General features: G+C 54.2%; 8 protein-coding genes and 2 long non-coding RNA genes across 16 annotated transcripts in view; 4 read left to right on the forward strand and 6 right to left on the reverse strand.

Annotated features, from left to right (window-relative positions):
- The first annotated feature begins 1,933 nt into the window (after positions 1–1,933).
- Positions 1,934–40,376, forward strand: PDE4A (phosphodiesterase 4A). Of its 3 annotated transcripts, XM_042978143.1 has the most exons (16): positions 1,934–1,996; positions 2,639–2,838; positions 24,862–25,053; positions 25,946–25,982; positions 26,106–26,176; positions 26,926–26,975; positions 27,144–27,256; positions 30,791–30,884; positions 32,376–32,599; positions 33,975–34,073; positions 34,168–34,332; positions 34,549–34,648; positions 34,772–34,926; positions 35,130–35,252; positions 35,688–35,870; positions 38,608–40,376. In XM_042978143.1, the coding sequence occupies exons 1-16, from the start codon at positions 1,949–1,951 to the stop codon at positions 39,295–39,297; spliced, it is 2,544 nt and encodes an 847-aa protein (XP_042834077.1). In that variant the 5' UTR covers positions 1,934–1,948; the 3' UTR covers positions 39,298–40,376. The 3 variants fall into 3 exon arrangements, with proteins under 3 accessions (XP_042834077.1, XP_042834076.1, XP_042834078.1); XM_042978142.1 differs by lacking the exons at positions 1,934–1,996; positions 2,639–2,838 and adding an exon at positions 5,687–6,021; XM_042978144.1 differs by lacking the exons at positions 1,934–1,996; positions 2,639–2,838 and adding an exon at positions 17,243–17,517.
- On the reverse strand, positions 33,732–34,535 carry LOC122236576. The gene is made up of 4 exons (XR_006214667.1): positions 34,406–34,535; positions 34,162–34,241; positions 33,952–34,048; positions 33,732–33,858 (listed from the first exon to the last, which is right to left on the reverse strand). It is a non-coding gene; the product is annotated as an uncharacterized LOC122236576 (long non-coding RNA).
- Positions 40,377–55,124: 14,748 nt separating the features above from the next.
- Positions 55,125–63,710, reverse strand: KEAP1 (kelch like ECH associated protein 1). 2 transcript variants are annotated; one of them, XM_042978148.1, is made up of 6 exons: positions 63,480–63,710; positions 60,582–61,267; positions 57,759–58,444; positions 56,476–56,681; positions 56,023–56,199; positions 55,125–55,862 (listed from the first exon to the last, which is right to left on the reverse strand). In XM_042978148.1, exons 2-6 carry the CDS (start codon positions 61,218–61,220, stop codon positions 55,696–55,698), a joined length of 1,875 nt encoding a protein of 624 aa, XP_042834082.1. In that variant the 5' UTR covers positions 61,221–61,267; positions 63,480–63,710; the 3' UTR covers positions 55,125–55,695. The 2 variants fall into 2 exon arrangements, with proteins under 2 accessions (XP_042834082.1, XP_042834080.1); XM_042978146.1 differs by lacking the exon at positions 63,480–63,710 and adding an exon at positions 63,097–63,202.
- A 2,921-nt stretch (positions 63,711–66,631) lies between these two features.
- On the reverse strand, positions 66,632–71,179 carry S1PR5 (sphingosine-1-phosphate receptor 5). Its single transcript, XM_042977291.1, has 2 exons — positions 71,166–71,179; positions 66,632–69,624 (listed from the first exon to the last, which is right to left on the reverse strand). The coding sequence occupies exon 2, from the start codon at positions 69,604–69,606 to the stop codon at positions 68,410–68,412; it is 1,197 nt and encodes a 398-aa protein (XP_042833225.1). The 5' UTR covers positions 69,607–69,624; positions 71,166–71,179; the 3' UTR covers positions 66,632–68,409.
- Positions 71,180–90,147: 18,968 nt separating this feature from the next.
- Positions 90,148–96,534, forward strand: ATG4D (autophagy related 4D cysteine peptidase). The gene is given in 11 exon segments (XM_042978152.1): positions 90,148–90,471; positions 91,017–91,100; positions 91,182–91,355; positions 91,653–91,748; positions 91,751–91,928; positions 92,003–92,067; positions 94,227–94,357; positions 95,242–95,320; positions 95,397–95,473; positions 95,557–95,676; positions 96,316–96,534. Coding segments are annotated over 11 exon segments (1,419 nt in total). The 5' UTR covers positions 90,148–90,239; the 3' UTR covers positions 96,499–96,534.
- On the reverse strand, positions 96,525–105,279 carry KRI1 (KRI1 homolog). Of its 3 annotated transcripts, none has more exons than XM_042978151.1 (19): positions 105,024–105,279; positions 104,838–104,911; positions 103,968–104,073; positions 103,493–103,601; positions 103,178–103,232; positions 103,052–103,098; positions 102,660–102,756; positions 102,494–102,571; positions 102,099–102,229; positions 101,425–101,551; positions 101,222–101,317; positions 100,962–101,132; positions 99,837–99,912; positions 99,635–99,726; positions 99,429–99,555; positions 99,212–99,342; positions 98,239–98,303; positions 98,013–98,111; positions 96,525–97,414 (listed from the first exon to the last, which is right to left on the reverse strand). In XM_042978151.1, exons 1-19 carry the CDS (start codon positions 105,115–105,117, stop codon positions 97,075–97,077), a joined length of 2,115 nt encoding a protein of 704 aa, XP_042834085.1. In that variant the 5' UTR covers positions 105,118–105,279; the 3' UTR covers positions 96,525–97,074. The 3 variants fall into 3 exon arrangements, with proteins under 3 accessions (XP_042834085.1, XP_042834083.1, XP_042834084.1); XM_042978149.1 differs by having other exon boundaries at positions 103,052–103,101; positions 105,024–105,278; XM_042978150.1 differs by having other exon boundaries at positions 99,635–99,723; positions 103,052–103,101; positions 105,024–105,274.
- A 318-nt stretch (positions 105,280–105,597) lies between these two features.
- CDKN2D (cyclin dependent kinase inhibitor 2D) lies at positions 105,598–108,133 on the reverse strand. The gene is made up of 3 exons (XM_042978153.1): positions 108,030–108,133; positions 107,602–107,757; positions 105,598–106,552 (listed from the first exon to the last, which is right to left on the reverse strand). Exons 2-3 carry the CDS (start codon positions 107,740–107,742, stop codon positions 106,193–106,195), a joined length of 501 nt encoding a protein of 166 aa, XP_042834087.1. The 5' UTR covers positions 107,743–107,757; positions 108,030–108,133; the 3' UTR covers positions 105,598–106,192.
- Positions 108,134–108,323: 190 nt separating this feature from the next.
- LOC122236577 lies at positions 108,324–123,709 on the forward strand. Its single transcript, XR_006214668.1, has 6 exons — positions 108,324–108,409; positions 108,870–108,992; positions 115,970–116,085; positions 118,357–118,516; positions 122,700–122,803; positions 123,503–123,709. It is a non-coding gene; the product is annotated as an uncharacterized LOC122236577 (long non-coding RNA).
- AP1M2 (adaptor related protein complex 1 subunit mu 2) lies at positions 109,547–118,761 on the reverse strand. 2 transcript variants are annotated; one of them, XM_042978154.1, is made up of 12 exons: positions 118,370–118,761; positions 117,058–117,214; positions 116,761–116,828; positions 115,191–115,321; positions 114,955–115,102; positions 114,726–114,852; positions 113,911–114,059; positions 113,758–113,829; positions 111,771–111,929; positions 110,847–110,972; positions 110,371–110,446; positions 109,547–109,948 (listed from the first exon to the last, which is right to left on the reverse strand). In XM_042978154.1, the coding sequence occupies exons 1-12, from the start codon at positions 118,673–118,675 to the stop codon at positions 109,926–109,928; spliced, it is 1,542 nt and encodes a 513-aa protein (XP_042834088.1). In that variant the 5' UTR covers positions 118,676–118,761; the 3' UTR covers positions 109,547–109,925. The 2 variants fall into 2 exon arrangements, with proteins under 2 accessions (XP_042834088.1, XP_042834089.1); XM_042978155.1 differs by having other exon boundaries at positions 113,911–114,053; positions 118,370–118,760.
- A 3,195-nt stretch (positions 123,710–126,904) lies between the features above and the next one.
- Positions 126,905–136,948, forward strand: part of SLC44A2 (solute carrier family 44 member 2) — a 26,414-nt gene continuing 16,370 nt past the window's right edge. Inside the window, exon 1 of the mRNA XM_042978157.1 lies at positions 126,905–127,029. Coding sequence (XP_042834091.1) covers positions 126,999–127,029 — 31 coding nt within the window. The 5' untranslated portion in view covers positions 126,905–126,998. The remainder of the gene's footprint in view (positions 127,030–136,948) is intronic.

Consider the following 136,948-nt stretch of genomic DNA (forward strand, 5'->3'; position numbering starts at 1 on the left):
GACTGCATTCACAGAGAGGGAGTTGTTCTTTCTCCCTGTGTCCGTCGTGTTCATTCCGCATTCATTGAGACTACGTGTGGGGGGCCGTGTTGAATGGGCACCATTCGTACAGATAATGACAACTCAGAATGATGAATGCTTTCTCGGGGGCAGGATAAGCAGCGGTAGGGCCTCAGAACACCGACTGGCTCGGTTTGGCTGAGAAGTGGAGGTGACCTTCAAGCTATCTTTACACATTCATCCATTTGTTCAACGACTGTCTGTCACAGGCTCGCCTAGGTTGAGGAGATAATATGTACGTTCATTGCTACTGGTTGACACTGAACTGAGGTGCTGCTTAGTGCAATAAGGCAAGAAAAAGAGATAACAGCCAAAGTAGGGGGCAGAGTAGCGAGTCCATAGTGGGCCCAGCTAGGAACTTTATAATTCTGCTGTTATGCCCTCAAAATAATAACCGGACATTGAACAAATAGTTACAAGGACTTACTATGTTCCAGATTCGGTTCTAGGCACTGGGGATATGGTAATGAATAAAACATAAAATATTCTTGCCCTCCTGCAGCTGATATTCTAGTGTGGGAAGAGACCATGAGTGTAATAGATAAATTACATGGTGTGTTATGAGGTGATAAGTCCCGGGGAAAAATAGAGCAGGATAAGGGAGATTAGGAGTCCTGAGGAGCTAGCAACTTTAAACGTGGTGGGATGGAGAGAAACTCCGGGAGAAACACCTGAAAAGGTGAGATATGAACAAAGACTTGAAGAATGTGAGGGTCCAGTGGATATTTAAGGGAAGAGAGGAAGCAGAAGGAGCAGCAGGTGCAAAGGCCCTGAGACTGGAGCGTGCCTGGTGGGTCCAGAAACAGCCAAGAAACCAGCGTGGCTAGAGCAGGAGCTGAGAGGGAATGGCAAGAGGCGAGGACAGGGAGGTGCTTGGGCACATCCTGCAGAACTGTGTGGGCTTCCTCTTGAGGACTTTTCCTCTGAGTGAGGTGAAAGCCACGGAGGGCTCCGACCAGAGGAGGGACATGATCTGACATGGGTTCTAACAGGCTCTCGCAGGCTCAGATGTTGGCAGTACTAAGCACTTACTGAGCGCCAGACCCTGTCCTGTGGGAATTCAACACGGTCTGATTTCATTTCATTCTCACACGGACCTTGTAGGGCTTATCATTCCATTTCACAGAGGAGAAACTGAGGCTCAGGGAGTTGAAGTCATTGACCCATGGCCACAGAGCAGGAATACACGGCACCTGGGTGCGAAGGTGGAGTGAACCAGCCTCCCCCTCCATCCAGGCTTTTAGACCAGGATCGCCGGCAGGAGAGCGCATTCATCATCGGGAGCGGCGTCTGTGTCCCTGTCTGTCTGTTTCTATTTCCACGCGTCCCTGTCTGTCTCTGCGCGCCTCTGCTTGCGCGTCCCCCATCTGTGCCCAAGCCGCCGTCTCGCTGTGCCCGGCCCCCGCACATCGGAGCTATTTCGGGTTTAGGCATAAAATCCCAACAGCTCGGAGGAGACGCTTCCTCCGGCCCCCGGCTCGGACCACGCGCCACACGCGGCCGCCTCTGGGAGCTCCCGGTCTTCTCTGCGGGATCCCCAGGCCGGGGAAAGCCCCCGCGGGAGGACGGGTGGGGGCTGGGGCGACCCGGTCTCGAGGCTCCCGGCCCCCCAGTGGCCAACCCGGGCATTGACGCCGTCCACACCCCAGCCGTGCGTCAGCTGTCGCTCTGGCAACGGGCGAGCGACGTCACCGACGGCCAGTGCGTCAGCTACCCGATGACGTCACGCCTCGGGAGAGAAAACTAGCAAGGGGGGTAGGATTCAGGCTCGGTCGGCAGGGGGAGCCCCAGGGCACTAATGGCGGATGTCTTCGGCTTGGTCCTTCAGGAGGTGCTGGCCCGCCCCAACATGACCCCCGCAGCCCCAACGGCGCGCTAGGTTGGCGGGATGAAGAGGAGTCGCAGTGTCCTGTCCGTGGCTGGGACCCGGGACGAGGTGCGAGGGGCGGGGCCCGGGCTGAGGGGCGGGACTTGGGCCGCGGCGGGGGACGGGCGCCCTCTTGTGACCAATGGGTTGTTCACTAAGTGTTTTTCCATACCCTCAAGTCTGAGGAGCGTCATCGCCTTGTGCCTCAGTTTACACCCTTGATCCCGTTATTTTCCTGCTGCCTGGATCAAGAGGCTCTCAGCCCAGGGACAGAAAGCAGGAGCTTCCAAGGGGCTTCTCAAGTGGGGAGAGGGCTGTACGGTGGAGGAGGGGTGCTGGGGGTAAGGTCTTAAATGTCTGTGATGCGAAGGGAGGAGGGGCCACAGATTGTGAGGCCAGGAGGGGCTTTCGTAGACGTGGAGTGTGGGGATGTGCTAGAGAGTTTTCACAGTGAAGCACAGCGTGTACAGGCATAAAGACCCAGAGCCCCAGGACCGGAACATCGAAAGGGAGCTCTACAAGAATTATGGCTGAGAAGGGGCACCCCTTAGATATAAGGGAGGGATCAGCGAGTGGCTAAGCCGTGAGGGGGACACGAGGAGCCTATATCCCCATCAGCCACTCTCTCAGGTGTCTAGAGAAGGGTGTTACTGGAGGGAGGGGCTCAGAGCAGCCAGGCTGCGCCCTTATTCTGCCCTTGTCCTTCCCCAGAGGCTGTGGGAGACTCCCGAGCCCACCTGTGCCAACATGCTGGGGGCCGACCTTCGACGCCCTCGCCGTCGCCTTTCCACAGGTCCTGGCCTGGGCTGGGCTGAGACTGAGCCCTTGGATGTTGGGATCCCTCTGCCACCAAGGCCCACCACGCTGCCATTGCTGGTCCCTCCAAGGATTTCCATCACCAAAGCCGACAGGTAGGCAGGAGGGGACCAGGCTGGGAGGAGGGGTGGAGATTTAGGGCAAGCTGGGCTAGGTCCAGGCGCCAGCCCTTTCCATGCTTCAGGCCCCTGGCTTTTCACAAAACCAGCTGGATCTTCTCCTGGATCCCAGTACATTAGGCTGTGACATCCCTTCCCCAAAGGCTCCCCTTGAGGCCTCTAGGAATCCCTTCTATTTTGCAGCTGGCTGAGTCAGCATAGAGGCAGGACTGTGGAAAGGGTTTCAGCCCTCGAGTCCCCAAAGATGCCCCCGCAATGAGAGAGCTGGGAGAGGCTAGGGGGTGGGTCTCCCACCAGTCAGCTGTGCACCCCTATTTCCTATCCTGGGAGGATGCACTTTCTTCCAGGTCTTAAAGTGGCTGGTGAGACCCTGGAGGAGGGCTGGACTGGCATTTTTCTTTCTCTTGGGTAGATGTGAGAGGTGTATGTGAGCCCCAGCTTCACATAGTTTCTTGCTCTTTTTCATCTGGGGTCCTCCGAGGGCACTGTAGCCCACATCTTGGCTGAGGATGAGTTTGAAAGTGGCCAGGCCCCTGCCCCTACTGCCCTCCTCAGGCCACCATTCTCTCCAGCCTCTTCCTGTCCCCTTATCTACTCAATTGGAGGTCTACTCTGGTTGGGTCATGGTAAAAATGCTTCATTTCCAGTTGGGGGAGGGAAATGACTGTCATTCCCCCCTCCTTCCCCTCCCCCCAAATAAACCTTCTACTCTCTACCAGGTTCAGGTCCAATCTGATCCATTCCAGACTCAGACCAGAGCTCCAAACACCAGCCTTGGCCCACTGCCTCGTGCTCCTTTTCTGCAAACCGCCCTCCCAACCCCGGACTGGGGCCCAAGCCCTCCCCCAACCCCCATCCCTGATACCCACCCAGAGCCCGGGCCAACGCTACAGTCTCCACTCCCCTGCTCAAAGCATCTGGCCCAGCCCAGGACCCTTAAATGATCTGGGGAGGACTGACAGCCCTTGCCAATCACCTAGAAGCCATTCTGAGTGTATACTGCGGGGGGAGGGTCCCTGAGAGAAGTGGGAGACACAGTTCTAGCTTCTGGGATACCCCGCGGCTGCTAATGCGGGGCGGGTTCTTGTTCTGCGTTCGCCCACGCCTGGAGCCCCCTCGGGAGGGGAGAAAAGCGGCTGTGGGGGTTGGAGACGGGCTCTTTTTTTTTTTTTTTCCTTTAAGAACAGTGCGGGGGGGGGGCGGGGGGAGGAGGGCGGTGGCAGACGGCACGGCCTGCCCGGGGGAGTCCACGAGGGGGGGATCGCGGGGGTGGGGACCTGGTTCCGGGGACGCGCACCAGAACCGTTTAGCATCCGAAAGAGTGTCGGCCACAGGAGGTGGGGGCACGCGGGCGAATGCGCTCCCAAAGCCCGGCCACCACCAGGGCTCCGTCGCGGCCAGGGCGGCAGAGATGGGGGGAGGGTGGCGCTCAGATCCCGCTCGCTCTCTGCTTGCTCGCTCGGCGCGGCGCTGGGGGAGGCGGGAGCGTGAGTCACGGCGACTCCCGATTTAGGTGCCGGAAGGGGGGCTCTGCCGGCGGGGGCCGCGGAGAGGAGGCGCGGCTGTTTACTCGCCTGAAAAGGGCATGGGGATGCATCCCGCGGCTGCCGGAGACCTGCCTCAGTTTACCTCCTGCAGAAGCGCTTTACAAGAGGCGGCGATACACAGAGCGGTGGGCGGGCAGCTGCGGTGTCCTCCTGGAGCCACACGGGAACCAAAGGGACACACCCCAGAAACACCCCAAAGCTGCCCTCAGGCCGACCACACACACACACACACACACACCAACACGTATAGACTACCTCATACCACAGTCAAACCACGGAGGCTGAATTGCCTGCACAACTCCGCAAGCACAGACCAACAATACACACCCAAACGCGTGGGTACACGTGCACAGCCCCAGGCCACCAGAACAGACCCCATAGAGGCGCACACCCGCCAAACAAGCGGCACACGTGCGCACACCTCCTTCACCCACAGACACACAGATACACACACAGCGAAATCCAGAGAAACAGGCAGACCGCAGCAGCCAACCACGTGCGCGCACACACTTCCAGCCGACACCGAAAACACAGACAACCCTCGGAAGGGGCCACGTGCACGCACATCCCGCACCGGGCACACACCATTACCACCTTCCGACCCACCAACAGGAGAATCCCGGAACATCGCCGTTGCCAGCCGCAGGGAGCGCGTCGGTGGCACCGGGACCACTCCCCACACGCTCCCCCCGGACCAGGGGTAGCGGCGAGGACACGCCAGCATAGGGCTCCGCCCCCGCCATGATGGACGGACTGACTGACACACCGGCAACCAGTCGGGTGTCTCCTTCCTGATCGGATTAACCGTTTAACTCCTTCTTTCCCGTGCACGCCGCGGCTAGGCCGGGCGTTTAGGAGAGAGCCGAGTTCCGGCGCCCCCTCCCCTCCGGGAGCGGGGCTCTGCGTGGGCGGGGAGGGCCCCCCTCCTCGGGTGGCTGCCCCCCACAGGCCCGGACGGTGGAGGAGGAGGGGGGCGGCGCTGACAGAGCGGCGGGCGGGGGGCGGGGAGGGGCGGGACGGGGCGGGGGAGCCGGGGCTGGCGCGGAGCGGGGTACCGAGCGCGGAGAGCGCTGCCGGGCGCGGAGCAGAGCGCCGGCCGCCGACCGAAAGCCGCGGCGCCCGGCCCGGGGGCGATCGGCCCGTAGCGCCCCCGGGTCTGTCCCCGGGGCGCCATGGCCCCAGCGAGGCCGGGCGCACCCGCGGGGCCCCGGGCGCGTCGGCTAGCGCGCCGCTGAGCAGGGTAAAGCTCGGAGAGGCCGGGGCCCCCCGGGGCACAGGAAGGGGCCGGCGCCATGGAGCCCCCGGCCGCCCCTTCGGAGAGGAGCCTGTCTCTGTCTCTGCCCGGGCCCCGGGAGGGCCAGGCCACCCTGAAGCCGCCCCCACAGCACCTGTGGCGGCAGCCGCGGACCCCTATCCGTATCCAGCAGCGCGGCTACTCTGACAGCGCGGAGCGCGCAGAGCCCGAGCGGCCGCCACACCGGCCCATAGAGCGCGCCGACGCCGTGGACACCGGCGACCGGCCCGGCCTGCGCACTTCTCGCATGTCCTGGCCCTCGTCCTTCCACGGTACCGGCACCGGCAGCGGCGGCGCGAGCGGAGGCAGCTGCAAGCGGTAAGACTCCGGGCGGCGGACGCGCGTGGAGCGGATAGGCGCGCAGAGAAGACGCCACTCGCCCCGCCGACCGCAGGGGGCGCTGTGCTGCGGGTGGAGTCTGAGTGACTAGCGGGGGTGTGTGTGTTGGGGGGGGGGGGAGTTCCACTGTGGGGGCGTCCGGGACCCGACCCTGGTGGTGTCCTGTACCCGAATACCCTTCCTACTGAAGCTGATCCTGGGGTCGACTTGGGGGGCGCCATGCTGCATGTGGTAGTAACGACGCCTCGGTTCAGGGCTGCAGCTTTGGAGTCTGCACCCTTAGTTGGTGACGGTGCAGAACATGGCTAAGCTGGGTACTTGAAGGGACTTTCCTGGGGGCACTGAACTGGCAGCTAGATTCACTACGCTTGTGGATGATCTCGAGGGCACCGTAAGGGGCGGCTTCCTAGGATCCCAGTGTTTCCTCCAGGCTGAGGGGCGCTGGCCATCCTGGGGAGTGGAGGACTGTGCGGGGGACATTCGGGGGACTCCCCCTGAAGCAGCTGGGGTCAGAAATCCAGAGGGGGTTTTGGGGGGAGCACTGTGTTGGGGGCCTGTGTGCCGGGTTGGAGCTTCCTCTCAGGACAGGAGTGTTAGGTTCAGTAGCTGCCCTGGGGTGCACAATCCCGGCACAGGGTAAGGGAGTCTCTGCCTCCCAGAGGGGACAGTGTTAGTGAGGGAGGTGTTGGGCTGACTCCAATGGTATCCTCACTGACCTGGGGTGGCTCCAGCTGGTGGGGTATGACTAGCTGGGTCTGCCTTCGCTCCATGCTCTGCCCGGGCTTCTGGGGCCCTGTGACTGTGACATAGGATTATGTGGGCTCTGGGGACAGTGATTATGGCAGTGGAACTGTGTGTGCTTCTGAGACAGTGATGGTGACACAGTGACGGTGTGCTTCCAGGACAGTAATTGTGACAGTATGACTGCGTGAGCTCCCAGGACCAGGATCGTGTGACTGTGTGCTTCTGGGACAGCGATTGTGACAATGACCGTGTGTGCTCTTGAGGCAGTGATTGTGTATGCGCTCCGGGGATGCAGCGATGGTGGCACTGTGATGTGTACATTCCGGGACATTGTGACTGTGTCAACAGGACTGTCTGTGCTCCCAGAGACATTGACTGAGACAGTGACATGCTCTCAGCTGCCTCTGTCCCCTGTGTCCAGGAGTCCTCTGACTTCCGGAGTGTGCTCCCTCTACCACCTGGTGTTCTCAGTTACTGTGCCTGCTCTAGTGGTGCTCGGGGTCTGACTGTGTGCTTTGGTGACATGTATGACCGAAGGCTTCGACTGTATGCTTTGTCTGACCCCCATGGGTGCCCCTCTGCTTGGGACGTCATTAAGACGGTCAAATCCCGGCCTCTTATTGCCGGAGTTCCCGAGGGAGGCCCCTCTGGGCTGTGACCCTGCAATTCTCGCTCTCTCCGGGGACTTCCAGCAGGCCCTACAGCCCCCCCAAACCACCCCCCATCCCCATTGGAGACATACCCAGACCCAGCACCCCCGCCCCCAGCAGGAAGCGAGTGTCATGGGCCCAGCACACACAGCCTGCTATTTCCCAAAGGGAACCAGAGAGAAGCTGAAAGAAAACAAAACTGGAATCAACAGGAAATGCCAAGACCAAGGGCTGTGTGCCAAACTGGCTCAGGTCACTGTCCTGAGAGACGAATGAAGGAGCAGAGTGCAGGGGGCCCTACTCCTTTTTAAGACCCCAGAGACTCCCCCTACCCTAGTCTCTGGGCTGCTGACTCTCTGGGGACAGTAGCTGAGTGGTAATAATCATCATTATCTTAGTGGCATCTATCTTGTAATGGCTCACTCTTGGGCTCCATGCTGGGGACTTTCCTACACGTCTCTTCTTCTCCAGTGCCTCATCAGGTATTCCTGCTGGACACACGGAGGCCCGGAGGGGCAAAGTCCCTTCTCCTTCTTGCCCAGGCTCACACAACCAGGAAATGGCAAAGCCGAGATCCCAACACCCATCTGTCTGATGCCTGGGGTCCTGGCACAAGTGTCTTGCCCTCTCTGAGCCTCAGTTTCCCTGTCTGTTAAGTAGGGCTTTGGCACTGCTCTGTGGGAGGGGGGTGTTTGAGAGTTCTGTGCAAATGGGGATGTGTGTAAAGGACTGCACACAGTGAGTGCTCCGTAGATAGTCGCTCAGGGACCTGCACTCAGGGGAGGAGGTGGGGCTTGGGTAGACCTTGCCCCTTCAGGGTGGGAAGGAAAAACAGGAACCTCGAGTACAGGTTTCTGTTTCTCTGTGGGCCTGTGTAGCCTGCAGTGGTTGTGGCCTTGGTGCCAGTGTCCTCCCCCCACCCCTGGGCGGAAGGAGGAAGGGGAAACTAAGAGGCCGCCAGTGGGAACCTGGCTCCTTAGAATTGGCTTTCTGCCGGCCTGTGTCTCCAGAAAGGGGGTTCCCTGAGTGCACACAGGGCGTTCCAGAGCTACCCACGTTGCAGTTCATGCAGCCACCAAAAACGGGATCCAGACAGCCCTCCGGACTTGAGTCACAGGAACCCTCAGAGAGAGGGCACTGCCCCCCATCGGAGATGGCATCCACAACCCCCCTCCAGACCTGGGGATGCATGAGCCTGTGCTCCTGGCGCCCTGCGGGGCTGAGTCACGGCACCACCACGATCTGTCAAGAGGCAGATGGAGCTGGAGGAAGAGAAAGACTCTGTTGATGGTGGGGGCGGAGGGGGGGGGAACTTGCCTGAATTGGGGGCGGGGCCAACAAACCGACCCCCTAGCCCCACCCCCGTGCCCTTCTGTACCCCCAAACTCTCCCCGCCGAGGGAGGGCGCTGCAGCGCCCCTGGGAGAGGTGGAAGCAGCTGGACTGGGGTCACCCTCTAGCCCGTGGCCTCTGTCTCCACTTGGGTCCTCGCCTGCCCTCATCTCTGGCTCTCCCTTATCCCTGGCGGTGGCCTGGGAGCGGGTCCCTCCTCGCGCCCCTCCCTCCGCGCGCCCTCTGCTGGATGATGAGAAAGGCACAGGCTGAGTGTGCGTTCCGAGTCCGGACCTGCCTGTGGGACTCCAGTCCCCGCGCAGAACAAAGTCGCCGCCGCCGCCACTACCGGGTGCCCCAGGTTATTATATCATGCTTTTCGAGCGCCCCAGAGAGTGGGCGCCAGGCCGGTCGACCGACCGCAGGCTTCGGGTGAGGTCCTCGCCCTCCCCGGGCGGGACCAGGCGGCAGTCCCCATCCCGCCGAGCGCGGTGGAGACGGCCGCCTGGCGGATGCAGAGGAATTTGGCGGAGAAGTTGAGGCTGCGGAGTCTCCTCCTCCGGGCTCACCTACGGGCTGGCTCAGGCCGGGGCCTCCAACCTGCGTGTTAACTCCCGGTGTCTTTGGCGCTCTATTCCTGCCGAGGAAACTGAGAGAAGTGACTTGGCCAAGGTCACACAGTGAGGAAGGGCAGACTTGGGGTTAAAAGACCCAGGACTCCTGGACTCCAGCTTGGTGGGTAAGAATCAGATTGTAGCCCTGCCCACGGACTCGCTGTGGGACGGGGGCCCATGATCACGCCTCCCTGCGCCTCAGTTTTTTCCTTACTAAGCCTTTGTGGATAAGATCTGCTGGTCCCCAGGGCTGTGGTAAGGCCGAGATGGCCGCCGTTGGGGCTGGGCAGCCAGGAGCTGGGGCCTTTGAGAACCGGCTCCCAACATCTGCAGGGAAAAAGGGGGGCATCCTCTAACTACAATCCTGGGCCCTGGCTGCAAGGGCACCCCCTCTTTCACCAGCCACAGAATGACTGCGGGCTCTGAGTAGCAGGTAGGGCTTTGGGCCTGGGGGAACTGCGAACTGACCAGGTGAGGACAGAGTTTTGCGGGGCACTGAGCCCACTGTCTTCACTCCTGAGTAAGAGCTCAAATCCAGTCTTTGCCCTTGACTTGCTGTGTGACCCGAGGACAGGATTTCACCTGTCTGAGCCTCATTTTCCTCATGTGGCCATCCATTCCACAGACGCTGACTGCACATCTTCAGGCAGTAGCAGAGAATGAAATAGACCCTGTCCCTGCTGTCCTGGAGTTCTCAGGCTAGTGGGTGAGGAAGAAATAACAAATAAAGGCCTATAATAGTTCCAGATGATGCCACGTGGGACATGAAGAGAAGAGGGATCCTGGGGTCAGGGAAGGCCTGGCTGAAGAGGTCACATTTGAGCAGAGACCTAAATGGAGTGGCAGAGGAGGCTCGGTGAGCCTGAGGGAAGAAGGTGACAAGCAGAGGGAACAGGCAGTTCAAAGGTCCTGGGGTAGGAGCATGTCTGTTATGTTCTAGGAAAAGTAGAGAGGCAGGTGTGGCTGGGCAGAGTGAGCGAAGGGTGAGTGGAAGGAAATGAGGCAAGGAGGTGCCAGGGCAGCTCACATAGGGCTTCGCAGGCTATGGTCAAGGTTGGCTTTAGGGTTCAGTTTATCTCTGACTTGCTAGGAAGGGACAAAGCTCACTGAGCTGGAAACAGACTGAACCGTGAAGGGCCTGTGTAGCCTAGTGACTAAAATCCCAGTCTCTGGAGTCAGACAACAGGTGACCCTGGCCGAGTCACTTCCCCTTCCCGTGCTTCAGGCTCCCCATCTCTGAAATGGGCCTGTTCAGAACGCTATTTCCAAAGTCTGGCCTGAGGAATCAGCAAAACAGTGCAGGGAAACCTGAGGGCAGGTGCCTAAGAATGCTCTTCCTTTCTGTTTGTGCCTGGACCAAGAGGTCCCAGTGGCCGGAACAAGGGTCTTAGTGGGTTTAGAGCAGGAGTTTTCACCTGAGGGCAATTCTGGCCTCCAGCGGACATGTGGAAAATGGCTGGAGACATTTTAGTTTAATGACTGGAGAGAGGTGCTACAGGGCATTATCTGGTGCCCAATGTCAATAGTGCCAAGACTGGGACACCCTGCATTCCTAACGAGGTGATATTACCTCCAAGGGGGTGAAAGTTGGTTCTTGGGTGGGTATGTGGGAAAAAAATCTTACATTTATGTATAAAGCCCAAATATACACATAGGACATAAACAGATACACACAGTACAGGCATACCTTGCTTTGTTACCACACTTTTTGTTATTTTTTAAATGTTTTTTATTTACTTTGAGACAGAGAGAGACAGAGCATGAGCAGGGAAGGGGCAGAGAGAGGGAGACACAGAATCCAAAGTAGGCTCCAGGCTCTGAGCTGTCAGCACAGAGCCCGATGCGGGGCTCGAACCCACGGACTGTGAGATCATGACCCGAGCCGAAGTCGGATGCTTAACCGACTGAGCCACTCAGTCTCCCCTATTACTGCACTTTTTAAAGTTTATTTATTAAAGTTTATTTATTTTGAGAGAGAGAGAGAGAGAACATGCATGCAAGTGGGAGAGGGGTGGAGAGAGAGAGGGAGTGAGAGTGACAATCCCATGCAGGGCTCGAGCTCATGAACTGACCTGAACTCATGAACTCGAACTCGAACTCATGAACTGACCTGAGCCAAAGTCAGATGCTTACCTGACTGATCCACCCAGGTACCCCAGGTTATTCATTTTGAGAGAGAGAGAGAGAGAGAGAGAGAGAGAGAGAGAGGGAGGTTGGAGGAGGGGGCAGAGAGAGAGGGAGAGAGAATCCCAAGCAGGCTCTGCACTGACAGTGCAGAGCCTGATGTGGGACTCGAACTCAGGAACTGTGAGATCATGACCTGAGCTGAAATCAAGAGTCAAACACGTAACCGACTGAGCCACCCAAGCTCCCCAGAGGTACTGCATTTTTTACATGCAGTATCTCGTTTCTGTGTGTCCCATTTCGGTAGTTCTTGCAATGTTTCCAAACTTTTTCATCATTATTATTAAATTTATTCTGGTCCTCGGTGATCCATCTGCTGTTACTAGAGTAACCACTTGGGGGCGCCACGAACCGCACCTATAACAGACCGCAGACTTCCTCGATGAAAGTCAGTGTGGGATCTGACCACTCCCCTGACCAGCTGTTGCCCAGTGTTTCCCTTTCCTTGGGCCTCCCTATTCCCTAAGACATAGCAATTTTGAAATTAGGCCAAAATTAGTCACCCTGATGGCCTTTCAGTGTTCAAGTGAAACAGTCACACGTATCTCTCACTTCAAATCAAAAGCCAGAACTGATGAAGCTTCGTGAGGAAGGAGTGTTGCAAGCTGACGTAGGCTGAAAGCTAGGCCCCTTGTACCAGACAGCGAGCCTCATTGTGAATGCAAATGACAAGTTCTTGGAGGAAGTTAAAGGTGCCACTCCAGCGAGCACAGGAATGATAAGAAAGAAAAACAACATTATTGCTGACTTGGGAGCAAGTTTTAGGGGTCAAGACAGAAGATCAAACTAGCCACAACATTCCCCTTAAGCCAAAGCCTCATCCAGAGCAAGGCCCTCACTCTCTTCCGTTCTGTGGAGGCTGAAAGAGGTGAGAAAGCGGCAGAAGGCGCGTTTGAAGCTAGCAGAGGCTGGTTCATGAAGTTTAAGGACATAAGCTGTCTCCACAACATCAAAGACGGAGGTGAGGCCGCAAGTACTGATGTAGAAGCTGCAGAAAGGCATCCAGAAAGATCTAGCTAAGCTGATCAATGGTGGCTACGCCAAAGAACACATTTTCTCTTTTTTTTTTCAATATATTTTTAAAAATATTTATTGGTTTTTGAGAGAGAGACAGACAGCGCACGTGGGGGAGGGGCAGAGAAAGAGAGAGAGAGAGAGAAAGACAGGCTCCAGGCTCTGAGCTGTCAGCACAGAGCCTGACGCGGGGCTCGAACTCTGATCGGGAAGATCATGACCTGAGCCGAAGTCAAATGCTTAACCGACTGAGCCACCCGGGCGCCCCCACAACACATTTTCAGTGTAGACAAAGCAGCCTTCTATCGGAAGATGCCAGGTAGGACTTTCATAGCTAGAGAGGAGAAGTCAGTGCCTGGCTTCAAAGTTTCAAAGGGCTCTCTTGTTAAAGGCAAATGGAGCTGGTGACTTTAAGTGAAAACCGGTGCTCATTTACCATTCTGAAAATCCTAGGGCCCTTAAGAATGATTCCAATGATTCTCTGTCTGTGCTCTGTAAATGGAACAACAGAGCCCAGATGACAGCACATCTATTTACGACGTGGTTTTACTGAATAATTTAAACCCACTGTTGAGACCTACTGCTCAAAAAAAAAAAAAAAAAAGTTTCCTTTCAAAATATTACTGCTCATTGACCATGCACCTGGCCAGCCATGAGCTCTGATGGAGACGTACAATGAGATCAATGTTGTTTTCATGCCGGCTCAGGCAACATCCATTCTGCAGCCCACAGATTGAGGAGTAATTTTGACTTTCAAGTCTTCCTATTTAAGAAATCCATTTTGTAGAGCTCTGGATGCCACAGAAAGTGACTCCTCTGATAGATCTGGGCAAAATACATTGAAAGCCTTCTGGAAAGGCTTTGCCATTCTAGATGCCATTATGAACATTCTGGTTCATGGGAAGAGGTCAGAATACCAACAGGTGCAGGAGCCTGAAAGAAGCTGATTCCAACCCTTGTGGATGACTGTGGGGGTTCCAGACTTCAGTGGGGGGAGCGCCTGGGTGGTCAGTCGGTTAAGCGTCCGCCTTCGGCTCAGGTCACGATCTCGCGGTCCGTGGGTTCGAGCCCCGCGTCAGGCTCTGTGCTGATGGCTTGGAGCCTGGAGCCTGCTTCAGATTCTGTGTCTTTCTCTGCCCTTCCCCTGCTCGTGCTTTGTCTCTGTCTCTCAAGAATAAATAAACATTAAAAAAAAATGTCTTTTAAGAAGAAAAGACTTCAGTGGAGGAAGTCACTGCAGGTGTGGTGGGAATCAGAAATGGAGCCTGAGGATAGGATTGCCTCACTGCAATCTCATGATCAAACTTGAACAGAAGAGGAGTCGCTTCTTATTGGATGAGCAAAGAATGTGGTTTCTTGAGATGGCATCTACTCCTAGGGAAAATGCTGTGAAGATTGTTGCAATGACCAGGTTTTAGAATATTACGTAAAGTTTGTTGATAAAACAGCAGCAGGGTTTGAGAGGATTGACTTCCATTTTGAAAAAAGTTCTGGGGGCTCCTGGGTGGCTCAGTCAGTTAAGTGACCAGGTCTTGATTTTGGCTCAGGTCATGATCTTACGTTTCGTGAGTTTGAGCCCTGCATCGGGCTCCATGCTGACACTGCAGAGCCTGTTTGGGATTCTCTCTCTCTCTCTCTCTCTCTCTCTCTCTCTCAAAATAAATAAATAAACTTAAAAAAAAAAAGACAGTCATTCTACGGTGGGTAAAGTGGTACTGAACAGCATCACATGATCCGGAGAACTGACTCCTAAAAAGAAGAGTCGATCAATGTGGCAAGCTTCATTGTTTCCTTATTTTAAGAAATTACCACAACCATCCTGATCTGTCAGCAGCCATCAACATCAAGGCAAGACCCTGCACCAGCCAAAGGATGGACTCGCTGAAAGCTTGGATAATGGTTAGCGTTTTTTTAGCAACAAAGTATTTTTAAATTAAGGTACGTACATTTTTTTTTAGACGTAACACACACTTAGTAGACTACAGTGTAGTATAAACATAACTTTTACACGCACTGGGAAACCACAAAATTCATTTGGCTTGCTTTATCGTGACGTTCGCTTTATTGCAATGGTCTGGAACCGAACCCACAATATCTCTGAGTTATGCCTGTGTATCGGTGGCTTTAATATTTCATAGAGAAGGCAGTTTGGGAGTTGGGACTGTCTAAGCAGGCTATTCCTTGGGAGGAGGGGGCAATAATGAAATAAAGGTGGCAAACACTGGTCTCGAGCCTGGCTCAGACGCTCATTGGTTGTGTGACCTCGAGCAGGTTGTTTCTCGCCAAGACTCAGTTTTCCCATCTGTAAAATAGGGACAACAATATATCACTTTGCAGGTATTTAATGAGGATTAAATAAGATCATAGCTAGAGGTACTAAATGCCCAGGAGGCATTCTGAAGATTAGCTGCTATCATCGTCATCATCATCATCATCATCTGTATCCTCTTTTTTTTTTTTAATTTTTAATGTTTATTTATTTTGGAGAGAGACAGAATGTGAGCAGGGGAGGGGCAGAGAGAGAAGGAGACACAGACTCGGAAGCTGGATCCAGGCTCCGAGCTGTCAGCACAACCCGAGGCGGGGCTCGAACTCACGAACTGAGAGATCATGACCTGAGGCAAAGCCGGATGCTCAACCGACTGAGCCACCCAGGCGCCCCTGTATCCTCTTTTTTAAAATAAGAATTTATTTTTTTTAAAGGCTTATTATTTTGCGAATGTGAGAGACAGAGCGTGAACAGGGGAGGGGCGGAGAGAGAGGGAGACACAGAATCTGAAGCAGGCTCCAGGCTCTGAGCTGTCAGCACAGAGCCCAACACGGGGCTCGAACCCACAAATCAAGAGATCGTGACCTGACCCAAAGTCGGACGCCCAACCAACTGAGCCACCCAGGCACCCTTGTATCATCTTGCTAGTACGGTGGCTTGTGCATTATAAGCTCTCTGTAAATGTTTTGTCAGATAATCATAGCTGACATTCAGTGAGTGTTTACTATGTCCAAACACTTTTCTGAGGCTTTGTTTTTTTTTTAATTGTCCATCCGTGAGATGCATAGTATTATTATGCCCATTTTACAGTTGGGAAAACTGAGGCTCAGTGAAATGAAATGGCTGGCCCAAAGTCAAATGACTAAGTGCCAGAGGCCAGACTCAAGCCTAGGTCAGCCAGTTCTGGGGCCCATGACAACAGAGCCAAAAGGTAGAGAGAGAAAGGTATTCATAGGGGCATGGCCCTAAAATAGAGATTCGTTCTGTTTTTCTTTCCCACTTCCCTAACCCCAAAGGGCCGCAGACAGGTTGGGGTAGTCTCTGGAATTATAACCAGCTGGCTAACTTTGTTCAAGAATCTTCACTTCAGTCTCCATTTCCTCATTTGTGAAAGGGGTGAACATGTGCCCAACAGAGTAGGCAGAGCCACTGAAGGGACTCCAGAAAGTTCCTATCTGTTTGTACTGCTCTGCCGAGGGGAGGTCGGCTTCTTGGGGCACCTCGTGAGCTGTGGAGGGCCCCAGTTCTAAGGGGCCTCAGAGATCCTAAGGGGTGGGAGGACTGGGCCGGGGGCAGGTCTTAGGAGCCTCTAGGGGCTTGTGAACTCACTCAGCTTCTGTGTCTCAGAAGCTGTGGGGGGCATTCTGGAGGTGTCCCCAAGGATTGTGGGTTTATCTTGGTCTGGGGAGGTAGCCTAGGGATATAGGACTGTCTTAGGAACTATGGAGGAATCCAGTTGTGGCCCTGGGGTCTATGGATTTTGATGGCAGCTACATGGTTACATGGGAGCACTCTTTGAGTCTGAAGACACCCCTGAGGTTATTTTGTATCTCTGAACTTGTGGGGGCATCTCCGGGATGCTGCCGAGCCACTCAGGGATTGAGGGGGACATCCGAGAGACTGTGGAAGCCATCTTAGGGTCTGTGAGGGATCCCAGAATTTGGGGGGGGGGCCTCATGCAGACTGTGGGAATGCTCGGTGGCTGTGGGAAATTCTAGGGGTACTCTGGGGGCCTCTGCATGACTCCGGGATGGTGGGGGTGCTCTAAGAGATTTTGGAGACTTCTGAGGAAACCTGGTGATGGTCCTGGGATCTGAAGGAGTTTCATTTGTGGGTGTGTTCTGAGATTCTTAGGGTGCCCCTGGAGTTTGTGGGGATATATCAGTAACAATGAGGACATCAGTAAGGGACATTTGGGAAGCTATGGGATTGTCCCAGGGTATATGGGGCCTCTCAGCGCATCTCTGGCTTTTGGGGGGAACTCAGGGATTTGGGGGTACCTCTGGATTGTGTGAGGACAACTCAGGGATGGTTGGGACATTCTCTGGAATTTTGGGGACATCTGAAAGACCTTGGGGATACCCCTGAGGTTAGTGAGGGCCACAGCGGTTTGTGAGAACACTCCAGGGATTTGCGGGGGGGCACCCCCGATGTTTGTAGAGGCGCTTCCGGCGACTGTAAGCACCTTAAGGGGACTGCGGGGAGGGCCCTGCGGTCTGAGGGGTGTCCCTCGGCAGCCGCGTGGGCGCCCCAGGCCCGCCCCGCCCCAGGGGCGGCCCCAGAGCGAAGCCGGAAGGGCCGAGGCCGCCCGGCGGGGTGGGGCCCGTGGGCCCCAGGGCTGGGCGGCCGGCCTGCGTGGGCTGCCCGGGGCAGGCGGGCGGCGCTGCTCCCCAGCGCCCGCTGAGGCGGGGCTGCCCCGCGCCCCCTGTGGTTATGGCGCGGCCGCAAGGCCTGGGCCGCATCCCCGAGCTGCAGCTGGCGGCCTTCCCGGCGGTGGCGGCGGCCGAGGACGAGGCGTTCCTGCCTGAGCCCCCGGCCCCGCGCGCACCCCGCCGCCCGCGTTCGCCGCCCTCCTCTCCCGTCTTCTTTGCCATCCCGTCCCCAACTTTCCGCCGGCGTCTTCGGCTTCTCCGCAGCCATCAGGACTTTGGCCGCCAGGCGTGGGCTGGGTAAGTGCGCGCCAGCGGCGGTGGGTTCGAATCTCCCTTGGCCACCCGGCAGGCCAGGTCTGGGGTTCCTAGCGGGCCCTCCGCAGCCTAACTTCCCCTCGTCCGTCCCAGGACAGCGATAAAAATCATCCCTGCCCTCCAGGGTTGCCGTGGAGACATCTGATAGGGCATGCAGTAGGCACTCAATAAACGTGAAGTTCCTCCCGCTACCTTGGCAGACCTCAGTCTGCAGGCAGGCTTTGGACGAGTGAGGCCAACCTGCCATCCAACCGCGATCTGGGGACACGTGTTCGATTCTGCTAGCCTCAGTGTAAAGGCCTGTGAAATGGGGCCAGCGCTGCTGTCTGGGGGTTGCCTTGCCAGGAGGCTCAGTGATGTTACCGGGTGCACCGGGCACAGAGGGCAAATGCACTTTCTCTTCCTGGCCAGACTCGGGGTGGGATGCGAGGCGAGGAGCCCGGAGACACATCCGGTCTGGCTTCCCAGTGTCCGTTTAACTCGGAAACCGAGGTTGACAGCCCAGAGGTGGGCACGGGCTGGCTCTGGGGGCTTTTCCAGAGCCAGGAGAGGGTCCTCTGGTTACCCCCTTGCCTCCCTACTCTCCGCATGCACTTGTTTGGAACCTGAGGTCCGAGACATAGTGGGAGAGGACACCGCCCGGACAGGCTCAGCGTCTGGACCCAGGGAAGAGATTGGCGAGGGGAGAGGAGAGGAGGAGGGGTCGGGAGCGCAGCGTGGAGCCGGGGAGGGTGTGTGTGTTGGGGGGAGAAATCAGTGCCTCTCCCCGGGTTTCTCTCTGTGTCTCTGTCTCCACTTCTGTCTTTCCTGTTTCTCCCCCTTCCCCGCATCCGTCGTCCCTCCCCTGGGTTTTTGTCACCGGACCCCGCACTCCGCCGCCGGCGCGGGCGAGTCTCTTTCCCCCTGGGGCGTGCTGCGTTCAGAGGGCTCCAGCGGGCCCAGCTCGACGTCATTCGGGAGGGAGGCGGGGCCAGGGACAAGGCGTGGCGGGGGTTGGGGGGGGGGCCGGGGCCCGAGCCCAGGAATCGGGAGCCTGCCCCCCCTCCACCGCAGGCCCGGGGGGAGGGGGGCAAGTGGGAAGTGTGCACAGAGTTCCACAGGAGAAGGCAGGAGCGGAGCCCTCTCAGGCGCTGGGGACCCGGAGACACCCAATCGCCCGGGGCCCGTCCCTGGGGGGGTCACCGGGAGGGCGGGTGTGGAGGCGGTGCCGCTGGTGGCCACAGACACCTCGGGCCTGTGAACAGTGAACGCCACACCACCGTGCCGCTGTCCTCATGCTCGCCCCGACAGCCTTTGGCACCCATGCACTCGGGTTCAGCGCCTCAGGCAAGGCCCCGGCCCCCTGACCTGACACTGCCCCCCGCGGGCCCTGAGTCCCTGGTCCACTTCTCCTTCAGCGACGAGGACACCTGTTGGCACCCTCCAGGCAGACCTGTCAGGTGGGTGGCCTGGGGCCAATTCCCTCCTTTGCCACTGAGGGCTCTGGCTGGGGTGTGTGGGGGGGGTGTGTGGGGGCGGGGGGTAGAGGGTGCCCAGTGGGCCTTGGGGAGTCCCCAAAGTGGCTTCCAGGGTCTGCCTGCAGCCCCATCCCCTTCTCCAGCCCCCAAATTCTTAGTGCTGCTGTCGGCTTCCTGCAGGTGATAGCCCTCAAAAGGAGTGCTAGGTCCTGCCCCCTTCCTATTTGAGATGGGATCCCTTCACCCTCTTTGTGCCCCTAAACCTGGGTCTCTGGCACTCATGTTGGTACCAAATATGGGTGTCCAGCGTCACCTGGGCTCCACTCCCAGGCCACCGGCCTGGAGCCAGGTCCCTCTGGCCCTGCTCTGCTCAGTGCCTCCAGTCTTACCCACCCCCTCCTTGCTGGGGCTGCCAGGCTGAAAACCAAGCTGGGGTGGGGGAGGGGGGCAGCTCCTGCTGGAACTCCTGGGGGTTATTTAGAATCAACTGGACAGTGCTGGAGCAGAGAAAATTCTCAGGGTACGGCTGCCTCGTTCTCGCTCCCCTCTACTAATCCCTTCAGCCAAGCCAGACACACACAGACACAAACACAGACGCACCCACCCACACACAGGGTAATCGGGGGTCTGTGTTTACTGTGCAAGGCGTGGGTCTCTGAGGCGGTGGGGACACAAAGAGAATCTCACAGTTGACCCATGGGGGCCACAGAAACCCTGGCTTCGCACAGTCAGTCTCACGTTACAGGAACGCACTCTCCCCGCAGCCCACACGCAGGCCTGGTTCCCACCTGCACAGAGCCACACATGGGAGCACACACTCAGGAGGCAGGGACAGTCACGGCACATGTGTGGCACACAGGTACACTCTTACAAGGTCACACAAACTCCTAGACACACACACAGATCTGTGCAGGCACCGTGGATACTCGGACCCCACGGACACACCCGGACGTACAAATCCACGCAGAGATCTATACACACACAAGTGCCCTGAGCACACATACACCCTGACTCACACATGCACAGACCCTCTGTGCACACCCGGCCCTACAAACGGCCATGTCACCTGGCACCACACGCCCGCCCTCAACCTCTGTATGACCTTCACAAAGCAAATGCCAGGCCTTTCCATAAAGGCTGCCTGGCACCTCCTACGAGGGAGTCAGGTGCAGTGGGGCAGGGAGCCCGGGGAGGCGCCAGGCCTGCCCGGGGAGATCGACGGACACGGGCTGATTGAGCGTCCAGGTTTGTAGCCTGGCGGCTCAGGTTTAAGTCCTTCTAGTACTAGTCAAGTGGTTCTTTCCCGTCTGCACCTCAGTTTACTTCTCTTGGAAATGGAGCATTGGTACACGTCCAGGCAGAGCACAGCGCCTAACACATGGCACTTAATGGCAGTTGGCTGCTTTCGTTGTTGTTATGATTTTTACCAACTGGGACCGGTCTCCGTTCCCTGCCGTCCCCCTCCCAGCTTGTTGTTGCCCATTGGCCCCCGCAGCGGAAAGTCTCTGAAGCCTTGGTCTGCCCCTGGGCTGCACAGTCCTCCGGAGGCCCAATGTGATGCAGGCCTAGGGGCCCCGGAGGGGTGGAGGCAAGTGGCAAATTCAACCAGAGAAGGCCACCAAGTGGTCACCTGTCTGAAAGGCAGGTTATTTCCCTTATGATGGAGTGTCTGGGCATGTGGCTGTGATGTCAAGGCCTGTTGGCTACCCTCGACTCCGCTTAATGGCCTAGGGTCCTGCCGGGACATGATTGGAGCAGCCTCCAGCCTGACTTTGGGCCACCCTGAGCAGTGGCAGACAAGGGAAGGGTGACTCCACATAGCACCGGCGTGCCATCCTGGAGGGTAGGTGAGACCCCACGCCCACATACACCGACACTCAGCCTGCAGTTCAACAGGCCCGATGCCCTCCCCTCTGCCCTTCCGAAGCCCGGGGGACATCAGCTCCTGGAAGCACAAACAGCAGGGCCCCAGGGAGCCTCTTCCCATCGTGGCCTCTGGGCTCCTGCTTACGTGAGCGGAGCCCCTGGGGCTACAGTATCTGATGCCGGTCGGGCCCACTCTGGGACTTGGGTCTCACCTTCCCTAAACTGTCTTCAGTGTCTGGGGCCAGGGTAGGGTCCTCAGTACGTAAGTATGTTCCTGTCTCCTCCCCCGTGGGACTCAGTAGAGCCAAAAAATCCAGGCTGTGCCCAGGGAGACAGGACGTGGTTCTCAGGCAGCGAGGCCACCAACCCCTTACCATCCCTCTGTGCCCCACTCTCCCCTGTTGCGCCGGGATGTGAACACAACTCACAGAGCTGGTGGGGGACACAACTGGGTTCGGGTGTATAAAGCACTCTGACAATGCCAGGCACACGGCCAATATTCAGGAAGCATCTTGTTAATATTGCTATATACCTAAAAGGATCTAACCTGTTACCTGGCACACAGCAGGTGCTCAGTAAGTGAGCGTTATCATCAAAGGCCCCAGTTCATGGTCTAAGAATTTTCCATCTTAAGGGTTTTTTTTTTTTTTAATTTACTTTTTAAAAATGAACATATAGTAAAATTCACCTTTTTAAAAAAATATTTTTGAGAGAGGGAGAGAGCACAAGTGGGGGAGGGGCAGAGAGAGAGAGAGAGAGAGAGAGAGAGAGAGAGAGAGAATCTGAAGCAGGCTCCAGGCTCTAAGCTGTCAGTGCAGAGCCCGATGCCGGGCCCGGACCCATGAACCATGAGATCGTGACCTGGGCCGAAGTCGGTTGCTCAACCGACCTAGCCACCCGGGCGCCCCAAATTCACTCCTTTTGTCTACATTGTATGAGTGTCTTTATTGTAGTAAAATCTACATAACATACTTGTCCACTTGACCGTTTCTTGAGTGTACATTTCAGTGTCGTTAAGTATACTGACATTGTCGTGCAACTGTCACCACCATCCATCTCCAGAACGTCACCACCTTCCCAAACCGCCGCTCTATACCTAGTAAGGTAAGGAAAGGACGCTTGAGTTGTTTCCAACTCTTGGCTCTTTTGAATCACGCTGCTCTGAACTTTGGCGTACAAATATCTGCTTGAGTCCTGCTTTCGATTCTTAGTGTTTAGTATTTCAATTCTGCGTGTGTACCCAGAAGTAGTATTGCTGGATCACACGGTAATTCTATACTTAAGTTTTTAAGGACCGTTTTCTATAGTAACCGCACCATTTCACGTTCCCCCACATCCTCACCAACACTGGTTACTTTACCTTTGTTTTTTCACGATTTTACTCTTTTTAAGTTTTATTTATTTTGACAGAGAGAGAGAGAGAGAGCGTACGAATAGGGGAGGAGGGGGAGAGAGAGAAGGAGGGAGAGAGAGCGAGAATCCCGACGTGGGACTCTAACCCACGAACCATGAGACCATGACCTGAGCTGAGGCTGGATGCCCAACTGACTAGGCCGCGCAGGTGCCCCGAAGTTTGTTTTTAAAAGAAGTTTGAATTTGTGACTGTTGAAAATGTCTGATTTCTCTCCTAAAATCGGAATACCTGGTTGTTGGGGGTCCCCCAGCACCACTCTACTCTGGGTGTCAGCTGCCTGGCCCCTGCGAACATTTGCTGTGATGGTAGGAATGTGCTCGAATGGGGGCTGAGTGGGCAGAGGGCGGCAGCTCACGTTTCCGTCTGAGGAGTCACGAGACTTGGGACTGAATTCTGGCCCCACCACGCTCTTGCTGCGTGACCCAGAGCTAATCATTCTCCTCTCTGACCTTAGTTTCTTCATCTGTAAAATGGAGTCAACGAAGTCCCTCCCCGTACTCCTACCCCAGGACGGGCCCAGAGAAAAGGGTTAATAGATCCATAGATGCTGCTCTAGGGGATTTCAGACCTTCTTTTTCTCCCTTTCTTTCCCTTTCTTTCTTTCTTTCTTTCTTTCTTTCTTTCTTTCTTTCTTTCTTTCTTAATTGATTTTTGAGCGAATGCAGCGGGGGAGGGGCAGAGAGAGAGGGGGACAGAAGATGTGAAGCAGGCTCTGCGCTGACACCACAGAGCCCGACATGGGGCTCGAACTCACGAACTGCGAGATCATGACCTGAGCCGAAGTCGGACGCTCAACCGACTGAGTCACCCAGGCGCCCCTCAGACTTATTTCTTAGCAGAGGGACCATTCAAATAAAATCTTACGCTGACTCTCATTAGGTAGGACTGGAAAGGGGAGGGCTCCATTTCCTTCCCCTACTCCCTTGCACCCACCAGAGCATAGCCTGAAGTCTGCTGACCCTTCTAACCCCCTCACTTTGACGACGGGGTGACAGACCAGAGAGGGCAGTGGCCTTCCCGAGGCCACACAGTATGTTGCAGGCACGCGGTTCCCCACCAATTCTGCATATCGACTGCTGAGTCCCCTGCCCGTGTGGCGCGTGTGGGGCCGATGCTTCCTGAGCGTTTTACCTGTGTCAATACCGGTCGCCTGGATGACCTGAGGAAGGTGGCGGTTGTCCCCATTTTGTGGATTAGGGAACTGGAATTCAGTCATTTCACCCCAGTCACGCCTCTGGGAATTAGGCGAGCCAGCGTCTCCCTGACTCATCCCGAGCGTCTTGCCGGTGACCCCAGGCTGGGGCCTCGCTCTCTTGCCCTCGGTGTCGCCGGGTCTCTGTCACAGTCTGTCTCTCTCCGCTCCTGACACACCAGCTTCCTTGCTGGCCCTCAAACAAAACCCGAATCCTGCCACAGGGCCTTTGCACTTGCTCTTCCCACCCCCTGGAGTGTCTTCTCCTCCCTCCTGACCAATGGCCTGCTCTTTGTCATCTTTCAGGCCCTGCTCGCAGGTCACCTCCTCAGAGAGGCCTGCCTCCCCTTTCCAGTCTCCCGCGTGGCACAACCCCGTTCGCATATTCACTCATTCACACGTTTTATGATTCATCCAGTAAACATTTTATTGGGTGTGCACTGTGTGCCAGGCCGTGTTCTTGGCCCACGGGCTAGAACAAAGAAGACCAAAATCCTTGCTCTGCAAAGCTTAGTTCTAGGAAGGAAGGCAAACAGCAAAGAAGTAAGATATAGAATATGTCAGGTAAGTAGCGGTTATTTTTTGAAAGGAAAGGTAAATACGAAATAGTAAGGCAGAGATTCAGATCTTAGATGTGTTGGTCAGGTGAGGCCTCCCGGGGACACAGCATTTGAGCGGAGGCCTGAAGGCGGCCGGCCGGAGGAGCCATTGGAGGTCTGGGCAGGGGAAACAGCCTGTGCAGAGGCCCTGAGGCAGGAATACATCTGGAATGTTTAGGAAGCAGCCAGGAGGCCGTGGAGGCTGGAGTAGAGTGAGTGAGGGGGAGACCCGGAGGGCTTGGGGCGGGGCCACCTGGGCCTCAGTGAGGACTTTGGCTTTTGCTCTGGGTGAGCTGGGAGCCATAGAAGGGGCTGAGCAGAAGAGGGATGTGGCTCTCTGGTGGCTGTGGAGGGGAACAGACTGAGGGGCAAGGACAGGAACCAGGGAGCAGGGCAGAGACAAAGGCGCTGGTCCAGGCCACCAATGAGCGGGGCCAGCCGAGGAGGGGGTGAGAAGTGGATGCATTCTGAATAGACGTGGGCAGTGAGGAAAGAGTAGAGCCAAAAAGATCCCCACACTTTTGGCGGTGTGCACGGCCACTAGGCTAACCTGTTTACAGTCTGGCCCTCCCATGCCATTTCCCGTAAGGGACAGATGCTCGTCCGTCTCAGTCACTGCTGTGTCCCAGCACCTCAACAGAGCCTGGCTCACAAAGGCACTCGATGGCTCTGTGATCTCTGCAACCTCCTGTCCCCCGTCTCTACCAGGAGTGTCCTCGGTACCCTTATTCCTCTGCCACCCCCCCCCCAGTGCCATCTCAGCCCCCCTGACCGCTCTTCTCGCCCACCCCCTTGCAGCTTCGAGGCGGAGAATGGGCCCACGCCATCTCCTGGCCGCAGCCCCCTGGACTCGCAGGCGAGCCCGGGCCTCGTGCTGCACGCCGGGGGGGCTATCAGCCAGCGCCGGGAGTCCTTCCTGTACCGCTCAGACAGTGACTATGACATGTCACCCAAAACCATGTCCCGGAACTCGTCGGTCACCAGCGAGGCGTGAGCACCCCACTCTCACCCTCCAGGCCTGCTCCCAACACAAGCTGCCCTTGCCAGCAGGGAATGGGGACACCGCCTAAGCCCCCTGCCACCTCTCCTTCCCAGTGAAAAGTAAACAGCCCCCTTGCCCACATCGAGGGCTCGGTCCCTTTACAGCATGCCCACCCAGCGAGGTCTGAGGGTGCGCCCCATCTCTGCCCCCCACTCAGCTACGGTGAGCCTCTCCCTCCAGCCCAGCCCGCACCCACATCCTTGCGGTCCCTGCCCACCCAACCTGCCCAAGCCCACTCCTACCCATCGGCAGCTGGGGCCTGGCCCCCCTCAGCCTGTCCCCGCTGCCACTTCTTCCCACAGAGCATCCACCTCGGCTGAGCCCCCTCTGCCTTCCCCCCCCCCGCCCCGCTCCAGGCTTCCCTAAACCAGCCCCCCTTATCACGACCACCTGTTAAGGCGTGAGCACCCCCAGACCTGCTCAGCCCCCTCCCCTCTCACTGGATCCTCCAGCCCTGGCCCTACCCATCCAGGTACCCACCTCAGCTCCCCTAACTCCTCTTGCTCCCCATCCCCTCCTACTCACTGCTCTCACCAGCCCCCCCCCTGCAGTGGATTTATGGCAGCCCCCTTTGTCTCTGCACACCCCCTCCCTGCCCACCCACCTGAGCTCCTCTGTCCGGCCACCGTTCCCTCCAAGACCAGCCCCTGTAGGGTGTGTACCCTTGGGAGGTGTAAGCGCCCTCTCCCCTCACCTGTTGGAGCCCCCCCCCACGTCCCAGCCCACCCTCAGCCCAACCCCCATAGAGAGTTGCTTCTCTGGCACCCCAGCCCCTTTTCACCCAGGCCCGGGGGTGTCCCACAGTGAGGACGCCTGACCTGCCCCTGTCCTTGGTTGCAGGCACGCTGAGGACCTCATTGTGACACCTTTCGCCCAGGTAAGACCCCTCCCCTAAGAAAGGAAGGGGCTCCAACCTTCCCCCACACTTGGGGACAGGGACCTAGCCCCAGCCCCTCCGGGTGGCTCCCTCTCCTCACTGCTGGCTCTCCCTCCGTCCCAGGTGCTGGCCAGTCTCCGGAGTGTTCGCAGCAACTTCTCACTCCTGACCAATGTGCCCATTCCCAGCAACAAGTAAGTCAAGGCTGGGCCCCAACATTCATGATCATGAGGCCAGGCACACCTGGGTTCAACTCTTAGCTCTGCTGTGTGCCCTCAGGCAGGAACTTGACCTCTCTGAGCCTCTGTTCAGGCAGCAGCTCCCTCTGAGCCAGCAAACCATTGCAATTTGAATGGCTAAGGCAGAAACTTTTAAAAATAAAGACCAAGGGGTCCAGACACGTGGTGGTGAGGCCAAGGGTAGCCAGGCGCCACAGCCTTGGGGCCACTCCTGGCCCCAAAGCCAACTTTCCAGGCAAATAGCGTCTTGTGGTGCCTTTGTCCCCCCTCCATAAAATGGGAATTTAATAGCGCCTCCAATAGATGCTGCTGTGAGGAGTCTGCAAGATAATACATAGAAAGTGTGAGAACATTTGCCCAGCACGTAGTAAGTGCTCACTAAATAGAAGTGATTATTTGGGGGCAGGCGCTTGGCTGAGAGCTGCTAGTCCCTCTGGGAGTTGCAGGAACTTTGGAGACATAGGACCTGACCCTGCCGCTGATCAGCCGTGTGGTCTTGAGCAAGCTTGTTCGCTTCCTTGAGCCCGTTTTCTCATCTGTAAAATGGGTTCTCCTGGGGGCTCTGTGAGAGGCTGCAGGCTGAGCACATGGTGGCATGCGTGGGACACAGGGAGCGCTCAGAAAAAGGAAAGGTGGCATTATAGAGAGCGGAGGCAGGAATCTGGGGGCACACAGGCTGATGTTGGAGCCCCGTTTCTTTGCAGACGGTCCCCGCTGGGCGGCCCAACCCCCGTCTGTAAGGCCACGCTGTCAGGTAACAAAGCCCAGGGGGTGGGAAAGGGCCCCTCTTGCTGCTCCAGTGGGGGACCCCTCACCCGGGGGTGGTGGTGGCTGTCTTACCTCCTTTCCCCACTCATCTGGTGGACCCCCCTCATCTCGGGTTGGGGCCTCTGGGTCACCACCCATGCTGCCCCTTCTCCAGAAGAGACATGTCAACAATTGGCCCGGGAGACACTGGAGGAGCTGGACTGGTGCCTGGAGCAGCTGGAGACCATGCAGACCTACCGCTCCGTGAGCGAGATGGCATCTCACAAGGTGAGGAGGCCCCCGGCCGGCAGGGCGGAACTAGCCCCTGGGCGGGGCCTGAGGATGGGGGCCAACCGCTGGGTGGGATCTGCGGGCGGGTCCACCCATGGGGCGGGGCCGGTATCTGGATGGGGCCAATGAGAGGGGACCCTTTCCTGGGCCTGTGGGGTGGGGCTGACTGCTGGCGGGACCTGAGGGGGAGGACACGTTTGGGGCGGGGCCAATGCGTGAACGGGGCCTTTGGGGTGGGGGCCCATTCCTAAGCAGGGCCAACCCGAGGGCTGCGTGTTCTAGCAGATTCTGACTTCCCCCAGGGGTGGGGGAAGCCTAGTGCGTGGGGGTATATGTGCCTGGTTGTACATCTGATGCAGGCTGCCATCTCTCTTGAGGGGGTTGTCCAATGTTTGTATAGTCTACAGGTGTGTGTGTGTGTGTGTGTGTGTGTGTGTGTGTGTGTGTGACTGTGGGTCTGTGTGGCTGTCAATTTGTTGGCTACACGTTTGCAGCACAAGACGGGGTGTGAGGGGATGTTCCAAGAGGGTACGTCACGAGTAGTGTGCAGATGTGTCTGTATGGAGGATGTATGGGTGCACACAAGCAGTTATTCCAGATTGTAAGTGTGTGGGGCTGTGCCAGAGGGGTATGTATGTTTACAAGTGTGAGTTGGTCTAGGTATGAATCAGAGTGTGTATCTCCATGTGTCTGTGACTCCACGTGTGTGCACAGACACATGCATGCACTTGCAGGGCTGCAGGAGAGGGTGCAAGGCTTCCATGTACAGTTGTGCGGTCTGTGTACTGCACAACTCCAGAGGACACCATCCAGGAAAACGGGCGGCATGAATGATGTTTCCTGGAGTTGTGCGGCACGGTGGTAGCCCGCGTGGGAGGATGCCTATCAGGAAATGAGTATACAGGTGGAGGTGTCTGCGTTGGGGGTGGTGCACATACCTGTGGGTGGAGGTTTGTCTGGGAACATTCCCGTCTGAGGGTGATTGTGTCTCTGAGAGTGTGCCGAGCCTCTGAGAATGTGACTGTCTCTAAATGTAGGTTTGCCGTTGTGTTCCTGCAATGATGTGTGTGTGTGGTTGTGGGTATGATGTGAGCATTTGCTTATGGGTTTCTCAGGGTATGTTTGTGTCCAAGGCCACGTGGTATTTGTGTTTGTCTGAAAGTGTGCCCGTGGGTGTGTGGAGTGTGTGCAGCATATCTGGGTGTCTGTCCCCAGGTGTGTGTCTCCGTGTCTGGGTGTGAGTCTGTGTTCTTGGGAGGGCTGTGCCTGAAGGCGTTCCTATCTCCGTGTACTCAGCTGTATACCTGCGAAAGGGCTGGACTTCGGAGTTGTGACTGTGTGGTGTGTGTTAGTGCGTGTGTTGGTATAGAAGGTGCATCTCCGTGTGTGTGAGTGTGTGGACTGTCTGGGCGTGTGTCTTTGTCTCTGGGTGTGTCCCTGGAAGGGACGCGTCCTGTCGGGGATGTGCGTGCCTCCCTGCCTTTCCCCGGCAGCCCCACCTGGGTCCTGGCTCAGGCCCGTGGGTTCCGATGCCCCTTTAACGCCCCCCCCACCCCCGGCACCACCTGACGTCGCATGCAGCCTGCCAGTGCTGCAGTGAGCACGCACACGCGCACACACACAGGCGCGCACACGGAGCCCAGAGCCTCCGAAGCCACCTCCCGGGACCCTCGCCCTGCCCCCCCCATGGGCAGGGGTCCCAGGCCACCTCCAGCTACTGCCGCGGGGGGGCCCATCAGGGCCAGGGGCTGGCAGACCATGTAACCAGGGCTGCTATCGGGAGCGCGGAGGGGAGGGGAGCCCCCAGCCCCGCTGGGCCGGCCCAGGCCCCTCCGCGGCTCCCCCTTGCACTGCCCACCTGCCCTGAACCCCCCCACCGCAAACCCACAGTGGCTGTTAACCCCGGGACTCCCCAAGCCCAGCCTCTGTGTGCGGCAGCCCCGAGCGGGGCTAAGATTCCAAGATGCCCTTGGTGGATTTCTTCTGTGAGACCTGCTCCAAGCCGTGGCTGGTGGGCTGGTGGGACCAGGTAGGGGAAGTCGGGGTGGAGGATGGGCGGGAGACTCGGCCCTAGCCCTCCCACCTTGGATCCTCAAGCCCCTGGTCTGGGCTGGTGTGTGCGGCTGTGCACGTGTGTGGCCTGGACATGAAGCCTTGTGACTGTCTGTGTCTGTGTGTGGCCCAGGGCTGGGTGGGGATAGCGGGGGGCTGGGGATGTGGGTCTCTTGCTGGGTGTGTCGGTACTCACGTGTGTATGTGTCTACAGCGGTGTGGGGCTGTCTGACCATATGCTTATTTGCCTGGGTCACAGTGTGGCCCTTTCTGAGATCACATGGCTCTGGTTGTGGTGGTGTATGTTGGGACGTGTTTGTGAACCCGGAGCTGTGTGTTTTCTCCGGGGCATGTGACCCCAAGTGTCTGTGACTGCCTTATCGTGTGTGTCCTTTGGTTTGTGTGTCTGTGGCTGTGCAGAGCCGTGTAAGATGGTCGTCTGTGACTCTGTGTGTGGTTGTGTGACTTTGTGGGTCCTTCTTGTGTACACGTCTCTCGCAGCACTAGGAGGAGTAAGTGCCCCATCCTGGTGTGGGCTACGTGGGCTCACCCTTCCCATCCAGTGTCCCTCCTGCCTCTCTGGACGGAGTCTGCTCCTGCTCTGGGGGTGCTTCAGTGGAGCTTGGGGGCGGGGAACCAATGCCCTTTCTCCTCCATGCACAATGTCACAGCAGACACTTGTGTGAGGTGGCTTGGGGGGACCAGGAGGGACCTCCAAGCCTGGTTCGGGGTATCCTCTGCTCATCTGTGCATCTGTCCACCCTCCTGGGACTGGGGGAGAGGGGGCTCTGATGGGAACCCCCCTCCCCTGGATGACCGAACAAGGTTTCCTCAGCTCACTGTTCTCCCCTGCCCCTGCCCAACCTTCTCTTCTCCCAGAACTTGCATTCTCTCCTGCAAAGGAGAGACTGTATTGTCTCCTTCCAAACTGGGCTGGGAGCTGGGGGCCTGGACGCCCTGGGAGTGGGGTCCATATCTGGGAAGACGTGGGCCAGGGTAGCTCTGGGAAGGCAAGAGTTAAGGGGCCTGCGGCCTGCCCCCCCCCCCCTACTTTCCCCCAGCTCAGCAGCTGGTTGGAAGGGGAGTTGCTAAGGAGACTCCCATCGCCATGGCGACGGGATTCTCCTGACACCCTATTGGCTCACTGTTAAGCGGGAGCCCCTCCCTTCCACAGGTGCCCCTCTGGCTCCTCCTTTGGGCTGGAGGAAGAGGAAGTCTGGGGAGGGGTGCCCCCCTTCCTCAGGAAGGGAGGGGTATGCTGAGTCCTGACTTCCAAGCCTGGGGCCCCCCTCCAGACCTGGGAGGAGAGGAAGGGCTGACCTCTCCCCTCTAGCAGCTTGCTGAGGGCTCTGTTGGCTGAGCAGAGAAGTTGGAAGGACTCATGGGGTCTTCAGAAGTTTCTCGGGAGGGGCTGACATCCTCCACCCTCTGCTGCCCTGTCTCCCTATCATTCCTTCCTTCTTGCCTCCTTCACCTTAGTTCAAGAGGATGTTAAACCGTGAACTCACACACCTGTCAGAGATGAGCAGGTCAGGAAACCAGGTCTCTGAGTACATCTCCACCACATTCCTGGGTGAGTGAAAGGCACCGCTTGTATGTGCGGGGAGAGGCTGCACGCCTGAATTGGAGGGGGCTGCCCCAGACCGCAGGTCCCATTGCCCACATTTGCCCGAGGGACCCTGACTCTTAATTCCCTAAAGATCAAGGTTACCACGCTCAAGCGTTCCCATGCTCACGATGCCCCTAAACCCAGAGGGATGTCAACTTTTATAGAACTTCCACAGTAAAAAAATCTCTCCAAGCAGAAATGCCCCCCCAAACTCAGTGGGACCACAACGGAACTCTCAAACTCAAGACCCCAAAAACCCCACAAACTCAAATAGAATTCCTAAACTTTAAATGCCTCCAGGCTGAAAGGCCTCCCCAAATTCAGTAGACTATCCAAACTTGGATTTCCCCCCACAAATTCAGGAGATCCCTCAAACTCAAGAGCTATGCTCAAACTCGGTAGGGTTCTCAAACTTAAGGGAACGGCTGTCCTTAAGAACTCATAAAAGACCCCCTCAAAGTTTCAAAACCCTCCAAGTTGAAAGGTCTCCCAAATTTGGGAGAATCACCCAACTTGATATGACCCTCAGATTCAGTAGGACCCCCCCCCCCCCCACACACACAGACTTTTGATACCTAATACAGTTATACAGAGTACCTCAAATTCATTAGAACCCTCAAGCTCATGGGGACCTCCAACTCATCCTAATCTCTTTATCCAAGAGCCCAAGCTGAAGATATGCCCCCCCAAATTCAGCATAATTTTACCCTCTCAATTTATCACCAAAGGTTTCCAAATTCTGGAGAACCGCCCTGCGCCAAGCCCAAGAGAAGGGTTCAGAGTTTCAAATACTCCCGCCAATGGGGGTGTGGCCGTGCAGAGTTCTGAGATCCAGCCAATGGGAGCATGGCATGCAAATAACCCCTATTAGGCCCCGTTATTGACTGGCAGGGCCCCAGGTCACAATGGGTGGCCCAGGTTCAGCTCTGGAAGCCCTTGAAAGCTCAGGAAAAGGGATCCTGGGGCTGGCCCCCCAGGCAGGCTGGTGTTAAAGGGGTGGGGTGGGGGTGGGGCTCATGGAGCCAGAGACTACCCTTCCCTCCCTCTTCCCCATGCTGTCCACCCCGATCAGCACTCTTAGTCACCATGGAAGTGTCTCCCCTGCCCTAGAAGTTCCCCTGCCTATACAGGACAGGCAGCTACTCTCTCCAGCATCCTCAACCTGCTTCCTGACTTCCCGTGCCACCCCTTTGTCAAACCTGGCTATCAGACTGGGGCCACCCCAATGCTCCGGGCTAGTCCCAGGGTCCCTGCTCCAGCCCACCACCTCCCAGAAGAATTCCTCCCTTCCCTCTGGTTTCCAGCCTATAAGGAACCAACAGCATGACATCCTGAAGGGGTCTGCCCTCCTGCGTGAGCCTTCCCAGGGCACAGTGGGGAGCCCAGGGGAAGTGAGGGCCAGATGAGGGGGTCTCTGTGGGAGCCTCATGCTTGTCTCTCCTCCATCTGCTCCAGACAAGCAGAATGAAGTGGAGATTCCATCACCCACGATGAAGGATCGAGAAAAACAGCCAGCTCCCCGCCAGAGACCTTCCCAGCAGCCCCCGCCCCCCGGGCCGCAATTCCAGCCCATGTCTCAGATCACGGGGGTGAAGAAGCTGATGCATAGCAGCAGCCTGAGTGACTCCAGCATCCCCCGCTTTGGGGTGAAGACCAACCAAGAAGAGCTCCTGGCCCAAGTGAGTAGGGTCTCAGCAGACACTGGATTAGAGAGGGGCGGGAGTCTCCTGGGGCCCAGAGAAGGACCAGGCGTTGGGTCAGTCTGAAATGACAATCCAGGCATACTTGGCTTATGAGACTCTCAGGAGAGCAAGAGTGAGGGAAGCAGGAGAGGAAGAACCTAAGCAAGGAGGTGGCCTCAGAATCTGGCCTCCGCCTGACTCCACAGGGAGCTCTGGAGTGTCAACAGTGCCACAGAGTTGAGCCCACCTTGAGGCAAGAGTGCGGGACTTTTGTACCCCACTGTGGGCGGTCCCCAGAGTGGACAGCATTACCGCCTCCGTGTAGCTCCCACAGGGGCAAGAGCAGTTTTCTGGAGAACAGAGCAGCTGTGAGTCTTTGTAAGCAACAGTCCCAGCACCCACCCAGGAGGACAGGTGCACTGGTCAGTGAAGGGGATCTGGGTCGAACGCCAACAGCATCCACTACAGGCCAGACCTGGGTTCAGCTCCGTGACACCTAACGCCAAGGGGCTCCCGCATGGGTTTGTACAGCGGACTCGGTGCACTCTTGTTGGCTCAGTCAGCTGACATTTGTTGTAACCTGAACTCCAGCACTAGCCGGTGCCCAGTCCGTCACCCGGTGTTTACTGAGCACCTACGGTGTGCTGGCACTGTTCCGGATTCTGGGGAGCTATGGAAAATTAGCCCGAGTTCCTTTCCCCCTGGTGCTGGTGAGCTGTTTGGCTCCGAAGCCAAACTGTGCTTTTGGGGTCAGCCAAACGGAGTTCACACCACAGCGTTGCCACTTGCGAGATGCAAGGGCTTGGGTAGGTCGCATCACTTCTGAGCTTTGGTTCTCCAACCAACCGAATGAGATCAAGCATTTAGCATAATGTCTGGGAGACAATAGTCACTCAGGGGGCGCCTGGGTGGCTCCTCGGTTAAGCGTCAGACTTCGGCTCAGGCCATGATCTTACAGTCCGTGGTTGGAGCCCCGCACCGGGCTCTGTGCTGACAGCTCGGAGCCTGGAGCCAGCTTCAGATTCTGTGTCTCCCTCTCTCTCTGCCCCTCCCCCACGCACACTCTGTCTCTCGCTCTCAAAAATAAATAAAACATTAAAAAAAAATTTTTTTTTTAAAGTCACTCAGTACACAGGCGCTGTGGTTGCTTTATTTTCTGGCCTGGTCGGACGTGGACAGTCAACTCTGTGCTGTTGAGCACAGCGCCCACCCGGTGGGCAATGACAGTGCTACTTTCAGACCAGAGCTCTGAATTGCTAGGAAAGAGTCGAGAGGGGTGACGATCAACCAAGAGGAACTTCTGACCCACGTGGGTAGGGGCAGGGCCCTGGGTCTTGTGGGCTGCTGACCTCTGGCCTCCTACTCCACCCAGGAACTGGAGAACCTGAACAAGTGGGGCCTGAACATCTTCTGCGTATCCGAATACGCCGGAGGCCGTTCCCTCAGCTGCATCATGTACACGATATTTCAGGTAGGGCGGGCTGAGTGGGGCAGGGTGAGCGGAAGGGGGCCGGGCGGAGAGCAGAGAGCTCTCGGGAGTCACCGTTCCCCATACCTACCCTCAGGAGCGTGACCTGCTGAAGAAATTCCGCATCCCGGTGGACACCATGGTGACATATATGCTGACCCTGGAGGACCACTACCACCCCGACGTGGCCTACCACAACAGCCTGCACGCGGCCGATGTGCTGCAGTCCACCCACGTGCTGCTGGCCACGCCCGCGCTAGATGTGAGCACTGCCTGGCCCCTGAGTCTCCCCAGCCCCGTCTCCCTCCCTGACTGCCCGTCGCCCATCTCCTGACCTCCGTGTCTCTCTGACGCTGGCCTTCCCGATCCTCATCGATCCTTCCTGACCGTCTTCTTTGGCACCCGCATCTCTCTCTCACCCTCTCAGATCCCCCATCTTTCTAACCCGCCTCGCTCCCACCCCCGTCTCTGCCCCTAGGCTGTGTTCACGGACCTGGAGATTCTTGCCGCCCTCTTCGCGGCCGCTATTCATGACGTAGACCACCCTGGGGTCTCCAACCAGTTCCTCATCAACACTAGTGAGTGGCCCCCACGGGGGCGGGGCCTGCCGGGTTGGAGGCGGGGCCTGTGCTGCCCCACCCCTCGAGGCGGCCCTGCCGGCCCCACCCTCCCCTGACCGCCTGCCTGGGCCTGGGCCGCAGATTCGGAGCTGGCGCTCATGTACAACGATGAGTCGGTGCTGGAGAACCACCACCTGGCCGTGGGCTTCAAGCTGCTGCAGGAAGACAACTGCGATATCTTCCAGAACCTCAGCAAGCGCCAGCGGCAGAGCCTGCGCAAGATGGTCATCGACATGGTGGGCGGGGCGGGGGCGGGGCCAGAACGGAAAAGGGCGCCTTTGACACTGGGGTTGAGGCAGGGTCTGAGTCCAGGCCAGGAAGCCCCGCGAGAGGCGTCCTTTGTGGGGACTGGGAACGGGTTGTGCTGAGGGAAAACTTTAGAGGCGTAGTTCGGGTCAGTACGGTCCGTGGCAGGGCTTCAGTGGCCCCTCACCCACAGGTGCTGGCCACGGACATGTCCAAACACATGACCCTCCTGGCAGACCTGAAGACCATGGTGGAGACCAAGAAGGTGACCAGCTCGGGGGTCCTCCTGCTGGACAACTACTCCGACCGCATCCAGGTGCTCCCCCCCCCCCCCCCCCCCCCCCCGCACACCATACAAGGAGACCGGACCCTCTCTCCTTTTCTCTCTCCCCTTTGGGTCCCGTTTGCCCCCCTCCCTCAGCCTGCAGCTCCCATGTTGCCCTTCTTCCTGTCTCTTTTCTGTCTCCCCTCCCATCTCTCCATCCCAATTCCCATCTACCATCCCTCCTTACTTCTTCCCTTCCTCCATCACCCCGTCCTGTCTCCTCTGCCTTTGCCAACACCTCCTTCTCTCCTCTCCCCACGATCTCTTTCTTTGCTCTCCCCCTGCCATCCTCTCCCCTCTCCCCATTTCCCCTATCTCTCTCCACATCCCCCTACCTCACTCTCCCAATAAAGGGGGAGGTAAGGAAGCGTGAGGTCCCAGACTGGGACGGGGGCATGGCCTCTGAAGGTCCCCCACCTCATGCAGGTCCTTCGGAACATGGTGCACTGTGCAGACCTCAGCAACCCCACCAAGCCACTCGAGTTGTACCGCCAGTGGACCGACCGCATTATGGCCGAGTTCTTCCAGCAGGGGGACCGTGAACGTGAGCGGGGCATGGAGATCAGCCCCATGTGCGACAAGCACACAGCCTCGGTGGAGAAGTCTCAGGTACGGTGTTAAGCGGGCCTCCCCACCCCATGCTGGCCTGGAGCTCCGAGACCCAGAAGTTCCCGACCTGCTCCTCCACAAAGTCAAGTTTTTCTGTGTGTGTGTGTGTGTGTGTGTGTGTGTGTGTGTGTGTGTGTTTCTTTCCTTTTCTGCCTTGATGGGAAATTTGCAACATTTTCCCTTCTACAGAATAACCAAAACCAGGCCTCTGGATTCAAAACTTGTAGATGTGAGTGGAACAGTTCTCTCTCATTTAGCATCCATAATAATACTTGCCCAGCTCTTGGTTACAGACCTTATGTCGCTCCAGCCTCTCGGTATCCCTGTAACCTGGCTGCTGATTTTGTCCTTGATTTTTGGTGGGATTTTGCAATGAGATGCGATGACGCGTCATCATGTGCTTGTTTAACTTGACAAGAGGTACGGAAACCCAGTCTTGTTTGTAAAGTGTGGATGTGAAAGTTTCTCACCCTCCCCACTCCCAGTCTCCTCCCTGGCAAGACCTGTTCTTCCCGGCTCACTGTGCACGCCTTTCCAGACCCGAGTTACCCAGCCTTGGTGCTGTTGACATTTGGGCCCGGGTCATTCTCTGTTGCGGGGGCCGTGCCTTGTAGGATTTTGAGCAGCATCCCTGGCCTCCACCCCTTCCCTTCCAATTACAACAACCAAAAATGTCTCTAGATACTTCCAAATGTCCCTTTGAGCATGCAGATCACCCCATCCTCCAACGCCTGGGAAAACCAGTTCCATAGGTTTTATTACGTAGTTACATTTACGGGCAACTTCATAGCAATAGTTCAGGGGTTTTGCTTTGTTAAAAAAATATGAATTTTATCGATACGTACCCATTTTTATACAGCTTGCCTTTTCTTCCAAACAATGACTTGGAGATGTGTCTGTGTTACTACGTATAGATTTAGCTCATCCCTTTTGACGACTCTGTAGTATTCTCACAGATCTAGACAGCCGATGGGGTCTATAGTTTTTCTCCTGTGGATGGCCATTTAGGTGTTGAGGAGTTACAAATTCACAGTGACTCAAACGAGATAAGGCTTCATTTTTGTTCTCTCTCTCTTCTTTTTTAGAGAGGGTACAAGTGAGTGAGGGGCAGAGAAGAGAGAGAGAATCCCATGAGGGGCAGAGAGAGAGAGAAGGAGGGAGAGAGAGAGAGAGAAGCAGGGCTCACCTGGGGCTCCTGTTTTTGCCCAAAGCGGGGTTCCTGCTTGCCCAACGTGGGACTCAAACTCACTAACTGTGAAGTCATGACCTGAGCTGAATTCAAATGCTTAATGACTGAGCCACCCAGACACCCCATTTTTATTCTCTCGCGTGTAAGAAAAGTCCAGAGGCACCTGGGTGGTTCAGTCGGTTAAGCGTCCATCTTTGGCTCAGGTCATGACCTCATAGTTCACGGGTTCGAGCCCCACGTCCGGCTCTCTGCTGCCAGCCAAGAGCCTGCTTCAGATCCTCTGTCCCCCTCGCTCTCTGCCCCTCCCCCACCCCTCTCAAAAATAAACATTTAAGAAAATTTTTTAATTAAAAAAAAAAAAGTCGAGAGAAAGAATTTAGCTCCCTTTGGCTCCATGAAATAGTCAGGCACCTAAGGAGATTTCAGTGTTTCTCTTCTATCATCCGAAGCATGGGACCTTTGTCCCTAGAGATGCCTCTCATGGTCACGGATGCTGTTGAAACTCTAGCCATTCTGGCCACATCGTAAGGAGGAACGGTCTCTGCCAGCTGAAGCAGCACTCCTACCCCCTATGCCCATCCCAACCCAGATCTTCTATCTACATGTGGTCACATTGCCACCCTCTCTTTGCAAAGGAGGCTGGGAAATGTAGTTTTCACCTATATTGGGGAAGCATTGCCTCCACCAAGAAAAATTAAGATTTTCTTCTTCTTCTTCTTTTTTTTTTTAATGTTTTTATTTATTTTTGAGACAGAGAGAGACAGAGCATGAGCAGGGGAGGGGCAGAGAGAGAGGGAGACACAGAATCCGAAGCAGGCTCCAGGCTCCGAGCTGTCAGCACAGAGCCTGATGCTGGGCTCAAATTCACGGAGTGTGAGATCGTGACCTGAGCTGAAGTTGGACGCTCAACCGACTGAACCACCCAGGCGCCCTCAAGATTTTGTTCATAAGAAAGAGGGAAGATAGTATCAGCATTAGCCAATACTCTGCCATGGAATTATTTCTAGTTTTTCTTTGTTGCAGAAAATATCACTAGTAGTATCTGTGGTGTACCACAATGTTTTAAAACATTTTATTTCAATGTTTTAAGTTTATTTATTTATTTTGAGAGAGAGGGAGAGAGAAAGAGAGAGAGCATGAGCAGGGGACAGGCAGAGAGAGAGGAAGAGAGAAAGAGAATCCCAAGCAGGCTCTGCACTGTCAGCACAGAGCCTGACGCAGGGCTTGAACTCACAAACCTTACGGTCATGGCCTGAGCCAAAACCAAGAGTTGGTCGCTTAAGCAACTGAGCCACCAGGCACCCCCACGGCTTTTTACAACTAATTCCTAACTGACAGATGTGTGGAAGTTTCCAGTATTTGCTTCCATGTCATATGTGATTCTTTTTTTCTTCCCTGTGCAAGAGTTTTTCCGGGTTGGATCTGGAGGAGCACGATTACTAGGTTAAATGCTGTCAGCGCCTTTTAGACTTTACTAGATCCCACAGCATGGCCCTACCATCCGCAACAGCCGGCCACCTGTTGACACCGGTGTCCCTTCTCTCCCAGGTGGGTTTCATCGACTATATCGTGCACCCGCTGTGGGAGACGTGGGCTGACCTGGTCCACCCGGACGCCCAGGAGATCCTGGACACGTTAGAGGACAACAGAGACTGGTACTACAGTGCCATTCGGCAGAGCCCATCACCGCCGCCTGAGGAGGAGCCCAGGGGGCCAGGCCACCCACCCCCACCTGATAAGTTCCAGTTCGAGCTGACTCTGGAAGAGGAAGATGAGGAGGAGGTGTCTACCGCCCCGGGTGCATTTACGGTGCAGGGATTGTCCGTGGCTCAGGATGCGTCCCCAGCTGAGGAACTCTTGGAGGTCGATGGCCAGGATATGCCCACGGAGGTGAAGGTACAGGAACCTTGCTGCACGCAGCAAGCAGACTCCGCCGGTAGTGTGGCTGCGGGCAAGGACAAGGCCACGTCCCCAGACGCATCTGTGGATGCCGTAGGCCGCAGCAGCCCCCTGGCCTTGTCTGCCGAGAGCCCCCTTCCGCCCGCCTTGAGGACCCCGCCCCCTCCAGAGGACACCCCGGGCCTCCCGGGCCTCCCCTCCACGGCGGCCGAGGCGGGGGCCCAAAAAGAGCATCAGGCTGCCAAGAGGGCGTGCAGTGCCTGCACAGGAACGTCCGGCGAGGACCCCCCCCCACTCCCAGCTCCTGGGGGGTGGGGGTCAGCTGGAGGCCCTACCTGAACCTCGGCCCCGACACCCTCCTGCTCTCCCCGGCTCCCTTCACCACCATTACCCCACGACCGCCTCCTCCACTGCCTCAAAGACTCTTGGGCCTCCAGAGAAAAAAGAAAACAGAAAAGTGGGGTTTTTTCTCTTTTCTTTTTTTCCTCTTTTCCCCCACCCCCACCCACGGGGCCTCTTTTTGGAGGTGGGGGCTGGGGAACAAGGGGCGGAGGTCCCGGAAGGGATTTTATTTTTGGAATTTTAATTGTTACATTTTTAGAAAAAGAAAAAAAAAAAAAAAACAGGATGAAACACAGCAACTGTAGATCTCCTGTTCCCGACTACCCCTTGTGTCCCATCTCCTGCCACCTCCCCCTGCCCCAGGCCCCAGCCTCAGTCTTCCGGCCTCCTAGGGCTCTTGGCCTGGGCCCAAGCAGGCATAACGCCTCCCTTCGGGGCTTTTCTTCTGAATTTTGGAGGGTCTCCGGAACCCAACCAGGAATAGCCATTCCGGGCGGGGGACTCAGGGGGGGCTGCCACCGTGGGAGGCCCCAGCTCCAGCCCCTCTCTGGCGCACTGCCCCCCACCCCCCCAGAAGTCTCCCGCCTCATTTTGCACAAACCTGGCAATACTAACCTGAGGGATAGGGACCTGGAGAGGGGAGCCGCGTGCTTTAAGATGTAGCAGAGGCGGGTATTGGAGGGACATTCACACCACCAACCTGGGGTCTGAGGTTTGAGGAGGGCCTGATCCCCCCCCCCCACCCGCCCCTCCACCTGCCACCCTCTTCCCCTTCCACTTTGGGTTCCGTTTGAATTTTCTCCATTGGGGTGGGGGGGGGATGGCTCCGAACCACACCCCTCCTTCCAGCTGCTTCTCCTCTTGTTTCTGCCTTAATGATTCCCATGGCCATAGGAGAGGGGTTCGCAGTGGCCCCCATCCTGGGCACCCCCCCAGCATCCTCCTGACCTCCTTCACGACCCTTTGCCCTAGGAGGAAGCAATAACAATGTACACCCACATCCCCTTTCTGGGCAACCCTCTCCCACCCTGGCACCAAAGTCCTTTCTACTCTGTCCCCATCTGGCCATGCCCCTCCCCCCCCCCCCCCCCCACCACACCCCTGAGCTATTCCTGCAGCAATACGACAGACAGATGCAAGGCCATTTTTCTCCAAGCCATGGGGGACTGTTTGGAAGGAAAGACCCCCTCTCCCCCGCTCCTTTCTGCCCTTTGGCCCAGTTCTGCAGCTGGGCAAGGCAGGGCCTCTCTCTCCTCCCCCCACCCCCCACTCTGAGCACACGGTACTGTAGCCCCCCCGGCTGCCCCAGCCTTCCATCTGTCTGTCCATCCCTGTGGGGAGTACCACCTGCTCCCACCCCCGTGATGCTGTACAGGGTTCATTTTTGTAGCGAAAGTAGTTTCTGTCCCAGCCAGTGACTGGAGTGGGACTTCTTTGGGTTTTCTTTCTTTTTTTTTTCTTCTCTCTCTCTCTCTCTCTTTTTTTTTTTTTTTGTACATACTGTAAGGTTGGTTTGTAAATTATTCTACAGAGGCAAAAAGGGAAAATACACTTGCCCTTCCCCAGCTGACCCAGCCAGGGGAAGGAGGAGGGGTGGGGGTCTCCCAGAGAGAGAGTCCCCATTCCCAATGTATTATACAAACTGTACCATAGACCCCGCAAGGGTGGGTTCAGTGCTGCCGTATGATGGGAAGTCGTGTCATCTTGGGGGGTGAGGGCTGAGCAGAGCCTGCCCCTTGCCCTGTCCCCAGGTGTGACTGGTGAGATGGAACCCCACCCCCAATCAGGGCTCCTCTCCCCAGCGGGGGGCGCAGGGCCCCCTCAGCCGCTCTTGTGTTGTCCCCTCTGACGATCAATCAGTCGGTCCGTTGATCGATAATCAATCCTTCGATCTCGTCTCCAATTAAACCGAGGATTTCACTGATCTTCCTGGCTGATGTGACTTCCTTTCCCACCCTGGTTTTGGGAGGCGTGCCTCTCCTCACCGGCTGCCTGGGACGCGGATAAGGGGAGAGAGAGGCTCCATCCCTGACCCTCCCCAAGCGCTGAGGACCTGGATGGGGGTCCAGCAAGTGTGGCGGGAGGCAGCCCCCTGGCCTGGGCCAGGTGCTGGCTGGCTCAAGGACTTCAGGTTGTAAAGTGGAGGTTCAGACCAGTCTTTGGAGGCTAGGCGACCCAGGTAAACCCCACTTCTTGTACACAGCATATCTGACACAACTCTGGGCACTTCTGGAATCTCACAGTCATTCCTGGAAACCTCGGGGGGGGGGAGGCTGACTGGTAGGGCGTCCATCATCGGGCTGCCAGGCCATGATAAAAGGTCTCTGGTCAAATTCTGCAGTGCAGATGTTAAACCTGATAAACAGCCACAAGAGACTTTACTTACCCTGTAAGTTCTATGAATTCCCAGCATCCTGGCCATTTTGGGATTGCAACCTTCACCTTGCATTAAAACAAAATCCAAAACAAACCTGAATATCTTTTTTTTTTTTAAGATTTTATTTATATACAGATTTTATATTTCTATGTAATCTCTACCCCCATAGTAGGGCTCGAACTCACCACCCTGGGATCAAGAGTCACATCTCTAAGACCAACTCAACCACCTAAATGCCCCTAAAGATTTTAAAGTAACCTCTACACACAGTGTGGGGCTTGAACTCACAACCCTGAGATCAAGAGCCACAGGTTCTACTGACTAAGCCAGGCAGGTGCCCCCAAACCTGAATATCTTCAAGTCAGGGCTCTGTGTTGCTTGGAGCCTGTAAGCCTTATGGTCAGTATCAGGCAAGCCGAATCCCCCAAATTCACGCAGGACTGGCTTGGGCTTTAAGCTGCTTTGCTAAAGTGTTCATTCAAGGTTGGGGTGTGAGTGACTCAGATAGTTTAACCAATCCACATATTTGAATACTGTTAATTCCACTCAAGGGATCCCATTTTCCAACCTTTATCAGGCTAATTAACAAACCCTTGATTTCACCAATGTTTCTGACATTCATTATGCTGATGAGCAAAAAACTCCCCAAGTGGTTAAAGATATGGAGAGCAGAAGTGTTTGTGATTCAAGCTTTTGGTTTAGAATACTGGCTGCCTCTGGGGTGTAATAAATTAAGATACACATACACACTCAGTGCTTAAGTGCTTAAACCACAGGGGGATCAGTAGATGTATATATGCACAGCTTCCTTGGATCTAAGGAAAGGTTGACCTGCTTACTTTGTCATTCAGCTCTAGTTATCGGAGTCGTTTGGATCCCAGCTGTGGCTGGGTGACGTTGGGCATGATCTCTTTGACCTTCCGTTATCTCATCTATAAAATGATCACAAAAATCCCCGTCAGTCTAGAGCAGGGCTGTGAAGCTTTCTACGATGATGGGAATGTTCTGTCTGCTGTCCAACACAGTAGCCACTAGCCACGTGTGGCTATCCAGCCCTTGAAATGTGGCTAGTGCAACTGACGAGGTGGGGTTTTCATTTTCCTTTACCTTAAGTAGCCACAAGTGGCCAGTGTCTATCATATGAGACACTGCAGTTCTGGAACTTAAGTGGGAGGGTGAATATATAGGATTTAGCGTGTAGAAAGGTTTGCCTGCTTCACTGCGGTTTAAAGATTTGCAGTATGTAGATATCCCGGCCCAGAAGAGTGGGGGGCAGCCTGGGCTCAGAGAGAAAAAGCAAAGCTGGAAAACTAGGTAGAAGTTTCCAGGGAATCTGAACCTTGTGCAAGAAGCAAAGGAGACACAGACATTTTCCCAAGGGTGTTTCAAAGGGAGGCAGAGTCGGGGAAAGGGTGTCGGGCTGAGGGTCGGGAGGCGGGTCAGGAGGCGATAGCACTAATCCCAGGTGGCAGGGGGAGGCCGATGAGACTTCTTTGCTCTGGACCTCAGTTTCCCCAAGTGCAGGCATGATGTCCCAAAGGCCTCCTCCGTTGGGACACTGTCACAGTCTGAGGATGTGGGTCAAAGGGCAGAGGTGGGCATGTGACCATCAGCTGGGCTCTTGAAAATCCTCGCGGTGGGGGAGTTCATCTTTCCTCAGGCAAAGGTGACCAAGGGCAGTGGGGCACAGCAGCAAGGCCTTGTAATCTGAATAGGACAAGGGAGACCTGGGGAAGGGGCGGCGTCAGTTAAAGCTGACATCAGCCACTTGCAAGCTGCTTGGTCCGGCACAATGGCTCTGCCTCTTCCAGCCTTTAGAGGACTGCGCCCTGTGCTAAACTCATTAGGAGGGTTCTCTTATTGGCTCTCCGGCAGTCCTGGAGGTATACTATTACAGGCTCCCTTTTACAGATGAGGAAACTGAGGCCTGGAAGTGATCTCACCCTGTCGAGGAAATAAGGCAGAGACCTCACTTCACCTGTTGTCCGTTGTACAATGACAGCTGCCTGATAACGGCCTGATACTTTCATTATTATTGCTACTTTATTTTATTTTATTTTTTTTAAGTCAGCTTTATCCCCAGTGTGGGGCTTGAACTCATGACCTGGAGATCAGGAGTCGTATGCTCTACTGACCGAGCCAGCCAGGTGCCCCTATTATTGCTACTTTAGTTCACCTGCACAAAATCCTGAGCTGGATGATAGTTCTCCCTCTTTCACAGAATAACAGGAAGCTCAAGTTAAAACGCTTATTTTTATTTTTAAAATGTATTTTTTTTTTAATGTTCATTTTTGTGAGAGAGAGAGAGTGTAAGCGGAGAGGGGTGGAGAGAGAGAGGGAGACAGCGGATCTAAAGCAGGCTCTGCGCTGACAGCACTGAGCCTGATGTGGGACTCAAACTGACAAACCGTGAGGTCGTGACCAGGCCCTCAACCGACTGAGTCACCCAGGTGCCCCTAAACTTATTTATTTATTCACTTTATTCATTTATCTGTTTACTTATTTATTTACTTATTTAAACATTTTAAATGTTTGTTTATTTTGAGAGACAGCAAGAGCTCGTGCGGGCAAGAGCAGGAGAAGGGCAGAGAGAGACAGAATCCCAAGCAGGCTCCGCACCATCAGCGCAGAACCTGATGCAGGGCTCAAACTCACAAACTGAGCACAAATCAGAAGTCAGAGGCTCAACTGACTGAGCCACTCAGGCACCTCTAAACCTATTTAAGTAAGCACCGCACCCAATGTGGGGCTCAAACTCATGACCCGGAGATCAAGAGTCACATGCTCCACCGACTGAGACAGGTAGGTGCCCCTAAAATATTTTTTTTTTAATTTTTTTTTCAACGTTTTTTATTTATTTTTGGGACAGAGAGAGACAGAGCATGAACAGGGGAGGGACAGAGAGAGAGGGAGACACAGAATCGGAAACAGGCTCCAGGCTCCGAGCCATCAGCCCCAGAGCCTGATGCGGGGCTCGAACTCACAGACCGCGAGATCGTGACCTGGCTGAAGTCGGACGCTTAACGACTGCGCCACCCAGGCGCCCCTAAAATATTTGTTTTTTTAATCTACTTGGCAAATAATGAAAAGATGGACCATCCTGGTGTGGACAAAGCACTTTCATAGCTCATTAGTGTTGGTGGGAGTTGGCACATACAGCTTTCCAAGAGTGGTCTGACAATATTTATTAAAAACATAACTGCATGCATTTTGACTCAGCCATTGCAATTTTTAAAGTACTTATCCTAAAGAGACATTTGGACAAAAACCTACAGATGAAGGCATAAAATGCCCATTCTAGTATTGGTCAGAATAGTGAAGAACTATTATTAAAAATATCCAACATTAGAGCATCATTAAATTATGCTTCATCTGTACAGTAGAAGAATATGCAGCCATTAAAAACAACGAGGTGGGAGGGCGCCTGGGTGGCTCAGTCGGTTAAGCGTCGGACTTGGGCTCAGGCCAAGATCTCACGGTCTTTGAGTTTGAGCCTGGCGTCAGGCTCTGTGCTGACAGCTCAGAGCCTGGAGCCTGCTTTGAATTCTCTCTCTCTCTCTCTCTCTCTCTCTCTCTGCACCTCTCCCCCTTGCGCTCTCTCTCAAAAATAAAACATTAAAAAAAAATTAAAAACAATGAGGTGGGGAAAACCAATGAGGAGCGTTTAAATTTATTGAAATGACAACATGTTTATAGTGAGAAGAGCCGATTTCAAAATGTTCTGCATTGTATGATCCTACTAAAAGAGGATCTACTAGAAAAGGCAGTTCATCCATCAAAATATTAATGATGTCTCCGGTGGTAGGATTAAGAGAGATCTGTATTTTCTGTTCTGTTAGTCTTCGATATTTTCTGACTTTTAGCAGTGAGCAGGTATTAATTTTATAATCAAGGGGAAGCCTATTTTATAATCAGGGTAAGGAAATACCGGTATTTGTTATCTGGCAGGCACAAAAGCACGGTAGATAAGCACGCAGACTCTGAATTCAGCCTGCCTGGATTCTAGTTCCCACATCTCCAGTTAATGACCTGGTTAGTCAAGAAAGCAGGTAACTTCCTCGCTCTGTGCCTCCGTTTCCCCCTCGCTGTAAAATGCAGTTAATAACTGCTCGGATTACTATGTGCCAGGCATTGCTTGTTTTACGTAAATTGTCGCACTGAATTCTCACAACAGCCCTATTATAAATGGGTCACAGGCGGGGAAGGAGGCGGGACCGGGAGCTCCCCGCCCCCAAGCGCCTCCTGGAGTGGAGCTGGGGAGAGACAGCGGGATCAGAAAGGCACGCACGCGCAGACCGAGTGGAAGGCGGGGCGAGGACACGCGAGGGATTCCCCCCTGTGCTATTGGCTGTCGTGGTTGTCATTAGCCGAGAAGGCCGCCAATGAGGGGCGCGGCCGCTTCGCCTGGGGAACCGGAGGGCTGAGCGAGCGGAGGCTCTCGGGCGGCTGCAGGTGCGACGAACCCCGAGGAGGGTGAGGGGACCTGGCGTCACTCCCTGAAAGTGACCCCAGCGTCGTTTCCACTTAAGGGGACCCCAGTGTCATCCTCCTTTCCTAAGAGTACCCTGGCGTCATTTCCCCCTTCCCTAGGGGGCTCCTAGACTTCGACCCTTTTTCCTTTTTTTTCTTTAATTTTTTGGTAACCTTTATTTTTGAGAGACAGAGCCAGAGCATGCGCGGGGGAGGGGCAGAGAGAAAGGGAGACACAGAATCCGAAGCAGGCTCCAGGCTCCGAGCTGTCAGCACAGAGCCAGGTGCGGGGCTCGAACCCACGAATCGTGAGATCATGACCTGAACCGTCAGATCATGACCTGAGCCTAAGTCAGACGCTTAACTGACTGAGCCACCCAGGTGCCCCGACCCTTTTTCCTGAGCGCGATCCCTAAGACGTGCCCTCTACCGGAGGAAGACGCCGGGGTCCTCCCTCCTCCTTCCTGAGGGGGGCGCCAGAGCCATTCCCACTTCCTTAGGTGGACCCCGCTTCGTCAGCCCTTCCTTAGGGGACGCAGGTGTCAGTCCCCTTCCCTTCGGCGGGGCCCCGGCATCGTCTTTCCCGAGGGATCTAGGCTCATCCCTTCTTCCTGAGGGGGTCCCCTCTCATGTCGTTCCCTCCTCCCCAAGTGTCCCCAGTGTTCCTTGCCGAGAAGGGGCCTGGCGCTGCGCCCCCTTGGCTGAGGGCTTCCTGTCACCCACCCCCGCCCCCCGCAGCCGGAAGGAGCATCGCCACCCCTTTGCAATTTGCGCAGACCCAAGGCTGGGGTGTCCCGCGTGGTGCGGACCGCGAAGCCCCGCCCCCAGCCGGAGACAGGGGGAAGGCAAGACCCAGCGCCTCCTCAAAGTGTGTGCCTGTTGGGGGGTGGGGGGACACCAGCTGACACAGGAACTTACCCTGTCACCTGAGAAATCGTGTAAGGAACTGGGGCTGTTTCTCCTAAAATGGGAGCCGCAGGAAGGATCGAAAAGTGCCCTGAAATATTTATCAATATTTCAACATCAGTATTGCTGCCGTGGTCAGCAGGACCTTACGGAGTCATTGGATATGCGTGGGACTGTCACCTGGAAGAGGGACTACTTAGGGTCCATGAAGTCCCAAGAGATCTGATGGTAAGGTTAGAGGGGGAGGTCAAAAGGGCTTCCCTGGGTGGAGCTGAAATCCCAACAGGCGGAGCGCACCGAGCTGGCCAAATCCGCAGGCTGGAAGGCCTGGCCTTTCAGTCCCATTCAGCCCCGCGAAGATTCCTTGTCCGTCCACCGGCGATCAAGAATTGTCTAGTCGATATTCCAATGTGTGTGCGCCGCCTATACGTGCCAGTGCATCGGTGGAGGAAGAATGGAAGGATTCTGAACAGAGGCCTTGGGGACTTCCGCAAGCGACTCTTGCCTCAGGGATCATTAAGGAACAGTCTGTCTGTGTCCCGCTGCCTCGGTGACTATAGGCTGCAGGAGGGCAGAAACTGCTCCTAGTTGTCTCTACACAGTGCCTGGAACATGGTGGGCACGGAAGTGCTTGCTGTCCCTGCCCTAACCCCTCACTTGGTGAATCCTTAGAGGGACTGAGAGATGACCAGGGAGGGTGAAATGTGATAAGGGGAAGGCACGCAGTGCAGATGGTGTCAGCACAGAGCCAGGTGCGGGGCTGAGACTCAAACCCTCCCCCTCCCCCCTCCCCCATGGCTGAGACTCAAACACCAGCTCCTCCGCTAACCTTCTTCGTCTTTCCTGACCGTGAAGCTACCAGCAAGTGAAGACAAAGAGGCCGCAGAAGTCAGCCTGGGGCGGTTCGGTTTAAAATTTCCCACTAAACGGGGCGCCTGGGTGGCTCAGTCGGTGAAGCATCGGATTTCGGCTCAGGAGTTTGAGCCCCGCATGGCCTGGAGCCTGTTTCGGGTTCTGTGTCTCCCCCTCTCTCTGCCCCTCCCCTGCTCATACTCTCTCTCTCTCTCTCTCAAAAATAAAGAAACAGTAAACAATTTAAAATTTCCCACCAAAGTTGTCTGAATCAGCTGATTGAATCTCTGGGAGGATCCTGGAATATGTAGTCTGAAAAATGTTCCTGAGTGCCCTGTTTAAAATGTGGCCTGATAAAAGCAAAGTCATGACCTTAAGGTCTGGATGGGGTGCTGGGGCTCACAGGAGGGAGAGTTCTTTATATAGGGGGAGCTGTGGATGCCTTTGCAAATTGTGTTCCGTTTATTATAAATATAATTTGCCCAGGAGTTTTGAAGAATGCTAATTAAAAAAAAAAAAATAGGGGGCACCTGGGTGGCTCAGTCGGTTAAGCGTCCGACTCTGGCTCAGGTCATGATCTCACGGTGGGTTTGAGCCCCGGGTCTGGCTCTGTGCTGACAGCTCAGAGCCTGGAGCCTGCTTCGGATTCTGTCTCCGTCTCTCTGCCGTCCCCCCTCCGGCCCCTCCACTCTCTCCCTCAAATATAAATAAATATTAAAAAATAAGAGTAATAAAAATAAAGATAAAAAGCAGGAACAAGCCTCAATCAGGTAATTCTACACCCTGAGCTTCACGAATCTTTTCTAGCTCTCCTAGTCTGGAAATAGTTCCTTTTTTGTCTGAAGCCCACAAGAGGGCGCTGCATTCCTTTTAGCCCACACCTCCCGCATCAGCCCGGATACGGTTGATCAGGAGCCGGATCCGGCCTGAGGGTTGTGGGGAGCTGCAAAAGCATCACAAAATAAGGCAGATGGGTTGGTGGAAGCCCCGATTTTTCACAGGTAACAAGAGCCAGTGAGGAATTTTAAGGTATGCAGGTAAAGTGCTCCGAGGTCCTGAAACGTTACCATTATCGTGCCGACTTTGACCACCTTGATAATTCTGAGTGGTGTTAAGCTGAGTAATTAATCAGGTTTCCAGTGCTTCCCTCATTCCTATCAGTGATACTACATTTATTGTGCTCTTACTGGGTGCCAGGTGCTACGCACTGTTGGTACCCCCACTTTACAGATGAGGGAAGCCAGGCACAGAAAGGATATGCACTAAGTGCCGGATATGGGTCTCGAGCCTAGTCTGTGGATTCTAGGGTATTCTCTCCCCCCCCCCTCCCCTTACATTCTATCTTCTGCAATATTTATGTCCACTAATATTTTAAAACCAGAACGCACGCCCAAGGGAGAAGATATTCACTGCGTTGAAGGCACGTTGTATTGCACAAACAAGGGACTCTAACATCCAGAACAACAGTGCCCTTCACAGAACTAACGTCGTCCACTTGACCGCGAGTGGGAAGTTATCCGCTTACTGTCCCTATGGATCCTTCCTCTTTTGCCTTCTTCTTTGATATGGCCTTCTAGACCGAGAATTCCCCTCAGCTTGTAAACATGCTGTCTTCTGAATCTCAAAAACAAAACCCCACACCGTCCCTGAATGCTTTGGTTCTCTCTAGCTTTCATCCAGTCTTTTTTCTGCCTCTTCTCACCCAGGTGTCTCGAAAGAGATGTTCTCTTCCCCAGCTTCCTTCGCCAGTTCAGTGCTGCCTTCTCAGCAACAGGACCAGTTCCAAGGAGGCGTCCCATAAACACTTACTGAAGGAATCTATTGCTTTACCTTCACAAATCGACCAAAGTGGTTCTCAGCAAGATTACTTTCCAGTCCACAAACCCAGGGGGCATTTGAAGGGTTCTTTCTCAACTTCTTTGCCTTTCTTTCCTTTTTTCTTTTTCTTTCTCTTTCTTTCTTCCTCTTTCTTTTCTTTCCTTCCTTCCTTCTTTTTTTCTTTCCTTCCTTTTTTCTTTCTTTCCTTCTTTCTTTTTCTCTCTTTCTTCCTTTTTCTTTCTTTCCTTTCTTTTCTTTCTTTCCTTCCTTCCTTTTCTTTCTTTCTTTCTTTTTTTCCTCCTTTCAGAGAGCACTCTTGTGCACATGAGCAGGGAAGGGACAGAGAGAGAGAATCTTAAGCAGGCTCCACACCCAGCGTGGAGCCTGATGCCTCGCTCGATCCCATGACCCTGGGATCGTGACCTGAGCTGAAATCAAGAGTAAGACGCTCTGAGCCACGCAGGTCCACCCCCACCTTTGCATTTCACAGCGTTGTTCCTTAAATCTTTTTGTGCTCAATTTTTTCTCCACTTAGCTTATGTGATGTTGCATTTTTGTTGGTTTTCCTCATGACTTCCTGCTGCTGTTATGTTTCTTGGAGCTTCTCTTCCATTAACTCTTTAATGTTTCTTGGAATGTGCCTTTAACCTGTTGTTCTTGTTATAATGGTTTTTTTTTTTTTTGAGAGAGACAGAGACAGAGACAGAGCATGAGTGGGGGAGGGACAGAGAGAGACACACAGAATCCGAAGCAGGCTCCTCGCTCTGACCTGTCAGCACAGAGCACGACGCAGGGCTCAGACTCATGGGCCACGAGATCATGACCTGAGCCGAAGTCGGACGCTTAACTGATTGAACTGCTCAGGTGCTCCCATTGTTCTACACCAGTATGTGTTGCAGTGTGGTCCCTGGACAACAGCATCAGCATCAACTGGGCATTTGTCAGAAATGCAATTTCTTGGGATGCAATTGAATGAGAGACTTCTGGAAAATCCAACACCCATTTATGATTTAAAAACAACAACAACAATGTAGCAAACTGGATATAGAAGAGAGTTTCCTGAATTTGATAAAAGTTCCAGCAAAAGTTAAGGTACAGATTACAGAACATCTTTTGGCAAACATCAGATTTACTAGTGGCGGATTAGAAGCGGCCCTCTTATTATTAGGAAGAAGACAGGGTGCATGGCTGGTTCAGACAGAGGAGTGTGTTACTCTTGATCTCTGGGTCATGAGTTTGAGCCCCACATTGGGTGTAGAGATTAAATAAAACTTTTTTTAAAAAAGGAATAAGACAATTATCCCCACTATTACCACAACTAACCAACATTTCACAGATGGTCTTAGCTACTGGTATAAGGCAAGAAAAAGAAATGAGTGGTATAACTATTGGAAAGGTGACATTACACTGTTATTGTTTGCAGGTGATTTAGTTACCGGCTTTTAAAAAAAAAAAAAAAAACTAGAAAGAGGGAGGTAGAAGATCAATATACCAACAACTTTCCCATATGCCAGAAATACCAATTTTAAAGGATCAAAGAGTAAAGATCTCACTGACAACAGCAACGAGACCTATAAAACTCCCAAGAAAAAACCCTTTGTGGAGTAAGTATAAAACTTTCCTGTGGACAGGAAAGAAAAATTCCCTAAATAGATAAATCAAGTTCATGAATTGAGAGACCTAATGTTGTAAAAATGTTCTTTCTCCCCAACTCAATAATTTGAATGCAACCCAATTAAAATTCTGATTTTTCGTTGAATTTCATTCATCACAGGAATAAATAATGCAATAACAGAATAGCTCAGGTTTTTTTTTTAATAGAAAAAGGGAGAAAGGAGTTATTCTATATATTAAGACACGTTATAAAACTGTAGTAATTAAAATGAAGTTGATGCAAAAATGGATATTTAGGTAAAACAGCAAAGAGTCAATAAAACAGAAGAGAGGTCCCCATGCACTTATGAGAATGTTCTATATGATTGGGATAGCATTTCAAAACTATGCCTAAAGAAGTAATGAGTCAAGAAATTGTTTGAAAAATAAATGGTTGAACAGCAGTAGCTATCCATACAAAAAAAAAAAAAAAATCCCACTAAATTCCTACTTGATACCATTCATACCAACAATTCCTGTTGGATTTAAAAATAGTAAAAAACAAAACAATAATATCGGAGGGAAAAATATTACCAAAATTTCTTAATTTCTCTATTATTCAGGATTCTTGATTTTAGCAGAACCAACAAAAACAAAGTCTGGTTAACTAAGGCAGAAACAATTTATGGGTAGGAAGCTGCAGAAAATGGTGAGAACCAAAAGTCCTTCTTAAATATGACACAAAATGGGAGAAACACTGAGAGTGATACATTTGATTGTGTGAAATTTATAAAGAGCTTCTAGAAACAGTAAGGATAGGGTTTGTTACCACCATTTTGGAGGACGATCTGGCAGCATCTAAGGAAAGCTGTGCTTAGCCTACAATCTAGGAAGTTCCACCTCTTAGCCCCCTGGAGAAATATACACATTTGTGCCCAAGGAGACATGGTTAAGAGTGGGCATTTCGTCCTTATCTGTAATTCTGAGAAATGAAAAGACCTAAACATCTGTCAGTAGTGGAAGAGATAAAACACAACATGGGTAGCTGGTAAAAGGAATGTGTGTGACATCGCACATGGAAAGATCTAGAAGTCTGAGGAGGAAAAGCAAGTTGCAGAATAATACAGGCAACATTGTGCCACTTTTGTAAGGAAACACAGAACATTACTTACTGCATTGTGTGTGTGTGTGCGTGTGTGTGTTTAACTTAGAGGGGGCTAGAATGGAGAGATAGTAATATTTCAGCTCAATCTATAATGCTAATTTTTTAAAGTTAATACTTAGGTATTTAACAAAGAGAAATGAACATGGCCCACAGGGCCCCATCTGACACCATGTTCCTACTCCCTCTCAGAGCTTCATCCAGACTTGCTTCCCAGTGCCTCAGGACCTTTGCACATGTTTCCTCTGTCCAGAATCTTGCCCCTCCTTTCTCCACCTAGTTGACGCTATCAGTTCCTTTGGATTTCTGTGGGAAAGCCAACTGCTCAACAATGCTTTCTCAGGGCCTCTGACCTAGGTCGAGCTCCTGGCTTTCAGAAAGCTTACCTTTGAGCTTAATTACATACGTATTTTGTGATTATGAACTCTAACTCTAGGAGAAAGAGGCGGTGTCATGTTTGTTTCTTACTGTGTCTGAACACCTCACTTCACATCTGGTAGAGTAGCCATTCAAGAACTGGTTGGAAGCATTAAAGCCTAAAGGCTAGAAAAATAGGACTGTGTACTTTCCTAAAACAGTTGTTATCTTGAGGCCTCAAAGCTGACACACCCCAAAACACTGTCACTTCCCTTCTGGAACTGCGGCCTCCTCAAAGGTTCTCTACCTCTGGCTGCTTAAGGTTGAAGCCACCCAGGAGCATTCCTAATTCTCTGCCCTTCTTATCTAATCAGTCTCTCCACCAGTAGAGTCGACTTCTCTCCACTCCCACAACCTAATCCAAACTGCCATCCTCTCTCACCAGGCTAATGCAATAGCTGCTTGGCCTTCCCCGGTGTCCTCCAGGTCGCAGCCACGTCCACGCGGCTTCCAGAGCCGTCGACGTTCAAATGCAAACCTCACCGTGACCCTCAGCTGCCTGCCACTTAGCACGGTTTTAACATTGCTTCTGCAGCCTCTGGCTTACCTGGAGAGTTGGCCCGGTTTCCTGGGGACTGGGGCGTCCTGGGACGCCAGGCTTTCAGTGTTCAGACCGGGAATGTCCTGGGCAAACCGGAACGAGTTGGAGGCCCTGCTCCACTGCTAGGCTATAATCTCCATGAGGGCGGGAATCGTTTGGGGCCTGTTCACTACCGTTGCCCCAGTGCCCAGCACAGCAAGGTCTTTTTTAAATGGCTGTTTTTGCGGAGTTTGAAAGGGAACGTAAATACTTACCTTTGTTGGGCCAGCAAGCTTACACAGGGCCTGTTGCCCAGTAGGTGTCCCAAGTACCATTTTTGCGGGTAAGAAACTGCACCTGACTGCTGATTCCCAAATTGCTTTACTGAATCAGCTAAACCTGACCTCCAGAGGGGGGAGGAGACGCCACTCTGGGACAGGCCGTGTGGCTTCTGGCCACTGAACTACATGCAAATTCCCCTGGACTCTAGATTCGATCACTGTTTCCAGAACCACCGATCTACACACTGACCCCCACGGGACCCCCTTCTATCCCTTCTCACGATCACAGTGGCACAGCTGCCCGAACCACTCTACCACTGAGTGGCCACGTGACCTCGGGCAAGTCGCTTCTCGGAACCTCGATCTGTAAAGAATTCAGGCTTGCCCTTCCTAGAACCCAGCACTCTCGAGCATCAAATCATGTGTAGAAACACTCTGCCAATGCTAAGAGGCTATCCAGATGTTACATTTGCAACTTCTAGTTCTCCCCCATCCACTCAGTGCAGCCAACGTAGACTTGTTTTCTGCTTCCAGGAAGCGGCCCAGCCAAGACAGCCTTCAGGTGAACAGAGTGAATGAAGCTGAACAGATGGGCAGTTAGGCTTTCCCTGGAAGGGAAGGAATCAAATGTTTCCTGGCTCAGCTACTTGGGAGAGCCTATGAAATTCCTCATAGTTGAGGTCATACTTCTTCCCTCTTTGCTCCACTCTCCCAGCACAGAGAGAGATAATCGGCTTAAGAGATCCAGGCCAGGGACGCCTGGGTGGCTCAGTTGGATGAACGTCCAACTCTTGATTTCGGCTCAGATCGTGACCCCAGAGTTGTGGGATCAAGCCCTTCGTTGGGCTCTGCACCAAGCGTGGAGCCCGCTTAAGATTCTGTCTCCCTCTTCCCTGCTTGCATGCTCTAAATTGAAAAATAAATAAATAAAAGAGATTGAGAGAGAGAGAGAGAGAGAGAGAGAGAGAGAGAGAGAGAGAGATCCTGGCCATATAATGCCTTCACAAGAATTGTTTAGAAGAGACCAGGCTATATGGAGCCTAAGAACATTCCCAAGAACCCCTTTGTCTTTTTAATACCCAGGAGCCAAAACAAAAGGCTCAGTCTGTGTGACTGAAGCACATAAGAATGACTGGATAGATTTTCAGTGACCTGGAAGGCATGTTGGGATGGTTTGCCTTACAATAGAGCTCCAGGGAGCCCTAAGAGAGGTGTCAAGGAGCTGGGTCATTGTCTTCAAAGCAGCCAAAAGTGACAAAGTGAGCCCTGTGTGGCCTGTCTACTGGGAGAAAGATGCCCTACATGTCAAGTTGATGGGCAGAGATAACGGGCTGCTTTCAAATTCAAAGTCGAAATCAAAGACTTTGGATACATCTCAGAAGACTTCTTTCTGTCCCCAGGTTCGAGACCTCCAGCTGAGAGCCCGGGTGGAAGACACTAGTTAGTTTGTTCTTTATTTTCATTGGAAAGTTATATGGTTACTTATCAACAAAATTGACTGTCCAGGGCAGAGATATCCAGTGGTTTCTATGTACAGGACCATCCCTGGGGTCCACACCTCTGCAGAGGCCTCACCCCTCGAGGCCTCAGTCAGCTCCTTCCCAGGCCTCCAGGAACCAATCACAAAGACACAAGGAACAAAAAACGGGCCCGACCTCGGCACCTGCTTTCACCCCAAGGGGAGGTGGCGGCTGCTGGTATGGGCCGCGGGCCTATTCTCAGGGAGTGGGTGCAGGGGCCTCTCTCCTGGGAGCCTGCCCTCATGCCTCCCCTGCCCAGAAAGGCTCTCTTGGACATTCCTGGGACTACTCTGACAGGCTCGTGGGTCCCACTCTGGCCTTCTTTTCTCTCTACTTGTCATTTTAACACCGAGGCATCTCAGCCTCCCATCTTGGAGGATAAGCATTTGCTCTGGCGCCTTTTCTTTTGTCCCTGTTTTTGTACAAAAACAACAATACTCTCAATCGGACCGTTTTTTTGCCCAAGAAACAAAAGTGGCTCAACAGGTACAGTTCTGCTGGTCGATCTGCTTTCGGCAGGGTTCCATGGTGACGGCGACACCCACCCCGCTCCGGCCGGATGTCATGTGGGTCACCTCGCTCCAGGTGTCGGTGTCTGGGTCATAACACTCTACACTGTCCAGGAACGTGTGACCGTCGTAGCCTCCTGCAGGGACAGCAGAGGACACAATCACCCCCTCTGAGGGCAGGGCAAAGAAAGAGGGGGGAGGACCCACAAGAAGCCTTCCTGCTGGGATGTGAGCCCACCCCCAAAAGACGGGGCTAATCAGTTCTCTCCACCCAGGTTGCCGCCCCCAGGGCCTCACCCAGAACGTAGATTCTTCCCTGGTGCACAGTAATCCCCAGGGCGCTTCGCCGATGCTTCATGGGAGCTACAAAAGTCCACGTTTCTGTCTCCACATCATAGCGCTCCACGCTGTTCAGCTGGTCCTGACCATCGTAGCCCCCCGCAGCATAGATACAGTTGTGCAAGACACAGACTCCTAAACCGTACCATGCAGAGAGGGTGACTCCGGGGCCTGGCACTGGGGGCCTAGCCACCACCTTCTTGGGGGCGCCCTCCCCTCTCCCCTCTCCCGGGAGACCCTTTAGAAACAAAGCCGCGAGAGAAGAGCTTGGACTCGGTCAGAATCGAGCTCTTCTGTGTGTGCCACAGGGTTTAAGATCAAAACAGGAAGCCTTCCCCAGGCCTGGCCGAGTTTCATTCTCAGGAGTGGGAGGGTGTCCCTCCACCGTCCCCTCCCGCAGCCCCCACCCACCTGCCCCACTTCGGATGGTGTTCATGGGTGCGATCATCCGCCACTCGTTTCTCTCTGGGTAGTAACACTCGGCTGAGTTGAGGCGGTTTGTGCCATCAAAGCCCCCAACGGCATAGAGCAAACGGTTGAGGACAGCCACTCCCACCCCGATCCTTCGAGTCAGCATTGGGGCCACCAGGTGCCACTCATCCCGCTCTGGCTCATACCTGCAAAGGAAGGACAGCGACAATGGCAGTCGTAGCTGACCTCGGGGGAACACGTACTGTGACCCGATATTCTGCCAGTTCTGTAGGCACTCGAGCTCTCTCATCCTTCTAGCTATTCTGAGGGAAACTGAGGCTCACAGCCCTCATCTGTTCAAGGTTATGCGTACGTGCGTTGCATGCCGGTGGCCACGCCCTGCCCCGCGGCCAGGCCCCGTGCTGTTATGTGTCATCCCACCCAAACCGCACCCAGCCTGTTGGGCAGGTGGTCCCCGTTGCCATCTCCCGTCACCTCCGGGTGACAAGATGGAAGCACAGAGGGATGATACGGCATGTCCAGGGTCGCCAAGGACGTGGCGCTGGGGTTTGACGTAGCCTTCTAAGACACCAGAATCCTAACTCTAGCAACTAGGCTACCACGCAGGATGGTTTTTGCCCAAGTGTGGGGCTTACTTAAAATTCCCATTGCCCAGCCTCACTCCGAGCCCACCTCCGATGCCAGGTCTCCAGCAGTGGGCTAGGGAGTTTGTTTTAACAAGTGCTCCAGGGGAGAACTGTATCCTGGATCACACTTCTGCAAGAGGAGAGGGCAGAGGACTGGCTGTGCAAAAGCAGAAAGACCAAAATACTCAGCTTCTAAACGCAGGGTCACCATGCAGTTGTGCAGGTTGTGCACTGTACAAGGGTACCATATCCCAGGGGCACCTTCCACACAGAACACCTCGTACATCTGTTTATTATGGCAATTTTGAGGCAGATGGCAGCGAGGTGTCATGGTTTAATAAAATTAGCATTTTACAGTAACTTCAAAATCATAGAACTCTTTCCAGACCTGCAGAAGAAGAGTTGTATGGGTTTGTGACAGCCCTGTAGGCAATTCCCGGGCCCAGACACATCATCCAAGGTCCCTGACCCTACATCTCCCAGGAATTTAGCTTCACCTGGAGGCGTCCACTCCCTGAAGGTAGGGCACAGAGAGACAGGCACTCGACAACAGGGGAAGTCTCCACATCCCAACGGGTTGGGACCCGGTAGCAATGGGACCCTCAGCGTCCACCCCGTCCGGGCCCTGCCACTCACCTCTCCACACTGTTGTGGTGGATGCAGCCATGGGAGCCACCCACGGCATAGATGTGCCCGTCGATGACCCCAACCCCAATCCGATTGCGTGGCACGCTCATGGGGGCACAGGGTGACCACTGGTTGGTCATGGGGTTATAGCAGTCCAGGGCGCTGGAGTCGGTGTTGCCGTCGGGCGAGTTGTTCCGGCCACCCACGGCATACAGCAGCCCGCCCACGACGCAGCCCGCCAGGCCACTGCGAGGCACCTGCAGGTCCGCCAGTCGGAGCCAAGTGCCATCGCTGGGGTTGTAGGCCTCCAGGTAGCTGAGCGACTGGCGGAAGTAGCCGCCGGCGGTGTAGATGAGCCGGCCCACTTTGGGCGCCCGGCAGGGCATCACCTGCGTGGGCTTGTGCAAGGTCAGCTCCTGGAAGATCTTGACCAGGTAGTCCTTGCAGCGGGAGTCCGCCTGCAAGATCTCGCACTTCTGCAGCTGCATCTGCAGGAAGCGGGGTGTCAGCGAGTGGCATCGCACGGCCCTGAGCAGCGCCTGCACGTAGAACCGCCGCTGCTCGCAGTCGTACTTGACCCAGTTGATGCAGGCGTGGAAGACCTCGGACTCGCAGCGCACGTTCAGATCGTCTCGGCTGATGAGAGTCACCAGCTGGCAGTGGGACAGGTTGAAGAACTCCTCTTGCTTGGCCACCTGTAGAGGGCATTACCGTGACAGGCTGACTCCCGCGTGCCGCTCCCCTGAGCCCGCCACGGCGGCGCGATCGGGGGGACACGTCTCTCAACCTGCCTCGGACAGTCTCAGTTGCCAGTCTGGTAAAACGGGGATTTGAACGGTATAAACTTCACAGGTCGCGAAGATTAAATGAACTGGTGCCACACACGCCAGGCGTATGGGACGTAGGCACTCAGGTAAACGGGCAAAGAGACGATGTACCACGTACGTTTTTGTTTCATTTTGTGCTTGACCTACAAGGTTACCCGTTTGTTGTCTTTTTTAAACAACCTTACTTTTTCTTCGTTTTTCTTTTTACGTTTCTTTTTTTATTTTAAGAGAGACAGTGCAAGTGGGGGAGGGGCAGAGAGGGAGAAGGAGACAGAGAATCCCGAGCAGGCTCAACACTGTCCGCGCAGAGCCCGACGCGGGGCTCGAACTCACGAAACCATGAGATCGTGACCTGAGCTGAAACCACGAGTCAGCCGCTTGACCGACCGAGCCATCCAGGCACCTCCGACCTTACTTTTTCAAAAGGGTAGATTGGCTAAAAAGGAAAAAGTAGCAGCGCTAGAATGTTCTAGAAAAGTGTAGGCTCTAAAGAAGAAGGCTGAGCTACAATATGGCCCACTACTTTCTAAGTAGGTGACTTGGGCAAATACCTGAAACGCTGCAGGCCTTGGTTTTCTTCCTCTGTAAAGGGGGTTTGTGTTAGCAGCTACCTCAGAGCCACGCAAGGTAGCCAACTATATAGTAGGGTAGACAGGGCCCCAGGCAAGTATTTCTTGTCAGGTACCAGTCTATAAAAGCAATTTCAGTCAGCCCACATCAGCAGACCACCAATGCTCTGGTAGGTACCCCAAGCCCATGCAATCCCTTTAAAGAAACATTATGCAAGCCTGTCGGAAAGCCCTGCTCACAGACCGCCTTTCTGGAAGCCATAGGCCCTAGGACCAGTGCCAGAGGTCCACAGGGCATCTGGTCAACCCCACATGTGTGGTAGAAGGGAGAACATCTGTCCCTTAAGGGGAGAAATGGAAACCAGGGCACTATCTACCCCAGCTGATCCTAGCCCCTGGAGGAGGGCTTTGAACATTTCCAGGAAGAAGGGGCACCTGGGTGGCTCAGTTGGTTGAGCCTCCGACTTCGGCTCAGGTCATGACTCACAGTGTGTGAGTTCGAGCCCTGCATCAGGCTCTGTCCTGACGGCTCAGAGCCTGGAGCCTGCTTTGGATTCTGTGTCTCCCTCTCTCTCTGCCCCTCCCCTGCTCACACTCTGTCTCTCTCTCAAAATAAATAAATATTAAAAAATTTTAGAGAGAAAGAAAGAAAGAAAGAAAGAGAGAGAGAGAAAGAAAGAAAGAAAGGAAGAAAGAAAGGAAATTTTCAGGAAGGCACTCTAAACCACGGGACTCTCCAAGGCTTGGGACCTGGGGTACAGCCCTCTTGGGCCAGACCTAGGGGTGGTACTTCCTCTTAAGAGAGTTGAGAAAATCCAACGCTTTGAAGAATGGAAATCACTTAGAACCGGGGTTGGCCCAGCCAGGGCTCAACAAACACTTATGATTAGCATCATCCCAAGGGCACAGCCACCAGTGGGTGCCACCCAAGAATTTGGGCTCATCACTGTGATTTTATAAGGAATCTGTCATTTTATGCTCACAACTTCCTCCACTCAAAAACGAAAATGAAACCAAGAACAGTGTAAGGACGACACTGCGTCGACCAAAGAAAACTCGTCTAAGGGTCACATCTGAGGGAGGCAGCATGTCACGGGTGTTCCATAAAGATCTGCTGACGGCCTGAAGCATCGGGCCCTGCTCCGCGCACCCCAGGGCTGAGCTGCTGTCATGTTCCCTGCATGGGAACGAGCTTCATGGGTCCATCTTCGTGGGTCACTGCCTTCTCTTGACCCCGGAGAAGTCAGTGACCCACGAAGATGGACCCATGAAGTGCTTGCCTTCCTCGGCTGTTTCCCAGAGTCACCCCAGATGTGTAGACTAGGACCCCAGAACCCTGTTTTTCTCCAGCTCCCTGATCTGACCCTTGTCCATCCGTCGCCGGTCCTTCCGACACCGCCCCCAAGCCCTGCCTTACGTCTCCCCCCACCACTCACCTCTCCGAAGTGCATGTAGATGTACTCGCGGGCTCGCTGGTGCAGCTCGGCACAGCCGATCTGTTCGGCGAAGTTGGCAATGCCAATGGCGTTGCTGGGGTCCAGCTGCTGCACCAGGAAGTCGCTGCAGGCGCGGACGACGCTGTCGATCTGGTACATGACGGCGCCGTTCATCACGTGGAGCACGCACTTCTCACCCATGGAGATGGAGGCCGTGTAGGCAAACTCAATTAGGCGCTCCATGACCTTGGGGTGGATGCCCTCAATGGACACCACCTCCATGCCCTGCTCCCGCAGCCCGTTGGTGAACATGGCCTTGAAGACAGGGCTAGATGAGGCCAGCACCACCTTGTGGGCCATGAACTGGGCGGCCGGCGCGTCCTCGTATTTGACCTGCAGTGTGACATCACACAGCTGCTGGCTGAGCCGCAGCTCGTTCATGATGCCAAAGGCCTGCTTGGTGTGGTCCTCTAGCGTGTAGCTGAAGGTGCGGTTGCCGTGCTGGGAGGGCGTCACCTCGGCTTTGCACTCGGTGGAGGCGTACATCACCGCGTCCCCTGCCCCCTCGGGGCGCTGTGACCTCAGGGGAAGGAATCGGGTGCGGGCCCCAGCCCCGCTAGGCCTCGGTTCCGGCTGCATGGGGTTCCAGGTGACAAGGGACAACACCACCACGGGCACTCAGAGGCCTGGAGGAGGGAGAGCACAGGGCTGGGGCAGGGCCTGGGGTCGGGCCTCCTTTTATAAGATAAAGCGACTCCTAGACCAGTTTTCCTTCCCAAGCCCAGGCGAAGCAACGTCCGTTTGTGCTAACTGCCACGTGGCCCCACCAGCCCAGGATTCCATCTTAAAAACACGGGTCAGACGATGTCCCTCCCTTGCTCAGAATCCCCCCACAACCCCCCGTGGCACAAAGGGTAAAACCAAACTCTTCAATGGCCTCGTAAGCCCTACACAGTCGGCCTCCGTCCCCTCTCCCCTTGGCTCACTCTGTTCCAGCTTCCCTTCCCTTCCTAGATAGAGCATGTCTATTTTTTTTAATGTTTATTTATTTTTGAAAGAAAGAGAGAGAAAAAGCATGAGCGGTGGAGGGGCAGAGAGGGGGTGGACAGAGGATACAAGCAGGCTCTGTGCTGACAGCAGAGAGCCCGACACGGGGCTTGAACCCATGGACAGTGAGATCATGACCTGAGCCAAAGTCAGTCAGATAGAGCGTGTCTAGCTCCTTCTTTCTCCTCACCAACATTTACTGAGTATCTACTGTGTGCCAGGCGCTGTTCTAAGCACTGGAAACACAGCAGTGAGAAAGGGGCATAAACTGTGCCCCCCCCGGAGATGATGAGGGATGGGCCATGAGTAAAATAAGCAAGAGTTGAGTATAAATTATGGTTATTTAAAAAAAAAAAAAAAAGACGACAGCACTGTGATAGTGTGACTTGGGGCAGTTACTTTAAATCACGCAGTCCAGGGCTCTGTTAGAGCTGAGACCAGAAGGATGTACACACCAAAGGGATGTTCCAGGCAGAGGGAAGGGCAAGGGCAAAGGCTCAGAGGCAGAATGAGAGAGACAATCTGGGGACTGGGAGGAGTGTAATGAGAGCGACTGACGACTAAAGGGAAGGTTTCCCATGAAACCTGTGGAGTCTGGAGGGCCGGGCCATGAGCTGCCCTTTTGAAAGGTCCTTCAGGGAGAAGCCGGGGAAATCTGCAAGAGGCTCCCCAGGTTCTCCATTTATCTTTCCCGGGCTCCGCGCACAGTCATCTCCTTCCTGTTTTATTTCCACCGCAGCACTTGTCAGAAACCGAAATGAGCTCCGAGCTCCGAGGCTTGCTCTGACGGATGGCCCAAGCCCCGGGCCCTCAGCCCCGGCGCTTCAGAAGGCAGGGAGCCCTGCGTAGGCCACGGTGGTGCCCACCCTCTCGTGTGCCTCCCCCACGGCCTGCCCGGGGCCTGGCACTGCTCAGGGGTCAGTAAGCGAGTGGCTGGCCGACTGCCCGCTTCACTGTGCCTGCCAGAGCACCCTCCTCCACCGGGGCCCAGGGCGCCGCTTGACCGCCTCTCCCCGGCTGAGGCCCCTGCCCTGCCTCCTGGTCTTTGGCCAGTCGGTCAGCGGTGCCCCTTGGACACTGGACACTTCCCCCCACGAAGCAGATAAGTGGGGGGGGGGGGACTGCGCATGCCCTGCCTGAGCCGCCACCGAGGCCTGGAGAAGGGAGGAAGTGACCCCCGCCGCAGCCTTTCGACTGCCGACCCCAGGGCGCAAACCAAGCTCCCCAACGCGCCGCGCTCCCCGGCAGCCGGTCCGAGGGGCACTCCCTGGGCCTCTCGCCCGGCTTGCGTAGCTCCCGGGCCACCCCTCGAGTCGCGCCGTCCAACAAAAGGCCAGGACTCGAGCCGCGCCCTCCGCGGGGCCGCGGGAACCCCAAGGCGACCGGGCCCGCGGCGCCCTGTCCCCCGACCCCCGGGGCCCTCCCGGCCCGCGGCGCCCGCAGCCCGGGCGCAGGCCGCCTCACTCACCCCGCCATGGCCGCGCTCGAGCTCCGCCTCCGTCGCCCAGGCCCGGGCGCCTCCATCGCTGCGCGCCGGGGGGAGGCGCGGAGCGCGCGCAGGTCACCATGACTAAGCAGAGCCGGGCGCCGGCCGTGTCAGAATAAAAGTCCCCGCGGCCCCGGGGCCTCGGGCGGCGGGGACGGCAGAGGGGCCGTTCTCCCCGCCCCCGCTCCCGCGGGCGTTGGCGGAGCAGCGCAGCCCCAGCGCGGCGACCACTACGCCCGTCACTACGGCGCGGCGCACCCGGCCGCGTGGTCGGAGCCGCCGTGAATCAGCCCCGGGTTCGAGGCCCGGAGCGCCCCTGCCTGCACCGGAGATCGGTGGACAGCCCTCCCGGCCGGCGCGCTCACCTCGGCCCCCGCGTAGCCTCGTAGCTCTCGCCGCGAGGTGGGGATGCCCGGGGCGCCGCGGCGGCTCCGGGCACAGTGGTGCCACCCGCGCGTAGAGCTTCCGGGAAACCCGAGGGTCCGGGGCCCGGCCGGGGCGGCTCCCGCCTAACTTTCGCTGTGGGGGGCCTGAGGGCGCCTCCGCTGTCGGGGGACCTTGGCTCCGGGGCCGCAAGGCCAGAGGGGTCTCGGACGTCGGGTGGGGGGCGGCCTCGGGAAGGCCTGGAAGGAGGCGGGGAGAGGGCGGGGAGGGCGCGGCGGGGAAGGAGCCGAGATTCCCCGCCCTTCCCGCAGGTGCCCGGCGCCCCGGAGCGAGGAGCGGGCGAGGGCGAGGGTACACGGCCGGGCGGGCGCGGTCCGTCCCCGCTTCGCACCGTCCCTTCCATCCGTCCGATTCGGTCGTCTCAGCTGCGCGGGGCTGCTCTGCCCGACCCGCTCTGCTCTCGCGAGCCCCACACAACCCAGGCCTCACGGTCCAGCGGCCGCAGGATCCTGCTAGAATTATTTACCTAGTTGGCTTTTCCTTGCCTTTATTTTTTAGTCCCCTCCAATCTAGAGGCGCGTGAAGCTCGCCTGCGGGGGTTTGAAGCCCGGCCCCGCCACTCTACCTCTGTAGGGATACTTCCATAACTCAACTTCTCCACTCTTCAGTTTCCTCTGTAAAATGGTTACTAATACTAGCAGCCACGTGAGGACCGAATGCGAATGCTGGTGCCCAATAGATATGAACAATTGTTATTTTTCATGGTAACGGATGCTGATTCATCATTTTTGCTGATTATGCTATAAAGTTAATTTTTAAATGTATTTTATTTATTTATTTATTTATTTATTTATTTGCACGTGTGCACAGGGAGGGACAGAGGGAGAGAGAGACTCTTAGGCAGGCTTCGCTCCCAAGAGGGAGCCTGGGGAGAGGGGGCAACCAAAATCAAAAGACAGAGGCTTTTACTGACTGAGCCCTAGGCACCCCTAAATGTACTTGTTTTTGAAAGAATCCATCTTGGGGCACCTGCGTGGCTCAGTCGGTTAAGCATCCAACTGCGGTTCAGGTCATGAGCTAATGGTTCATGGTTCATGAGTTCTGGCCCCATATTGGGCTCAGCCCTGATGGTGCAGAGCGTGCTTGGGATTCCCTCTCTCTATGCCCCTCCCCTGCTCTCGCTCTCTCTCAAAAATAAATAAACTTTAAGAGAGTCCATCTTAGCCAAACTATGGAAGGAGCCTAAGTGTCTGTCCACAGATGAATGGATAAAGATGTGATATATATGTATATACCTATACACACACACACAATGGGATATTACTCACCATAGATAAAGAATAAAATCTTGCCATTTGCAGCAACATGCATGGATCTAGAAAGTATTATGCGAAGCGAAACAAGCCAGTCAGAGAAAGACAAATACCATATGATTTCACGCGTGTGGAATTTAAGAAACAAAAGAAACAAAGCCAAAGAGACAACCCAGAAAACAGACTCTAAACTATAGAGCACAGTGGTGGTTACCAGAGGGGAGTAGGGTGGGGGGGATGGGTGAAATAGGCGAAGGAGATTAAGGAGTGCACTTATCCTGATGAGCACTGAGTAATGTATAGAATTGTTGAATCACTACATTGGACACCTGAAAAGAACATAATACTCTCTTTCTCCCCATTTGCGCTCTCCCAAAGTAAATAAACTTACTGGAGGGGTTGTGGGAGGGAGGATGAGCTAAATGGGTAAGGGGCACTAAGGAATCTACTCCTGAAATCATTGTTTCACTATATGCTAACTAACTTGGATGTAAATTTCAAAATAAAATAAAATCTATATATATAAACTTAAAACAGAACGATTAAAAAAAACGAGGTCAACATTCAGCAAATATCTTAATCCTTTTCACTGGCTGCATAGTATCTCACAGTTTGGATGTGCCACAGCTTATTACACCAGGATCCTGTAGAGGGCCACGTGGGTTGAGTTCAATCCTTTGCCTTCGCACACAGTACTGCAATACACATCCCTGTTCATGCATCCTCCTGCACGTGTGCAAGTGTACCTTGGATAAAGCTCTCCAAGTGGCACCCCTGGCTCACAGGGTCCATAGATTTGATTTTGAGATAGGAGAGATTGCCCTCCGCCACGTTCTAGAGGTTTCCCGTAACCTGGGCCATTCCGTTTATTCGCTGACTATGCTATAGCGCCCCTTCTGGAGCGGTCCAGAACTGCAGCTTCACTCAACAGCACCCCCTTCTACCGTCCTCTGGCTTGGATTTAATCCTAGACAGCAGGGATATTGAATCTTGAAAATTCACTCCTAAGGCTGGCGGAATCTTTTCTTAGACCAACATCTTTTAAGCCTGGCATTTCTTTCCATTATTCACCTAGTTTTCATTGAGATGGACTCTTTTTTTCCTTGTATAAAAGACTTTATATAGAGTATCTTAGGAAGCAAACTTCCCGAGTAGAGTTGAAATTTGAATCAGTTTGTCATCTAGCTTTTCAGGAATGCATGTATATCACATATGGTAAGAATTATTCCTATGAGATACTCGTTTAAAAAAATTGGGGGGGGGGCAATCTTCAGATTCTGTGTCTCCCTCTCTCTGCCCCTCCCCTGCTCGTGTTCTCTCTCTCTCTCTCTCTCAAAAATAAATACCTTGTTGCACTATATGCTAATTTGGCTGTAAATTTTAAAAACTAAAATTAAAAATAAATAAATAAACATTTACATTTGTTTTAATTTTTAAAAAAAAATTTTTTAACGTTTATTTACTTTTGAGACAGAGAGAGACAGAGCATGAACAGGGGAGGGGCAGAGAGAGAGGGAGACACAGAATCCGAACGAGGAATATCTCTATACCATGAGGATACAGCAGCAGGAAGGGAGTTAACTGTTACCAGGTCATGCCAGTACCCTCATCTTGGACTTCCAGCCTCCAGAACTGTGAGAAATAAATTTCTGTTGTTTAAACTGCCCAGATAAACGTGTTTGTCATGGCAGCCTGAGCCGACGAAAACAGCAAGACGGCACAAAATCTGTGGGTAGGCGACAATTCCCCCCAAGATCTACTATTAAGTGAACAAAGCAAGGTGCAAAGCAATGCTAGAGTTGTACAAAGAGAGAAAAGTGTTTACGTGTCAGCTCATTTATCCGCAGAACAGCTCTGGAACTTTCCAAGGAATCCCCGTGGTGATCACGTCCGAAAAGGGGAACTGTTGCTTTTCAAATTTTGTAAAATTGGAACACGTGGATAAATCCCCTACCATCACACTATCAAACAACCCAACGAAGGAGCGAGCTTCAGGTTCCCCTGGAAGATAAAGGAGTCTGGGGTTAGGGGTGCCAGGCCGGGGCGGCGGGAGTGGGGGGGGGGGAGGATTAGGTCCAGTCCTGGGAGTGTCCAGCCTTGAGTGTGTTTGTGTTCCAGGAAATAGGTTGATTTCCGGTGCGTGTGGCCTTCAGGGACGCCCTGAGCGAAGTCAGCGGGACACTCAGGCCTCCAGGCTGGGTCAGTGGCCCTCAAAAGACACTGCTGTCTTTGTGGCTGCCTGTAGTTGTAGGGTCTCCTGGAGCCCGAAGCCCCCTGCCCCTCCCCTGGGTCAGCAATGTGGCACTAGGGTCGGGAATGCATCTAGGGACATCCTGTGGCCCCAGCCAGCATGCCTGGAGCTTCTCAAGGGCACAAAGAGGGGCCTCCCCCAGACAAGAATGCAGACCACCGAGGCAGGGAGCGTCTGGCTTTGCAACACCCCTCCACCAGAACCAGACACCAGGCCTGCGCTTCTTAGGGCCCCGGGGCCTGACAGTCTGGGTCAGTATTATCCTAGCCCAGACACCAGGCAAGGTACTCACTGCTTGGAATTTCCTCATCTGTCAAATCAGGGTGAGGAAACCCACTTTGCAAGGTTGCAGTAAGGGTGAGAGGGGCGTCCTGGGCCTACCACTGTGGGGATGACTAGCCAGACGCAATAAGCTGTAACTGTTCTCCTTATTTCATTATATTTTCATTTTTTTTACGAAGGATCTGACACCACGCTCAGAGAAATCCTGTTTCCGAGAGGAATTGGCTGAGTCTCCCACAGTCAAATTTTAGGTCTGCCCTGTCTTTGGTATCCTCTCCTCTAAACCGGGGAGGGAAACTGTCCTTGATTTTTTTCTTTCTCTCACACTCCATTTCTCGGGAATCCTGTCTGCTGTCTCCAAGACCTATTCAGAATCCACATGGTCCGAGTCCCCATCGCTGCTCCCCTGGACCAGTGCGGGCACCTTCACCTTGTTCTAGCTTCTACCTTCACCCTTACAGAGATCTGTGAACAGCTGAAGCACATCAAGTCCGCCCTCTGCCTCTCACCTCACTCAGAGCAAAACCAAAGTCCTCCAGGGGACCCACAGGGCTCTGCACTGTGGGTCCCATCATCTCCCTGCCTTTGTTTCTCCCACCATCCACCCCCTCCAGCGCTGCTCCAGCCGTGAGGGGATCTTTGCTTTTCATAGAACACGCAGGCATGTTCCAGCCTCAGGGCCTTTGCACTGCTGTTCCTCACCCTGAAATGCTCTTCTTTCAAGTGCCCCCAGGGCAATGACCTCTCAGCTTACATCGTATGTCACCACTCCAGCAGAGAAGCATCCCCTGACCACCATCGCATCACGGTATTGCAGCTGGAATCATCTCCATGATTTCCCCACTCCGATATTGCCCGTGCCCCCCATCAGAATGTCAATCCCACAAGGGCCGCGATTCTTGTCTGTTTTGTTTGTTCACTGCTGTGGGGTTTAGCATCAATAAAATACATTTCCCTTCATCTCTTCTGTCTCCACCACCTTCGGCTGCTTTTCCTACAAATTCCTTTAAGAAGAAAAGTCTGCAAAAACAGGTCTTCGGGAGGGCAATGGCAGGCCAAGGGGCGTCAGTCTGCGGCAGGTGCCGGTACCAGGGTCCGGGCGGCTGTGGGCGCACCCGGGCCGCCAGTGGAGCCGCTAGTGTCCGGCCCGTCCCGCTGGGGTGAGGAGCGCTCGGAGCGGCTGGAGCTGCCGTCCAAGCCAGGGGGCAGCGAGCGGCTCAAGCGTCCCGAAGCCCCAGCCGCGCTCTCGGACCCCTGGGAAGCGCCGTGCCCTCCGCCGCAGGGGCAGCGGCCGCGGCGGCCGAGACACAGGAGAGCGTTGCGCAGGTCGCGGTTGGTGAGCGTGTAAATGATCGGGTTCAGAAGCGAGTTGGCCATGGCCAGACCCAGGAAGGGGTCGGCCTGCAGGAGCACGGGGCAGGCGCGCGCTGGGCACGCCACGTCGAGTAAGAGCAGCAGGAAGAGAGGGCCCCAACACACCACGAAGGCCAGGAGCACCACGCTGAGCGTGCGCAGCAGGGCCAGCGAGCGCGGCGTGTGGCGTGCCCGAGCCGAGGCGCCCCCGGCGGCCCGGGGGCGCTCCCGCAGGCGGCGCGCGTTGGCACGCACCTGGCAGTAGATGCGCGCGTAGAGCGCGCAGATGGCGGCCAGGATGCCGAGGAAGGCGAGCACACAGAAGAGCACGTAGGCCTTGGCGTAGAGCGGCAGGACGGTGGAGCAGGCGTCCAGGCGGCCCAGGCAGTTCCAGCCGAGCGAGGGCAGTAGTCCGAGAAGCACCGACACGCCCCAGGCGGCGGCCACCAGCGCCAGCGTGCGTCCCCAACGGGAGGCGGGTGCGGGTCCTCGGCGGGCCATGGTGAGGCGGCGCTCGAGCGCGATGGCCAGGAGGCTCAGCACGGACGCGGCGAGCGCCACGAAGACGCCCCCTTCGCGCGCGAACCAGAGCGTGGGCGACAGGCGCAGCGTGAGAGGCCCCGACAGCAGGATGTTGGCGGCATAGACCGCGCCCGCCAGCAGGTCGGACAGCGTAAGGCTGCCCAGGAGCAGGAACATGGGCGCGTGGAAGCGCGAGTGGCGCCCAAGCACGATCAGCACCGCCAAGTTCTCCAGCACGATGAGCGCGCACACGGCCAGGAACACGACAGCGTCCGCACGCAGCCCGGCGCCGGGCTGGTAGCGTGCTCCGCGAAGCTTGCCTGTGTAGTTGTAATGCAAGACGATGACCTCGCTCACCGGCGCCGGCCGCAGCAGCCCGGGCTCCATGGGCCGCCCGCCCCAAGGCTGCGGAGAGGTAAGGTGGTGTGTCAGGTGAGGGGGCTGGCAGGGTGGGGCGGGGTTTCGCAGCTCTGGGAAAGGGGCCTTGACCCCCTACGCACCACTGCACACCTCCGCTGGGGCCCAAAGGGAGTTCGGGATGAAAAGGAGGTGGCCGTGGAGACAGGCCGACGCAAAGACACGCAAGGAATATCACGAGGGGACACGGTGACACAGAGTCCCACAGGAAAGGGACACGAAAAAGCCCATAATCTGGGCTATCCAGGGGCAGATTCAATCATAAGCAGACAGGAACGCACACAAATACAGTGACACGCTGACAAAGACATGTATACACAGTCACAAAGTAGGGGCAACGTGCACAGTCACACCCCATCAGGGAAACGAGAAAATATATTCACACATGAACAGAGCTACGTAGGCACGTACAGAGACCCAAATTCAGCCACACTCACACAGGTTCTCAAGCCCACTCGTATAGGCCACAATTTCACAACCTCCACCCAGGCCCAGCCCGGAGCCCGCAGCTCTACAATCTGCCCGCCTCAGCTGCACCCAGTGCCTCTCCCTGCTGAACCCCCGGCTTCCTATTTTGCAGAGACAGAGCCTGAGGGCAGCAGACAGGATCCAGATCTCACAGACAGGCTTTTGCAGAGGGGTGCACGTGTCATTAGGGTATAATAATACTTCGCAGGGGCGCCTGGGTGGCTCAGTTGGTTAAGGGTGGCACTCTCGACCTAGGCTCAGGTCATGATCTCACGGTTGGGGAGTTCCAGCCCCATGTGGGGCTCTGTGCTGACAGTAAGGAGCCTGGAGCCTGCTCCGGATTCAGTGTCTCCCTCTCTCTCTGCCCCACCCCACTTCAAAATAAATAAATAAACTTAAAAAAAAAATACTTCCCATTTCACCCTTTAATCCCCTGGACAGCTCTCCCCTTAGTCCCAATTTACAGACAGGAAACTGGCTCAAAAGAAGTACCCCGCATAGAAGGAGACACAAAGGTTCTCACGCAGCTGCGCAAATACAGCTACTCAGAAACGGTCACACAGTCGTGCGAATCCCACTTAATAGATGAGAAAACCGAGGCCTGGGAAGGGGACTTATTTGGACCTGGCAGGAACAAATGCATCCCAGACGGCCTCAGCTGCACTCAAGGAACAAGCGCAAATCCAAATCCAAAGAGAGTCACGGACTCAGCCACGCTGAAGGGGGGGGGGGGGGGAAGAAGCATCGAATACAGGCAGACACGGGTTACACTCGCTCTGATGGGGACATCTCCCGCCTCGCCTCGGCTTGCCTGGCAGCAGGACTGAAGTAGCGAAACTTGCAGTGGCATGGCCCGGAGAGGGCGAGGCCAGGGGATTCCAGGCGTCCCCACCCCCATCCCCGGCCCCGCATCCAGCCCGGGAGTCGCCGGCTTCCCCCTGGCCCCCGCCCCAGGCCTCCGGGGAAACCGGAGACAAGGAGACCGGGGTAGTGGTCAGGGTAACCCCCTGCGGGCCAGGCTGAGTCCCCGCGCGCCTGGAGACCCAGTGCTGTATACTCACCCCTGCGCCCTGGTCGTGCGCCCCCCGCAGTCGCGCTGCCAGGAGCAGAGTGACGGGACGCTGCTAAGGGGGGGGGGGGGGGGGCGGGGAGCGGGGCTGGAGCTGAGGGGGCGGGCCCGCAACGCGGACCGCTGGCCGTCGCAAGCGGTTGCCCCCTCCCCTTGGCGCCCGGGCACCCAGCCCGTGGCTGCCAGCCTGTGCCACCCGCCGCGGCACCGGCGCCCCGGCGGCGACTGGCACCGGCGAGCCCTTGGCTGCCCCCTCCGGACCTGAACTTCTTTCCCAGGGACGCTCCGTCGCGGTGGGAGGACCCGGAATCGCGGGAAGGGGAGGTTCTCTGCAGGGGCGGTCGCAGCCTGTGCCTCACCACACCCGCCCCACACCAGAGGGGTCCTGTCTGTCCTCTGGGGACTGGACACTGGCCCCTCCCTGTTTCCCGCCTACCTTCCAGCTGAGCCTCCGGGCTGCACCCCAAGAACGCCCCATCGTTGAGGGACCCTGGCAGCGCAGGTTAGGGGGGGTCTTCAGCAAGAGCTGCGGTGGCCTCAGTCCCCTTTCCCCAGCAGATAGGGACTCGGGCGCAGCCCCCTCTCCATTTCTCCTATCCCACACCTGGCTTACAGCGAGTTCGGGAGGAGAAGGTGAAGGCAGGATTCTGGTGGGAACCTCCCTCTCTCCAAATGAGAAAGGTCTGGCTCCTAAGCCCTCCTGCCCCCCCCCCCCCCATTGCTTCCAACACTGTGATTTACTCATTTAACGTGTTTCTGGGCTGTGTCCCCATCAGACTGTCAGTCCCCATGGAGGCAGGGATTTGCATCTGTCGTGAGCACTGCTGGGACACAGCCCAGGCCCTATAAATTAACCGATGAGTGAGTGAATGAATGAATGTTTCCCTCGCTTTCTGTGTGTGTATCTCTTTCATTGGGTCTCCCAGGGTGGGTCTCTTTCAGTCGTTGGCTGTGTCTTTGTGTCACTCTCCCACGCCTCTCCCAGGCCTCCAGCGGGCCAGTCTCAGCTGGCCCCACGCCCCCTCTCCCAGTTCCCAGGAGCTTCCTGGCCAGGCCCAGCTCCCGCACTCTCAGACCAGAGGCTACAGGCAGGAAAGGGGCTGGGCCCGGTGGCCGCGGACCTTCTCCAGGATGGTGCCCTTTGACTTGGCCTCTGCTCGGGCTCTGCCAGCAGCGGGTGGGGTGAGGGCGTCCCAGGGGCGCTGAATCAGAGGCTGGGGGTAAAGGATCTCGGGGGGCACCCAGGCCTGGTTGCGTCTCCAGGTAGCCCCTTGGGAATCCTGGTGGCTTCTGCCGGCCGTGTTCCTTGGGGAGGCAGAACAGTTCCTTCTAGCTCCAACCAAAGATGCCAGAGACACATGCGAGGTAGTGCAGTCAGTGGGGCCAGAGTAAAGGGATGGGTAATGCTTTAGTGCTGGTGCCCCACAGCCTTGCCCTCCAAGCCCTGAAGATTCCCCAAAAGCTGTGGGGCCGCACAGGCCTGGATACATGAATGACCCTTTTCTGTAAAGGGGAAGCCACACCCCCTGTGGGAAAGGTGGCCTCTTCACACCCCCAGGCGTCAATCTCACCTCCTTGGGGCTCGAAGCTGTGAAGGGAGGCTCTTCCGGCCTCCCTTCAGGGCCTCCAACCCTCCCTACCTCCTGTGCCTCTTTTCTATAGACTGGGACCCTGACTTCTCCAGAAGATGTCAGGAGACTGGACGCCTCTGTGCATCCACCTCGACCCGCCATTCCACACCTGTGGTACAGTTCTTAACACTCAGATCAGGTCCCTCTCCTGCTCTAAATTCTCCCATGGCTCCCTAGGTCACTCAGAGGAAACGCCAGTCCTCACCACGGTCCACGGGGCCCTGCTTGGTGTCTCCTCCTTACTTACTCCCTGCCTTACTGCCCTCCAGCCCCACTGGCCTCCTCCCAATTCTTCACACAATTTAGGACCTTTGTACTTGGGGATAGGTCTCCCTGGAGACCTCCCTTCTTCCAACCCTTCCCAGTTGGTCACCTCCTCAGAGAGGCCTCCATTAATCTGTCCCTCTCCTCCCCAAGCTCGCACAGCATTTGGCACCATCTGAAATTACCTTGATTATTTATTCATGTGGCCTATCATTCCCAGATCCAGGAAGGCAGACTCTTGTCTGCTCCTCTGCCCAGAGGTCATATAAAGATCAAGGGTTCAGAGTCTGTTGCCAGGCTCAGTGACTTTGTAGTCTAGGACTATGGGCAAAGGATATCCTCTCTGAGCCTCGGTGGCCTCATCTGTAAAATGGAGTCAATAACAGTATCCACTCTAAGGGATATTGTTGAGGATGAAAGGTATGATTTAGAACAGAACAAGGATATACAGGGAAAGCGCAATAAATGTTGGGGATTATTGGTCACCACTGTATCCCCAAGGAGGAATTAGGGGACTCCGTTCAGATCCCATGGGCCTCAGGCACCACCACCCCCAGCCCATTCCCACTGGGGAAGGGTGCCCACCCTTCCCTCCCCCACTGCTGCCAAGGCTGGTTTCTTCCCAGGGGAAGGGCATCCCTGGCCTCCCAGCTCCTGCCACAGCCCGCCCACCTGATGCATGCCTGGGCGGGCTCACCCACCAAGCAGGTTCTGCCACCAGAGCCCTCGCACACGCACACGGGGGCCACCCCACCCTGGTCTGCACCCACTCTCAAAGCAGAGTCAGTGCCTGTGACGGGACAAAATGCCTAATATGGTCCCTCCTTCTTCTTCTGTTTTTAAATGTTTATTTTTGAGAGAGGGTGCGCGCACAAGCCGGAGAGGGGCAGAGAGAGAGGGAGATAGAGAATCCGAAGCCAGCATCCGAGCTGTCAGCGCAGAGCCCGATGTGGGGCTCGAACTCACGAACCGTGAGATCATGACCTGAGCCGAAGCCGGACACTCAACCGACGAAGCCACCCAGGCGCCCCTAACACAGTCCCTTCTGACCCCCACCCCCCTAGAGAATAGGAGGACCACAGCAGGGTTCTCTTTCTGCCTTCTCCACCCCCTTCAGACCAATCCTGAGGCATGAATGTGGCTGCAGGGGGTGCAAACTGACAGCTTTCCCGTGGCTGGAGACCAGAGCAGTCATGGTTTGGGGGGATCTCAAAATGGAGGCTCGAGGACCACCTCTGTCCCACAACCACACTCTGGTTTTGCTTAGCGGAGAGGCTTCCCAAACAACTGTCTAAACAGTTTGCACCTTCGTTGGCAAATTTGTTGGTCACAAGGGTCCAGGTTAACAATTCCAGAACTGTTTATGTGCCAGGGCTGAACATAAAAGTTCATATTGCAGATATGGACAGCCAGGTTTCATGCTGCTGCAGAAGGAAGTTACAAATGAGCAATGTGGCTCAGTTCATGGGAGCATAAGACTCTTGATTGCAGGGTTGTGGGTTTGAGCCCCACCTTGGGTGTAGCGATTACTTGAAAATAAAAATCTAAAAAAAAAAACCAAACAAAAAAACACAAGCAATGTGGTGCTGGGCTGAGGTTAGGTTAACAGTATGACATGTTTATTTTAATAGATAGATATAAATATCACTGTGTGTATCCATGGGTCAGTTCACATATTTCCTAGATCTGTCTGCTGAAGGTTCAGAAGCATTGGCATTCTAGAAAAAGCATGAGTACACTCAGCACCCAGGTCTTGATTTCTTACAAAAGAAATGTATTGGGGTGCCTGGGTGGCTCTGTCTGACTCTTGATTTCAGCTCAGGTCATGATCTCACGGTTTGTGGGTTTGAGCCCTACCCAGGTGCCCCTTAAGGCTTTTTTTTTTTAATGTTTATTTATTTTTGAGAGAGAGAGAGAGCGTGAGCAGGAGGGGAGCAGAGAGAGGGAGACAGAGAATCCCAAGCAGGTTCCATGCTGTCGGCCCAATATGGAGCTTGAACTTGGGAAAGGTGAGATCGCGACCTGAGCTGAAGTTGGATGCTCAACCAACTGAGCCGCCCAGGCCGGCTTGCATTCGTGTAGTTCTTATTAAGGGTTCTAAAAGGTTCCCAGAAGAGACTTTCAATTGGTGGGGAAAGGGAGGAGAAGGGAGCTTGGTGGTGGGGCCTCACCTTGTGCCAAGAGGGTGGGCAGGACTTGGGCAGAGCCACACGTCTCTCTCCTCACCTGCTCACCCCAGGCCTGGTGAACTGCCCAGGGGAAAAGCTGACCTCATCCTCTTTTGGCATGTGGCCCCAGCTACAGCTTGGGTTAAATTCAAGCCAAGGACTTCTAAAGTGGTTAATGAGGGTTGGGATCCAAGTCCCCAGGAGACAGAGGAGGCAGGCCCTGATCTTTCCCCTCCAGGCAGTCCCCCTAGGTGCCCTTAACTCCTTGCAACTCTCACTTCCTAAGCCCTAGGCTTGGAAACTGGGAGTCAGCACCTCCTCTTTCTTGCCCCCTCACACTTAGACATTCATTTTACAGGCTAGGCAGGAGGGAAGGGGGAAAGAACAGCTGGGCAGAGGGAGTCAATCAGCACATGCAAAGGCCCGGGGGCTGCAAAGAGTGCGGTGGGTAAAAGAAACTAGAATCAGTCAGTTGGTTAGGAGCTTGGCTTAGGGGGAGGAAAGTACAGGGAAGGTGGGGGTGGATTGGGGGTGAGAGAAGGGTCAGGTCTGCTGGCCTGAAATGCCAAGCCTCTGCTATCTGACCACCACCTCACTATATAACTTGCCAAACCTCTCTCTGATCTGTTTCTGTATCTGTAAAATGGAGCCTTTCTCACCGTGATCTTGTGAATACGAATGCAGTCATTGGTGCAGTGTTAACACCTCACCTGACAGAGCAAACCACTCTGTAAATGTCAAATATTATGTTTTAACAGCTTTATTGAGATGCTAATTTGCATGCCGTACAATTCACCCATTTAAAGTGTATATTTCTCTGCTTCGTAGTGTATCATAGAGTGGATAAGTACAACCACAACCTATTTTATTTTATTTTATTTTTAATTTATTTTTTAAAGTTTATTTCTTTTTTTTTAAAGTTTATTTATTTATTTATTTATTTATTTTGAGACAGAGAGAGACAGAGCATGAACGGGGAAGGGTCAGAGAGAGAGGGAGACACAGAATCCGAAACAGGCTCCAGGCTCCGAACTGTCGGCACAGAGCCTGACGCGGGGCTCGAACTCACAGACCATGAGATCATGACCCGAGCCGAAGTCGGACGCTCAACCGACTGAGCCACCCAGGCGCCCCTAAAGTTTATTTATTTTGAGAGAGAGAGAAAGGGAGAGAGCACATGGGTGAGGGGCAGAGAGAGAGGGAGAGAGAATCCCAAACAGGCTCCGCACCATCAGCACCAAGCCCCACACAGGGTTCAGTTCCATGAACCCGTGACATCATGACCCGAACCGAAATCGAGAGCTGGACGCTTAACCTACTGAGCCACCCAGGCAGCCCTAGAACCAATTTTAGAATAATTTATCACTCAAAAAGGAAACTCCAGGGGCGCCTGGGTGGCTAGTCGGTTGAGCTTCTGACTTCAGCTCAGGTCATGATCTCACAGTTCGTGGGTTCGAGCCCCGCGTCAGGCTCTGTGCCGACAGCTCGGAGCCTGGAGCCTGTTTCGGATTCTGTGTCTCCCTCTCTCTCTGCCCCTCCCTCACTTGCGCTCTGTCTCTCACTGTCTCAAAAATAAATTTAAAAAAATTTTTAAAAAAAGGAAACTCCATACACATTGCCAATATTCTCATTTCTCCCCTCCTTCCACCCCCTGGAAACCACTAATCTACTCTCTATCTCCAAGGATTTGTCTCTTCTTGGCATTTCATATGCATGGAGTCATACACTATTTGATATTTTGTGTCTGGCTGCTTCTTTCACTCAGCATAACGTTTTTTTGTTTCTTTATTTTTATTTTTTAAATGTATTTATTTTGAGAGAGAGAGAGAGAGAGCACAAACAGGGGAGGGGCATAGAGGAGAGACAGAGCCCCAACATGCTCCTTGCCGTCAGTGCACAGCCCGATGCAGGGCTCAAACTCACAAACTGTGAGATCATGATCTGAGCCGAGATCAAGAGCTGTTCACCTACCCAACTGCACCACCCAGGCGCCCCACGTTTTTGAGTTTCATCCATGTCGTGGCATGAATCAGTACATCATCCCTTTTTATGGCTGAATAGGATGTCATTGTATAGATACGCAATATTTTTTCTGTTCAACTCGTGGAACTTGGGTTGTTTCTGCCTTTTTGGATAGCTAGAAAAAAAATGCTACGAATCTTCGTGTATAGGCTTTTTGTGTGGATATATATTTTTATTTCTCCTGCAAGGGACAGAGTGCAAGCAGTGGAGAGGCAGACAGAGGGAGACACAGAATCCGAAGCAGACTTCAGGCCCCGAGCTGTCAGCACAGAGCCCGACGTGGGGCTCGAACTCACAAACTGAGAGATCATGACCTGAGCAGAAGGCGAGAGCTGGATGCTCAAGGGACCGAGCCACCCAGGCACCCCTTTTTTGTTACTATTTTTAATGATCCATTGTTCACCCTGCAGTCCACCTTTCCTCCGGTCCTCCTGCTCACAACCCTCCGTTCCTCCTTGGTGCTCTTTGAAGAAAGTTCAAAGGGTCCTGGCCTTTGGCATCTGGCTCTTTCCCCTTCACCCCACAGCATAGTTCTTGCCTCTGAATCTCCAAATCTGGCAACTTCTCCTCATGGTCAAACGGAGGCAGGCTTTGGGGTCAGACAGGCAGGGGCTGGAATCCTGGCTCTGATGATCTTGGGTGGATGGATTCACCTCTGTGAGCCTCAATTTGCTCATCAGTTAAATGGGAATCAGATTATTCCCTCTCTCATAGGGTTCAACAAAACAGTTCATGTCAACTCTTTTTTTTTTTTTAACATTTTTTTAATGTTTATTTCTGAGACAGAGAGACACAGAGCATGAGTGGGGGAGGGGCAGAGAGAGAGGGAGACACAGAATCCGAAACAGGCTCCAGGCTCTGAGCAGTCAGCACAGAGCCCGAGGCGGGGCTCGAACTCACCAACTGCGAGATCATGACCTGAGCGAAGGCGGACCCTCAGGAGGCTTCCCGCTGCCAATGCGGAGCCTGACACAGTCTGAACCCACGAAACCGCGAGATCATGACCTGAGCCGAAACCCAGAGTCAGACAGACGCCCAACAGATCGAGCCACCTAGGCGCCCCAAGTTCATGTCAACTCTTTAGTGCAATGTCTAGCATTGAGTAGGGGCTATATTTATCAGGATGTGCTTAGTTGGAAGTTCCAGGGAAACAAAACAAAACTGAGTTCCACTAAAAAACAGCTCATATTCGTGTGAGGAAAAGGAAGGAAATGAATAGGCTGCTGTAACTGAAAATCTAGGGGTCTAGGAGTTGCAGTGACTTCAGGCGGAGCTGGATCAAGAAGCTCCAGGGTCCGTCGGAATCTAACTTGCTGTCTCTTGGCTCAACTAGGCTTTCATCTCATCAGGCTCCCCTTTGGGTGGCAGAGACGCTGTCGGGCACCCTGGATCCATGATTTCCACACGGCAGCCCCTTGGAAAGAGACATCTCTCCTTCATTGGTCCAGCTAGGATCACATGACACAACCAAACCAATCACCAGGCCTAGGGGACGGACTGCTCTGATTGGCCAGGTTGGAGGGGCGGAGTCATCCCAGATTTGTATGGGCACCTCCATTTAAGCCACTGAGAGTCCTCAAACCTTGGTAGGTTGGTTTCAGGCAACTGAGATGCCAAGGCCCCCGAGCGTCAGAAAGCTCAGGAGTTACATTTGTGGAGTTCAGTTTATTCCAGTGGAGTCTGAGATGCCTCCCAGCCATCACGTGGTGCCCTGAGTCATCCACTGGATCCGAGACACGCACTCACCTGGTGTCTCGGTGGCTCACATTCTTTTTATTGCTTTTTATGGAAATGTAATTTCATTTCCCTTTGAAGGATACAATTGGAAAGTGTAATTATTGTGATGTATAATTAATCCATCTGGAGATAATTACCTATTTCTTTCTTGCTTTTTTTTTTTTTTTTTTTCCTTCTTGGATGTTCTGGCAATACACCTCAATTCAGCTTTCCAAATGATCGCATCTTCCAGATAATGTATCTATAGGTAGAATTCTGTTTTCTTCCTGGGTTCTTTGTGCTGGAGAATTTCTCCTGCCCCTGTCCCAGGAATTATCTTCATGTCCTTTATTGGGACATCTGTTTCCTCACTCTTGTGTCTTCCTTTTTTTCTTGGTTTGCCCCCTTGGTTTTGGTGGAGTGCATCCTGCAATAATTTTCTAAGACTATAAGAACGTGGGAGATGACATTTTTGAACCCTTCCGGGTTTTGAAATGTCTTTACTGGCTCCTCATACTTGATCACTGTTTTGGCTGGAAATAGTGGTCTGGGTAAAAAATCCTTCTCTATCAGAATTTTGGAGCTGTAGACCTACTGTCCTTTTATTTCCGGTGTCTTTGAATTTGCTGTTTGTGCTGGGGAATGCATTTCCTTCCTTTCTTTTTTCTGGCTAATTCCTCCACATCCTTTGCATCCCATGATGGACTTTTGTAGGGTAAACCAATAACAATTGACTGGGAACGTCCATTCAATTCAGTGACTGCATTGACTAATTTTGGCCACTGAAATGCAAGTGGAAATGAAATACATCACTTCCGGGGAGCCTGGATGGCTCAGTCGGCTAAGCGTCAGACTTTGGCTCCGGTCATGATCTCATAATCTGTGAGTTCGAGTCCCGCATCAGGCTCTGTGCTGACAGTTCAGAGTCTGGATCCTGCTTCAGATTGTGTCTCCCTCTCTCTGCCCCTCCCCTGCTCATGCTCTGCCTGCCCCCCCCCCAAATAAAATAAAACATTAAAAAAAATTTTAGGGGCACCTGAGTGGCTCAGTAGGTTAAGCATCTGACTTTAACTCAGGTCATGGTCTCACGGTTAGTGGGTTCGAGCCCCATGTCAGGCTCTGTGCTGACAGCTCAGAGCCTGGAGCCTGTTTCGGATTCTGTGTCTCTCTCTGTCTCTGTCCCTCCCCTGCTCATGCTCTGTCTCTGTCTCTTGAAAACAAATAAATGTTAAAAATTTATTTTATCTTTTTTATAATAATAAAGGGGCACCTGGGTGGCTCAGTTGGTTGAGCGGCCGACTTTGACTCAGGTCGTGATCTCCTGGTTCATGAGTTTGAGCCCCACATCAGGCTCTATGCCGACAGCTCAGAGCCTGGAACCTGCTTAGGATTCTGTGTCTCCCTCTCTCTCTGCCCCTCCCCCTGCTCACACTCTGTCTCTCTCTGTCTCAAAAAAATAAGTTAACATTAAAAAAAAAATTTAATAATAAAATAAAGTAAAATAAAACAAAATAAAATAAAATTTAAGGGGTTCATGGGCGGCTCAGTCAGTTAAGTGTCAGAGTCTTGACTTCGGCTCAGGTCACGATCTCATGGTTCGTGAGTTTGAGTTCCACATAGGGCTCTGAGCTGACAGCGTGGAGCCTGCCTGAGATTCTGTTTCCCTCTCTCTCTCTACCCCTGTCTCGCTTGCTCTCTCTCTCTCTCTCTCAAAATAAAAATAAACTAAATATATATATTTAAAAATTGTCTTAAAAATAAAAAATAAATAAATGAAATACATCACTTCTATACGTCGGTCACTGCTGACCAGCGGCATTGGGAAGCCCCCCGCCCCCCACTTCTCCAGTCTCCCTCTTGTCCCTGTAGCAGCTGAGGCAGTGAGTTCAACATGGTGCGGCCACAGGATGGTGGGTGCCTCCTCAGCTCGAGTCCCTGCATGACCATGCGGAGCCGAGCCCCTGCCAGCTGATATAGAACGAGTAACACGAGGGAGAGATAAACTTTGGTTTCCTTAAACTACTGTGCTTTGGACTTCTTTGTTACTGCAACGAAACTTGACCTATACTAATATAAAGCCCGCCTTAAATGTGTCTTCCTCAGAGAGGTCCTCCTGGATCATAGCCCCTAAACCAGATAACTAGATCACTTCCTTTCCCGGATTGTAAGCTTGTATTTTCCTACATGACCCTTACTGCAATCATAACTGCGAAGTTCTTTGTGCAATGAGTTCATCACCAATCTCCCGCACCCCACCTCTGAGACCCCGGGACAGAGCCTGGCCCGTAGTAGATGTTTGGGATACATTTGTTTAATGAAAGAAGAACGTTACCTCCTTTCAGCCGAAAAGGCAGCAACGAGCAGAGCTTTCTAGAGCATTTTCTCACACAACTCCGGACAGTAGCAGTGGCGTGAGAGGCAGCACAGGAAGCACGGCACAGCCCAACGAAGCAGGGATGTTTGACAAAGGAGAGTGATCTATGGTGAGAAAGCATCTATCCGCAGATTTAGTTTTCTTCAAGAGTGTGTAATTTATTCTAGCAACTGCTCAGCCTGGGAGGGATTTCCAGGGCATGATGTACTTCACGAAGGGGCATGGGAACAGGGTGGAGAGGCACGGAGGCATCCTTGGAATTGCTGAGAGACCCACGATAAGATTCATGCACTGACACCAAAATACAGTCACCGGAAGGCAATCCTACCTTACTGAATTCCACTCAAGGGCCATCTTGTGCCCTAACGTGACCATACTGATTTGTTCCTTCGATTTTACTGAGATGTCAGTGACATACAACACGCGGCATGTAAGTTACATGTTCCTGTTCCCCCGCGTCTTCACCAGCACCGGGTCTGGGCAGTCTCTTTCATTTGCACCCTTCTGATGGGTTTGTGCTGGTATCTGGCTGTCATGTTGTTTTGCGTCTACCTGATGGCCAATGACATTGAGATGCTTCTGTGTGCTTATTGGCATCCATTTATCTGCTTTTGTGAAGAGCCTGTTGAAATCTTTTGCCAGTGTATTTATTGGGCTGCTTTCTAAATTGTCAATGCCCGGGGACTATGAAGATTATCCCTGGGGATAATCTGTATGACCTCTATTCCCAAGAGCCTCTATTTCCTCATCTGCAAAAGGGGGATAATAAGTGTACCTGCTTCATAGGGTAGCGCTGAGTGTTAAGTGACTTAAGACAGGTAAAGTCAGTAGGGAATTGATCTGGAACCTTGGAGAAGCCAGCTCTGCAGACTCAGAAACAGCTGGGAGGAGGCTTTGAGGATGGCTAAGTTCTGCGGTCGTTTAGTCGTTCAACAAACAGTTACTGCGAATCCGTCGTGGCCCAACACTAGAGACATGAGGGAGTGGGGTTGTCTGGTTTTCTCTCGTTGTCCTTGCTAGCTCTGGGGGCAGGCACGTGGCGAGGGATGATGGATATTCTTGAAAGAAGAGTCAGGACAGTCATAGCTCCTGTCTCTGGGGGGCTTTTGCTCTCACAGGGCACCAGAATTAATGAGCAATGACACAGCCAATGAGGAATGATTACAGTTGTGGTCCAGGGGGGACTGAGAACACATAAAGGGCCCTAGACCAGTGGAGGTGAGGACAGGCCTTAGAACAGATGATGTGCAAACTGAGGCCTGAAGGGGAGAGGTACCAACAGGCTGTATTAGTTTCCTATGGCCACTGTAATAAATAACAAACAGGGTGGCTTGAAATGGAAATGGCTCCTCCCACAGTTCTGGGAGCTAGGAGTTCAAAGCCAAGGTGTCAGCAGGGCCGTGCTCTCTCAGAAGGCCCCAGGGGAGAGGAGAGACTCGTTCCTTGCCTCTTCCCTAGCATCTGGCTGTTGCCGGCATTGTTTGGTTTGTAGGCGAATAACTCCAATGGCCGCCTCTATGGTCACATGACCTTCTTCCTGGTGTCTATGTCTGTCTGTCTCATCATCTTCTTTTTTTCAATGTGTATTTATTTTTGAGAGGGAGAGGGAGACAGAGAATCTGAAGCAGGCTCCATGCTATCAGCGCAAAGCCCGACATGGGGCTCAAACCCACAAACCGTGAGATCGCGACCTGAGCCAAAGTCAGACACTCAACCAACTGAGCCCCCCCACCCCCCAGGCGCCCTGTGTCTCCTCTTCTTATAGGGACACTGGTTGTCTTGCATTCAGGGCCCACCCGAATCCAGTATGACTGCATCTTCACTAATTACACCTGCCAAGACCCTAGTTCCAAATAAAGTCACAGCCACAGGTGCCTGGGTTTAGGATTTCAAAATATCTTTCTGGGAGAGACAATACGGCCCGGAAGGCAGACTGGCCTCTGACAACGCTAGCATTTGGAGTCTGAGGTGGTGGCCACAGTCGGAACCAGACTAGTCTGGGGTGGCCCAGTGCAGAGTTCCTGGGGTTCGGGTGCCTGGCGACTGACTTAAGGGGATGGGACCTTGCGGGAGGAGGGCAGAGGCAGAGAGGAGAAGAAGGAGTTCAAAGAGCAGGGCCAGCACGGATGGAGATACAGAGCGGGCGCAGAACAGCTCGAAGTGGTCATCCCTGAATCAGGCAGAGGTGATCCGTGGACACGAGGGAAGGACCCAGGAGACCAACTGGTTACAGTTCCTTCACTGTCCAGTAGAGTAGCGACCGGCCACATGGGGCTGGTGAACACCTGAAATACGGCCAGTCCGTACTGAGATGTGCTAAGGGTGTAAAATACACAGCGGCTTTTGAAGACAGTACCAAAAAAGGTAAAATAGCTTAATAATATTTTTTTATACTTAGTACATGCTGAAATGATAATATTTTGTGTATACCAGGTAAAATAAAAGGTATTATTATTTAAAACAATTGTTTAAATGTTTATTTAATTTTGAGAGAGAGAGGGAGACACAGAATCCGAAGCAGGCTCCAGGCTCTGAGCCATCAGCACAGAGCCCGACGCGGGGCTCGAACCCACAGACCGCGAGATCATGACCTGAGCCCAAGTCCACCAGGCGCCTCTAAAAAGTATTATTAAAATTAATTTTACCTGGGGCACCCGACTGGTTCAGTCAGTAGAGCACGTGGCTCTTGATCTTGGGGTTGTGAGTTTGAGCCCCACACTGAGTATAGAGATTACTTAAAAATAAAATTTTAAAAATAATAATTTGGAGGCACCTGGGTGGCTCAGTCAGTTAAGCATCTGACTTCGGCTCAGGTCATGATCTCACGGTTGGTGAATTTGAATCCTGCATTGGGTGAGCCAAAGCCCCTCATCGGGTGAACCCCGCTTCTCTCTCTCTCTCTCTCTCTCTCTCTCTCACCTCGCCCTTGCTCACTTGCGCCCTCTGTCTCTCAATAAAAAAACTAATTTTATCTGTTTCTTTTTATTTGTTTTTATTGAGATATAATGGACATATAACATTGTATTAGTTTCAAGTGTACAACATAATGAATTGATATTTGTATATATTACCAAATCATTAGCACACTAAATTTACTTAATATCCTTCACCTCACATAGTTACAAATTCTTTTTGTTATGATGACAACTTTTAAGATAGCAACTTACAAATAGATAATATTGTTTTTTTATTTTTTAAGGTTGTTTACTTTTAAGAGAGACAGAGAGAGAGAGACAGATGTGAGTGCGGAGGGACAGAGATAGAGAATCCCAAGCAGGCTCCGAGCTGTCGGTACAGAGCCTGACATGGGGCTCGATCCCACGAACTGTGAGTTCACGACCTGAGCCGAAATCAAGAGTCGGTTGCTTAACTGACTGAGCCAGCCAGGCGCCCCTACAGTATTGTTAACTGTATTCACCATGCTGTACATTACATCCCCCAGGAAATTATTTATCTTATAACTGGAAGTTTGTGCCATTTGACTCCCTTCACACATTTCCTCACCCCTACCCTTTGCCTCCGGCAATTACCAGTCTGTTTTCTGTATCTATGATCTCATTTTGTTGTTGTTTCTTTCTTTGTTGTTCAGGCTTTTGTTTTTTATTGTTTTAAATTTTCTTTAGAGAGAGAGAGAGAGAGAGAGAGAGCATTAGTGGGGAGAGGGGCAGAGTGGGAGAGAGAGAGAATCTCAAGCTAGCTCAGTCTCACAACCCCTGGATCACGACCTGAGCCACAATCAACAAGAATCAAACGCTCAACTGACTGAGCCACCCAGCCACCCCTTAAGGCTTTTTTTTTTTTTTTTAAGAATTTTTTTTTATTTTTAAGCAATCTGTATACCCGCATGGGGCTCAAACTTACAACCCCGAGATCAAGAGTCTCATGCTCCACTGACTGAGCCCACCAGGTGCCCGATGTTTGGTCTTTTTTTCAGATTCCCCATATAAGGGAGATCATATGCAGTATTTGTTTTTCTCCGTCTGATTTAGTTCACTTAGCATAATGCCCTCAGGGTCTATCCGTGTTGTTTCAAAAGGCAGGATTAGGGGCGCCTGGGTGGCTTGGTCGTTTAAGCGTCCGACTTCCGCTCAGGTCATGATCTCACGGTCCGTGAGTTCGAGCCCCGCGTCGGGCTCTGTGCTGACAGCTCAGAGCCTGGAGCCTGTTTCAGATTCTGTGTCTCCCTCTGTCTCTGACCCTCCCCCGTTCATGCTCTGTCTCTCTCTGTCTCAAAAATAAATAAACATTAAAAAAAATTTTTTAATAAAAAAAAAAGGCAGGATTAAGGCTCAGTAATGTTCCATTATTTGTGTAGAAACACATTTTTCTTCTCTCTTCAACCACGAAGGGACAGTTAGATTGTTTCCAGGTCTTGACTACTATAAATAATCCTGCAGTGCAGGGAGTGCAGAGATCTCTTCGAGACCTTGTTCGCATTTCCTTTGGATAAATACCCAGAAGCGGGATTTCTGGGTCAGCTGGTAGCTTACGTCTGAATTTTGTGAGGATCCTCAATACTGTTTTCCAGAGCGGCTGCCCCAACATAACATTCCCACCCACAGTGCATGAGGGTTCCCTTTTATCTACAACCTCACCAACCCTTGTTACCTTTTTTTTTTTTTAATGTTTATTTTTGAGAGAGACAGAAAGACAGAGAGACAGAGACAGAGTGTGAGCAGGGGAGGGGCAGAGAGAGGGAGACACAGAATCTGAGCTGTCAGCACAGAGCCTGATGAGGGGCTTGAACTCATGAACCGCGAGACCATGACCTGAGCCAAAGTCGGCCGCTTAACTGACTGAGCCATCCGAGTGCCCCTTGTTATCTTTTTTATAATAGCCATTATTGTTTTTAATAAGATTTTATACTTTATGTAATGTCTACACCCAATGTGAGGCTCGAACTCACAGCCCTGAGATCAAGAGTCGCGTGCTCTACTGACTGAGCCAGTCGGGTGCCCCTATAATAGCCATTCTAACAAGTGTGAGGTGATATCTCATTGTGGTTTTGATTTGCGTTTCCCTTACGATTAATGGTGTTGGGTGCCTTTTCATGTACCTGTTGGCCATTTGTATGTCTTCTTTGGAAAAATATCTATTGAGATCCTGTGTCCATTTTTATTATTTTTTTAAATGTTTATTTATTATTTTAAGAGAGAGAGTGGGAGTGGGAGAGGGGAAGAGAGAGAGGGAGACACAGAATCCAAAGCAGGCTCCAGGCTCTGAGCTGTCAGCAGAGCCGGATGTGGGGCTTGAACTCACGAGAAACATGAGATCATGACCTGAGCTGAAGTTGGCCGCTTAACCGACTAGCTACCCAGATGCTCCAAGCATCCAACTCTTGATTTTGGCTCAGATCATGATCTCAAGGTTCATCAGATGGAGCCCTGTGTCGGGCTCTACACTGACAGCACAGCCTGCTTGGGATTCTCTCTCTCTCTCTCTCTCTCTCTCTGCCCTTCCCCTGCTTGTGATCTGTCTCTCTCTCAAAATAAATAAATAAACTTAAGAAAAATATCTTGGGACACCTGAGTGGTTCAATCAGATGAGTGTCCAACTTCGGCCAAAGTCATGATCTCCTGGTGTGTGAGTTCGAGCCCCACATGCGCTCACCGCTGTCAGCCTGGAGCCTGCTTCGGATCCTCTGTCCCCCTTTCTCTCTGCCCCTCCCCTGCTTGCTCTCGGTCAAAAAATAAACAAAACATTTACAAAATGACTTGATAAATAGATAGGTTCTTCTAGCTGTTGTGGAGACTAGAGGAGTCAGAATTGGCCTGTGGACACTTGGTGATGGGGGCCAGACGTGGGAGGGCAGTGATGAATAAGAATGACAATAGCGGAGGCCCCTGGGTGGCTCGGTTGGTTGAGTGTCTGACTCTTGATTTCAGCTCTGGTCATGATCCCAGGGCCGCGTGACCCAGCCCTGAGTGCGCTGAGTGTGGAGCCTGCTTGAGATTTCCTCTTTTTCCCCTGCCCTTTCCCTGCTAAAAAAAAAAAAAAAAAAAAAAAAAAAAAGGACAATAGCAACAGTTCACACTGAAGTGGTGGCTGCTGTGAGCCAGTTCTTTTCTTTTCTTTTTTTTTTTTTAATATTTATTTATTTGGGGGAGACAGAGAGACAGAGTGCAAGCAGGGGAGGGGCAGAGGGAGAGAGAGAATTGGAAGCAGGCTCCAGGCTCCGAGCTGTCAGCACAGAGCCAGACGCGGGGCTTGAACCCACAAAGGGGGGTTTCATAACCTGGGCTGAACTCAGATGCTTAAGTTCAGTGAGCCACCCAGGTGCTCCTGCTGTGAGCCAGTTCCTAGCATTCTGCATATTCATTTCATCCTTCTCCAATACCCTAGGAATTAGGGACTATTACTAGCCCGTTTGGCAGATGAGGAAACTGAGGTGTTGAGAGGTGAGGTCACACTGCAGCATCTGCCTAGGTGGCCATGACTATTGTGCTGCTTTGGGAGTATGAAGACAACTGAAGACAGATTATGAGGTGGACTGACGGATCCTGGTAAGGGAGGTGATGGAGGCTGCGGGTGGGGGTGGGGCAAGGGTATGGGAGGAAAAGCCAGTGCGAGCGAAATGCAGGGTCAATTAGGGACACACAGAACCTGGGGAGCCTGAGAGACATTCCAAGGGGCACAGATGTGGAGGCTGGCCCCCAGGATGGGGACAGAGACCCAGGCAGGGAGATGATGTGGTGGTACTCATTGGGAAGGGGGATGAAGGGCAAGGAATCGAGGGCCACACCATAAAACACCCCCCTCCTCCAAGGAACCGGCTTGGGGGTGGTCAGGCACCAGATCAAACAGAAGGGGGTCACCTGTAGCCCCATAGCCCAGCTGTCCCCCCTGTTGTGTACCAGGCCACATGCTGAGTGTTGAGGGGCGAACAGTGAACAAGATGGACAGAGACCCATGGCCTCGTGGCACGGTGGGGACAGAGGTCATAAATATACTATATCTATATCTATATCTATATCTATATCTATATCTATATCTATATCTATACCTATATCTATTTCTATATCTATATCTATGATCAGTGCTATGGGCTGAATGTTTGTGCCCCTCCGCCCAATGCATAGATTGAAACTCTAACCCCCAGTGGGATGGCATTAGGAGGTGGGGCCTTTGGGAGGTGATCAGGGGTTAGATGAGGTCTTGAGGGTGGAGACTCCATGATGGGATTAATACTCTTATAAAAACGTAGAAAAGATCTCTCTCTCTCTCTCTCTCTCTTTGTCTCTGTCTCTCTGCACAGCACCATGATCTCACATTTCCATCCTCCAGAATCGTGAGAAAGGAATGTTTATTGTTTAAGCCACCCAGTCTGCAGTATTTTTTTTACAGCAGCCTGAGCTGACTCAGTCAGGTTGTGGTAGCTGCTCTGGAAAAAAATAGAATGGAGCATGGGAAAAGAGCCTAAAGGTGGGCGTGGGGTAGATTTTGAGCACAGTCAGCCTGCTGGGATGACATCTGAATAAATTCCTGAAAGAGGTCCAGGAGGAGCCATGCAGATACCCAGGATGAGAGAACGAGGCGGGCAGGGGGCATGGCAAGAGCAAAGGTCCTGGGGTGGGATTGCACATGTTTGATGAGAAAGGAGGCAGGTGTGACTGAAGGCAGGTGTAGTTACGGAAGAGGGGAGGGAAAGTCAGGGAGGGGACTGTCTTTTTTCGTGCTGTTTATGACCCACGCCCTCGGCCAAATCTTCATCGTACTTCCTTCAGCCTGCTGGGGACAGGGCCCTTGGACTGGCCACTAGAGGCCACCCTCCCTGCGGTTCACAGGGTCACTCCGTTGTCATCTGCCTTTGAGGTCGCGATCGGGTTTTCCCTGAGCCCTGACTGTGCCTCAAATGTCACGCTAAAGTGCTTTACACGGATGAACTCAGCTGATCCTCCTAACACTCCTGAGTCAGACGCATTGAAATTTTTTTTACAACTTTATTGAGGTATAACTGACATACATCATACCACACACCTTTCAAGTGTTCAATCCGATGAGTTTCACATCCTGAAAACCAGCACCGGGATCAAGATACTAAACACATCCACCACCTCAAGAAGTATATTCTAGCCCTTTTTGGTCCCTCCCTCTAGCCTCTCGCCACCCCACCCCACCCCCAGACACCCCGAAACCGATCTGCTTTCGGTTACTAGAGACGAAGTTGCATTTTCTGGAGTTTTATATACATGGGACCAGAGAGTATATACTCTTCTTTATCTGGCTTCTTTCCCTCCGCAGGATTATCACGAAGATTCCTCAATGTTGTTGTGTGTATTAGGCCCTTTTTGGCTCCTAAGGAAACTGAGCACACAGAGGTGTAGTTTGGGGGAGTGAGGAGGGGGCGTCACACGGGTTTGGCCCCATAGCAAGGCGGGTCTCGGATGCGCAGGCCGCGGAGGGGCGCTCTGGCGGGTGGGACGCGGGCAGGTGCACACACGCGCGGCGGCCGCGCCTGGACCGCCTTTGCCGGCGCGCCGTCGGGGGCGGGGCCGGGGCGGGCCCGGGGCGGGGCTTCCCGACTCTGGAGCCTCCGATAAGGGCCTGCGGGGGGCTCGGACGCGCCTGGGCGCTGCGATAGGGTGGCGGGGCGTGCTCGTGGGGCGCCGCGGGGAGGCGCCGCGGCCCGAGGTCCCGGTGCGGCCACCCGGAACCGGGGCCGGGCGGGGCGGGGCGTCCGGCCGTGTCGCGCCCGCCCGGCTCCCGGGGCCAGGGCCGCTAAAATGGCGGCGGCGGCGGCGGAGGTGACAGCGTCCCGCGCCGGGCCCGGGGGCCTGGCCGCCGCGTCGGGGGCCGACTAGCGCCTTCCTGGGCGCCGCGGCCCGGCCCCCACCCCGGGCGCTCGCGCGCGGCCCCCACCTGGGCCCTCCGTCCGCCCTCCCGGCGCGCCCATGAACTCCGTGTCGCCGGCCGCCGCGCAATACCGGAGCGGGAGCCCGGAGGACGCGCGCCGCCCCGAGGGCCGCAGGCCGCGGGGCCCCCGAGTCCCGGACCCCAACGGCCTGGGGCCCTCTGGAGCCAGCGGCCCGGCTCTTGGCTCGCCCGGGACCGCCCCTGGGGAGCCGGACGAGGTGGACAAGTTTAAGGCGAAGTTCCTGACGGCCTGGAACAACGTCAAGTACGGTGAGGAGGGGGCGGGCCCGGGGGTTGTGTTCTGAGATAGGAGCCAGCGGGGGGTTGGGCTTGGCGGGGGAGGGGGGGTGCTCGAGGTCGGTGGGAGTCCAGGAGAACCAGACGCTGGCCCTCCGAGTGTTCCACCCTTTGCTCGCCTCTTGTGAGTCACCTGTGGGTCCCCCGCCCTGTCCTGTCCTGCCCTGCCCCGGGCGGACCTGCAGCAGGTCCAAAAGGAATGTGTTTTCAAGTCTCCATTCCCGTGTGACCTTGGGCAAGGTTTCTTTGCTCTGCTGTGCCTTCATTTTTCCCCTCTGTAAAACGGATACAATAATCAGAACTGCTTTATTCGTCCCGAATTAATGGCAAACACTCACGTGGCCGTTACTACGGTCCCTGCCTCCCTCCGAGAGGACTGTGGCATGGATTTCCCCGTGCCAGCCCTGAGATAGGACCTAGGATGGTCTCCGTTTCACAGACCAGGGAGTAGAAGCGCTGTTGCTGTGAAGCAGGTGCTTCAAGTCGCTGGGTGCTGCCCCACCCACGTCTCCCCCCAGGCTGGGCAGTCAGAAGCCGGACCAGCTTTAGCAAGATCTCCAGCGTCCACCTCTGTGGCCGCCGCTACCGCTTCGAGAGCGAGGGTGAGCTGGTGGCCCCGGTCCGCGGTTGAGGGAGGCCCCCAAGGCTGTTCCTGACGGCAGCTGACAAGCCTGGTCTCGCAGGTGACATCCAGCGTTTCCAGCGGGATTTCGTCTCCCGGCTGTGGCTCACCTACCGCCGGGACTTCCCGCCCCTCGCTGGAGGCTGCCTGACCTCGGACTGTGGCTGGGGATGCATGCTTCGCAGCGGGCAGATGATGCTGGCACAGGGCCTGCTGCTGCACTTCCTGCCCAGAGGTGAGTGGGGGAAGGGAAGGGCCCCCTCAGAGTGCAGCGCCAAGGGCACAGGGCGGCACAGGGCAGCGGTGTTGGGCTTGTTTGTAAACTAAGTTTACAGTTAAGTTAGATTGTGTGCCAAGTAAGTTTTGAGGGGGGCGTGAGAGTTTATCAAATAAGTTGCAGGAATGGGAAAATTGTTGGGAAACGTGGCGTCTTGGGAGCCTTAGAATTGTACGTAAAGCATGAGCTGATGGGAAACGTGCCCCCCTCCGGCCCCCACTGGCACCGTCTGACTGTGTACTCCATCCCCACCAGACTGGACGTGGTCCGAGGCCTCAGGCCTGGGCCCCTCTGAGCCATCAGGGTTGGCCTCTCCCAACCGTTACCGCGGGCCTGCACGCTGGATGCCCCCCGCTGGGCCCAGGGCACCCCCGAGCTGGAGCAGGAACGTCGGCACCGGCAGATAGTGTCCTGGTTCGCCGACCACCCCCAGGCCCCCTTTGGTCTACACCGGCTGGTGGAGCTTGGGCAGAGCTCAGGCAAGAAGGCGGGTGACTGGTATGGGCCATCTCTGGTGGCACACATACTCAGGTGAGGGCCGCTGCAGGGGACACGGGAACCACTGGGTTTCCCCCAGGAACTCAGGCCTTCCCTCTCACCCCCAGGAAAGCTGTGGAGAGCTGCTCAGAGGTCACCCGCCTGGTGGTGTATGTTTCTCAGGACTGCACAGGTAAGAGACCGGAAACCACAGTCACAGAGTTCTCACCCTGAGCCAGTCGCTAGGACTTAACCTGCCTCAGAGGCTGAAACCAGTTCTGGGGCAGAGGGACCCTTGGAAAGGATTCAAGGCCCACACAGTGGAAAGTCCTCAGGATCCCTCCACTCCCTCTGGAACCAGGAGAGGAAACTTTAGGGGCTTCTCTACAAGTGATAGAATAAAGGACATAAGGACTTCCCTCCATCAGGTCCAATTTACTCCTACTCTGTAAATAATTCTTAAAGAATTCTTTTTTTTTAATTAATTTTTTAATGTTTATTTATTTTTGAGAGACAGAGTGCAAACGGGAGAGGGGCAGAGAGAGAGGCAGACACAGAATCTGAGCAGGCTCCAGGCTCTGAGCTGTCAGCACACAGCCTGACGTGGGGCTCTAACTCACCAACCTGACCTGAGCCGAAGTTAGCCACTTAATTGACTGAGCCACCCAGGCGCCCTCCTCCAAATCAGTCTAGATAGGGTTTTTATTAATAGGAGCCTCGGTGGATTGGTATCAGGGAATCTACAAAACCTATACGTTTTTATGCAGAATTGTAGAGATTTGGGCAACGTTTGATTTTCACGGACAACCCGATCTTACTCTGTTTGGGCTGTTATAACAGAAGTACCACAGACTATAGAGGCTTCTAAATAACGGGAATTTATTTTCGTAGTTCTGGGGGCTGGGAAGTCCAAGATCAGGACATCAGCAGATTCAGTGTCTGGTGGGCACCCACTTCCTGGTTTATTTTTCTGTGTCCACATGGTGGAAGGGGCTCTCTCAGGTCTTTTTTATAAAGGCACTAATCCCATTCATGAGGATTCCACCTTCATGACCTAGTCGTCTCCCAAAGGCCCCACCTCTTAATACCATCGCCTTAGGGATTAGAATTTCTTCTCCGGGGGCGCCTGGGTGGCGCAGTCAGTTAAGCGTCCGACTTCAGCCAGGTCACGATCTCGCGGTCCGTGAGTTCGAGCCCCGCGAGTTCGAGCCCCGCGTCAGGCTCTGGGCTGATGGCTCGGAGCCTGGAGCCTGTTTCCGATTCTGTGTCTCCCTCTCTCTCTGCCCCTCCCCCGTTCATGCTCTGTCTCTCTCTGTCCCAAAAAAAAAAAAAAAAAAAAAAAAAAAAAAAGAATTTCTTCTCCGTCTTTGTCTTCTTCTTCTTCTTTTTTAATGTTTATTTTATTTTTTAAGAGAGAGAGACAGAGTGCAAGCAGGGGAGGGGCAGAGAGAGAGGGAGACAGAATCCAAAGCAGGCTCCAGGCTCTGAGCTGACAGCACAAAGCCCGACGCGGGGCTCAAACCCAGGAGCCATAAGATCATGACCCGGGTTGAAGTCAGACGCTTAACCCCCTGAGCCACCCAGGCACCCCCCCCCCAACTTTTTTTAATGTTTATTTTTGACAGAGAATGCATGTGTGTGTGCGAGTGGGGGAGGGGCAGAGAGACTAGAGAGAGAATCCCAAGCAGGCTCACCGTGTCAGCACGGAACCTGATGCGTGACTCTATCCCATGACTGCAAGATCATGACCTGAGCTGAAATCAAGAGCTGGACGCTCAACCGACTGAGCCACCCAGGCGCTCTGGGGATTAGAATTTCAACATCTGAATTTTGGAGGGGGGAGACACAAGCATTCAGACCATAGCAGCTGCGTTTCCAGAAGGGTCGAATCCACTTTTCTGGGAGCCAGGCAGGGGCTTACTTAGCAGTAAGGCAGGAGGTGGGAGAATGGAGACCAGCGTTTTGGACTCGAGGAGGAGGGACACACAGGGACATTCAGCTGAGGGGCAGTCTGCTTGGTGTTGCCATTTCTATATGGGCAAACCCATGCTCTGAGTAAGTAAAGACTAACCAGGCCTGGAACTGGGGAGGTGCTCTGCCTCCTCCTGGTTTTCTGTTCTTTATCGAAACCTCGGGGCCTCAATTGCCCTGTCTGTAAAATGGGGATGTTGACACCTACCTGGAGGCCCTGGAATTGTCTGGGGGAATTTGGGGCGGGTGGGGCGCCAGAAAGACATCCTTTTCCGCCGGTGACAGGAGTAGGACCCTGAGAGACTGCATAGGCTTCGGGAGGGCCGCGCTCTGAGGCTTGAAGGGTGGGCGAGAACGTGACTTGCCGCGCTGTCCTTCCAGTGTACAAGGCAGATGTGGCACGCCTGGTGGCCAGGCCGGACCCCACAGCTGAGTGGAAGTCTGTGGTCATCTTGGTGCCGGTGCGGCTGGGTGGCGAGACGCTCAACCCTGTGTATGTGCCCTGCGTGAAGGTAGGTTCCGCCGAGCCTCCCCTGGGAACTGCCCCGGCTTCGTTAGCTCGGCTTGGGTGTTTCTGCTTCCCCCGTCTCTATCTGTTGCTTCAGTGGTTCCGAGCACCTATTATGTGCCGAGCACCGTCCCAGCTGCTGGGGGCTTGGAGGCCAACAGGCAAACGTTTGTGCCCTCTGGGAGTGGGGAAGGTCAGACAGTGGATCTGAAACCACACTGACAGCTGTGGCATTATGCCGTAGATTCTAGAGGGACTAAAACTAACACTGAAGGGCAGATGGGGGTGGCTGCAGCCTAGGAAAGCCCCTCTCCAGCAGGGCAGGAGAGGAGGCAGAGGCGTGCTCTAGGCAAAAGGAAAGGCAAGGCTGGAAAAACCCTGGTGTTTTTACTCAGAATGAAGGCCAGAATTGTCCCTACAGCCTGCAAGGCTTTGCACTGTGTCCCTGTTCCTTGACCTCATCTGCCCCCACTCTCCTTTCTCAGTTCACTCTGCCCCAACCACACAGGTCTCCCCACTGTTCTCAGAACACACCTGCCCCAGGGCCTTTGCACTCACTTCCATCTGCTTGGAGTGCTCTTTGTGCAGAGATACACTCCTAACTCCCTCTCTTACTTCATTCAGGTCTTTGCTGAAGTGGCACCTTTTAGTGAGGCCGTTCTGATTCCCCTTATTTCAAATTGCAAAGCCCTCTTTCATCCTTTAATCTCCCAGTGTTACTGCCCGCTGATGCGACAGAACTTACTCATCTTGTTCCTTGTTCGTCTCCTACGGTAGAATGTCTGCTCCATGAGAACAGGCTGGGGCTTTTGCTAAGTGTTTCTCAAGGGACTGTCTCTGACAGCACCTGCCCAAAGCACACTCCTTCACCCCCTTTCCTCCCTGCAGGAGCTCCTGCGTTCAGAGCTGTGCCTGGGCATCATGGGGGGCAAGCCACGGCATTCACTGTACTTCATCGGCTACCAGGGTAGGCCCACCCCTTCCCACTCCATCCTGCCCCACCTTACCCCTCCCCAGCCCCTCTCATGCCTCCACCCTTGCAGATGACTTCCTGCTCTACCTGGACCCCCACTACTGCCAGCCCACTGTGGATGTCAGTCAGGCTGACTTCCCCCTGGAGGTGAGCTGGCTGGGATCCCTGGGGTGGGGCTGGGGAACGTGGAGGGAGCCGGGGCCCTAAGCTTCCCACGTCTTATGCCCCAGTCCTTCCACTGCACCTCACCCCGAAAGATGGCCTTTGCCAAGATGGACCCAAGCTGTACGGTGGGGTTCTATGCTGGAGACCGGAAGGAGTTTGAGACGCTCTGCTCAGAGCTGACCAGGGTGAGCAAGGAGGGGTGGAGGGTGGAGGGCAAGGGGCAAGGAGGGAGTGGAAGAGGAACAGAGATCTTGAGTCTAGCAGACACGGGCGGGGCAGGGGGGTGCTACTTGCAGGCTGTGTTGTCAAGATTGTTATCCTGTCCCCAAGCTACTAACGCCCAGCCATGACCAATTAGACAAAAGAAGGGCATAAAAGGAGAAGTGAGGAGCATTGTTGCTTGAGCTGCCCCCATGAGCTCAAGTGGTGGGGCCTCTCCCCATCCCCTGGCTCTACAGCCCCATCAGGGCCTTACCCTTATAATAGTGTCAAAAGGTAGCCACCAGCCTTCCTGGGCACCCACCTCCCAGTTCAGTGGAAAGGAAGCCTCACTTTCCCAGCAGATGCAGCAAAAACCACAGGGTTGCTGTTCATTGGTTACACTGGGCCATATGTCCATCACTGGGCCAATCACTCGGGCCAGGGAATGGACGGTGCTGACTGGCTGGCCTGGGTCATCGCCCAGAGGGATGGGAGCTGAGCTCAGGAAGCACCTGATAAATATACCTATTGGGATATTTACCTATTGGGATACCAATTGGGATAATTATAGGATAATTAACATGGTTTGGAGCTAAGCCACTCTCTCTCTCTCTTCCCTCCAGGTCCTCAGCTGCTCCTCAGCCACAGAGCGGTACCCCATGTTCACCCTGGCCGAGGGCCATGCTCAGGACCACAGCCTGGATGCCCTCTGCTCCCAGCTCTCCCAGCCGACGCTGCGGCTCCCTCGCCCGGGGCGGCTCCTCAAAGCCAAACGCCCAAGTTCTGACGACTTTGTGTTTTTATGACGGGTGGCGTTGGGGGAGAAGATGCGCACTATTTATTTTTTTATTTATGTCATGCTGGGTGTGGGAGCTTGACATCGGGAGGTGATGGGTCTTCCCCTTCTCACTCCCTTGACAAGCGCAGCTGAGACCAGTCCAGGAAAGCTCTGAACTGGGGCCATTCGGACAATGGGCCTCCCGCCAGCTGGGCCCTCCTCACAGGGCAGGGAGGGAGAGCTTCCGGACACCCACTCAGGGCCTGACTCAAGTACTGTAGTTTGCACTGGACCACCCATGCCCCTCACTGGTCCCAAAGCCCCTACCCTGCTAAGGACGGGGGGTACGGGGGGGGGGGGGAACTGTGGCCACTGGGGGCTAATAAAGCCGTTTAATTTGACTGTGGCTATGGCTGGGCCCAGCATTTAAGGGATGGGGTCCAAGGGGTCCAAGGCGTGTCTCAAGGTGAGACGCTGGGGGAAGCGTGTTAGGTAGGCCTCACTTCCACAACTTCTTTGGCCACAGGCAGACACCAGGGTCTACACAGTCCCCAAGCTCGATTGGAGGGGAGGAGCCCCAGGGCCCCTGCCTGCTCCCCGGAGCTCAGGGGCCGCTCTTGGGACCCTGTTGCTTCCTCCGCTGCCGGCCCAGCTGCCGGAAGTGCAGCCGTTTGGGGTTGAGGCCAAAGGCCTGCAGTCTCTGGCGGCTAAACTCACGGCCACCCAGGGTCACGGTGGGGCCCAGGAGACGCGCCTTCTTGCCCCTCCTCCGCCTGTGGGGGACTGGCTTCTGGGTGGGAGACACAGGACCCGCCTCTTCCTGTGTCGGGGGGCTCCCAGGCTGGGGCCGCTGCCCACAGGCCCCATCAGGCGCCAGCAGCTGCCCCGGAGGGTCGGCTTTGTCTCTCTGTGGCTTCCCTGTGGCTTCCGTGAGCGTCTCCGTCCTGAGGAGAAAAGCAGGGGCTCAGCCCAAGCCTGGCAGGCCTGTTCCTGAGCACACATCTCCCATTTTACAGATGAGGAAAGGAGAGGTTCAGAGAAGCAAGGCAGAAGATCAGAGGCCTGCCTCAGATTCAAACCCAAGTCTGACACCAAAACTGGGGCTTTTCTACTGAAGTCAGAGGCTGGACTGTATTGCTGATAATTCTGGTACCTGGGCTTATTTCAGCTTTAAATCAACTCTGTGAGCTTCTATCACCCCTGCTTTATAGATCAGGAAATAACGGTCTTAATACTATTACTACCTACATAGCATTTCCTCTGTTTTAAACGCTTCAAATGAATGAATTCACTTAATCCTCAAAAACCCAATAAGAAATGAGCCATCTTTACCCCCATTTTAAAAATGAGGAAACAGGCCCAGAAAAGGCAAGTGCCTTGCCCAAGGTCACACAGCTGTGGCCCAGTCAGAATTTGAACCCAGGTATCAGAGAAAGGAAGCCCCATTCCCAGGGCCATGCAGCAAAATGGCTGACCGAGCAAGACTCGAACCCAGGCCCAGCTGGCTCCCGAGCCCGCCCTCCTCCAGCCAGTGACACTCACCCCTCTGGGCAAAGTGACTTGAAGATCTGCCTCTTCTTCCAGGAGTTCTGGGCCTTCTGGCTGTATGCCCTCTTGTCCTGCAACTCCTCTTGCTCTGACCTGCAGATGCCCAGCAGACAGGCCTATTGCCCGACGCTCTGGGAGGGACCCGTGCCTGCTCACCTGCCTGCCCGCCGCCCCCCTCCCCCCCCCCCCCCGGACACCCGGCCCAGTCCCAACCTGTCACCTGTACATGCAGGTCTTCTTCAGGGAGCACCACCGGTTCAGCTCTTTGTCATCAGCAGCGAGGATCTACACAGGGAGGGAGGGTGGGATCCTGCTTGTTTGAGCCCTGGGTCGGGGGGTGTAGGCGGCCTGGCTCTCTCGGAGCCTTAGCCACCTCACTGTTCAAAGCAGGGTAACGCTCCTCCCAAGTTCAGCAGGATGTCACCATAGCGGGAGAGGACTGATTTCTGCGGAGGCCACTAGAGGTCTTTGGCAGGGGACATCAGATGGGGAAACTGAGGCCCATCAAGGAGATCCTTGCCGTAGTCACACGGCCACGGAGTGGCTGATTTAAGATCCCAGTTTGGGGGTCCAGGGGTCCCAGCAGCCTCAGAACAGGGCAAGGGTCTCTGCTAATGACCGGGTGTGCAAATTATAGATGAGGCCCAGCCTCCCAGCTCCAGGCCTCGGTTTCCTCATCTATAAGGTGGGCAAGCCCCTTAGAAACTATTCAGATTGAGTAAATGCAGATGATATGAGCTCCATAAACGTTGGCTTTGCGGGCCATGCACAGTCAAGCACCCACAGCCACATGGCTGAGGGACAAATGCCATTCCGAGAGCCATACACGTTCATTGCACCTCTGTAGCCACAAGGGGGGGCTGTTATTAGGCCCGTTTTAAGTGGGGAAACAGGCACGGCGTTCTAGGTCACGCAGCTGGTGAGTGACCAAAGCAAGATTTGAATCCAGGCCATCTGTTTCCAGGGCCACCCAACCGCAGACGTACGGTGACAGAATGGGAAGTACTATTTACAGGGGTGTCTGTGGGCACAGCCGCTGGAGGCAGGTGACATTACTCGTGTTGTTAGCGCTAACACTCCTCTTGTTTTCAAGGTGAGGGAGCAGGGGTGTTGCAACCCCTGCGGGGTCCACACTCCCTCTTGCCCCCGGGGCACCCCCTGCCCCTGTGCCGGGCACCCCTCTGGGGCCTCACCTCCTCGGTGCTCAGCCCGAAGTCGCAGGGAACCACAGTGCGGTACTTAAAGCGACAGGGCAGATCGTCAATGATGTCCTCGTAGTCCAGCCGGTAATACTCATCCAGGTACTCCTCGAACGTCTTGTCTCCTGTGAGGGGAGGGAGCCAGGCTGCCAGGGTGTGCCGGGCCCCGCGGAGCCCCTGCCCGCCCCCCCGCCAGCAGCCCGGGACTCACCAGGGTTGAACACGGGCTTTTCCTGTCCCACCGCCGTGGCGAAGGGCGACTTGCGCTTCTTCTTGCCTGTCAAGGGGGCCTCGCGCCGCTTTTTCCGCGGCTGGCTGGGGTCGTAGTCAGCATCCATCTGCCAAGATGCAAAAGTCAGGCCAGCCCCCGGGGGGACCCCACACACCCCCAGGTCCCCCTCCACCCTGGGCACCTACATTGAAGTCGGGGTCCTCGCAGTGCGGTTCCTGCCGGCTCCAAGCTCCGTCCTGCTCGGGCCCAGCCCATGTGTCCCAGTTCCAGTCATCTGCTTCCAAAGGAGACAGGGTAGGGGGTCAGGGTGGGACTTTGGACTTGAGACCCAGCCACTCCCCCAGCTGGTGCCCGCCGCCCCCCCCCCCCGCCCCGCCGTGACCTCACCTTCAAGCCCTTCCTCTTCCTCAAATTGCGGCTTCTCCTCCTCCGTGGTGCCATAGTACTCGTCCCCAAAATATCTCTATGGGGTCAGAGCCAGGAGGGATCAGCAAGGCCTCTCCCCCCAGACAGTTTCATTCCTGCACCTTACATGGCTCCCAGCACCCTCAAGGCCTAGCTGCTGCCTGTGTGCCCAGGCCCCTCCAGGCCCCAATCCCCCTGATTCTGTTCCAACGAGCCGCGGTTCTTTCCCTCCCACAGGCCTTTGCACCTGCAGTACCCCCTCCCCGGCTGCCTAACTGCGGCTCAGGCCTCCGGTCTCCGCTGCCTGCCCTCAACCCGCTCACCACCACACCTGCCAAAGCCGATCAGGGACTCCCTGAATACCCCACCTCCCCCTGCACACCGCCCATCACCACTCTGATCCCTGGGGGCACTCACTGTACAGTTAAGTGCCTGCCATCAGACTGGGAGCTCTGGGAGAGCAGCGACCACTATGTCGCCTGATGCTCAGTGACCACCAGTCTGGCTCTCGCCGTTACATGAGCTCCGAGGCCGTTGGGCCCCTGCTGGAACCCCGGCACCCAGTGGGCACCTGGCAAAGGCAGATATTGCTCACGGTGTCACTTATTAAGCCCCTACTGTATGCCCAATGCTGGGCTGCATCTTGCTGCGTTCTCACAAACACCCCAAGGGACAGAAACTACCTCTGTTCTACTGAGGAAACTGAAGCCTACGCGTCCTCACTCTCCTTCCCTGGCCTCCGAGGCTTGGTCGGGGGCCTCTTTGGGGCTCCCGGGGTCCCCGCTACTTTCCTCATAAGGCCCTATCGCCTGTTTCCATGGCCTGACACTATGTCCCCTCTAACCCAACAATAAACATCAACAGCAACAAGACGAAAGGAAACACAGCTACCCCGTTCCTTGAGCATTACCAATGTTTACACGTACTCCTCTTAGGCCGTCCTTACAACAGCCCTGAGGTAGACAGTATGGCTAAGCTCACTTTGCAGACAGGGACACATGCTCAGATCGAGTCACTTCTCAGAGGTCACACAGCCGGGAAACCACCACTGATTCCAGACCCCTGTCCCAAGCACTGCGTGGCGGGGGTGGGGTGCAGGGGCCGCACCTGCATGAGCTGGTCATGCTGGGTAGGATCAAAGTCGTCCTCCAGGTCCTTCTCCTCGAAGCCCAGTGTCTCATTGCCTGTGACCTGCCGCAGCCTCTCCAGCTTGGCCAGGATCTCCTTCCTTTTCAGGTTCTTCAGCTGCTTGAGCTCTTCCTGCTTCTTCGCTTTCTCCTGCAGGTGACAGGCCAGGGAGAGAGGGAGGACGTGGGCTCTCCCCGCAGGGCTGACAGCCCTCCCCGGCCTGACACCCCCACACTCACCCTCTTCTTTCGCTCCCTCGTCTCCTCTCTCCGCTCCTTCCTGCGCTCGTCCTTGCGGCGCACAGAGGACGCGATGCTTCGAGGGTAGGTCTTGACCTGTGGGCAGCAAGGGAGCCCAGAAAGGGCCACAGAGATGATTCTGGGCTCTCCCGGCCTGGGCCCCAAGGTCCGGGTCCTGCTCGGCGCCCGCCCTGGCCACGCACCAAGGCCGAGTCCGGCTCCTCGAAGCGGAAGTTGTACTTGTGCTCAAAGTCCTCCTGCTTCTTCAGAAACAGCTCCCCCTCATCCGAGGAATCATCCACGGCCAGCTGGACGGGGAGGCTGGGGCCCCTGAGGGACGAGACGGGGCAGGGCTGGGGGTCAGCCGAGCCCCTGCACTCCTGTGTACCAGCTGTGTGAACTCATTGCCTCCTAAGAATCCTACTTTTGGGGCACCAGGGGGGTTTGGTTGGTTAAGCGTCCGACTCTTGATTTCGGCTCAGGTCATGATCTTACGGTTCGTGAGTTCGAGCCCCACATCGGGCTCTGTGCTGACAGCTCAGAACCGGCTTAGGCACCTCTCTCAATCCCTCTGTCTGCCCCTCTGCTGCCTGTGTGCACACTCTCTCCCTCTCCCTCTCCCTCTCCTCTCTCAAAATAAATAAACCAACTTAAAAAAAGATCCCTACTTCCGAGGCACCCCCATTTGACAGATGGGGAACCCGGGGACAATGTCTAACGACAAGGCCACCTAGCTCCAGACCCCATGCCCCTCGCCCCACCGCTCTTCCTCACAGAACAAGACCTCTGCTACCATCTGTGCAAAAAAGTAAACAGCCGGTGCCCTTGGCTGTCTGGCTGGCTTGGCTCCAGGCCCCTGGGGGACATGGTTACTCACGCTTCCTCCTCCTCCTCTCCTTCCTCCTCGCCCTCCTCCTCCTCCTCATAGTGTTTGTTAAGGATATAATCTCGCAGGAACCGCTCGCCTTCATCTAGCTCTGGGTCGTTCCAATATTCTTTGAGGTGGGTCTGGGGGGGCGGGGGGGGGCAGACAGGACACAGGTCAGGGACTTGTGGGCCGGGAAGGAGGTAGGCACGGACACCATGTAGATTTAAGTAACTGACACTTCACGGCCAGCCTATAAACTAGAGGGGATAACCCCCATTTTATAGAAATAGAAACTGGCGCCCAGAGAGGGGCACGCCCCACCTTCAGACTAGGTGCTCTTGACTACTCCCTCAAGGATTCGTTTCCAGAAAAAGGCTGGAAACGGTATAGACACGAGAACTCACCAGTTCTTGCAGGGTATCAGTGTTGCGAATCTCCTTCTGCCCCTTCAGCCATTCCACGTAGTCCGCATCCTCCTGGGCCTGAGGGTAGGCCAGCACTGAGGGTCTGGGGACCCCTTCCTGTCAGCAGCACCCCCCCACCTCGGTCCATCCAGGCCCCAGCACTTACCTTCTCCTCCCTGGTTTTAGCGCGTTTCTGCAGCAACCCGGAGCCGCCCTCCCCGGCACTGTCCTCGCTCTCGCTGTCTTCCACAAAAGCCCGGAAGCTGCCCACGTGAGAGAATAAGCCTCAGGATATGCAGGCTGGTCTCTGCCCACAGTCCCAGCATTAACCCCATTTACGGAGTCCTGAGCCCTCCACAACAAGCTCAGAGCAGTACTGTGACCCAGAGAGCATCGTCAACCCCATTTAACAGATGGAGAAACTGAGGCACGGAAAGACTAAGTGACGTGCCCAAGGGCACATGGCCATGAAGTACCACAGCTGGATTTGAACCCAGGCCTGTCCGATCCTGTGGCCTCAGTCCTATCCATTTGGCCATTCAATCCGCCCAGGCTCACCTTTCCTTGAGCTGTTTCTGCTCTTCTACGTAACTTTTTGACGAGATCTGCTGCAGAGAGAGTGACACAGGCCTCAGGCCCAGCCCCAAGCCCCTCAGCCCCCGACCAGGCCTCCACCCCACCTACCTGGAATCTCTGATTGGAGGTCTCCTCATCTGAATTTTCCTCATCGATATATTTGCTGCGCAAGGAAGAATGGGGCTCTCAGAACAGACTCCCCATGGCTCGTCTGTCCCGATGGGGCGGGCAGCTGTTAGAGCAGCAGTTGGGGGGCAGTGAGGTACAGGTGAGTCACTGACGATGCTGTTCTCTGGGGTTCCCTCAATTCTGGCGAGTCTCCGCCAGCTTCTTTCCACCCTTGCTTCTAAGACTCCCATGTGCCTGTCTGCCTGCCCTGGGAAGACTGTGGGGGGACGGTGGGGAGTCAAGGTCTCTCCTCACCCTTCTTTCTCCAAGATAACCTTCCTTTCGTAGTCCTTCAGGTACATGGGCCGCATCTTCTTTTGCTTCTCCTTGGCTGCTGGCACTTCCTCACTCTCCGAGGAGGATACTATCGGGTTGCCAGAGACACCTGCCATCACTCACAGCCCCCTTCCTTTCCCAGGCAGAGAATCCCACAGGGCTTGGGCCAGGACACCCCCAAGGTTTCAAATCCCCGAGCCACCAGTTCCCAGCTGTGAGACAGGTATCACACTTATACTACTTCAGTAGTAGCTGGCTACGCTCATTCAGCGAGTAATTCATGCTCTGAACAGTGCTAAGCACACAGTTGTTATTAACAGCAAGTGATAACCTAAAACACTGCTATGCACTGTAAACCTAGAACATATAACATATAAGCAAGGGTTCATTAAGTAGTCACAAAAGCCAGTAAGGCAGTGGGGAGCCTGGGCCATAGGGATGAGCAGCCCCAGACCTGTTCTCTGATAGAAGGTGGCATCTTTCTGGTAAATGCGGGGGTCCTTCTTCTTCAACAGGGAGAGAGTCCTGTAAAAGTCACGTTCTTGCTGGGGATCAAATTCCTAAGGCATGAAAAGGATCAGGAACAGACTTCAGAAAGGAGATGGGGAGAGCCTTGGTGGAGGCTAGGGGACACTAAGTAAGAGGGGCAGGTGGGCTGTGAGCCTGTGGAAATTAGGGTGGAGGGAGGGGTATACATTAGGAGGCTGGAGAAGGGATCCAGCTGGACAGAGGCAGGTAGGGGGCTCCAGGGTGGTATGAGGGGAGGTCGGAAGACAGCAAAGAGGTGGAGGAGGAAGAGGGCGCCTTTTGGGGGCGGGGAGGGGCAGGCCACACAGGTACAGGATCTGAAACAGGGGAAGGGGGTGGGCAAGGGGGAGGACAAAGGATTGACAGCGGGGCAGGTGAGCAGACAGGGAGCATGTGTGGGACAGCAAGCAGGGGCTGGGTTGCACAGCGAGGCCCCGAAGATCAGGGCTGATGTGAGAGGCCGAGCGTCCCATGTGGCAAAGAGATGTCCCACTTCGGGGACTGACAAATGGTTAAATTCTTGGGGATGAGGAAATGGACACAGCCGTTGCTCCTCACATCAGGATGGGCAGGTGGATCGTGCGTGGCGAGAGAGAGGAAGTAGGGGGGCATTGGGCCACCCCGTGGGGATGGGGAGGGCGCTGTGTGTCGTCCATGGGATTAGAAAAAGGAGGTTGGACGCTCCCGTAGGGTGGAAGGGGGCTGGAGACTAGCCACCCTCTGCATATCAGGATAGGGGTGCGGTGGGGAGCTTGGATGCTTCCCGAAAGTACGGGGCCGGAGTGAGAAAGCTCACCACGCGCTCGTCGCCAGAGTCGGACTCAGAGCTGGAGTCGCCGCCGCTGTCTCGGTCCCCGTAGCGATCTTTAACTGCGGGGCAGATGAGAGCCCCTCACAGATGAGCTTGGAAGACCAGATCAACCCCCGCTTCCCGACGACCCAGTCCGCGCCGCCGCCCCGCGCGCATGCGCCCCGCACTCACGCCGCTGCAGCTCCTCGCGCTCCCGGTAGCGGCCGTACCGCGCGGCAAACGCCGCGTTTACCCGAAGGGGTGACGACCCGCGCGGTTCCGGCATGGCGGCTCTGCGACCCACTGCGCACGCGTGTGGCGAGTGTCCCAAGGGGGTGGGGCTACCCTCAGCCCCAGCCTCGGCAGGCCTTAAAGGAGGCGGAGCCTCGCAGGCCGCCCCTAATCCCTCCCCCAGTCTTTCCGGGATCCCTTACGCCACCCGACCGCAGTCCCCGCCCGCGGGTCACGCCTCTGTGGGTCAGACTACAGCCATCGCCCCCCCTCCCCCCCCACCACTCCGGGGCTCCCGGCACCCAGCTGACATCTGGGGGCCCTTTCTCCACTCGCGGTTTCCTGCCTCCCTTCCGTTCCGACAGCGTAAACCGCTGCCCCACCCAGCACACTCACCTCTGTCACCCTGGGAATTACCACTCTCTCCCCTCCCCCAAAGTATCCACGATTTGCGACCCCCGTGCCCACCCCCCACAAACATACTGGACGTGCGACTCTCCATCGCAGACTCAAAAATCAGAAGCCACCAGCTCTGTGATCATGCACAAGTCTTAATTTAATGGGTAAAAACATTAAATTATCACACAACAATATTTTTCCATAAAGCTTAATAAATAGAATCTTTTTTTAACGCTGTACAAGAGACTGAAAAACAAGTTTCCAACAAAATATGAACTCATACTACCCTTCTATTGATTTTAAACACTCCCCCCTCCCCCCATGCTTGAAAGCAGTGTGCACATTTGAGGTCTGTCTCTGGGTACAGCTAGCCAAGGTCGCCAGGTTCCAGGAGCCCTGGAAGCGATGACCTCACTCGGGCTGGGGCTTTAAACGCTCTGCCCTTGGGCGTCTGCAGCCCCAGCAATCTGAGGCGCAGAGAAAACTGAACCGTTTAGACGGCTGTTGCCTGCAGGAGCCCTTCTCTGCCCAACACATCAAAAGGGGTGAGAAAAACAAATGAGAAATGTCCCTCAAACACACACACCCCACAAATCAACACCAACAAGCCACAAACTGGTGCCCCTCCCCTTTTGACAGGGGGCAGAAGGAGTGAGGGGAGAAAGTGTTTCTTTCCTCCTCTTTTGACACAGAACCCTGTTGGGTCTGGTTGCTGCAGTGGGTGCCCCGGGTCACAGCAGTACCACCGAGTGCCCCTGCAGTATGTCCATGAGATCCTGGGCCCCTATCCCCTGGGCCAGCTCCAGGGGTGTGAGCCCCCTGGCGTCCCTGTGATGGAGATCAGACTCAGAAGCCAGGAAGCTGACCACAGCGGTGTGGCCCTCTCGCACCGCCAGATGGATGGGGAGTGCCCCGGTGCTGTCAGGCACGTTGACATCAGCACCATGCTCTACCAAAACCTTCAGGGTGTCCAGGAATCCAGTGCGTGCCGCATCATGGGCTGGAGTGGTGCCGGAGGTGTCCTGGACATTGGGGCTGGCACCTTGCTTGAGAAGTTCCAACGCAATGGTGGAGCTTCCAAACATCATGACCTGTGTGGGGGCAGAGAGTGAGGGGTCCTCAAGGGAGAGGTTCCAGGAAAAGGGGTCACTGTAGAGAGGGATCATTCAAGAATAGGGAACACTAGAGCTCTTCTAAAGAATGGGGACACACCAGGGAACACAAGCTCTCAGGCGGTTGTTTGATACCCCAGAGAAAGACGTCTCCTTGGAATAGGGACCCCGAAGAAAGTGGTCGCCCCCCTAAGGATAAGAAAACCACGTAGGGAATAGCCTCCAAGGAAACGTTCAAGAAACCTAAGACCCTCCCCAAGGAAGCAGAGATATGCCCCATCCCATATGGGAAATCGCTAGGAAATATGACCCCTCCCCCACCCCCAGAAATAGGCCTCATAGAATGAGAACTGCTCCAAAGAACTTGGAGAGCAACCTCAAGGGAAAGGAGATGCCCAGGGAATTTGAAACCCCAGGGTACTTGCCCTGAAGAAATAGGGTTCCCCCTGTAAAATGCCCCCAGGGAATAAGGATGCCTATGCAACGTGTAACTGTGCCCCACTTAGGACTTCCCTTAATATACTAGGAATCTGGAAACACACACACACACACACACACACACACACACACACACACCCCAAAACAGGAATGGAGAGTTACCCAAATAACTGGATACATCTCAGAGAACCCTCCAGAAAATAGGGAACACCTGGAAACATGAATCCCTCCTTCCAGTGATTGGATCCCCCCACAGAAGTTCCAAGAAACAAGAGCCAGTCCTATGAAGCCGGGATCCAAAGAAGCTGCTCTCACATCGCGGAATAAGAACCTCCCCAGGGAAAATTAATCTTCTGCACCCAGAAAACAAGAAATCCTCCAGAGAAGATGGAAAGTCCTCCCCTCCCCCCACCTAACTCCATCCACCACCCACCCACGAAAGTAGACATCAAGGAGCAACAGCGCCCCAGGGGGAAAGGACCGAGCCCCCCCCCCCCCCCCCCCGTCAGCCACCACCGCGGTCAAGGAGACTTGAGGGAAAGGGTCTGGGGTTCCAGCCTCGCCGTCGCTCCCGGCCAGCCGGGCCTCACCTGCAGCGCCGTCTTGCCGAAGCGGTTCAGGGCATCGGGGTGCACCAGCTCACGGTGCAGAAGGCGGCGCACCTCCTGCACGTCGCCTCGGGCCGCGGCCCCGCTTAGCCTGTCGCCTGCGCGGACCTCCTCCAGCAGCATGTCGACGCTGGCAGCCTGCGAAGCCCCCCGCCCCACGCCGGCGCGGTCAGTGTGGGGAAATCCACTGGCGCTGGCCCTAAGATCTCCCCCGAGGTGCACCTGGCCTGCGCGACGCTCCCAGCCCAGCACACTAGTCGGCCCTCCGCGCGACCCCCGCCCTGCCGGCGGGCTCCTCCCCCTGTCGGCCAGCGGGTCGCCAGGGGCTGGGAGCCGGGCCCAACCCTCCGCGGCTCGCAGGGCCCGGCCCGGCGCCCGCCCCTTGGGGGCCGGGTCTCCCCCCAACTCACCCTCCCTCCTCCTCCTCGACGGGCGGGGTCTGTTCTGAGCCGCCGCCGCTGCCGCCGCTGAGCTGGCCGCCAGGGGGCGGAGATAGCGCGCTTGAGGCCCCGCCCCGAACGCTGCGGATTTGTTTTCTTACGAACTCGCTACACTGTAGCCCAGCCGCGTTGCCCGGCGCGCGACCCGGCAGCGCCCCGCCCATGCGGCCAGGGCAACCAATGGCAACGCGTCGCCGGGGGGAGATTTACGCTCCGGCCTGGGCGGTGCCTATCCTGATTGGCTGAGCCTCGGCGACCGGTGGACCGCCGGCAATGGCGGGGTTTTCGGTTTTCAAACTCGCCAGGCGGGCGGGAAAGACAAGCCGGTTTAACTGACCCGCGGGAGAAAGGTCAGGGGCAGGGTAGCGCGGGTTGCTTCGGGACCTCGGCACCTCTGGGAGGAAGGGAGGCAAGGCTGGGGCAGCCCAGTTCGGGGTTCCACCGTTCAGTCACGGGATAAGCATTTATTAGCCCTTACTATGTTCAGAGTGTTTTATTTCATTCACTCACCCAGTGTGTGCCGGTACCGTTTTCGGCGCTGGGGAGCGTACATTCTGGCAACTACATAATTTTAAAGACCGTTAAGCACCGCCAAGAAAATAAAACGGGGAAATGGGGTGGGTGAGAAGGACTCACGTTCTGGCTCAGAGTGAGCCAAACCCGGCACAGCAAGGGCCGGGGCGAGGGCAAGTTCACGCTGCAGCCGCGGCCGCCACGTGGACGAGCCAGGGAGGCGAGAGAGCTGAGGTCGGAGGCGACTCTTGCAAATGCTTGCGTTGAAACATTTACTGAGCACCCTCTGTGTACTAGGCGCCCAACTGGAGAGCGAGCCAGCCAGGTGGTTCCTGCTGCGGGACCCCCACCATTTAGGCTGGGAGAAGACAGGAATTAAATCTTTTCAGAATGGTAAACTCTGTGGAGGTGATAAAACGGGTAAGTTATAGTCTCTTGGGAAAAGAAGGCCGTTGAAATAGAGAGGTCAGGGAGGGCCTCCCTGAGGTGACGTGTGCGACCTGAAAGGGAAGGAGCCATGTGACTATCTGGGGAAAAGCATGCCAGGTGAAGGGCATTAGAACCACAAAGGCCTAGGTGGGAGCGCACTTGTGCACAGGAAGCGTGAGGTCTAGAGGAGGAGAGTGGGAGAAGGTGAAGGCAGCTAAGTGAGGAGGAGGGGTAGCGCAGATCAGGCTTGGGTACTGCGGCGAGCGCTTGACTTTTACTTTTAACACGGGAAGCTTGTGGGAAGGTTCGGAGACCCACGAGCTGACTTAGAAGTTAACAGGCGCCCTCTGGCGGCCGCAAGAGGAACTGACGGTGGTGTGGGAGCCCGGTTGGAGCCTGGGCCCAAGGAGAGAGTTGAGCAGATGCCACGAGGGGGGCTGGGGAGTGGATGTGTGTTGCCCATCCCCATCCCGGCACTTCGGGGGGGGGGGGGGTGTCCCTGGCATTCCCAGTCCCCAGTCAGTAATATACACAGCAGCCAGATTCATTCTTTTTAATACCATCCTAAAACTCAGGGTGGGCCAGGGTGGCCTCTGGGCTCAGCAGCTGTGAAGGAGGGGCCCCGACACCCCTAAGGCAGGTCACTGCAAGAAGGCACTCATGAGGGGGGCTTCAAGACCCTCCTCTATTCTTCATATAAAATTGGAGGAGTGGGGAGCCCGGAGGCAGAGGGAGGTGGGGAGACTGTTCCTCCTAGCCTGTGGGTAGAGAGAAAGGCAGGGAGGATGCCGGGTGCTGGGAGCAAGAAACGGCTAAGTCAGGGGCCTTCCCTCACACACATCCCCCATCTTCCTCCCAGGAAGTCTACAGTCCCAGCCTGGGGAGAGGGAAGGCCCCATGTCTAGGCCCCACCTCTTCTCTCTCCTAGCTGGTACGAAGTTGATAATCTGCAGGGAAACAATGAGCAGAGACCATCTCAGAATTGGGGAAAGGGAACAGACAGAAAGCCCTCCCCCCAACCTATCCCCCACCCCAGTGCTCATGATCAACCCATGGATATGTAACAAGGACAAGAATGGGGTTGTAACACAGGGATAGTAACCATAGCAACAAGCTCGTTTCCAGGTGCAGATGGGGGTACCATGCGTTCACTCCCTTGCCCAAACCTGATCAGTACCCTAGAACTGCAGCTGCCCCCATTTTAAAGATGGGCCAAACTGAGGCCCAGGGTGGCACAGGGATAAAGACAGGATAGGCCTGGGGCCAGGCCTGTTGAATTTTGGTGCCCTCCAAGCCAGGGCGTAGTCAAAGCCCCGAGACCATCCTTCTGATCTTGACCCCAGCGTCCCAGGGAGCCCGGCTGCCTTACCGCCACTCTGGGTGATGTAGCGAACCCACGGCAGGGCCTGGTAACCGCTTTTCTCAATGATCTTCATGTATCGGACCTGAAACGGAATAGAAAGAGGCGGCCCAGGTGGTGGGGGCAGGCTGGCTGTGGCGAGGGTACCGCGTGGAACGCAACTCGGGGGATTATGCTGGCGCGGTTGGGGAGTGATGAGGGGACATGGCTCGCGTCAAAGGTTTGGCACATGCAGCGGGAGTAGGGGAAGGGGGAGGCGGCACAGGAGAGTGGGAAAGAGCACGGTGTAAGGGAATAGACACAATGTGGTTTTGGGGGGACGAGGCGACACGGGCCAAGGGAACGGCGCATGGTTTGCGGGTGGGTGAAGACACAGTGAACGTACTGGTGGGGAACAAGATGGCACAGGCCGGCTGCAGAGGGGAGGTGATACCGGCTAGGGAAGGAGCCAAGGGGTAGGAGAATGGGGAGCCCACTACACTCACCTGGATCCCGGAGACAGTGAAGTAGGGGATCTCAAACTTGACCCCAATAGGGGGCCGGCCCTCCACCTCCTCCTTCTCCACGCTGGGGAGGCCAAAGTGGGCGCGCATCAGGTACTCCTTGCCCCCCTGAGGGCACACGGGGGCGTCAGATACACCAAGAGGCCTCTACACGCCCCACGCTATCCTCACAGTGGCCCCCAAGCAGGCTCTGCTCTCGGTCCATTTCTGACAAGACAGTAAAAGCTCCTGGCCGAGATTCACAGCCGAAGGTTTTTGTTTGTTTTTTTAATGTTTGTTTATTTTGGCGGGGGGGGGGGAGGAGAGAGAGAGGACGCAGGAACAGGGGAGGGGCAGGGAGAGACAGAGAATCCCAACCAGGCTCCAAGGTCAGCTCAGAGCTTGAACCCACAGGCCGTGAGATCATGCCCCGAGCTGAAATCAAGAGTTGGACGCTTAACCGACTTAGCCGGCCAGGTGCCCCTCACAGCTGAAGTTTCTAACGACACAGCCTGGTCAGAGTGCTTCTCATGACCATCTCCCATTTTCCAGTCCCCTGATGAGCCCTCGCCACCCCCCCCACCCCCCCTACCCGATCCCCAGGGACTGATCGAATCCTCCGGCAGCCCCAGGATGGGGTATCGTGATCCTGTCTATTTCACAGATGAGCAAACAGAGGTTCCGTGGAGGGAAGTGGGTTTCCAAAGGCTGTCTAGCTCAGGGAGGCAAGGGTGGAGAACTTGAACCCGGGGCTGGTGTCCTCAAGACCTGGGAGGCAGGGACCTGCCGGCCTGGTTTCCGGCTTTATTACCCCTAAAGGATAACCATGTGCATGCATACATGGGTCTCCAGTTTATTCTCCGCCTCTCGCGAGCAGCAGGGGCAGGCGCCTCAGGCCCCACCCCGTACTCAGTACCCAGTACTCACCGGGAAGGACTTAATACTCCAAATAACGACATTCTTTTCGGGCACGTACTTGGCACTGCCTACACTGGTCTTGAAGCGCGGGGAGTCGGCATCACTGGGCACAGGCACGGATATCTCCACGCCGTTGGCCACCGACTGCTTCTTAAACTGCCCCTTGGCCTGTCAGGGGAGAGGACGGGGCGTGAAGAACTCACTCCTGCATTCTGCCCATGTTCAGCAAGCCCTTTCCCCACAGTACCTCACAGAGAGCCTCCCCAGCCCCGAGGTGCGTACGACCATCCTGCCCATTTCACAGGCGAGGAAATGGAGACGCGGGGCAGCTGCGGCAGTTGCTTGCAGACACACGGCCAACAAGTGGCAGAGCCGGGATTCACACCCACACGAGACTCCAGAAACCCCGTTCTCGGCGCCTTCCGTTTAGACCTTTCGCTGGTCTAAAATGCTGCCTCTTAGCCCATCACACAGGAGTTTTCATTTGATAGCTAGCATTTATTTTTTTTAATTGTTTAATGTTTATTTATTTTTGAGAGAGAAAGAGGGAGACACAGAATCCGAAGCAGGCTCCGGGCTCTGAGCCGTCAGCACAGAGCCTGACGCGGGGCTCGAACTCACAAACCGCGAGATCGTGACCTGAGCCGAAGTCAGACGCTTAACCGACTGAGCCACCCAGGCGCTCCTATTTATTTTTATTTTTAAAATAATTTTTTTTTTAATTTATTTGAGAGAGACAGAGCATCTGTGTGCATGGACACCTGAGAGCTCACCCGCAAGCTGAGGAGGGGCAGAGGAAGAGGCAGAGAGCGAGAACCCCAAGCAGGCTCAGCACTGTCAGCACAGAGCCTGAGGCGGGGCCCCATCTCACGAACTGTGAGGTCATGACCTGAGCCGACAGCGAGAATCGGACACTTAACTGAGCCACCCAGGTGCCCCAAAGATTTTATTTTTAAGTAATCTCTACACCCAAGAAGGAGTTAGAACCCACAACCCTGAGATCGAGAGTCCTATTCTCCACCAACTGAGGCAGCCAGGTGTCCCAAGGAGGTGAAATTTTAAATAGGGAAATCAGGAAAGGCCTCTGAAGAGGTGACACTTAGCAAAAAATCGAGGGAGATCAGGGAAGGAGCCCCGTGGACATCTGGGGCGGGGAGGGGGTGTGATCCAAGGAAAGGGAACAACCAGTGTAAAGGCCCTGAGGTAGGACCTTGCTTGGTGTGAACAAAGAGGAAGCCGATATAGCTGGAATGGAGTGAGAGAGGGAGACTGTGGAAGGACACAAAGGTGACAGCAGATGGTCGTAGGGTCTAGTGGGCTGCCAGGACTTTGGCTTTTCCTCTCAGTGAAGTGGGAGCCATGGAAGGTTCTGGGCAGAAGAGAGACACGCAGCCAGACTCAAGTGCTCACGGGTGTCCTTTAGAGGAACAGTGGGGGGGCGAGGGCAGGAGATGGGGGACCAGGGTAGATGTGGTGGAGGGAGTGCAAAGCGGGCAGATGAGGGATCTATTCTGACAGTATTTGCTGATGGTTTGTCTGTGTCCCCCAGGTAGCAAGCTCCCTGAGGGCAGCATATCTTTTATTTCTTCCCTCTTGTCCCTCAGTTCCCTTACAAAGTAGAGGCTCAGTTAAAACCACAATGTGAATAGTTGCGATTTGTGCGCCATTTAGACGTTATTGGGAACTTACTATGTTCTTACTGGGGAAAAGAAATCCACACAGGAGTAGATGCAGTACCGACGCAGGTCAATAGAGCAGAGGCCAGAGGAGGTGAGAGGGTGGGGAGCCGAAACCTTGGGCCAGCCCAAGTAGGAACAACAGCCAATGCAAAACCCCCACAGGGAACTGTGCCTGACACGTCTGAGAACCAGCCGGGAGACCCGTGTGGCCGGAGGGGAGTGAGGAGCCAGGGAGGGTGAGAGAGAAGGTTAGGGTGGAGACTGTGGGGAGGGGCAGATCAAACACCGTAAGTAAGTCATTGTTCCCCTGGGCCTACCTTGACCATGATCTCCACACGGCTGTGGGAGAACTTCTCAATGACGGACTCAATCCAGATCAACGGCTTGACCTACAGGTGGCAGAAGAGGGGGCTGTTGGAGGTTCTGGGGTCACCTCTCACCCCCTCCAGGGGGCCTCTCCCCTGCTTCACCTGGGTGCTGAGGCGGTAGGACATGAGCTCAAAGTCGCCGTCGGGTGGGATGAAGGAGATAGTGCGGTCATTGTCAAAGCGAGACAGCCGCACACACTGGTGGAATTTGACGTCTTCCAGTTCCACAGACTTGTTCTTGCTTCCTGAAACTCGGAGCCAAGCAGGCAGGTGACCCTGGGGGTCTGGGACAGGGTCTTTAGCCCTGTCTTCCCTGCCTACCACTTATCATTACTTCTGTTTTAGAGATAAGGAAACTGAGGCCCAGAGAGGACAAGGAATTTGCCCAGGGTCACCGAGCTGGCCAGGGGCAGAGCTAGGATCTGAACCCAGGGAATCTGGCTCTTGCTGTCAGGTTTTCTTTTTTTTTAATTTAAGTTTATTTTTAGAGAGAGAGAGAGAGAAGGGGAGGGGCAGAGAGAGGGAGAGAGAATCCCCAGCAGGCTAAACTGTCAACGTGGAGCCCGATGTGGGGCTTGAACTCACATACCGTGAGATCATGACCTGAGCCAAAACCAAGAGTCGGACACTCAACCAACTGAGCCACCCAGGCGCCCTGCTATCAGGTTTTTCAATATGATGTTCTTCTGTCTCCTACTCCCACTGAAATGTCAGCGCCAAGGGCAGGGATTGGTCTTTTTCTCCATTGTATTTGTGCCAGGCGGTATCCACTTTTGGCACCAGTGAACCAGCAGCCGCAGCACCGGCTGTGGCCAGCAGAGGGCACGCGAGTGCTTATTTCAGAGCCGGTTGCGATTCTCTGGGTCCCCAGATGGGGTAGGGTCAGCTCCCTCGCGCGCCCCCCTCCAGATGCTTACGGCCAGTGAGCTCAAAGAGCACACGGTCGTTGAGGCCAAGCCGCAGCTCTGGCATTCCCGACAGAAACACCTTGAGCTTGATGGTGCCCACGATCTCGCTCAGCAGGACGCTGCCATTGGCATTGACCTGAGGGTGCACATGACACAGGACGGGGTGTCAACGGGCATAGAGCCTCCTCTCCTGCCCCCAGGCCATGGAAGGAGAGGGGTAGAGGTGTGGGGGGCTCACCAGCAGGTTGACAGACTCTATGACATCAATGAACACCTCATTCTTCTTGTACTTGATGCCCTCAGAGCGCCAGGACACAGCATTGGTGACAGTGGGCGGCACTCGAGATTTGCCGGTCTCCAGCTTGTTGCCCTGCTGTGTGATGTACCTGTCAGGAAGGCAGGGGCGACAAGCAGCTGGACCCAGGGACACTTCCCTGACCCTCCCCGACTTCCTTCCATTAGTGGCCCACTCACTCCTGCAGGATCTTGCTGTCGGTGGTCTGTGGGAAGCCGAAGTCCATGAGCTCGTCCAGCAGCTCGTAGACGATGACGAAGTTGTCTCGGATGCTCTCCTCCTCCAGCTCCTTGAAGTATTCAGAGAATACCTGGGGGTGTGGGGAAACAGACACCAACAGAGGCGTGGCTGTGGTGTAGCTGGGGCCGTGGGCCGCGGCCGCACTCATCCAGCCATCAATTCAACAAGCAGCTGATGGGTGTCTGCCATATACCAGTGCTGGAACATTAATGGTGAGCGGAGTCAACAATGTCCGTGCCTCCGTGGAACAGTCTAGCGAGGGAAATGGACTGGTAACAGAACCAACACGATACAACGTGCTGAGTGCAAAAAATGAGGAAACCACAAAGTGGGAACCCTGAGGCATGGAGGTCCAGGAAGCCTTCCTGGAGGAGGGATCGGAAGGGCTCAGAACTATTTTGTGTGTGTGTGTGTGTGTGTGTGTGTGTGTGTACCATGAAACGCTGTGTATCTGGTGCTATTTATGGAGTAAGGTTTCCAATACATAAAATATACAAGATGACAAAGGAAACCCATTATATAGAAATACAGCTAAGCTCGTGGATTCCCTGAATTCTATCCACAGGGCTTTAGGGGTTTGGGGACCCCAAGTCCAGAGCCTCTGGGGATTGGGAGGCGTGACCTCAGCAGAGAGCCTGTCAGTCATCTGACATTTGAAAAACCCTCCGTGTCTCACTCTGTTCCAGCCCCATTGGCCTTCTTTCTGTTCTCACCTCAGAGCCTTCGCATATGCTGTCCCCTCTGCCCGGGACATTCTTGCCATTCAGGCCTCAGCTCCAATATCACCTCCTCAGTGAAGCCACCACCATCCCTCCTGCCCCCTTGAGTATCAAGGTGAGTCTAGCACCCTCGTCACTGGTTCTCCTAATGTCCTGTTGAATCACCTTCATGTCCTTTAACTCCTCAGGACAGGCAGGGACTGTGCCTCTCTTATGCAGAGCTGCTCCCCTCTCTGCCTGGCAGGAGGCAAGTCAATACATATTTCTTGTTGGTTGGAAAGTATTTACCAAGCACCTTCTCAGTCATTGAAAATGGCATGGGGGTGCCTGGGTGGCTCAGTTGGTTGAGCTTCCAACTTCGGCTCAGGTCGTGATCTCCCAGTTCATGGGTTCAAGCCCCACATCTGGGGCTGTGCTGACAGCTCAGAGCCTGGAGCCTGCTTCAGATTCGGTGTCTCCCTCCCTCTGCCCCTCCCCCATTCATGCTCTGTCTCTGTCTCTCTCAAAAATGAATAAACATTAACAAAAATTTTTTTTAGGAAAAGGGGGCACTGGGATTGGAACCCGGTTTTCTCTGGCTCAGATTTGAGTAGTATACCCTCTTGGGACCTCTTTGGTCCTTGCCCTATAGGGAGAGATGATCCCACAGCAGCTAATGAGAACACAGAGATAGATGGGGCTTCCATGGGGCGAGGTCAGGGAAAGCTTCCTAGGAAAGATGGATCCTGAAAGACAAGGGCGAGACAGGTAGACAGACAGACCAGCCGGCCGATGGGAAGCCAGAACTTACCTCCACCGTCTTGTAGAGGAAGGAGTACACGAGGGAGGCGTTGGCGTTCTTCAGCGTGGTGGCCACCACTATGGGCAGCAAGGTTAAGGAAAAGGTGCCATTTTGGAGGTCTCAAATGGAGCACGGACCCTAAAACCTCACCCTGTCCTCCCACCCTCATCTCACCTCTGTCCACCCACCCCCTGCCCCCAACCTGAACCACTGATGTGCTGTGCAACTTCTGTCCTCAGTCCAGCCTCTCTGGACCTGAGCTGCCAACACCCCAGGCCTCCAGGGACCCAGCCAGAGTCTGGATACAATAGAGGTTGCTGTGTTTGATCCACAAAAAGTGGACCCGGCCATGGCTCAGCAGCGGGGCCAAGGCGCCCTCCTCCTCCCGCTGCATGAGCAGAGGCATGAAGTTCTCAATCTCACTCATGGCCACATCGCCCTTGTAGTTGCGGCTGATCAGGGGCTAAGCGTGAGCAGAGAAGGCCCGGTCACTGCTGGGATCTGGGACCCTTCATCCGGGGGCATCAGAGTGTCTGGTTCTGACCCTAATTCCTGAGTGAAGGGCAGGGACAAGACTCTGCCACTCTGTGCCTCAGTTTCCTCTTCTGTAAAATGGGTGCACGATAACAACAGCAAACATGTCTGGAGTCCTCCAGGAAGACCAGGCCGTGTCCTACTAAAGACTGGATGTTTGCTAACTGATTTTGTTCTCACTACAATCTGCGGGGGGTGTGCCATCACCCTCTTCATTTGAAGGATGGGGAAACTGAGGTGTGACCCACGTGTATTAACAACTGGGGAGACTGGGAATTGAACCAACACACCCTGGATCCAGAATTCCCGCTCTTGCCCAGGGCTTCAGAGGCACCAAATTGGTGAGGTAGGGATGACAGGAGGGAAGGGGGAAGGAGGAAGGGAAGGCGGGAAGGAAGGCGGGAAGGCAGGAAGGCAGGAAGGCAGGAAGGAAGCTTATAGGAAGAAAGATAGATTATATAGCTCCTGTTAGCTCATATACCTCTGTCTGGCAGGAAATAAGCAGTCAATGATAATAGTACCTACTTCCTAAGGTGGTTTAGTCCAGTGTTTAGAACCAGGATGGCACGGGGCTGGTCCTCAAACACCCTAGGCTTCACCACCACCGTTTTTGTTGATATTAAATGACAAGACGAATGAGAGGGGGCTCCAGAAAGGGAGAGCCCCAAAAGGGAATGAGGGTCTCCTGCCCCTGCCATCTTCCCCAAATATTAATAATGTGGATGATGAAGGTGACAGAAATAACTTCAATCGACTGAACGCCTAATGTTTGGAGCAGGGCTACTGTGCTAAGTAGTTTACATTCATCGGGTTATATTAATTCCTATTGGGTGGGGACCTGTTATTCCCATCTTTACGGGTAGGGAGACTGAGGCTCGGAGAGGCAAAGCCCCTAGCCCCGGCACCTGGTTGGGAAACAGTGGAGGTGGGATTCGACCCGCGACTTCCAGGGATTGGGGGAGGGGTGTACCCGCTCTCCCGGAGCTTTCTGGAGCCTCCCGGCCTGCGAGGAGGGGCCGCCCCTGGCTCCAGGGGAGCGCAGCCTCACCTGTCCTTCCCCCGTATCCCCAGCTCCCGGCCTTACCTTGCCCTTGACGTCGAGGATGAAGACAGCCGAGGCGGACATTGTGGCGGCCGGCGGACCTGGGAGGCGGGGAGGGAGCGCCGGGAGGCGACGGCGGCGCCGCTTCCTTCTTCCTGCGGAAGCGCCGGCGCGCAGGTGAGAGCCCAGGTGAGTGCGTCTTAAAGGGGAGGCCTCCAGGTGAGCGGCGCGGTTGGCCGACGCGAAGACTGCTGCAGGGCGGAGCTTTGGAGGGGAGCGCTGCCCCGCCTCACTGTCCCTCTGCACCCAGGAGTGCTGATGGGAGGAGTCTCCAGACCAACCATCCATCCATTCGTCCACCCAGCCAGCAAGCCAGCCAGCCAGCCATCCGCCCACTCACCTATCCATCTACCCCCCTACTCATTCACCCACCCACCCGTCCATCCACCTACTCACACATCCCTCCACTCAACCCACCCATCCATCCACCCATTCACCTCCATCCATCCACCCATTCACCTCCATCCATCCACCCACCCATCCATCTACCCACCCACCCATCCACCCCCCACCCACCCACCCATCCATCCCTCCACTCAACCCACCCATCCATCCACCCCCCACCCACCATCCGCCCATCCATCCACCCACCTATCCATCTATTCACCAATCCCACCCACCCACCCATCCACCCCCCACCCACCCACCCATCCATCCCTCCACTCAACCCACCCATCCATCCACCCCCCACTCACCATCCGCCCATCCATCCACCCACCTATCCATCTATTCACCAATCCCACCCACCCACCCATCCACCCCCCACCCACCCACCCATCCATCCCTCCACTCAACCCACCCATCCATCCACCCCCTACCCACCATCCGCCCATCCATCCACCCACCTATCCATCTATTCACCAATCCCACCCACCACCCACCCATCCACCCCCCACCCACCCACCCATCCATCCCTCCACTCAACCCACCCATCCATCCACCCCCCACCCACCATCTGCCCATCCATCCACCCACCTATCCATCTATTCACCAATCCCACCCACCACCCACCCATCCATCCACCTACTCACCCATCCCTCCACTCGCCCACACATTCACCCACCCACCCATCCATCCACCCCCCCCACCCATCCACCCATCCATCCATCTCCATCCATCCACCTACTCACACATCCCTTCACTCAATCCACACATTCATCCTCATCCACCCATCCATCTACCCACCTACTCATCCACCCATTCACCCGCCCACCCATCTATCCATCCACCCACCCATCCACCCACCCATTCATCCACCCATTCATTCATTCATTCATCTTGTTTCTCCTCCGTCTTGTTATCACCCCCATCCATATCAGCCCCTTTAGGGCAGAGATTTTGTCCTGTTCATCTCTGTGTCCCCAGTGCCCCATACTGGGTACTCAATATTATTTGTCCAGATCATTCATTCATTCGTACAATAACTATTGACTAATTACTTTATTCTTTCACTCAAATATTTACCGACTAGTAAATTCCTTCACTGAGGAACTATGGGTAGCACTGTGAGCAGAAGAAATGTAGCTGCCTTTATTATTATTCTTAAAGTTAGTCTTACTGATGCCAAAAATATTCATGCTCCTACTGTGTGACACGAAGATGTTGATAGAGGGGTGCCTGGGTGGCTTAGCTGGTTAAGCGTCTGACTCTTGACTTTGGCTCAGGTCGTTATCTCGCTGTTCATGGGTTTGAGCCCTGAGTAAGGCTCTGCATTGACGGTGCAGAGCCTGCTTGGGATTCTCTCTCTTTCTCTCTCTGCCCCTACCCCATTCTCAATCTCTCTCTCTCTCTCTCTCTCTCTCTCTCTCTCTCTCTCTCTCAATAAATAAACTTAAAAAGTTTTTTAGAGGGGCACCTGGGTGGCTCAGTTGGTTGGGCATCCGACTTTGGCTCAGATCATGATCTCTTGGTTTCTGGGTTTGAATCCCACCTCAGGCTCTGTGCACAGAGCCTGGACCCTGCTTCAGATCCTGTGTCTCCCCCTCTCTCTGCCCGTCCCATGCTCATGCTCTGTCTCTCTCTGTCTCTCAATAATAAATAAACATTAAAAACAATTTTTTTTAATTTTTTTAGAAAGATGTTGATAGAATGTTGAAAAGATAGGGGTGCCTGGGTGGCTCAGTCGGTTCAGCATCCGACTCTTGATTTCTGCCCAAGTCATGATCTCACAGTTCATGAGTTCAAGCCCCGCATCAGGATCTGCACTAACAGAGTGCAGCCTACTTGGGATTCACTCTCTCCCTCTCTCTCTCTTTCTGTCCCTCCCCCACTCTCTCTATCTCTCAAAATATATAAATAAACATTTTTTGGAAAAAATAATGTAGACAAGGTAAATGATCAGTATTATTGTGAGTATATTAGAAAATTATTCACTCAACGAACATTTATTGAGCACCTACTGGGTGCTGGACTGAACATACAGAAGCCGCTTTCGTTATGGTGATGCTGCTGATGCTGTTGATGATGATTCGCGGAGTGAGTAAATATTTATTGGGTAGCCTCTGTGGCACTATAGGTGGCAAATGGACAAAGCCACTCCGCTGCTCTCTTGAAGGGAGGGTGAGAGGCACATAACATAAGACGATCTCTGATCATGACAGGAGCCCTGAAGGCCAGTAGAGTGGTGGCGAGGTTGGGGGCTGTTAGAGAAGGAATGCCGGGCTGTGAGACGGATCAGGGAAGGGACTGACATTTGGAAATTCCCTACCATGACCTTATGAGTAGGAATAAGCCAGCAGAAAGAGTCCCCGTGCAGAGCCCGGCAAGGCAACTGGAACCAGCTGCTTGAGCTCAAGTCCTGGCCCTGCCACCAGCCAGCTGGCTGGCCTTGGGCACCTGCCCTCCCCTCCCTGGATTCCTGTCCGCACATCTGTGAGATAGAGTTAACTACACTCTCCTCATTAGGCTATTGTGCACAGGCATGGGTTATCACCCCCAATGGGACTCTTGGAGCAGGCCTGGGACGGAGCCAGCCCCCAGTAAATTATTAGTATTAGCTATTATTGGTGCTATTATTGTTGCTGTTGTTGTTATTATTATTCTTATTATTACTATTATTTACTGTGTAGTGGGGATGGTCCCTCTTGGGCCTCAGTCTCTCCTTCTGTTAAATGGGAGTAAGAGTCTTGGTGCTTCGCTCACTGGCCTGCCGGGCATACCTCGATGTCTGCCCATTAACTGTTGTGGACCCCATACTGTCTGCCCTCCTAGCGGGACGAGCTGGGGCAGGAAAGGGAAAACTCACTTTCAGCCTGGCTGGAACTGATCCTGCTGGGAGCGGTGGGGAGGGTCCCGAAGGGCCTGGTGGAGGGGAGAGGGCACTCAGCTCTCCCAGGCTTCATCCTTCTGCAAACCCAGCCCCACACCTTTATCAGCTGCTGGGGGTGGGGTGGGGTGGGTGTCCCCATAAGGGGACTTGAGGCAGGGTGGTGAGAGCAGCAGATATGAGAACCACCACTCCCCTCTCTGCTGGTGTCTAACGTGGATAATATCACGGCACCGAGAGCTGACGTGCACGTTCATTGAACACTCCTAACGCTTTTTTTAAGTTTATTTATTTTGCAAGAGAGAGCGAGCAGGAGAGGGGCAGAGAGAGAACGAGAGCGAGAGAATCCCAAGCAGGCTGCGCGCTGTCAGTGCAGAGCCTGATGTGGGGCTCGAACCCACAAAGCACAAGATCACGATGTGAGCCAAAACTAAGAGTCAGACGTTGAACCGACTGAGCCACCCAGGCCCCACTCCTGACACTTCTTTGTGTCTTCCTCAATTATTTTTTCAAGTTTGTTATTTTTTCGCTGTTTGACCTTGGCCTTCCCATCTTTGGTCTTCCTGAAAATTCAGGACCTGAGGGGGAAAACATTTCCTGTCTTCTCACATTGGAAGAAGCAGAGGCACAGAGAGGTGAAGCCACTTGCCCAACGTCACACAGCTGTGAAGCAGCTGAACCAGAATTTGAACCTGAGTCCTGGCATTCAAGAGCCCAATCCCAACCCACTCCCAACTGCTCCGCCATATTGCCAGATACAAGTATTGCTACTAAATGGGGCGCCTGTGTGGCTCAGTCGGTTGAGTGTTCGACTCTTGATCCTGGCTCCAGTCATGATCTCACGGTTCGTGAGTTCAAGCCCCGCATTCCGCTCTGTGCTGACCTCTAGGAGCCTGTTTGGGATTCTCTCTCTCTCTCTCTCTCTCTCTCTGTCTCTCTGCCTCTCCCCCACTCTCTCTCAAAATAAGCAAATAAACTTAAAACAAACAAACAGATATTGCCACTACTAATAACAGCTCTCGTTTGTGTGGTGCTCATTATACCCAGGCCCTGCCCTCCATGTCCTCCATGTGGGAATCCTCCTAGCAACAATTAGAAACAATGCCTTGAGTTCTGGAGGCCGATTCCACTCCACAGATGGGAAAGCTGAGGTGAGGAGAACATCTGCTGACTTGGACAAAGTTATCCAGTCAGCAATGGAAAACCCAAGGTTTTATGATGTCTTTGCTCAAAAGAGGGGGATTCCTGCCCCTCTCCTACCTGTCCCCTGCTCAGAAGGTGGCCCGGGGGGTTGCAGACACTGTCGGGCCCTTGCCCCAGCCCATCACCACCGAACCTCTCAAGAGCCCTTCTCCTGGGTCCCTGAGATGTTTTCAGGCAGTAAATAGAACCCAAAAGCCTGGGCCCAGAGCCCTGGAATCTGAAACTCAAGGCCCGTTTGGCTGAAAAATTCATGAACCCAAAAGCTTCTGTGGGGTCAGAGAACAGAGCAGCTCTGTGTGCCCAGCCGCCCCGCCTCAGCTGCAACCTCTCCTATCCCCAGGGGCTGTGGCCTTGTCCCAGTTCCTCCGAGATGCCTACCGTCTGCCCCAGCCTCCCCTCTGGGACTCTGCCTCTAGGCTCCCCCTTCAATCCCTTCTCCACACTTTACTAAAGGGATCCATCTGAAACTCAAAACTCCCTCACTCTCACATCCCCCATGGCTCCCATTGCCCTCGAGTTGCCTGACTTGGTACAGTCAGGATCAACCCCTGCTGACCTCTCCCACGAGCCACTGCTTGAACCCACTACCCCAGATGAAATTGACTTCCTTAATTTCAGTTCCTCTCTCCCTTTCTCTCTTTCCTCAGACACCTAACCGCGCAGGATACAATGCCTGCCCCTTTGTGCTTTCTTGGCCTCTTTCTCAAGCAGCAAGGTCTCCTCTTCAAGGAGTCCTCTCTGATCTTCCGATCCACGTCTAGGTCACGTCTGTTCTCTGGGCTCTCTCAAATGTCCCATGCTTCCCTGTCACAGCTGTGTTGCACTGTGTTTTTAAAAATCTATTTTTTTTAAATTTTTTTTTTTTAAGTTTATTTTTGAGACAGAGACAGAGCATGAACAGGGGAGGGGCAGAGAGAGAGGGAGACAAAGAATCCGAAACAGGCTCCAGGCTCTGAGCCATCAGCACAGAGCCCGACGCGGGGCTCGAACTCACGGACCGCGAGATCGTGACCTGAGCCGAAGCCGGACGCTCAACCAACTGAGCCACCCAGGCACCCCTATAAAAATCTATTTTTAAAAAAAAACCCTTTTATTATCATCGCTGTATTTATACATATGGCATAAACTACCATTTTATCCATTTCAAATGTACAGTCCAGGAACATCAAGCAGATTCACACCATTATGTAACAACCCTCACCATCTATCTCCAGGACTCCTTTCACCTTGCGGGGCACCTGGGGCTCAGTCGGTTGCACATCCGACTTGATTCAGGTCATGACCTCGTGGTTTGAGAGGCCCTTGTCAGGCTCTGTGCTCACAGCTCAGAGCCTGGAGCCTGCTTCCAGTTCTGTCTGTCTGTCTGTCTCTTTCTCTGCCCCTCCCGCACTCACGCTTTGTCTCTCTCTCTCTCAAAAATAAATTAAAAAACAAAACAAAACTCCTTTCACCTTGCAAAACTGAGACTCTGTCCCATGAAACCCTAACCTCCCAGCCCCTTGGGCCCCTCCCTAGCCCCTGGTGCCCACCGTCTCCTTTCTTTCTCCATGAATTTGACTCCTTTGGGGACCTCAAATAAATGGAATCATACGGCATTTATCCTTTTGTGACTGGCCTGTTTAAATCCATTTTTAAAAATTTCTAATGTTTATTTATTTATTTTGAGAGAGAGACAGCAGGGGAGGGGCAGAGAGAGAGAGAGAGAGAATCCCAAACCGGGGTCTACACTGTCACTGTAGAGTCGGATACAGGGCTCCGTCTCACCAACCTCGAGATCATGACCTGAGCCGAAATCCAGTCAGACACTCAACCAACTGAGACACCCAGGTGCCCCTAAATCTATTTTTTACCAACAGGGCACCAGGGGCCTTTTTTCCTCCACATTCAGTCTTTTTTAAAACAAAATTTTAATCACCCAACAAACGCATGAATATTTTCTCCTATTAAAGAAAGAGGAAGAAAGAGAGAACATTGTAGATTGGGAAAAGGTCCCCTGTGCCCACCCCCCATCTTGGTCTTTCTGACAACCACTGATTCGTTCAGATCTTTTTCTATTAAGGTACAGGCAGGTGTGTGTGTGTGTGTGTGTGTGTGTGTGTGTGTGTGTGTGTGTGGTCATATCTCTCTATTCCCCCATACCATCCACAACTACCGACTAAATACAACTTACGATTTCTACTCACCAACAGGACCTGGCAATCTAACTGGGCTACTCTGGCAGGGTTATGGATTATCTGTGAATGGTGAAGTCAGGCTCCATGAGTTCAAATCCTTGTAGAGCCCCACATTCACTAACTGGGTGACTGTGGAGAAATTAGTTAACCCCTCTCTCCAACTGGAAAATGGTTGCAAGGATTTAAGACAAAGCACTTAATGAGTGGCTTAGCCTCTTTGTGTCACTTTCCCCCACTGGAAAATGCTTGTAAAGATTTAATATAAAGCATTTAATACCTCTTCTGATGCTGACTAAGCTCCCTATAAACATTCACTCTTGTTATAACCTGCAGGGCCACCTCCTTCCTTCTTAGGGTATTTAAAATTTTTCCACTTTTAAAACGAAACGTGTTAGGAAGGGGCAGATGTCAAATACTTGCCACAAACTGAACCCACCTGTGTGACCACAGCCCTGGTTCCTGTCACCCCGGAAGCTGCCTCAGAGGTGCTACCACCCACAAAGGCAACTGAACCCATGCTTAGTTACCATAGGTTGATGAACTATGTCTGTCTTAGAATTTCATTCAAAAGTACCTGGTCTTTGTCACTTGACACAATACTTTCTTTGCTACTCATCCACGCTATTGAACTTACCGGTAATTGGTGACTTTTGATTGCTGAGGACTATTCTGTGGTATGGATGGGACCACAGTGTGTTGAACTGTGAATTCACAGCTGTTGAAGTGTGACTTCACCCATTTATGGACATTTGGGTTCCTACCAATTTCTGGCCGTTATGAACAAAGCTGTATAAAGTTGCTGTGAACATTCGTATACAAGACTTTGTATTTTCTTTCTTTCTTTCTTTCTTTCTTTCTTTCTTTCTTTCTTTCTTTCTTTTTCTTTCTTTCTTTCTTTCTTTCCTAATCTTATGGTTTTATTTTTCTGTGATAAACACCTACGAGTAAAATGGTTGGATCATAAGGCACCTGTTAAACTTTATAAGAAACTGAAAAAACTTTTTCTTTTTTATAACATTTATTTATTTATTTTTGTTTATTTATTTTTGAGACCGAGAGGTGACAGAAAGAGAGAGAGAGAGAGGAGAGCCACCCCGGCGCCCCAAGAGACCCTTCCCCCAAGTGGTTGTGTCAGTCTGCATTCCCACCAGCAGTGTAGGAGAGTCTCATTTGCTCCAGTTCTTTAAGCAATACTTGGTACCCTTCACCTTCTTACTTGTAGCTTTTCTGGTGGGTGTGTGGTGGCATATCTCTGAATTTTAATTTGCATCTCCTTGACGGCGTCATTCTTTTTGTTCACTGCATAGTATTCCCTCCCTCTCAGCGAGTTGCGTGCGCGCCTTTGTCCGCGCGCGTGCAAGCCTCCCCCGTTTTTTACAATGACGATCAAAGCAGCAGGTAGCAACCTTTGACAGGTGCTCCCCATGCACACGCGCCGCCGATGGCTTCTCCAGGGTCGATGGCAGAGATGAATCGCACAGGGTGAACATGGTTGGACTTAATCTTTTTTTGCCGGGTAACATTTTGTCCCACAGCCTGTGCTCACCCCGCTGGTTGTTACCAGACTAAAATTCTTGCCGATCTGATGAATTAAAAAAAAAGGCATCTTTCTGTCTGTTTCACTGGTACACAGTCAGCGCTCAATACCTATTTGATGAGTGAATGGGTGGGCGGACGAATGAATGGGTGACCACTGCTCCTCGCCCACCAAACACGCCAAGCTAGAGAGTCTCCCGAGAGCCCAGATGGGAAACAAAGGTTGGGGCCCCACCCTCTCCCGAGCCCGGCCCCGCCCCCCGCCCCGCCCCGGCCCGCTCCGGGCTCCCATTGGAGGCAGCGTGCGGGGCTGGCCTGGCGGGCGGGGCGGGGCCGGACCGGGCCGGGGCGGGGCGCTGCAGCCCGCGGAGCCTCCCGCCCGCGCGGGCTGGGGTCGCTCCGGCTCGGACTCCCCTCCTCGCCCGACGCGGCCATGGAGGACGAGCGGAAGGACGGAGCCTACGGTAGGAGCCGCCTCTGGCCCGCGACCGCCTCTGCTGAGTTGGGGGGCTTTGGGGGAGGGGGACATCGGAGATCTCAAACACCCGCGCTGCAGCTGGGGGCCCCCCTCCGGCTTCTCGGCCCAGCATTCCTCTCTGCGCCGGCCCCACGCCCCCCTGCTCCCGCCGGGTCGCCCTGCGTCCCCTCTCCCGCGAGCCCCCGCACCCCCTCCGGCTGATGGGCCAGGACGCACGGCGCATGCTCCACCCGGGGAGGTCCCGTTATCTGGGCGGCTCAGATGCCAGGCGGGGGAGGGGAGGCTTGGCGACCGGGGCTCGGAAAAGGGACAGGGCCCCGACTTCCCCAAATCCCCCTCCTCTTCTGGTCGCCTTAGTCCGCTTCTTTCTGCTGCTCCCACCCCCCTGGAAGTAGCCATCTCGGGCTTCTGGCCAGATGGGGAAACTGAGGCAAGCCTGGGCAGACCGAATGCTGGGGTGGAAGGCCATCGGTTCTTGCTAGCGGCCTGGAAGGACAGAAAGAAGGGCGCCCTCGGTGAGGTCGCTGTAAGGAAGAGGAAACCATTGAGAAACTTTCCTGGCCGTGTACAAGGGGCTGGGGGGTGCCCGCTACCGTTTCGCAAAGTCCCTGCGACGCGGACCCCCCCTTCCGGGGTGGGTGGCCTTCGCCTCTGGGCCCCGAGGTTGGGGCCAAGATGAGGCCCCTCCCTACCCACGCCCTGCAGTGCCTCCTTTCCCAGGGTTCCCACGGAGGGGGGTTGGCATCCTCAGTTTCTCCTTTCTCTTCTCCATTTTGGGTCCCAGGGCTGAGCTGGGCACATGTCCCACGCAGCTCTCCCCTGGGGCAAAGGGGCGCTGCTGCCCCTCCTTGTGTGACAGGAACTTCCTGGAAACTGTGAGACAGAGGCTTTGGGGAGGGGGCAGGAAACCACTCAAAAATAATCAAGAAAAACAAGCTGACTGGAGACGTACCTCCCTCCCCACTGCCTCCACAGTGGCCTCAGCAGGTTGTAGAGAGAAACAGATGGGGGAGGCTGGGACCCTCCCTGCCCAGCCCAGCCAAGAGGGAAACACAGGGACCTGGCCACCACCCAGCCACTCCCCTCCCTGCCAGCCAATGTCCTGAGGGGCCTCCTTGCTCTTGGGTTTGGCTCAAACCCCAGACCCTGTATCTGTGGGTGCTGTGCGTCCCTTGGGTGTGGCTGGCTGTCTCTGAACTGGGAATCTCAGATTGGAGCCCTGGTCAGGCCCTGCCTGCCTGTGGGCAGCACCTGAGGGATCTTTGATGTCTTTAAGGAGCTGGGGTGGGGGATGGCAGTCAGAGTGGACAAGGATGTGATTCATCAAGCCTTGAATTTGGCCAAAGGGAACCAGCCATAGATGGGCCTGAGCAAACCCTCCCAGGCCCTGCCAGACCCGCACTCCAGACAGGGGACCTCTGTGCCCAACGGAGGTTACGCTGGGCGCCGGGAGCCCATTCCATCAACAAGTATCTTTTGAGCATCTTACAGGCAGGGTCTAGACACTGAGAACACAGCAGTGAACAAAGCAGAAAAATTCTTGAATAAATGTATGATTTTAGGTTGTTGTTAAGTGTTGTGGAGCAGAGAACAGGACAGCATGTGTGTGGGAGAATCATCTAGGATTATTTTAGGTGACCCAGGGCTGGAGTTTGAGCCAATAGCCATGGGAAGATTTGGGAGAAGTGTGTTCTAGGCAGAAGGAACAGCAAATAAACCAGCCAGTTGCTTAATTATTTTTCTCTATGACGCCCAAGGAAGCCTGAGGTGGAGACTGCAGCTATGCCTTGCAAGCCAGGCCATCACCTCCTCCAGAGGGCCCCCCTGGCTTGACTCCTTGAAGTGGGGGATCTCACGTAGTTTGTAAATAATAGTTCATTCTCATCAGAACCAAAAACCTGGAGCCCTCAGGCTGCCCCATGAAGTCTCCGCCAGGAAATGAGGGGCTTTCCTTTGGGAACAGTGTTGCAAGGGTTGCTCACAGATCCCAGTGCTCGCAGGGGCACGCCTGGGTGGCTCAGTGGGTTAAGCGTCCAACTTCGGCTCAGGTCATGATCTCACGGTTTATGGGTTCGAGCCCCGCGTCAGAGCTCTGTGCCGTCCCCTCGGAGCCTGAAGCCTCCTTTGGATTCTCTGTCTCCGTCGCTCTCTGCCCCTCCCCCACTTGCACGCTGTCTGTCTCTCTCTCAAAAATAAATCGACATTAAAGAACATTAAAAAACCACATCCCAGCCCTCACACAGCCCTTGTATCCCCATGCCTTCCCATCCATCAGCTTTCATGACCTCAGGGGGTGAAGTCAGACGGACTCAGGTTCAAGTCCTGATTCTGACACTTAGGAGCTGTGTGACCATGGGAGAGTTGGCGACCTCTCTGAGACTCTATCCTTGTCTGCAGGGCTAGGCAGACCATACTCACTGCTGGGCAGCATTTTGCACAGTGGCTGGTAGGCTCTCTACATGCCAAGCGGCCTCTGGGGCCCATAATGTCGGAGACATGGATTTTCCAGAGCTGATGGAAAAGCAGCCCTCTCTGTCTAGGCATAGACTTGGCGGGACTGGGCAGGGCAGGAAGCTCCCTCCTCTGCAGACACCATATTTAGATGATATGAGGAAACTGGGAAATGGCTCCTGGCCCTGACGGATGACATCAATGGGTACCGCCATCCTTCCCACCCACCCGGGCATGAGCATGGAAAAAGATTCTAGAACTTAAGACAATACACTCTGATAGGGGGCGGGGGGAAGGTGGGAAAAAAGTAATGGTGCTTGTGTAAAAAGCAGATTCCAGGGGCACCTGGGTGACTCAGTCAGTTAAGCATCTGACTTCGGCTCAGGTCATGATCTCATGGCTCATGAGTTCCAGCCCCGCGTTGGGCTCTCTGCTGTCAGCGCAGAGCCTGCTTCAGATCCTCTCTCTCTCTCTCTTTCTCTCTCTCTCTGCCCCTCCCCCATTCTCTCTCTCTCAAAAATAAACATTTAAAAAAACAACAACAGATTCCCTGGCCCCATTTGCTAGAGTCCAACTCAGCTGACAGCAAGGATCTGGCATTTGATTTTTAAAATGTATTGTTGGGAGGGGTGCCTGGATGGCTCAGTCGGTTGAGGGTCCGACTTCGGCTCAGGTCATGATCTCATGGTTTGTGAGTTCAAGCCCCGCGTCAGTCTCCGTACTGATGGCTCAGAGCCTGGAGCCTGTTTTGGATTCTATGCCTCCCTCTCTCTCTGCCCCTCCCCTGCTCATGCTCTGTTTCTCTCTCTCTCTGTCTGTCAAAAATAAACAAACATTAAAATATATTGTTGGGAGAGGACATTTGCTTGTTAATTGAAAGTTTATTTTTTTCAAAAAGAGGTGATACATTCACATGCTTCAAAATCCAAAAGATACAAAGACTGTGTGGCTTTATCATGAAAGGTCTCCCTTGCGCTCTGTCTCTCAGCATGACACAACCTTCTTGGCAAAGTGTGTCAGTGTTCCAGCATCTAGTGCTTTCTTCCAAATGGAGTCTAGGCCTTAGAACTTCGCGTGCAATTATATACATATTTCTTACCTAGTCGCTGTTTTTTCCCCCTTTTGCAAAAATGTCAGCAAATCCCTAGTGTGCGAACTCTGAGGCAAGATTGTGTGTGTTCAGTTCGAAGGTGTATCCGCAGTGCCTGGCACATAGTAGGTACTCAACAGCTGTTTACCGAATGAAAAGGTGTTTGTTTCACATGTTGCTTTTTTTTTTTTTTTCAAAGTTTATTTATTTTGAGAGAGAATGTGCGAGGGCAAGCAGGGGAGTGGCAGAGAGAGAGGGAGAGGGAGAATCCCAAGCAGGCTCCGCACTGTCCGTGCAGAGCCCGACAATGGGCTCAAACACACCAACTGTGAGATCATGACTTGAGCCAAAACCAAGAGTTGGGAACTCCACCGACTGAGCCACTCAGGGGTCCCTCACATGTTGCTTTTTGTTTGTTTGTTTGTCGCCTTTTGTTTCTTTGTTTAATGTATCTTGGAGACATCTCTCACGTCCGTGCCTGGAAATCTTCCTCGGTGTTTTTCTGACAGTTGCATAAAGTAATGTATGTATGGATGGAATAGTTTATATTTACCCGATCTTATATTTAACCAATCAAGAGGAATATTAAAAAAAAAATTTTTTTTTAACGTTTATTTTTGAGGGAGAGAGAGACACACACAGAGTGTGAGCGGTAGAGAGTCAGAGAGGGAGGGAGACACAGAATCTGAAGCAGGCTCCAGGCTCCGAACTATCAGCACAGAGCCCGATGCGGGACTCGAACTCATGAATGGTGAGATCAGACCCAAGCCGAAGTCGGAAGCTTAACCGACTGAGCCACCCAGGCGCTCCTCCAGAAGAATATTTGAGACTTTTTATTGAAGCAGACAGTTCATACGTAAAAGGAAACAAATCCTAAATGCATCAGGCTCCAGAAGTTTTCACATGGTGAACACACCCATGGAATCAGTGCCCAGATCTGGAGGGAAAAAAAAAAAAATTCCCAGCACCCCACAAGCCCCTCATGCCTAAGGAGGGCCAATCCCTATTATTATTTTAATCTTTTGTGGTAAAAAAAACAAAAAAAAAACAAAAAAAAAAACACTAAAATTTACCATCATTTTTCTTGTATGTTTCAATAGTGTTAAGTATATTCACATTGTTGTGCTGTGGCCTGTTTTTGTAAGGCCAATGGACTAAGAATGGCTCCATTGTTTGTAAATTGTTGTTAAAAAAAAAAAAAAAAGGAGCGCCTCTGTGGCTCAGTCAGTTGGGCCTCGGACTCTTGATTTCCGCTCAGGTCACAAATCTCAGTGAGATCGATCCCTGCATCCAGTTCCTGCCTCATGATGACAGCACAGAGCCTGTTCAGGATCCTTCCTCTCTCCCTCTCTCTAAAAAAATAAATAAATAAATTTAAATTAAAAAAATAAAAAGGAATATGCGACAGAGATGATACGTGAAACCCAAAGCTTCAAATCTTAACTATCTCCCCTTTAACAGAAGAAAATTTGCACATCTCCAGTAAGGACCTTCCCATTACCCCAGAAAGTTCTCTTATGCTCCTTCCCGGTCAATCCCCAAAGGGAGAGTTGTTTTTAAATAGGATTTAAATTTTTTTTTTTAACATTTATTTATTTTTGAGAGACAGAGACACAGAGCACGAGAGGGGGAGGAACAGAAAGAAAGAGAGACACGGAATCTAAGCAGGCTCCAGGCTCCGAGCGGTCAGCACAGAGCCTGACACGGGGCTTGAACTCGCCGACTGCGGGATCATGACCTGAGCCGAAGTCGGACACTTAGCCGAGTGAGCCGCCCAGGCGCCCCCCTCATTTTAAATAGGATTTTAATCTCTTACATAATAAAATAAATATATTCTCATGGGGGCAGAGGGGAGGGGCTAAAAATTAAAAATAAGCCCTCAACCACACAGAATATTTTAGTCTTCCTAGTGAAAGAGCCCTTTACATACTCTCGACTAATTGCCCTCATCGCAGAGGTAGCAGAACCAAGAAATCTTTTGCACAAGCTTAGCCTGTTTCTGTGTGTGTATGTGGCTTCTTTACGGTATTTTTTTAAGGCTCCTCTGGCCGGCTTAATGAAAAATGGTCCTGTTCCCAGGGTGAGATACTATGTTGTCCTGTAAACAGCTGAAGTAGATCTAACCTCCTTATGTTAGCATGTGAAATAGCAAAGTAGGAAAGAATATGTGTAGCAAAACAGGGCGTGGGGGGATCAACAGCTACAAATTTGCTTCTGCATGTGTACTTAGACTGTCTGGAAGGAGGGAAGGGAAACCAGGGAGAGGAAGTTTGGGCTCTGGGCCAAGGGTGAGAGGGAGAGTGATTCTTCTTAGTCTGAAGGGTTGTTTCTGGTTGCGGCGTTTTACCTCGATAAGCACACCGTTTACTTAATATAAACGAAGTCACTTTTTGGGCAGGTGCGGTGCGGCAGCAGGTGCTGCCGTGGCGGAGCGGACATGCTAAGAGGGGGAAACAGGCGAGATGCTGAGATAAATGAGGGAAATTCTTGGAATGTCAGAGACGGGCTCAGGAGAAAAATCATGCAGGGAAGAGGAGTGGGAGTAATCTCTAGGGCCTTGAGGCGGAGTTAAAAATTTTAAGACCATGCTAAGGTGATCAGAGGCAGGAAGGAGGGAGCTGTGTAGAATGTTTCAGGGAGAGGGCGTGGCCTGGGCACAGGGTACAGGGTCTGTGGGCCATGGAGAGGACTTGGGCTTTTGTTCTGAGAGAGGTGGGAGCCATTGAGAATTCTGAGCAGAAGAGGGAACCGGCCTGACTCGGGTGCCCACAGGCACCCTCCGGCCCCTGTGAGGCGCAATGGCAGAAGCCAGACCAGGACAGAGGCGACAGCACTTATCCAGAGGCATGAATCACCTGGTACCAAGGTGCTAAGTAAATGAGCACATCTACAGAAGAGCTAAGCACAGAGTTCTGACTCTGCCAGGTCCCAGAATCCAGCATCGCCTCTGCTCCAGTCCGGCCGCCTTCTTCCTAGCCCTTTAGCACCTGTACCTTTTGTGTCCCTGAACCTTTCATATACCTGAACCTCAGTGTTTCCATCCATGAAATGGGGTTAACAACAGCATTGGCTCCTTCTTGGGGCTGTCTTCAGGGTTCAGTGAACTGATGCGGGTTCAGCACTTAGCCGAGCGCTTGGTCCATGGTAAATGCTCAATCTGTGGGGGTTATTCACAGGGCATAGAGTTCAAGGGCATGGTTGTCAGGGGCAGAGTTCAAATCCCAGCTCCAACTGGCTGTGTGATTTGGGGCAAGTCAGGAAGCATCTGCGTGCCTTGGTTTCTGTATTGGGTCCTGTACACTGAGAGCCTTGCGAGGATGGCATGAGCTTCTAGAAATAAATGTCTGGCTTGGTGCCCAGCACAGGCCCAGCACACAGTAGGTGCTCTGTTTTTTTGTTTGTTTGTTTGTTTGTTTTGTTTTTTGCTCTTAGCATTGTGACCAGGACTGTGACTCTCACCTTTCCTATTCAGACTCTTTCCTCCCCAAACTCTTGGTCAAAGGGACTCATCTGGGTGGCTGGGATCCCATTGCCCAGGCAGGCACAGATTTCTGGGAAGGCTGAGTGAGCCAGCCTGGCTGTGTGGGTGAGGCCCTGGGCTGCTGCAGGCCTTGGGGACTTGGCCAATTATCTGGAAGCCACAGGGGCTGGGTGGCACTTGATGTCCTGGCTCTAGCATTGTGACTGGGCAGCCTGTATCAGTTTCCTTATCTCCTACACCCACTGCACCGGCTGGGACGGCCTTTGTGCCCAGCAAGGCCAGGACCCAAGGGTCCCCCACCCAGCCTGGTCTATTGGCCCAGCTTTTCCACACCTTCCCCCCATACTGTTACATCTTTAGTTCTGCCTCTGTCCGTATCTGCCACAGAAAAGGCCTGGGTTGGAGCCAGAGGGGCCTTGGTTTGATTCACATAGCTCTATCCCTCACCAGCTGCGCGGTCTGAGCCTCATTTGGCCCTCTCTATCAAGTGGGACCATGCTCCTAGTTAGTGTTTGTTGAACCCCAGACTTTGCTAAGTGCTTTTTGAGCATTGAATCCTGACAACACCCACGAAGCAAATACAGCTATCAATTCCATTCTCCAGGCAGGAAAATGGCAGCCTGGAGAGGGAAAGGGCTTGTCCATTCACCCAGCCCTTTTGTGGGCAATAATACCACTCCTGATTGTTACAAAGAGAGCACATGAAACCTGCTGGCACAGAACCCGGCTCAACACTTGCTGGTTCATGGCCTAGAGACCAAGGGGTGGCAAACTTTTTCTACAGAGAGGCCAGAGAGTAAGTATTATCAGCTCTGCGGGCCACGTATAGTCAATCTCGCGAACCCAGCTCTGCTGTTGTGGCCCGAGAGCAAGTCACAAACAACGTGAACAGGAACGAACATAGCTATGTACCAAGAAAACTTGACTTACAGCCACTGACATTTCAATTTCACGTAATTTTCACATGACAAAATAGTCTTCCTCTTTTGACGTTTTCCAGCCATTTACAAATGTAAAGACCAGGGGCACCTGGGTGGCTCAGTCGGTTGAGCATCCGACTTTTGGTTTCGGCTGTCATGATCTCACCGTTTGTGGGTTCGAGCCCCCTAGTCGGTCTCTGCACTGGCAGCATAGAGCCTGCTTGGGATTCTCTCTCTGCCTCTCTCTGCCTCTGCCTCCTCTCAAAATAAATAAATAAAACTTAAAAAGAAAAAAAAAGACCATTCTTTGTTCTAGATCATGTGAGAACCGGCTGTGGGTGATTTCTTCCACCCTGCCCCCTCACCCCACCCCCGCCCCATGACAGTTTGTCAACCCCTGGCCTAGATGGTTACACACTGTGATCGGCAGAATCATGGTTCCCCCCACCCCCGCAAACATACCCACATCCTAATTCCTGGAACCTGTGACTATGTTAGTTTACAGGCCAAAAGGGAATTAGCAGATGAGATTAAATTTAGGGTTGTTTTTTTTTTTTTTTCCATTTTTTAATGTTTATTTTGTTTTGAGAGAGAGAGAGATAGTGCGACCGGGAGAGGGGCAGAGAGAGAGGGAGACACAGAATCCGAAGCAAGCTCCCGGCTCCAAGCTGTCAGCACAGAGCCTGACGCGGGGTTCAAACTCATGAACCGTGAGATCATGACCTGAGCTGAGGTCGGATGCTTAATTGACTGAGCTACCCAGGCACCCCTAAATTTGGGATCTTATGATGGAGAGATTATCCTGGATTATCCAGGTGGACCCAAGGACAAGGGAGGACCCTTATAAAGGGAAGAGGGAGGCAGTAACAAGTCAGAGAGGGAGATGTGGTGGACGTGGGCTTGACGGGTGTGTTGGCTTTGAGGATGGAGAAGGGGCCATAGGCCAAGGAATGTGGGGGCGCTGGCACCCTTTAGAAGCTGGAACAGGTAAGGAAACAGATTCTCCCACAGAACCAGCCGAAAGAACACAGCCCTGCCAGTGCCTTGATTTTAGCCTAGGGAGATGCTCTGGGGATGTCTGACCTCTAGAACTGTAAGATAATGCATTTGTGCCATTTTAAGCCACCCATTCGGTGGCACTTTGATACAGCAGGCACAGGAAATTCATACAGGTCCTAACTCATGAGCTGGGTAGCCCCCCGGCTCTACTGCTCACCACAAGTATGTCATTTCTCTCTGGGCCTCAGTTTCCGCATCTTTCAAGCGGAGGTCACGATGGGATCAATCTCACAAACCTGTTGTAAGGATGAACTGAGGGAGAAGCATGCACCGTGTTGGAAAAGCGCCTGGCACATGGTGAAGCGGTCGGTAAAATGGAGGCATTGGGGCATTTGCACTGTTGCCGTTTTGCAGGATTGTTGCAAAGATTCAGCGAGTTCTCATCCTGCAGGGTTTGGATCAGGCTCGATGATCAGAATCCAGGAGTATTTGGGGCACCTGGGTGGCTCAGTGGGTTAAGCATCTGACTTGAGCTCAGGTCATGATCTCTCAGTTCATCAGTTCCAGCCCTGTGTTGGGACTGTCAGCTGTCAGCACAGAACCCACTTCAGATCCTCTGTTCCCCTCTCTCTCTGCCTCTCCCCCACCTGCTCTCTCTCTCTCTCTCTCTAACTCCCTCTCTCAAAATAAATAAATAGACTTAAAAAAAAAAAAAGGAATCCGGGAGTATTCAACTTGCCCCTCCCCCTATTCCCACCTGCTAAAGTTAATGAGAGCTAATGGAACCCGTAACATGGTCACACCAAGCTTCCCTCCTGTATTTCTCAAGAACCAACAAGGCCAGGCCCTAGGCCAAGCCAATGCCAGGCGCCGCCGTGCATCTTTAGTTCCATCTTACAGAGATAACTCAAGTTCACACAGCAAGGTCATGGCCCTACTGTCTCATCCACAGCCACCAACTTCT

The sequence above is a fragment of the Panthera tigris genome, chromosome A2, assembly GCF_018350195.1.
Source record: "Panthera tigris isolate Pti1 chromosome A2, P.tigris_Pti1_mat1.1, whole genome shotgun sequence".
Lineage (NCBI taxonomy): Eukaryota > Metazoa > Chordata > Mammalia > Carnivora > Felidae > Panthera > Panthera tigris.

Excerpts from the sequence above, each read along its gene's own strand:
- CDKN2D (XM_042978153.1), bottom strand. The coding sequence starts at position 107,742 with ATGCTGCTGGAGGAGGTCCGCGCAGGCGACAGGCTAAGCGGGGCCGCG. Across the intron at positions 106,553-107,601 it reads TCGGCAAGACGGCGCTGCAG|GTCATGATGTTTGGAAGCTC; the intron begins GTGAGGCCCGGC and ends GCCCCCACACAG.
- KRI1 (XM_042978149.1), bottom strand. The coding sequence starts at position 105,117 with ATGCCGGAACCGCGCGGGTCGTCACCCCTTCGGGTAAACGCGGCGTTT. Across the intron at positions 103,602-103,967 it reads CACCTTCTATCAGAGAACAG|TATCCTCCTCGGAGAGTGAG; the intron begins GTCTGGGGCTGC and ends GCAACCCGATAG. Across the intron at positions 98,304-99,211 it reads TCGGGCTGAGCACCGAGGAG|ATCCTCGCTGCTGATGACAA; the intron begins GTGAGGCCCCAG and ends CTCCCTGTGTAG.
- KEAP1 (XM_042978148.1), bottom strand. The coding sequence starts at position 61,220 with ATGCAGCCGGAACCGAGGCCTAGCGGGGCTGGGGCCCGCACCCGATTC. Across the intron at positions 56,200-56,475 it reads CACCATCCGAAGTGGGGCAG|GAGTCTGTGTCTTGCACAAC; the intron begins GTGGGTGGGGGC and ends GGTACGGTTTAG. Across the intron at positions 55,863-56,022 it reads GGGAAGAATCTACGTTCTGG|GAGGCTACGACGGTCACACG; the intron begins GTGAGGCCCTGG and ends CTGTCCCTGCAG.
- S1PR5 (XM_042977291.1), bottom strand. The coding sequence starts at position 69,606 with ATGGAGCCCGGGCTGCTGCGGCCGGCGCCGGTGAGCGAGGTCATCGTC.
- AP1M2 (XM_042978154.1), bottom strand. The coding sequence starts at position 118,675 with ATGGATGGTTGGTCTGGAGACTCCTCCCATCAGCACTCCTGGGTGCAG. Across the intron at positions 114,853-114,954 it reads TAGAGTCTGTCAACCTGCTG|GTCAATGCCAATGGCAGCGT; the intron begins GTGAGCCCCCCA and ends GTGCACCCTCAG. Across the intron at positions 114,060-114,725 it reads GCTCTTTGAGCTCACTGGCC|TTTCAGGAAGCAAGAACAAG; the intron begins GTAAGCATCTGG and ends CTTGGCTCCGAG.
- PDE4A (XM_042978142.1), top strand. The coding sequence starts at position 5,702 with ATGGAGCCCCCGGCCGCCCCTTCGGAGAGGAGCCTGTCTCTGTCTCTG. Across the intron at positions 30,885-32,375 it reads CATCTCCACCACATTCCTGG|ACAAGCAGAATGAAGTGGAG; the intron begins GTGAGTGAAAGG and ends CATCTGCTCCAG. Across the intron at positions 34,927-35,129 it reads GCAAGATGGTCATCGACATG|GTGCTGGCCACGGACATGTC; the intron begins GTGGGCGGGGCG and ends CCTCACCCACAG.